Source organism: Chiloscyllium punctatum, unplaced genomic scaffold (assembly GCF_047496795.1).
Source record: "Chiloscyllium punctatum isolate Juve2018m unplaced genomic scaffold, sChiPun1.3 scaffold_134, whole genome shotgun sequence".
Lineage (NCBI taxonomy): Eukaryota > Metazoa > Chordata > Chondrichthyes > Orectolobiformes > Hemiscylliidae > Chiloscyllium > Chiloscyllium punctatum.
The window spans coordinates 249,264-393,442 of record NW_027309868.1 but is presented as its reverse complement, the minus strand read 5'-3'; the positions used below and the strand labels follow the sequence as shown (position 1 = coordinate 393,442).

The window sequence follows — 144,179 nt, the reverse complement described above, 5'->3', positions numbered from 1 at the left end:
TCTTCCACTGTACGGTAACAGTCACGGCTGAACATAGCTCCCACTGTACAGTGACTATCACGGTCTCACATACCTCACACTGTACAGCAACCATCACAGCCAGACATACCTCCCACTGTACAGTAACCATCAAACCCCGACATACCTCCCACTGTACAGTAACCATCACGGCCCGACATACCTCCCACTGTACAGTAACCATCACAACCCGAATTACCGCACAAAATACAGTAACCATCACAGCCCGACATACCTCCCACTGTGCAGTAACCATCACAACCCGACATTCCTCCCACTGTACAGTAACGATCACGGCCCGACATACCTCCTACTGTACAGTAAACATCACGGTCTGACATACCTCACACTGTACAGTAACCATCACACCCCGACATACTCTAAACGTACAGTAACCATCACGGCCAGACATACCTCCCACTGTACAGTAACTATCACGGTCCGATATTCCTCCCACTGTACAGTAACCATCGCACCCCGACATCCCTCACACTGTACAGTAACCATCACAGCCCGACATATCTCCCACTGTACAGTAACCATCACGGCCTGACATACCTCGCACTGTACAGTAACCATCACGGTCTGACATACCTCACACTGTACAGTAACCATCACACCACGACATATCTCCCACGGTACAGTAAACATCACACCCCGACATACCTCCCACTGTACATTAACCATCACGGCCCGACATACCTCCCACTGTACAGTAACCATCACACCCCGACATACCTCTCACTATACAGTAACCTTCACACCCTGACATACCTACCACTGTAGAGTAAGCATCAAACCCCGACATACCACCCACTGTACAGTTACCAACACACACCGACATACCTCCCACTGTACAGTAACCATCACACACTGACATTCCTCCCACTGTACAATAACCATCACACCCCGACTTACCGCACACTGTACAGTAACCATCACGGCCCGACATACCTCCCACTGTACAGTAACCATCACGGTCTGACATACCTCCCACTGTACAGCAAACATCACCGCCAGACATACCGCCCACTGTACAGTAACCATCACGTTCCGACATACCTCCCACTGCATAGTAACCATCACGTCACGATATACATCGCACTGTTCAGTAACCATCACACCCCGACATACCTCCCACTGTACAGTAACCACCACACCCCGACATACCTCCCACTGTACAGTAACCATCACAATCCGACATACCTACCACTGTACAGTAACCATCACGGCCCAACATACCTCACACTGTACAGTAACCATCACACCCCGACATACCTCCCACTATACAGTTACCACCCCACCCCGACATATCTCCCACTGTACAGTAACCATCACACCCTGACATTCCTCCCACTGTACAGTAACCATCAAACCCCGACATACCTCCCACTGTACAGTAACTATCACACCCCGAATTACCGCACACTGTACAGTAACCATCACATTCCGACATACCTCCCACTGCACGGTAACAATCACGTCCCGATATACATCCCACTGTACAGTAACCACCAGACTCCGACATACCTCCCACTGTACAGTAACTATCACAACCCAACATACCTACCACTGTACAGTAACCATCACGGCCTGACATACCTCCCACTTTACGGTAACAGTCACGGCCAGACATACCTCCCACTGTACAGTAACCATCACGGTCTGACATACCTCCCAGTGTACAGCAAGAATCATGCCCAGACATACCTCCCACTGTATAGAAACCATCACACCCCGAATTACCGCACACTGTACAGTAACCATCACAGCCCGACATACCTCCCACATTACAGTAACCATCACGGTCTGACATATCTCCCACTGTACACTTACCACCCCACCCCGACATATCTCCACTGTACAGTAACCATCACTGCCCGACAACCCTCCCACTTTACGGTAACAGTCACGGCCAGACATACCTCCCACTGTACAGTAACCATCACGGTCTGACATACCTCCCAGTGTACAGCAAGAATCATGCCCAGACATACTTCCCACTGTATAGAAACCATCACACCCCAAATTACCGCACACTGTACAGTAACCATCACAGCCCGACATACCTCCCACTGTACAATAACCATAACGGACCGACATACCTCCCACTGTACAGTAACCATCACGTTCCCACATACCACCCACTGTACAGTAACAATCACGTTCCGACATACCTCCCACTGTACAGTAACCATCACACCCCGACATACCTCCCACTGTACAGTAACCATCACACCCCGACATACCACCCACTGTACAGTAACCATCACGGCCCGATTTACCTCCCACTGTACAGTAACCATCACGACCCGACATACCTCCCACTGTACAATAACCATCACGGCCCGACATACCTCCTACTGTACAGTAACCATCACGACCCAACATACCTCACACTGTACAGTAACCATCACGGTCCGACATACCTCCCACTGTACAGTAACCATCACACCCCGACATTCCTCCCACGGTACAGTTAATCCCACACACCGACATATCTCCCACTGTACAGTAACCATCCCACCCAGACATTCCTCCCACTGTACAGTAACCATCACGGCCCGATATACCTCCCACTATACAGTAACCATCACGGTCTGACATACCTCTCACTGTACAGTTACCACGACACCCCGACAGACCTCCCACTTTAGAGAAACCATCACTGCCCGACATACCTTCCACTGTACCGTAACAGTCACGGCCCGACATATCTCCCACTGTACAGTAACCATCACACCCCGACAGACCTCCCACTGTACATTAACCATCACATCCCGAATTACCGCACACTGTACAGTAACCATCACTACCCGACATACCTACCACTGTACAGTAACCATCACGGCCCGACATACCTCACACTGTACAGTAACCATCACACCCCGACATACCTCCCACTGTACAGTAACCATCACGGCCCGACATACCTCACACTGTACAGTAACCATCACACCCCGACATACCTCCCACTGTACAGTTACGACCACACCCCGACATATCTCCCACTGAACAGTAACCATCACACCCCGACATATCTCCCACTGAACAGTAACCATCACACCCTGACATTCCTCCCACTGTACAGTAACCATCACGGTCTGACATACCTCTCACTGTAAAGTTACCACGACACCACGACATAGCTCCCACTTTAGAGAAACCATCACTGCACGACATACCTTCCACTGTACGGTAACAGTCACGGCCAGACATACCTCCCACTGTACAGTAACCATCACACCCCGACATACCTCCCACTGTACAGTAACCATCACACCGCGACATACCCCCCATTGTACAGTAACCATCACACCCCGACATACCTCCCACGGTACAGTAACCATCACGGCCCGTCATACCTCCCACTGTACAGTAACCATCACAGCCCGACGTACTCCCACTATACAGTAACCATCAGGGCTCGATATACTTCCCACTGTACAGAAACCATCACAGCCCGACATACCTCCCACTGTACAGAAACGATCACACCCCGACATACCTCCCACTGCACAGTAACCTCCACACCCCGACATCCCTCCCACTGTTCAGTAGCCATCACACCCCGACATACCTCCCTCTGTACAGTAACCGTCACACCCCGACATACCTCCCACTGTACAGTAACCACCACACCCCGACATACCTCCCACTGTACAGTAACCGTCACGGTCCGACATACCTCCCACTGTACAGAAACGATCACACCCCGACATACCTCCCTCTGTACAGTTACCACCACACCCCGACATACCTCCCACTGTACAGTTACCGCCACACCCCGACATACCTCCCACTGTACAGTAACCATCACACCCCGACATACCTCCCACTGTACAGTTACCACCACACCGCGACATACCTCCCACTGTACAGTAACCATCACACCCCGATATTCCTCCCACTGTACAGTAACCATCACGGCACGATATACCCCCCACTCTACAGTAACCATCACGGCCCGACATACCCACCACTGAACAGTAACCATCACACCCCGACATACCCCCCACTGTACAGTAACCATCACACCCCGACATAACTCCCACTGTACAGTAACCATCACACCCCGACATACCCCCCACTGTACAGTAACCATCACACCCCGACATACCTCCCACTGTACAGTAACCATCACACCCCGACATACCCCCCACTGTACAGTAACCATCACACCCCGACATAACTCCCACTGTACAGTAACCACCACGGACCGACATACCTCCCACTGTACATTAACCATCACGGCCAGACATAACCCCAACTGTACAGTAACCATCACACCCCGACATACCTCCCACTGTACAGTAACCATTACGGCCAGACATACCCCCCAATGTACAGTAACCATCACACCCCGACATACTTTCCACTATACAGTAACCATCACCGCCAGACATACCTCCCACTGTACAGTAACCAATACACCCCGACATACCTCTCACTGTACAGTAAACATCACGGCCCGACATACCTCACACTGTACAGTAACCATCACGGTCCGACATACCTCACACTGTACCGTAACCATCACGGTCCGACATACCTCACACTGTACAGTAACCATCACAGTCCGACATACCTCCCACTGTACAGTAACCATCACACCCTGACATACCTACCACTGTACAGTAACTATCACGGCCCGACATACCTCACACTGTACAGTAACCATCACACCCCGACATACCTCCCACTGTACAGTTACGACCACACACCGACAAACCTCCCACTGTAGAGTAACCATCACACCCTGACATTCCTCCCACTGTACAATAACCATCACACCCCGACTTACCGCACACTGTACAGTAACCATCACTGCCCAACATACCTCCCACTGTACAATAACCATCACGGTCTGACATATCTCCCTCTGTACAGCATCCATCACAGCCAGACTTACCTCCCACTGTACAGTAACCATCATGGTTTGACATATCTCCCACTGTACAGCATCCATCACGGCCAGACATACCTCCCACTGTACAGTAACCATAACACCCCGACATACCTACCACTGTACAATAACCATCACGGTCTGACATATCTCCCTATGTACAGCATCCATCACAGCCAGACTTACCTCCCACTGTACAGTAACCATCACGGTTTGACATATCTCCCACTGTACAGCATCCATCACGACCAGACATACCTCCCACTGTACAGTAACCATAACACCCCGACATACCCCCCACTGTACAGTAACCATCACACCCCGACATACCTCCCACTGTACAGTAACCATCACGGCCCGACATACCTCCCACTGTACAGTAACCATCACAGCCCGACGTACTCCCACTATACAGTAACCATCAGGGCTCGATATACTTCCCACTGTACAGTAACCATCACAGCCCGACATACCTCCCACTGTACAGAAACGATCACACCCCGACATACCTCCCACTGCACCGTAACCTCCACACCCCGACAACCCTCCCACTGTTCAGTAGCCATCACACCCCGACATACCTCCCTCTGTACAGTAACCGTCACACCCCGACATACCTCCCACTGTACAGTAACCACCACACCCCGACATACCTCCCATTGTACAGTAACCGTCACGGTCCGACATACCTCCCACTGTAGAGTAACCGTCACGGTCCGACATACCTCCCACTGTACAGAAACGATCACACCCCGACATACCTCCCACAGCACAGTAACCTCCACAACACGAAATCCCTCCCACTGGTCAGCAGCCATCACACCCCGACATACCTCCCACTGTACAGTAACCATCACACCCCGACATACCTCCCACTGTACAGTTACCACCACACCCCGACTTCCCCCCACTGTACAGTACCATCACAGCCCGACATACCTCCCACTGTACAGTAACCATCACACCCCGACACACCTCCCACTGTACAGTAACCATCACACCCCGATATACCTCCCACTGTACAGTTACCACCACACCCCGACATACCTCCCACTGTACAGTAACCATCACACCCCGATATACCTCCCACTGTACAGTTACCACCACACCCCGACTTCCCCCCACTGTACAGTAACCATCACAGCCCGACATACCTCGCACTGTACAGCAACCATCACACCCCGACATACCTCCCACTGTACAGCAACAATCACGGCCAGACATACCTCCCACTGTACAGCAACCATCACACCCCGACATACCTCCCACTGTACAGCAACAATCACGGCCAGACATACCTCCCACTGTACAGTAACCATCGCGGCCCGACATACCTCCCACTGTACAGTTACCATCACACCCCGACATACCTCCCACTGTACAGTAACCATCACGGCCCGACATATCTCCCACTGGACAGTAACCATCACGCCCGACATACCTCCCACTGTACAGTAACCATCACGGCCCGACATACCTCCCACTGTACAGTAACCATCACGGCCCTTCATACCTCCGACTGTATAGTAACCATCACACCCCGACGAACCTACCACTGTACAGTAACCATTAAGGTCCGACATATTTCCCAATGTACAGTAACCATCACGGCCAGACATACCTCCCCCTGTACAGTAACCATCACACCCCGACATACCTCCCACTGTACAGTAACCGTCATGGTCCGACATACCTCCCATTGTACAGTAAACATCACCTCCCAACATACCTCCCACTGTACAGTAACCATCACACCCCGACTTACCTCACACTGTACAGTAACCATCACACCCCGACTTACCTCACACTGTACAGTAACCATCACACCCTGACATACCTCCCACTGTCCAGTAACCATCACGGTCTGACATACCTCCCACTGTACAGTAACAATCACGGCCGGACATACCGCCATCTGTACAGTAACCATCACGGCACGACACACATCCCACTGTATAGTAACCATCACACCCCGATATACCTCCCACTGTACCGTAAACATCACGGCCCGACATACCTCCCACTGTACAGTCACGATTACGGCCAGATATAACTCCCACTGTACAGTAGCCATCACGGCCCGACATACCTCCCACTGTACAGTAACCATCACGGCCCGACATACCTACCACTGTACAGTAACTATCACGGCCCGACATACCTCACACTGTACAGTAACCATCACACCCCGACATACCTCCCACTGTACAGTTACGACCACACACCGACAAACCTCCCACTGTAGAGTAACCATCACACCCTGACATTCCTCCCACTGTACAATAACCATCACACCCCGACTTACCTAACACTGTACAGTAACCATCACTGCCCAACATACCTCCCACTGTACAATAACCATCACGGTCTGACATATCTCCCTCTGTACAGCATCCTTCACAGCCAGACTTACCTCCCACTGTACAGTAACCATCACGGTTTGACATATCTCCCACTGTACAGCATCCATCACGGCCAGACATACCTCCCACTGTACAGTAACCATAACACCCCGACATACCCCCCACTGTACAGTAACCATCACACCCCGACATACCTCCCACTGCACAGTAACCATCACGGCCCGACATACCTCCCACTGTACAGTAACCATCACAGCCCGACGTACTCCCACTATACAGTAACCATCAGGGCTCGATATACTTCCCACTGTACGGTAACCATCACAGCCCGACATACCTCCCACTGTACAGAAACGATCACACCCCGACATACCTCCCACTGCACCGTAACCTCCACACCCCGACAACCCTCCCACTGTTCAGTAGCCATCACACCCCGACATACCTCCCTCTGTACAGTAACCGTCACACCCCGACATACCTCCCACTGTACAGTAACCACCACACCCCGACATACCTCCCATTGTACAGTAACCGTCACGGTCCGACATACCTCCCACTGTAGAGTAACCGTCACGGTCCGACATACCTCCCACTGTACAGTAACCATCACACCCCGACATACCTCCCACTGTACAGTTACCACCACACCCCGACTTCCCCCCACTGTACAGTACCATCACAGCCCGACATACCTCCCACTGTGCAGTAACCATCACACCCCGACACACCTCCCACTGTACAGTAACCATCACACCCCGATATACCTCCCACTGTACAGTTACCACCACACCCCGACATACCTCCCACTGTACAGTAACCATCACACCCCGATATACCTCCCACTGTACAGTTACCACCACACCCCGACTTCCCCCCACTGTACAGTAACCATCACAGCCCGACATACCTCGCACTGTACAGCAACCATCACACCCCGACATACCTCCCACTGTACAGCAACAATCACGGCCAGACATACCTCCCACTGTACAGCAACCATCACACCCCGACATACCTCCCACTGTACAGCAACAATCACGGCCAGACATACCTCCCACTGTACAGTAACCATCGCGGCCCGACATACCTCCCACTGTACAGTTACCATCACACCCCGACATACCTCCCACTGTACAGTAACCATCACGGCCCGACATATCTCCCACTGGACAGTAACCATCACGCCCGACATACCTCCCACTGTACAGTAACCATCACGGCCCGACATACCTCCCACTGTACAGTAACCATCACGGCCCTTCATACCTCCGACTGTATAGTAACCATCACACCCCGACGAACCTACCACTGTACAGTAACCATTAAGGTCCGACATATTTCCCACTGTACAGTAACCATCACGGCCAGACATACCTCCCCCTGTACAGTAACCATCACACCCCGACATACCTCCCACTGTACAGTAACCGTCATGGTCCGACATACCTCCCATTGTACAGTAAACATCACCTCCCAACATACCTCCCACTGTACAGTAACCATCACACCCCGACTTACCTCACACTGTACAGTAACCATCACACCCCGACTTACCTCACACTGTACAGTAACCATCACACCCTGACATACCTCCCACTGTCCAGTAACCATCACGGTCTGACATACCTCCCACTGTACAGTAACAATCACGGCCGGACATACCGCCATCTGTACAGTAACCATCACGGCACGACACACATCCCACTGTATAGTAACCATCACACCCCGATATACCTCCCACTGTACCGTAAACATCACGGCCCGACATACCTCCCACTGTACAGTCACGATTACGGCCAGATATAACTCCCACTGTACAGTAGCCATCACGGCCCGACATACCTCCCACTGTACAGTAACCATCACGGCCCGACATACCTACCACTGTACAGTAACTATCACGGCCCGACATACCTCACACTGTACAGTAACCATCACACCCCGACATACCTCCCACTGTACAGTTACGACCACACACCGACAAACCTCCCACTGTAGAGTAACCATCACACCCTGACATTCCTCCCACTGTACAATAACCATCACACCCCGACTTACCTAACACTGTACAGTAACCATCACTGCCCAACATACCTCCCACTGTACAATAACCATCACGGTCTGACATATCTCCCTCTGTACAGCATCCTTCACAGCCAGACTTACCTCCCACTGTACAGTAACCATCACGGTTTGACATATCTCCCACTGTACAGCATCCATCACGGCCAGACATACCTCCCACTGTACAGTAACCATAACACCCCGACATACCCCCCACTGTACAGTAACCATCACACCCCGACATACCTCCCACTGTACAGTAACCATCACGGCCCGACATACCTCCCACTGTACAGTAACCATCACAGCCCGACGTACTCCCACTATACAGTAACCATCAGGGCTCGATATACTTCCCACTGTACGGTAACCATCACAGCCCGACATACCTCCCACTGTACAGAAACGATCACACCCCGACATACCTCCCACTGCACCGTAACCTCCACACCCCGACAACCCTCCCACTGTTCAGTAGCCATCACACCCCGACATACCTCCCTCTGTACAGTAACCGTCACACCCCGACATACCTCCCACTGTACAGTAACCACCACACCCCGACATACCTCCCATTGTACAGTAACCGTCACGGTCCGACATACCTCCCACTGTAGAGTAACCGTCACGGTCCGACATACCTCCCACTGTACAGAAACGATCACACCCCGACATACCTCCAACAGCACAGTAACCTCCACAACACGAAATCCCTCCCACTTGTCAGTAGCCATCACACCCCGACATACCTCCCACTGTACAGTACCATCACAGCCCGACATACCTCCCACTGTACAGTAACCATCACACCCCGACACACCTCCCACTGTACAGTAACCATCACACCCCGATATACCTCCCACTGTACAGTTACCACCACACCCCGACATACCTCCCACTGTACAGTAACCATCACACCCCGATATACCTCCCACTGTACAGTTACCACCACACCCCGACTTCCCCCCACTGTACAGTAACCATCACAGCCCGACATACCTCGCACTGTACAGCAACCATCACACCCCGACATACCTCCCACTGTACAGCAACAATCACGGCCAGACATACCTCCCACTGTACAGCAACCATCACACCCCGACATACCTCCCACTGTACAGCAACAATCACGGCCAGACATACCTCCCTCTGTACAGTAACCATCACACCCCAACATACCTCCCACTGTACAGTAACCATCACGGCCCGACATATCTCCCACTGGACAGTAACCATCACGCCCGACATACCTCCCACTGTACAGTAACCATCACGGCCCGACATACCTCCCACTGTACAGTAACCATCACGGCCCTTCATACCTCCGACTGTATAGTAACCATCACACCCCGACGAACCTACCACTGTACAGTAACCATTAAGGTCCGACATATTTCCCACTGTACAGTAACCATCACGGCCAGACATACCTCCCTCTGTACAGTAACCATCACACCCCGACATACCTACCACTGTACAGTAACCGTCATGGTCCGACATACCTCCCATTGTACAGTAAACATCACCTCCCAACATACCTCCCACTGTACAGTAACCATCACACCCCGACTTACCTCACACTGTACAGTAACCATCACACCCCGACTTACCTCACACTGTACAGTAACCATCACACCCTGACATACCTCCCACTGTCCAGTAACCATCACGGTCTGACATACCTCCCACTGTACAGTAACAATCACGGCAGGACATACCGCCATCTGTACAGTAACCATCACGGCACGACACACATCCCACTGTATAGTAACCATCACACCCCGATATACCTCCCACTGTACCGTAAACATCACGGCCCGACATACCTCCCACTGTACAGTCACGATTACGGCCAGATATAACTCCCACTGTACAGTAGCCATCACGGCCCGATATACCTCCCACTGTACAGTAACCATCACGGCCCGACATACCTCCCACTGTACAGTAACCATCACGGCCAGACATACCTTCCACTGTACGGTAACCATCACACCCCGACATACCTCCCACTGTACAGTAACCATCACATCCCGACATACCCCCCACTGTACAGTAACCATCTCACCCCGACATACCTCCCATTGTACAGTAACCAACTCACCCCGACATACCTCCCACTGTACAGTAACCATCACTGCCCGACATACCTCCCACTGTACAGTAACCATCACCCCCCGACATACCTCCCACTGTACAGTAACCATCACTGCCCGACATACCTCCCACTGTACAGTAACCATCACGGCCTGACATACCTCCCACTGTACAGTAACCATCAAGGCCCTTGCGAACCTACCACTGTACAGTAAACATTAAGGTCCAACATATTTCCCACCGTACAGTAACCATCACGGCCAGACATACCTCCCTCTGTACAGTAACAATCACGGCCAGACATACCTCCCACTGTACAGTAACCATCACGGCCAGACATACCTCCCTCTGTACAGTAACAATCACGGCCAGACATACCTCCCACTGTACATTAACCATCACTGCCGGACATACCTCCCACTGTACAGTAACCATCACACCCCGACATACCTCCCACTGTACAGTAACCATCACTGCCCGACATACCTCCCACTGTACAGTAACCATCACATCCCGACATACCCCCCACTGTACAGTAACCATCACACCCCGACATACCTCCCATTGTACAGTAACCATCTCACCCCGACATACCTCCCACTGTACAGTAACCATCACACCCCGACATACCTCCCACTGTACAGTAACCATCACGGCCCGACATACCTCCCACTGTACAGTAACCATCACAGTCCGACATACCTCCCACTGTACAGTAACCATCACACCCCGACATACCTCCCACTGTACAGTTACGACCGCACACCGACAAACCTCCCACTGTAGAGTAACCATCACACCCTGACATTCCTCCCACTGTATAATAACCATTACACCCCGACTTACCGCACACTGTACAGTAACCATCACTGCCCAACATACCTCCCACTGTACAGTAACCATCACGGTCTGACATATCTCCCACTGTACAGTAACCATCACACCCCGACATACCCCCCACTGTACAGTAACCATCACACCGCGACATACGCCCCATTGTACAGTAACCATCACACCCCGACATACCTCCCACGGTACAGTAACCATCACGGCCCGACATACCTCCCACTGTACAGTAACCATCACAGCCCGACGTACTCCCACTATACAGTAACCATCAGGGCCCGATATACTTCCCACTGTACAGAAACCATCACAGCCCGACATACCTCCCACTGTACAGAAACGATCACACCCCGACATACCTCCCACTGTACAGTAACCATCACGGCCCGACATACCTCCCACTGCACAGTAACCTCCACACCCCGACATCCCTCCCACTGTTCAGTAGCCATCACACCCCGACATACCTCCCTCTGTACAGTAACCGTCACACCCCGACATACCTCCCACTGTACAGTAACCACCACACCCCGACATACCTCCCACTGTACAGTAACCATCACGGCACGATATACCCCCCACTCTACAGTAACCATCACACCCCGACATACCCCCCACTGTACAGTAACCATCACACCCCGACATAACTCCCACTGTACAGTAACCACCACGGACCGACATACCTCCCACTGTACATTAACCATCACGGCCAGACATAACCCCAACTGTCCAGTAACCATCACACCCCGACATACATCCCACTGTACAGTAACCATTACGGCCAGACATACCCCCCAATGTACAGTAACCATCACACCCCGACATACTTTCCACTATACAGTAACCATCACCGCCAGACATACCTCCCACTGTACAGTAACCAATACACCCCGACATACCTCTCACTGTACAGTAAACATCACGGCCCGACATACCTCACACTGTACAGTAACCATCACGGTCCGACATACCTCACACTGTACCGTAACCATCACGGTCCGACATACCTCACACTGTACAGTAACCATCACAGTCCGACATACCTCCCACTGTACAGTAACCATCACACCCTGACATACCTACCACTGTACAGTAACTATCACGGCCCGACATACCTCACACTGTACAGTAACCATCACACCCCGACATACCTCCCACTGTACAGTTACGACCACACACCGACAAACCTCCCACTGTAGAGTAACCATCACACCCTGACATTCCTCCCACTGTACAATAACCATCAAACCCCGACTTACCGCACACTGTACAGTAACCATCACTGCCCAACATACCTCCCACTGTACAATAACCATCACGGTCTGACATATCTCCCTCTGTACAGCATCCATCACAGCCAGACTTACCTCCCACTGTACAGTTACCACCACACCCCGACATACCTCCCACTGTACAGTAACCATCACGGTTTGACATATCTCCCACTGTACAGCATCCATCACGGCCAGACATACCTCCCACTGTGCAGTAACCATAACACCCCGACATACCCCCCACTGTACAGTAACCATCACACCCCGACATACCTCCCACTGTACAGTAACCATCACGGCCCGACATACCTCCCACTGTACAGTAACCATCACAGCCCGACGTACTCCCACTATACAGTAACCATCAGGGCTCGATATACTTCCCACTGTACAGTAACCATCACAGCCCGACATACCTCCCACTGCACCGTAACCTCCACACCCCGACATCCCTCCCACTGTTCAGTAGCCATCACACCCCGACATACCTCCCTCTGTACAGTAACCGTCACACCCCGACATACCTCCCACTGTACAGTAACCACCACACCCCGACATACCTCCCACTGTACAGTAACCATCACACCCCGACATACCTCCCACTGTAGAGTAACCATCACACCCCGACATACCTCCCATTGTACAGTAACCATCACACCCCGACATACCTCCCACTGTAGAGTAACCACCACACCCCGACATACCTCCCACTGTACAGTAACGATCACACCCCGACATACCTCCCACTGCACAGTAACCTCCACACCCCGAAATCCCTCCCACTGGTCAGTAGCCATCACACCCCGACATACCTCCCACTGTACAGTAACCATCACACCCCGACATACCTCCCACTGTACAGTAACCATCACACCCCGACTTCCCCCCACTGTACAGTAACCATCACAGCCCGACATACCTCGCACTGTACAGTTACCACCACACCCCGACTTCCCCCCACTGTACAGCAACCATCACACCCCGACATACCTCACACTGTACAGTAACCATCACACCCCGACACACCTCCCACTGTACAGTAACCAACACACCCCGACACACCTCCAACTGTACAGCAACAATCACGGCCAGACATACCTCCCTCTGTACAGTAACCATCACACCCCGACATACCTCCCACTGTCCAGTAACCATCACAGCCCGACATACCTCCCACTGTACAGTAACCATCGCGGCCCGACATACCTCCCACTGTACAGTTACCATCACACCCCGACATACCTCCCACTGTACAGTAACCATTACGGTCCTACATATTTCCCACTGTACAGTAACCATCCCACCCCGACATACCTCCCACTGTACAGCAACAATCACGGCCAGACATACCTCCCACTGTACAGCAACCATCACACCCCGACATACCTCCCACTGTACAGCAATAATCACGGCCAGACATACCTCCCTCTGTACAGTAACCATCACGGCCCGACATACCTCCCACTGTACAGTAACCATCACGGCCCTTCATACCTCCCACTGCACAGTAACCATCACACCCCGACGAACCTACCACTGTACAGTAACCATTAAGGTCCGACATATTTCCCACTGTACAGTAACCATCACGGCCAGACATACCTCCCTCTGTACAGTAACCATCACACCCCGACATACCTCCCACTGTACAGTAACCGTCATGGTCCGACATACCTCCCATTGTACAGTAAACATCACCTCCCAACATACCTCCCACTGTACAGTAACCATCACACCCATACTTACCTCACACTGTACAGTAACCATCACACCCCGACATACCTCCCACTGTCCAGTAACCATCACGGTCTGACATACCTCCCACTGTACAGTAACAATCACGGCCGGACATACCGCCATCTGTACAGTAACCATCACGGCACGACACACATCCCACTGTATAGTAACCATCACACCCCGATATACCTCCCACTGTACCGTAAACATCACGGCCCGACATACCTCCCACTGTACAGTCACGATTACGGCCAGATATAATTCCCACTGTACAGTAGCCATCACGGCCCGACATACCTCCCACTGTACAGTAACCATCACGGCCCGACATACCTCCCACTGTACAGTAACCATCACGGCCAGACATACCTTCCACTGTACGGTAACCATCACACCCCGACATACCTCCCACTGTACTGTAACCATCACATCCCGACATACCCCCCACTGTACAGTAACCATCACACCCCGACATACCTCCCATTGTACAGTAACCATCTCACCCCGACATACCTCCCACTGTACAGTAACCATCACTGCCCGACATACGCCCCACTGTACAGTAACCATCACACCCCGACATACCTCCCACTGTACAGTAACCATCACTGCCCGACATACCTCCCACTGTACAGTAACCATCACGGCCCGACATACCTCCCACTGTACAGTAACCATCACGGCCCTTCATACCTCCGACTGTATAGTAACCATCACACCCCGACGAACCTACCACTGTACAGTAAACATTAAGGTCCAACATATTTCCCACTGTACAGTAACCATCACGGCCAGACATACCTTCCTCTGTACAGTAACAATCACGGCCAGACATACCTCCCACTGTACAGTAACCGTCACGGTCCGACATACCTCCCACTGTACAGTAACCATCTCGGCCAGACATACCCCCCACTGTACAGTAAACATCACAGCCCGATGTACTCCCACTATACAGTAACCATCAGGGCTCGATATACTTCCCACTGTACAGTAACCATCACAGCCCGACATACCTCCCACTGCACCGTAACGTCCACACCCCGACATCCCTCCCACTGTTCAGTAGCCATCACACCCCGACATACCTCCCTCTGTACAGTAACCGTCACACCCCGACATACCTCCCACTGTACAGTAACCACCACACCCCGACATACCTCCCATTGTACAGTAACCATCACACCCCGACATACCTCCCACTGTAGAGAAACCGTCACGGTCTGACATACCTCCCACTGTACAGAAACGATCACACCCCAACATACCTCCCACTGCACAGTAACCTCCACACCGCGAAATCCCTCCCACTGTACAGTAACCATCACACCCCGACATACCTCCCACTGTATAGTAACCATCACACCCCGACTTCCCCCCACTGTACAGTAACCATCACAGCCCGACATACCTCCCACTGTACAGTAACCAACACACCCCGACACACCTCCCACTGTACAGTAACCATCACACCCCGATATACCTCCCACTGTACAGTTACCACCACACCCCGACTTCCCCCCACTGTACAGTAACCATCACAGCCCGACATACCTCGCACTGTACAGTAACCATCACACCCCGACACACCTCCCACTGTACAGTAACCAACACACCCCGACACACCTCCAACTGTACAGCAACAATCACGGCCAGACATACCTCCCTCTGTACAGTAACCATCACAGCCCGACATACCTCCCACTGTCCAGTAACCATCACAGCCCGACATACCTCCCACTGTACAGTAACCATCGCGGCCCGACATACCTCCCACTGTACAGTTACTATCACACCCCGACATACCTCCCACTGTACCGTAAACATCACGGCCCGACATACCTCCCACTGTACAGTCACGATTACGGCCAGGTATAACTCCCACTGTACAGTAGCCATCACGGCCCGACATACCTCCCACTGTACAGTAACCATCACGGCCCGACATACCTCCCACTGTACAGTAACCATCACGGCCAGACATACCTTCCACTGTACGGTAACCATCACACCCCGACATACCTCCCACTGTACAGTAACCATCACGGCCAGACATACCTTCCACTGTACGGTAACCATCACATCCCGACATACCCCCCACTGTACAGTAACCATCACACCCCGACATACCTCCCATTGTACAGTAACCATCTCACCCCGACATACCTCCCACTGTACAGTAACCATCACTGCCCGACATACCTCCCACTGTACAGTAACCATCACTGCCCGACATACCTCCCACTGTACAGTAACCATCACACCCCGACATACCTCCCACTGTACAGTAACCATCACTGCCCGACATACCTCCCACTGTACAGTAACCATCACGGCCCGACATACCTCCCACTGTACAGTAACCATCACGGCCCTTCATACCTCCGACTGTATAGTAACCATCACACGCCGACGAACCTACCACTGTACAGTAAACATTAAGGTCCAACATATTTCCCACTGTACAGTAACCATCACGGCCAGACATACCTCCCTCTGTACAGTAACAATCACGGCCAGACATACCTCCCACTGTACAGTAACCGTCACGGTCCGACATACCTCCCACTGTACAGTAACCATCTCGGCCAGACATACCCCCCACTGTACAGTAAACATCACGCCCCGACATACCTCCCACTGTACAGTAACCACCACACCCCGACATACCTCCCACTGTACGTAAACAACACAGCCCGACATACCTCCCACTGTCCAGTAACCATCACGGCCCGACATACCTCCCACTGTACAGTAACGATCACGGACTGACATACCTCCCATTGTACAGTAACCATCACACGCCGACATACCTCCCATTGTACAGTAACCATCACACCCCGACATACCTCCCACTGTACAGTAACCATCACACCCCGGCATGCCTCCCATGGTACAGTAACCGTCACGGTCCGACATACTCCCCACTGTACAGTAACCATCACGGCCCGACATACCTCCCACTGTACAGTAACCGTCAACAGTGGCACTGTGGCTCAGTGGTTAGCACTGCTGCCTTACAGCGCCGGCCTCATGAGACAGTCAGTATGAAGTTTGCACATTGTCCCCGTGTCTGTGTGCGTTTCCTTCGCGTGCTCCGATTTCCTACCACAGTCCAACAGTGGATTGGCCATACTAAATTGCCCATAGTGTTAGGTGCTTTAGTCAGAGGAAAATGGGTCTGGGTAGGTTACTCTTCGGAGGGTTGGTGTGGACCGGTTGGGCCAAACATCATGTTTCCACACTGGAGGGAATCTCATCTAACCTCCAAGGTTCAAGTCAGGAATATGATGGAATAATCACTTGTCTGAATGAGTGCAGCTCCAACAGTATTCTAGTATGGACTTACGAGCGACAGGCAACACAGTTGTGTGGGGAAGATCATGTTCACAAACTTGATTGATTATTTTGCGGAAGTGACAAAATTGATTGATGAGGGCATGGGGCTGGACGTTGGCCGTCTGGACCTTAGCAAGGCCGTTGATGTGGTCCCTTATGACAGGCTCATACAGAAGGGGAAGTGAAATGGGATCCGCCGTGACTTAACAAGATGGATAGAGAACTGCTTGGTCATAGAAGACAGAGTAAGGGTGGAACAGTGTTTTTGTGACTGGAGATCTGTAATTGATTGGCGGACTTGCAGATTGTGAGGATGATTGCCAGAGAATACAGCAGGACAGAGAAAACAGAGATGTAACTTTATCTGGGCAATTGTGACGTGATGCATTTTAGAAGGTCTATTGCAGGAGAGAAGTATACAGTAGATGGAAAAAAAAGTGATTGCATCAACATCCGAAGGCATCTTGGTTTACAGCTCCACAGTTCCCTGAAAGTGGTAACACGGGTGAAGAGGGTGATCAAGAAGACTGATGGCAAACTTGCAGACAGGCATCGGAGCATGCAGTATGAAAATTAACAGGTCATATTGCAGCTGTAGAGAAACTTAGTTCGGGCACATTTGGAATATTGTGTACAGTACTGATGTGGAAGTGTTGGAGAGGGTATGGGAAAGATTTCCCAGCATGTTGTCTGGTTTGGAGGGTATTAGCCAGAAGGAGAAATTGAACAAAATTTGTTTGTTTGCACCTGGGCATCATTGACAATGGGGCTACCTGATAGATATTTACAAAACTGTCAGAGGCATAGGTAGAAGGACTGTTAGAGGCTTTTTTCCCAGAGTAGAAATATCAATTACTCAGGACCTTAGGTTTTAGGTAAAAGGGAGAAAGTATGATCGGTAATTTTTTTTTTGCTTTTCCAGACAGAATGTGAAAGTGCCTGGAATACACTGATAGAGGGGAACAGCTAATATAGCAAGGGTCAAGAGGGATCTTGGCACAGAGACGAGACAGCAGCGAACAGAATGACATAGAATGTGTAGAAGCATATACTTTCGTTTTAACTTTCAAAGGGCATCATGTGTCAGTGCGCGCTTGCTGGGCTGAAGGGCCTGTTCCTGTGCCAGACTGTTCTTTAAGACAAGATTTGAGCGCAGCAGTGGCCAGATGCTGAATGAGTGATTCCTGATGATCAACATCTACATTCATGGAGGTCGTTCCTCAACAATTTTCAGCTTCATACACTCCCTCCCACAGTAGGGAAACTCAATATGGAGAATTTGACATGAAAGTCAGAGCTGGTAACTGGTGACTCCATCTGGCTCCTCGATCCTGTGGCCTTCTATCTTGGACAGCAACATCTTGGGGACCACTGCACTGACAGAAATTGCATGTACTCCACCCCCACCAATGCTGGCATCTGTCACATGCCAGCCTCAAGATGCCATCCCATCACATCTTTAACCCACTACAATACACTTGGTACTTCAATGCTGCAGCTCAGGGTGCGCTGACATCTCTCGTTGTAATGCTGCCTTAAGGACACTGTGCTCAGGGACACGCATCCTGCTCATGGACTGCCCCTCTGAGCTGCTCACTCCGTGTGTACATCTTCACTTTGATATGCCTTGAGTGTTCACAGAATTATTGCTTTACCTTACCCTGCCCTCAGCAGTGTTTATCCTCAGCCAGAGCTACCAGTCTCAGCCGCCTGCTCCATTGTCTTGGTGTTTAGCACAGACACAAACCCAGGAAGATTAGATTAGATTAGATTAGATTAGATTAGATTAGATTACTTACAGTGTGGAAACAGGCCCTTCGGCCCAACAAGTCCACACCGCCCCGCCGAAGCGTAACCCACCCATACCCCTACATCTACATCTACCCCTTACCTAACACTACGGGGGCAATTTAGCATGACCAATTCACCTGACCTGCACATCTTTGGACTGTGGGAGGAAACCGGAGCACCCGGAGGAAACCCACGCAGACACAGGGAGAATGTGCAAACTCCACACAGTCAGTCGCCTGAGGCGGGAATATCATTGTCCACAGTCAGTCACGGTGCCCAGAAGTGAGACAAGGGGACTCTCAGATCCCAGTCTGGGAGCTTGGACACGGTCAGAAAGTCTCTTGTGGTTGTTAGGGTTAGGGTCCTTCTCCTGTGAGGGGGTGAGGAGCTAAATATTGGGGAGATCCACGCCTCTCTTGGCAGTTTCTCTCCTATTGTGGGATTGGTCCTTATGGGATGTGAAAATTAGCAAGAGGTATTAAGGGAGATGGAAACGTTTGGTGCAGCTGTTAGAGCTGGCAAATCTGGGGGAAAGGTGGCAATGTGTCCTGAGTGAGTGAGTGGGCAGCACAGACAACAGGCAGAGTTGGGTAGAGGGGCAGTGATGAGGTTGGAGAAACTGAGAGAAGGTGCTGGATTCAGTGAGGGTGGGTAAGTTCACATGCAGTTACAGGGGTGAGGATGAGGGTAGGAGAACATGAGCCTTGGTGGGAGGTAGTAGCAGTAACAGAGAGAGTGAGAGTGAGGTCACAAAGTGCAGATGGTGGCACTTACCCTGGTGGAGTGGCGAAGGTCACTGCTGGGCATGCACCCAGAAGGCTGGCACCTCACTGACCCAGGGGTCACCCTCTGACCAAACTGGCAGGATCTGGTTTCATGGCCTCCACTGCCACTCCTGGAGGAAGATAATGTCCCTCTTGTGCACCATGCCATCCAACAGAACCTCAGGGGCTTGGTTTCAAAGTGAAGCCCCAGATTTACCCCCTCTGCCATGTCCAGGCTGTTTCGGAGTGACATTCCTAGAGTGTAATGACTTTGTAAAGATGGCCCCTGTAACAGGGAGGCCGGTGCATTCTCGGATATCCAGGCAGCGGGCAGTTGTTAAGACAAAGGCGAAAATCCTCGCGTTAGTATCAGATGAGAGAAAGTCCACATGGGCAGGGAGGGTAGTTAATGAAGCAGATTGGGGATGGTGTCATGAGAAAAAACACTTAACCTTGTGGAGAGAAACCCTCCATGAAACTTGTCTAAAATGAGACTGGTCCAAATCAAAAGATAGTTGAGTCTGTCTGTCTGAATCAAAATGGGAATGCAGTGTGAAATATTGGGAGCAACAAACTTGGAGCAGAGAATTACACAAGAGATTCAAATCCTTAAACAGGGGTAATACAATGCTGCAAACTGTTAAAAGGAGCTGGGGAAAATCCCCGGCCTTATAGTTACCGACATTATCCAATCCTCACTGGATGCAGGGATGGTGCCGGAGGCCTTAAGAACGGCTAACACCGCAGCTTTGTTTAATGTGGAGAAAGGGACTGACTGAATAGGTCGCGGCTGGAATTCTGAGACAGTGAATAAATGGCCACTGAGGAAGTCCCAGGGTCTCCAGGACAGTCGGTCTGGATTTGTTCAAGGAAGATCGTGTGTAATTAATCGGACTGTGTCGGTTTGAGGCAGTAACTTGTAACTGCATGTGACTTAAGTGGATTTAACGAGAGATCCCATGGTAGGCTGTTTAAAAACAGAATCTATGGGGTCCAGGAGAATGGAGCAAACAACCCAGAAAAGTGTAAGGCAAGAGATTTGGGGACATCAGCAATAGTGGTGAATGGACAATAAATGAGAGTATAGTCAGTGTGGGCAGATAAATGAAGGTAGCTGGAAACATCAAGAACCTTGTTAATGTAGCAAATTGAATCATTTCCTCTTTCAGCCAAAGTGCAGAGTTTAGAGCAGGAAGTTTTTGCTGGAACTGTATACATAATGAGCGCAGTCGCAGCTTGGGGAATGTGTGCAGTTCTGGTCACCCCAAGACATGGAAGGATGGAATTGGACTGGAGAGTGTGGAGAGGAGATTCGTTACCCTGTGACAGCGGAAGTGCAGTTATGAGAAAAGGCTGGAATGGAGGATGCTGGGAGATTTGATCAGACTGTAAATATTGTCAGGGACCTGAGTAGAGAGGGAGTTTGGTAAGAAGTGAAAAAGCAGGACCTCAAGTGCAGTGATCTCCAGTTTATTCCCAGTGCCACGTCCCAGTGAGGATAGAAATAGAAAGAGAGACCAGATGGATGTGTGGCTGAGGAACGGTAGTTTCCTCCACTATTCTGTTTGGTTACCATAGCCCTGCCAAATCAGTTTAAATCCGTCCCAACAGCATTAGCCAAACACTGCATAAGGAAATCAGTCCTAGCTCTGTCATATGTTACCCAATCCAGCTTGTACAGTTGCTGCCTTCCCCAGAACCAGTCCCAATGTACCAGGAATCTGAAGCGCTTCCTACTACACTATCGTTCCAGTCACACTCTCACCTACGTAATATTCCTAGTGCTGCACTGCCTTGCACACAGCACTGCGAGTATTCCAGGGATTGCTACATTTGAGGCCCTGTTTGCTAACCTTCCATCTACCTCGCTAAAGTCTGATTCGCAGACCACGTCACATTTCACACCCAAGTCACTGAGACCAACACAGATCATAACCTCTGGCTGCTAACCATCTCCCAGACCAATATTCTGCAGATACAGTAACATTCACGAGCCCACAATCCTGAAATTACAATGACAGTCAAAGAAATGCTAGTGATTTCCTCAATTTCCTGACTCCCCTGTGACTATTGCTCCTCCTTCCTTCTCCCTCCCCTCCTGTACAGTCAGGCTGCTTGTGGAGCCACAGACATGGCTCTGACTGCCCTCCCCTGAGCAGCCAATACCTTCATCAGCTCCAAACTGGGAAACCGAATTATGAGGGGGACATCAGGCTATTCCTGGATTCCCTGACTGTGTATCTTCGATTGTGCAGTACCCAATGCCCTTCATTCTTCCAGGCCGTCATGTCTGCAGGGTGATCGGCTCTGTGTATGTGCCGTCCACCAACTCTCAGCATCACAGATGTCTCATAGAATCTCTAGTCACTGTCTGAGCTCCACGACAAGTGTTCATCTAGGATACGAGCAGGGGCTATGGATTCCCAATGTAACAGAACACATTTTCCATCTGACAAACATGTCTTAAAATACAACATGTCTGGAGTAACTTAATTAATTACCTCGAATGAAGTTAACATCAGGGAAATAACAAAGTGGTTAAGTCCCTTATTCAACTGTGGTTTAGTGAGGTTAATTTATTATAGTGGCTCAGAATTTCACTTCTCCCTCTTATTTCTCAGTTCAACCCTTATTTCAGAAGTTGACAAATTAAATTTGCTAACTCATAGCAATTTAGAGACAGTCACAAATAACGGAGTATTATCAGCCAACGAATTTACAGATTTTTCTGTGATGGCTCTTGCACTTCTTTCAAACTCGGTGCAGGCAGGTCCCAGCAGCAGAAAGTTATCGCTGTGACACCCAGGTAAATGTAATCCTCCAGCTCCCACTCCACTCTGCTCCCTGACAGGGTCACCATCTCTGTGAATCCCAGGTAAATGTAATCCTCCAGCTCCCACTCCACTCTGCTCCCTGACAGGGTCACCATCTCTGTGAATCCCAGGGATGTGTAATCCTCCAGCTCCCACTCCACTCTGCTCCCTGACAGGGTCACCATCTCTGTGAATCCCAGGGATGTGTAATCCTCCAGCTCCCACTCCACTCTGCTCCCTGACAGGGTCACCATCTCTGTGAATCCCAGGGATGTGTAATCCTCCAGCTCCCACTCCACTCTGCTCCCTCGCAGGGTCACCGTCTCTGTGAATCCCAGGTATGTCCAGGCCTCGGTCCTCAGTGCTGATTTATATCCTCCCACTTTGGTGCTTCTTTAACCTCATGTTCCTGCTTCAAGTATCTCTTGTGACTCCCAGGAACGTGTAATCCTCGAGCTCCCACTCCACTCTGCTCCCTCACATGTTCACTCCCTCTGTGACTCGGTGCTGAGTCAGAGCCTCCTGCTCTGCTATTTCTCCAACGCCAAGTCCTGTTCGGCCTTGATCCTCGCTGCTGATTTATATTCTCCCGCTTTGTGCTGCTCATTGTCAGGTTCTCTCCCTTTGTGACTCCCAGGTAATAGTAGGCCTCAAACCTCAGCTGAGATGTGTAACATCCCATTCCACGCTGCTTCCTGATAGGATCGCCGCTGTGCGTGGAAGACAGTGGAAAAGAGGAGGATGAAAGTGTGCAGAGGGTGTGACAGTGATTGAGCGATCTGTTGGGGATGGAACAGGTTATCTGCGGAGGTAGGCAGACCTGAAATATCTAAAGCAGGTAATTGGAAGATACAGGGAGAGTTGCAGGCACTGAGGATGGCAAAGAAAATAGATACATGGTGGCTTGTTGGTGACGGAGCCTTGTCGAGTCTAAAGGGCTTTTTGTGAGCTGCTTCCTGAGATGTGAAGACTTCAACAAATGCAAGTTGACAGCCAGTAAGTGTTGTAAGGTACTGGAGACTGTTGGATGTTACGGAGTTAGAAGACTCGCAGTAACTGGGGGGTTACAGATGTTTGCATCACTCGCGGTGTTCAAGGAGCCTCAGGACTTAAGGAGGTACAGAGAATGGGAGCCTTGCAATTAATGGGATTGCAGGGGCTGGAAGATCTAAGATGGATAAGGAGGATGAAAAGTACCAATGCAGCACAAACAGCCGCTGTAATTCACAGAGATTTAAGGAAGGCAACCTGTGCTGTCATTGAATACAGTTATATGACGAGTTACAGGGACTGAGGGGTAACAAATTTAGAATGGAAGAGGCTATAGATGATCAGAAGTATAAACAAGAATAAAGAAATTTGAGAGATCACTAGCATAAATGAGAATGGAGATGGTGAGACATTCTGATGAACAATAAGTGTTGTTGGCAGAGAAGGATGCCACATATACAGAAGAGATGCATTGTCTGTATGCATTTACAGACATGAGTGTTGTAGCGCCTGCTGGAGGGGGCACAGATAACAACAGTTCCAACGGCTGGTGCATTGGTTCAGGAAGGCAGCTCACCACCACCTTCTCAGGAACAACTCCAAATCAACAAAACATCCAGCAATGTTCATGACCACGAGTGAATAAATAAATAAAAAATCTACAAGCAGCACTGAGGTCACTCAGGAAGGCCCTTTCAGCACCACTTCACAAACCCGGAACCACTATACCCTGGAAGGACAGGAATTCCAGCTGCACGGGAACACCAGCATTTCCAAGATGCCCTCAAAACCACGCTCCATCCTGCCAGCACTGTGTCTGTCCCTACACGCAAAGGACCGCAATGGGTGAGGAAGGCAGCTCAGCATCACCTTCTCCAGGTAATTACAGATAGGAAGGTAATGATGGCCAAGCAAGTGATGGCCACATCACATCAATGTATTGTACAAGGGAAACTCATGGATTGTTCATGTCTCCTTAGCTTCCTCCACACAACCCACATTCCCATCTCGTTCAGTGCCACCAACAAACATGGAAGCAGTAGTTATTGTCCATCCATCAAATGTATCAAATCCCTTTGTGAATAGTTAGTGGTCAAGCACTAATCCATTTATTCCCACTTAGTTTTCTGTTAAAGAATTCCCAATCCATGCCAATATGTTCCCTCCAATCCCACATTTGCCGATATTGCTTATCCACCTCTTCAGTGGGACCTTGTTGAAATGTTTCTGAAAATCCCGACAAACCATTCCTCCCTTTTATCTACTCTGCTTGTTCACAGCCAGACAGGAAAACAAATCCAGCAGAGTTTGTGAAAGAAAATTTCAGTTTCAGAACGACATGTTTGATATGAATAGATGATTGGTTGATAAGCAGAAGAGAGTAGGTATAAAGGGGTCATTTTCACAAATCGAACAGGTGACGAGGGGAACTCCGCAGGGGTCAGTGTTGGGACCACGCTGTACATGTTATACATGAACAGACTGGAAAAAGGATGTCAGTGGGTACAAGAACTAGTTTTACAAGAATGAAATGCTTGCCATATGAGGAGTAGGTGAAGTCTCTGGGTCTGTACTTGATGAATTTTCAGAGGCGGCGGTGGCAGGATCTCATTCAAACTTACAAAACTTTGAGGGGCCTGGATGGATTTGACATGGGGGGGTGGTGGGAAGATGTTTCCTCTAGTCGGAGAGAGTAGGAGCCAAGGGCACAGCTTCAGAATGAAGGAACGACCATTTAGAATGGAGATCTGGAAGAATGTATTCAGACAGAGGGTATTGAATCTGTTGAACGGTTCCTGCTGTAGGGAGGGTTATAGAAGAGGGTGACAGTTACTCAGATAGGGCTACAAGCGCTGGAGAAGGTTACAGAGATGATTAGATGGATGGAGATACTAGAGGAGCTTACATTGACAGGGTGGGTGATAGTGACGGGAGAATGTTACACAGATAGTGAGTCTTGTAGGAACTGGATTGGGAGAGTCACAAGCATTGGACTGGGTTCAACAGGTCGGGAGTATTGCAGTCCCCTAAGAGGATTACACAGATATAGAGGATTGTGAGGTCTCCATTGTTGAGAGGGTTTCCGGAAGAGGTTACACCTGGGTCTCTAGCGCTGTGAGGCATCAGTGCTCACCACTGAACTGCCATGCCACCTAACCTGCAGAGCTACATAAAGAGAGGGTGTTTGAGGTGCAGGGAGGAGCGCACAGAGATGGGGAGTGTTGTTTCTGCTGGAAAAGGGTCTGGAGGTAATTACACAAATAAGAAGGTCGGTCGGCATGGGAGATGGTTAGATAGGTCGTGTAGTGCTGTAGGCCAGGAGGCCAGAATGTGATCGGGCCTGCAGAAGGTTACAGTGATATCATGTTCTCTTAGGGCTTGAGGAAGGTACATAGGAGTGTATTTTGGTCCGGGCTGGAGCATTTTACAGAGACAGGATGGACTGCAGTTATTGTGGAAAACTACAGAAATAGAGATTATTGTACTGAGTGCAGGATGGGATTATTGAGATGGGCTTGCTATCAAGACTGGAGCAATTTACAAAAGGGGAGAGTCGTCAGCATTGGAGTAGGTTTCAAATAAACAGCAGGAAAAATTGGAAAGGTGGAGGTTACAGAAATAGGAACTTTTCCAGCAATTACAACCGTTCAAGACACTGGTGCAGATGAGATGGACCAAAAGGTGTGTTTCCTTTCTGTATGACTCTATCACATGACAAGTGACCATGTGATAGGGATAATAGGGAACAGAAAGATCCTAGGTTTCAACACCAACTTCTTAAGGGAGGCCTCCTTTCCCAGATGTTGTCCTGATGCTCACTAAGACAGCACAGGCCTGGATGGATAACTGTGAACTTCCTATATTGTCATTGGAAGGCTCAGAACTGCAGTGATGCAAGTTAGCAAGAGAGTGGAGATTGAGCCTGGGACCTTCATGATCTGTTTCACCCTTCAGCACTGTCTCTGTGTCAGGTCTTCCGGACCAAACTTCGATCCCTTAAATTCGCTCTGCTCTGTTCACTGTGAGTGATCTTACCTCACTGCAGGATTTATTGAAGACTCCAGATCTCCCTGCCTTCTGGCTGACCAACTGTGTTCAATGAGATGATGAATGAAATACCCAGCAGTTGGGAAGTTTATTGAGTCAGGAACGTCCTGAATATATGTAGGAGACAGAGAAATAGACAGAATGGGAAATTAGACTGATGCAGTGAGGGTTACACAAGGAGAATGGCACTGAGTCCCACAGAGATCTGGAAAATCCCAGTCTCCATCCCTGGTCTGTGCTGCTGCGTCTCTCTGGAGTGGAGAGTTCTGTGGCTCAGGATCTGGAGTAACTACAAAAGGTGCAGTCAGTGGCAGCAATTAGACACTCACAGTGATGGATATCACATGGATAGATACTGAGTGATATCACCAGAGTGCTGGAAGGTATCAGGATCAAACCACGGTCTACAAGAAGGGGTTTGACTCATGGTACACTGAGATCAGTGCTCAGGTATGATGGGGCTATCAGTGGGCCAGGCGATGGCCTAACATTACTCTCACTAGCCTGTTCATCCAGAATTTAATGACAGTGGCAGGGAAAAGCATCTGAATGCTCAATACTCGTTCAGGAAGGAAATCATTGGTAGGCAGCTGGTCTGACCTACACATGACTCCAGACCCAGAACAATGGAGTTGACTTTAAACTACCCTCTGTAATAGTCTAGCAAGGCACTCAGCTCAAGGGCAGCCCGGGGGTGGGCATGAAATGCTGGCCAGCCAGAGACAGCAACATCCTATGAGTGAATTAAAAACAACATCGTTGGGACCAGTGTCCTGGCCAATCATGTCGGTAGGTTTATGGACAGGGCTTTGAGCTAACATGGAGGATGCAGGGACAGGGTTCAGGTGAAAGGAGCTTTCCAAATCCAAAGAGAAAAGATGACGCATCGGAACAGCATGGGGATGTGACTGAAGACAAGCAACAAGGAACAGGATGGGACAGAGTTTAACTAAAACTGTACGTCAGTGAATTGGTTTGTGACAGGACATTGTAGGAAAGAATAAATTATATATATTTTTTGGAATTGCCAAAGTATCTGCAATAAGGTAATAGACTTGTGGCACAGAGATAAATGGGATTTAGTCAGCAGAGACACGTGGTTACAGGGTGAACAAAAGGTGGAACGTAAATATACAATGATACACAACCTTGTGGGATCTCAGGCAGAATAGGAGTACAGGACGGGTAACCCTGACAGTAATCAATAACAAAGGCATTACAGAGAAAGCATGTGGTCTCACATGATGTGGCTGAATCAGCCTGAATGTGAATCCTGGGTCCTATGTGTCACAAACACAAGCAGAAGAACTTTTGTTTTCGGCTGCCTCGCAGCATCTCATTGTTCCTCCCTGTATTAAGCAGGAATTCATTGGAATTTGTAACAAAGGCATTATGATAGTTTTAGGACACTTCAATCTGGGACAGTCACACTGACAAGAGTGATATTATCAGAGCTCCTCTTTGAATGTTTTTTTGTCAGTGTTTCTTTGAATAACATATTGTGCAGGCGGCTCGGGATATCATGATCTCAGAATGACCGTTGAGTGATGAAGCTGAGTGAAGGTTTGATGTAACACAGAGATCCTCCAGGAGATTGCAATATAGTGGAATTCAAAGAGATTATTAAGTTTCCAAATGACCATAAAGCACACCCGAGCGTCAGAAACAAAGCCAATTACATGAGTTTGAGAGGAGAACTGACCAAGGTAAACAGGGGAAACAGACTGAAATGTCAGGCTGTAAATGGACAGTGGAAAAAAAAAATAGAGTCATAGAGTGATAGAGATGTACAGCAGAGAAACAGACCCCTCAGTCCAATTCGTCCACGCCAACCAAGTATCATAACCATTCTCGTTCCATTTACCGGCACTTATCCCACTAAACTCTTCCTATTCATATACCCATCCAGAAGTCTTTTAAATGCTGTAAGTTTACTTGCCTCCACCACTTCCTCTGGCAGTTGATTCCATACACACAGCACAGTCTGCATGAAAAAGTTGCCCCTTAGGTCCCTTTCAAATCTTTCACCTCTCCGGCCTGAACTTATGCCCTCTAGTTCTGGACTCCCCCCCCCATCCCAGGGAAGCGACCTTGTCTGTTTATCCTATCCATGCCCCTCCTGACTTTATAACTCTCTATAACGTCAACCGTCAGCCTCTGACACTCCAGGGAAAACAGCCCCAGTCGATTCAGCCTCTCCCTGTGGCTCAAATGCTCCAACCCGGGCAACATCCTTGTCAATCTTTTCTGAACCCTTTGAAGTTTCACAACATCCTTCCGATAGGAATGAGACCAGAGTTGCACGCAATATTGCAACAGTGGCCAAACAAGTGTCCTGTACAGCCGCAAGATGACCTCCCAACTCTTATACTCGATACTCTGACCAATAAAGGAAAGCATACCAATCGCCTTCTTCACTATCCTATCTACCTGCGACTCCACTATCAAGGAACTATGAACCTGAACTCCAAGGTCTCTTTGTTCAGCGACACTCCCTAGGACCTTACCATTAAGTGTATAAGTCCTGTGAGGATTTGCTTTTCCAAAATGAAGCACCTCACATTTATCTAAATTAATCTCCATCTGCCATTCCTCACTTCATTCGCCCATCTGATAAACAGGAGACATTGAGGTCTGCAGCTGCTGGTGATCAGAGTTGAGAGTGTAGTCCTGGAAAAGCACAGCAAGTCAGGCAGCATCCGAGGAGCAGGAAGGTCGACGTTTCAGGCAGGAGCCCTGCATCAAGAATGAGGCTGGGAGGCTCGGGGGTGGAGAGATAAATGGGAAGGGGTGGGGTTGGGGTGAAGGTAGCTGAGAGTGCAATAGGTGTTTGGAGATGGGGTAAGAGTTCTAGGTCAAAGAGGAGGGTGGAGCAGATTGGTGGGAAGGACGATTGAAAGTTGGGACAGGTCATGAGGTGGTGCTGAGCTGGAAGGTTGGAACTGCGGTAAGTGGGGAAGGGGAAATGAGGAAACTGGTTAAGTCCACATTGATGCCATCGGGTTGAGGGGTCCCAAGGCAAAAGAAAAGGCGTTCTTCCTCCAGGCGTCGGGTGGTGAGGGAGTGGCGGCTGGAGGAGGCCCAGGACCTGCATGTTCTTGGCAGAGTGGGTGGGGGAGTTGAAATGTTTGGCAACAGGTCGTTGGGTTGATTTTCAGGTATCCTGGAGATTTTTGGTGAAGTGTGCTGTGAGAAGGCGCCCAGTATCCTCATCTCCTGTACATTGAGGGCATCGGACACCTTCTCACAGAGCAGGTTAGAGAACACCTCCGGACACTGGCACCACTCAACCCCACCGCCCTATTGGGCAGGATTCGAACCTGCGTGGGTAAGCCCCAATGGATTTCTAACCCATCGCCTAAACCACACGACTACAACTACATACTTAGAGGTTACAGAGCTAAGGAGGATTGTAGGGACTGGAAGAGGTTTCGCAGTTTAAGAGTGTAGTGTGGACTGGAGGAAAATACCAAAATATGGAGGGTTTACGTTTGAAGGATTCTGAAGAAAAAAATTACAGGGTTAATGCAGGATTCTTGACAGTGAGGAGTAGCAGAAATATCTTGGGTCAATGTCCAGGGATCCTTCACATTTGCGAACCAAGTTGTTAGGGTTGTTAAGAAAGACAATGATGTGTCGGCTTTCGTTTGCAGGGGCTTTGAGTCTAAGAGCTGTGAGGTTATGTTGCAGCTCGATACATCCTGTGGTTAGACCACAATTAGAATATTGTGTTCAGTTCTGGTTGCCTCATTAGAGGATAAATGTGGAAGTTTTGGAGAGGTTGCAGAGGCGATTTATCAGGATGTTGCCTGGTCTGGAGGGGAGGTCTAACGAAGGAAGGTTGAGGGAGCCAGGGCTTTTCATTTTGGAATGAAAAAGGATGAGAAGTGACTTGATAGAGTTACGAGATTATGAGAGGCAGACATAGGGTGGGTGGCCTGAGATTTTTCCCAGTGCGAAAATGGCTATAACTAGGAGGCAAAATTGTAAGGTAATTGGATGAAAGTTAAGGGGAGATGTCAGAGGTAGTTTCTTTACACAGAGTGTGGTGACTGAGTGGAATGTATTGCCAGTGTGAGTGGTAGAGTCAGATACATTAGGGACCTTTAAGTAATTTTTAGATAGACACATGAATGATAGCAAAATGAATTTCTCAAAATGGAGACCTGTGACCAGTGGTGTTCCACAGGGATCCGTGCTGGGACCACTGTTGCTTGTGATACATATCAATGGTTTGGTGGAAGATATTGGTTCCTTGATTTGCAGGTTGCAGATGACACTAAGATTGGTGGAGTAGCAGATAGAGAAGGGGACTGTCAGAGAATACAACAGAATATAGATAGATTGGAGAGGCGGGCTGGGAAACGGCAGATGGAGTTCAATCCGGACAAATGCGAGGTGATGCATTTTGGAGGATCTAATTGTAAAGTAAACAATACAGTAAATGGAAAAGTTCTGGAAAAATTGATGTATAGAGATATCTGGGTATTCAGGACCATTGTTCCTTAAATGTGGCAACGCAGGACAGTAAATTGGTCACGCCGGCATATGGCACGCTTTCCTTTATTCGAAAGGGTATCGCGTACAAAAGTTGGCAGGTCACGTTACAGTTGTATAGGACTTTGATTTGGTCACATTTAGAATATTACATACAGTTCTGGTTGCCACATTACCAAAAGGATGTGCATGCTTTGGAGACAGTGCAGAGGATGTTCACCAGGAAGTTGCCTGGTATAGAGGGCGCTAGCAATGAGGAGAGATTGAATGTATTCGGATTATTTTCGTTAGAAAGATGAAGGTTGACTGGGGACCTGATTGAGGTCTGCAAAATCATGGGATGTATAGGCAGGATGGATAGCAAGAAGCTTTTTTTCCCCAGAGTGCGGAACTCAATTACTCGGGGTCATGAGTTCACAGTGAGAGGGGGAAGGTTTAGGGCAGAAACGCTGGAACGATCTTTATGCAGAGGGTGATGGGGACCTGGGACGCGTGGCCAGCAGAGGTGGTACAGGCGGGAATGATAACGTCACTTAAGATGTATCCAGACAGATGCATGAATGGGGAGGGAGCAAAGGGGTACAGATCCTCACAAAATAGGTGACAGGTTTCGACAGAGGATCTGGATTGGTGAAGGCTTAGAGGACTGAAGAGCCTGTTCCTGTGCAGTGATTTTCTTTGTTCCTTGAATGGTTTGCAGGTAAGATTGATCTTGGAGACGGATAAAAGATGGACGCAATATTGAGGGCTGAAGGGCCTGTACTATTTTGTAGTGTTCTGTGTTCTAAATAGGGAGGGTTACAATGACAGGAAGAGGTTTTGCCAGGCTGGAGAGGATGGTATCCGAATGAATAGATACATTAGGGAGGTTTACTAGGATTGTCCGCGGTAACAGAGACAGCAATGGTCTGATCTGGTGCAGACGACCCCGACTGGGAGGGTGGTGGGGACTGGAGGTGGTTTCACAGGGAGGGAAGACCATAGAGCCACAGGGTGTTACAGAAATGTGGAGAGCTGTAGGGCCTGCAGGAGATTGTGGAGATGGGGAGGTTGGGATTGATGGGCAGTTTACAGGGAAGTTGGTAGGATGGAGTGGTTTACACAGACAGGGAGGGGTTTCGGTGAATGGAGCAGATGACAGAGATAAAGTGGGTTGTACAGACTGGGTTTCCTTCTGCAGATTGTTTAGATATGAAGGGTGTGGAGACTGACAGATATTCCAGAAGGGCAGTAACTTTGGTTGGAGACAGTTTCACAGACAAGGAAGCATTCGTAACCTCCTACATTTTGGTCAAAGTGGGAAGGGTTGGATGGGAGGCTGACATTTACACAGATAGGGATGTAAGAGCTGGGGAAGGTTATGAAGATGAGTAACTGGATGGAGATGCAGGAGGAGCTCACATTGATAGGGTGTGTGCTAGCGATGGGATGATGTTACACAGATAGTGAGTCTTGTCAGAACTGTATCGAGAGAATCATATCCTTTCAGTCGATTCTACAGATCGGGAGTGCTGAAGGGACCTGCGAGAATTGTAAAGTCTCCACCGAGTAATCGTGTCTTTAGGACTGGAAGAGATTCCGTAGATACAAAACATTGAAGTCAATATGTGCCTTCTTCTTTTTATTGAACAGAGCTTTAATATCCCCCATCAGACAGGGATCCCTAAAACTGCCAGCTTTTCCCTTCACTCAATCATAGACATATTGGATTCTTGAGATCACACTTTTCAAAGCCTCCCATTTGCCAGTCATTCCTTTTCATTCACACAAACTCACCCAGTTGATGGGAGCATGATGTGGTGTAGCCGGTGTTGGACTGGGATGAACAACCTTAAAAATCTCACAAAACCAGCTTACAGTCCAAAAAGTTTATTTGGAAGCTCTCGATGTCAGAGCTCTGCTTCATCAGGTGGAGCCCAATCGTAAGACACAGAATTTATACCAACAGGATAGCAGTGTCATGGAATGTAATATCAAACACATTTAGTTTAAGTTTTCATCTTTAAGAATGATCATCTGCACTTCAAAAGCTGGTGCTTCGAAATAAACCTATTGGACTATAACTGGTGTTTTGTGATTTTTAATTCACCAAATAAACCTCTGCTCGATCCTGCCAAATGGCCCCAAATGTGGCCCTACTCCAGTTTAAGACCTTAATATATGGACCTGCCTGATTTTTGTCAATAACTATGTTAAACTAAGACAGCTGTGGTCACTGGACATAAAGTGCTCTCAGACTGCCACTTCAGTCACTTGCCTGACCCCGTTTTCTGAGGGGAGATCTCGTTTGAAGCCGCCTGAGTAGAGTGCAGCCCTCTACATATTGATCTCGGAATCTTTCTTGGACACATTTGACAAATTACTCCCCATTCGGGCCTTTTACACACTGGGTGGTCCAGTAAATACAGGGGAAGTTAAAATCTCAAACCAATACTGCCCTATTATTTCTTTTGGTACCTGCACTCTCTCTTCACATCTGCTCCTCTAGTACCCGTTGGCTATTTGGGGGTCCAGAACAATATCCCAGCAGACTGACCATCCTTTTTTTGTTTGTAATTTCTTAACATATGGCCTCATTTGATCACCCCGAAAAAGTATCCTCTCTAAGCACTGTTGTTATGTCCTCCCTTATCAAAAGGACAACTCCCCTCCTCACTTACTTGTCCTTCTGTCCCGCCTGTAGCTTCTGTATCCTGGAACACTGAGCTGCCAGTCCTGCCCTTCTCCCAGCCATGTTTCTTTTCTGTCGATAATATCCAAGTACCCAGAGCCAATCCATGCTCTGAGCGCATCTGCCTTACCAGTCAGGCCTTGTGCATTGAAATAAATGCGCGTTAAATCAAAAGTCTTTTCCCTCCCTTGACTGTGCCTCTCGATATCCTGGATAGAAAACTTGCTCTCGAAGGTTGATGCATTTTTCACTTGGCTGGTCAATGGGCCTTCACTTACTCAGAGTCCAAAACCCTGCCAAACTAGTTTAAACCCTCTGCAATAAGACAAGTAAATCTCCCCCAGGGATACTGATGTCCCTCTGGTTCAAGTCAAACCCGCCCCCCTTGTTCTGGTAAAGAAGGAGATTGCTGGAACCCTCGTCGATATATTTAATAACTTGCTGGCTACGGGTGAAGTGCAGAATGACTGGAGGATAACTAACGTGGTTCCTTTATTCAGAAAGGGAAGCAGGGATAGGCCAGGTAATTACAGAGCAGATAATCTGACAGCAGGGAGAGGGAACTTATTGGACACAATTCTGACGGACAGAATGAATCAACATTTGGAAAGGTAGAGATCGATTATGTATACTCATCACGGATTTGGTAGAGTAAGATCCTCTCCCAAATTCAGCTGAGATTTTTGTTTGAAATTATGATTGAGGATTTTGATGAGGGCAGTGCACAAGATGTGGGTTAGGACTTCATTAAGGCATTTGACAAGGTCCCACATGGAACGCTGGTCCAACAAACCAATGGGATCCAAGGCAATTTGGCAACCTGGATGCACAACGGTGGAGGGTAAGTTTTGTGTCTGAAATTCTTTCACCAGCGGGTGTACCACAGGGATCTGGGCAGCAACCATTGCTGGTTATTATAGAACATAGAACATAGAAAAGTACAGCACAGAACAGGCCCTTAGGCCCACGAAGTTGTGCCTAGTCTTAATCCTAATGTAAAATATAGTAACCTAACCTATGCACCCCCAACTCTTTCCTATCCATGTGCATGTCCAGCAGTCGCGAAAGTGTCCCCAGTGGCTCTCCTTCCACCACCTCAGCTGGCAACACATTCCATGCATTCACAACTCTCTGCGTAAAGAACCTACCTCTGATGTCTCCATTATACCTTCCTCCTAATATCTTCAAACTATGACTTCTCGTACCAGTCATTCCTGCCCTGGGGAAAAGTCTCCGGCTATTGACTCTATCTATTACTCTCATTATTTTGAACACTATTATGTACATTAATAACTCTATGTGAAAGTACAAGGTATCATTTGTAAGTTTGCAGATGACATAAAAGGTGAGGCTGTTGTCCACCGTGAGGGGGATGGTCTCAGGCTACAATCTGAAGGTTGAGGCCAGAACAGGTGGTGAGAGAGGAGGGGTATTGGAGTTTCTGATCAGTGAAAACATTACAGCATTAATGAGACAGGATATTCCTGGGGATCACCCAGTGAAGATATAATGGTGCAACGGAGAAATGAGAATGGGTCATCAGTTTGATATGACTGTACTACAGGCCCCCAACAGTCAGCGAGAATGTGAGCAGCAAATATGACGGGAGATCTCAGAGATCTGTAAGAATGAGAGGCTGTAATGGTCAGGGATTTTAACTTTCCAAAGCTAGACTCGGACTGCGAGAATGTTCAGAGCTTGGATGTGAGGAATTTGTTCGGCATGTACAAGAAAGCTGTCCCAGTCCAAATGTAAATGGTCGGACTGCAGGAAGAGGTAAAACCTGACCTCGCCTTGGGAAACAAAGTAGTGAAAGGGACTGAGTGGTTAGTGGGACAACAAATTGACAAAATGATCACAATCGTATTAGTTGGAAAATAGCGATAGAAAAGGACAAACCTGGTCCACAAGTTAAAGATCAAAACTGGCCTTTCCTCAATCCAGATGTTATTACTCAAGAGCTTTTAACAATTGATTGTGGAAGCTATGTGCAGGTAAAGGGACGTCAGGAAGGTGGGAAGCTTTTAAAAGGGAGTTAAAATGAGAGTTCAGAGCCATCAGATTCCTATTGGTGTGAATGACAACGCTGACACAAGTAGCAAACTCTGGATGACTGAGGGTATTGAGGCTCTGGTCAACAAAAAGGGGACACATTTCACATATAGCCAGCTGGATTAAGTGGAATCCATCGAAGAACATTGTGGGTGGAGTAATTCACTTAAGAGCGAAATCGGGAGGGCACAAAGGGGACCACAAAAAGCGTTGGCAGATCAGGCTGAGGAAAATCCAAAGAGATTCTACAAGTATATTAACAAGACAAGATTAACTGGGGGCAGAGTATGGCTCCTTGAAGATGAATGGGGCAAACCAAGTGTGGAACCACAGGAGATGGGTGAGATCCTAACCAAAAATATCATGTTTGAACTTACTGTGGAGAAGGACAGGGGATGTCAGGGAAATAAATAGTGAGGTCTTCACAAGACCCCACATAACAGGAGGTACTGGAGGTTTTTAAATGCACATAAGGGAGACAATTCCATGGGAACTAATCAAGCACATCCCAGGATATTGTGCGAAGCTCAGGAAGAAATTGTGTGTCCCATAAAGAGATTTTTCTATCACTGACAGCTACGGGTGATGAGCAGGGAGCCTGGAAGGCCTAATGTTGTGCCAGTGTTTAGGAAAGGCTGCGAGGGAAAGCCAGGGAGATAAACACCAATTAGCTTGATGTCAGTGGCGCTTACATTGTTGGATACAATTCTGCGGGACAGGAGTTACATGCATTTGCAACGGCAAGGATTAATTACGGACAGTCAGCACAGCTTTGGAGTACTGCATAGAATTCTGATCATCCGGATTGAAGAAGCATTTCCTGAAACTGTAAATGGAGCAAATATTGAAGAAGATGTTACTGATACTGGAGGGTTTGACAGAATCGGAGAGGCTGGATATGCTGGAAAGCAACATGGCGGGGATGAGATAGATTTGGCAGACAAGGCTAAGGAGAATGCAAATAATTTTCTACAGCATACAACTACACAAAAACAACTGGACAGACACTAGGGCTCCTCAAAGATCAGTGAGGCCATCCAAGTGTAGACACACAGGAAATGGGCGAGGGCCTAAATGAGCATTTCATGTCAGAACGTACTGTGGACAAAGACTTGGAAACAAAGGGAAGAAACAGTGTTGGCTTATAAAGAGTCCCCATTCCAGAAGAGGTGGCGCTGGAGGTCTTAGAACACAAAAGTAGAGAAATCCCTAGATCCTGAACAAATATATCCCAGAACATTGTGGCAAAGTAGTGGCAGGGACACGAGCAGAAATATTTATATAATTGTCTTTCTCATTTCCATTGGGTGTAGGTGGCTGAGGGGTGACCTTATCAAGGTTTAGAAAACCATAAGGGTTACAGGTAAGTTGATTAGCCAACGCCTTTACCCCAGGGTAGTGGAATCCATAACTAGGTCGGATTGAACTGCAGAAAGAGAAGGTGTTAGCAATTCTGGAAAGTGTAAAAATCGGTAAGTCCACTGGGCCAGATGGGATTTATCCTTGGATTCTCTGGGAAGCCAGTTAGGAGATTACTGAGACTTTGGCTTTGATCTTTGTGTCATCATTGTCTACGGGAATAGTGCCAGAAGCCTGGAGGACAACCAATGTTGTCCCCTTGTCCAAGAAAGGGAATAGAGACAACCCTGGTAATTATAGACCTGTGAGCCTTACTTTGATTCTGGGTAAAGTGTTGGGAAGGTGTGTAAAAGCTAGCATTTATAACCATCTGGAGATGAATAGGTTGATGAGGGATAGTCAGCATGGTTTTGTGAGGGGTCGATCATGCCTCACAAACCTTACTGACTTCTTTGAGGTGACCAAACAGGTGGATATTGGTAAAGCAGATCTTGGCAGTGCAGATGAGCAGAGAGATCACTGTGTCCATGCACATATATCCTTGAAAGTTGCCACCCAGGTTGATAGGGTTGTTAAGAAGGCATTCAGCATGTGAGCTTTTATTGGTACAGGGATGGAGTTCCAGAACCATGAGATAATACTGCAGTTGTAAAAAACTCTGGTGCAGCCACATCTGGAGAGTTGCCTCTGGTTCAGGTCACCACATTAGATGAAAGATGTGAAAGATTTGGAAAGGGTTCCAAGGAGATTTACTAGGATGTTACCAGGTATGGAGGGAAGGAGTTCATAACCTCCAGTTATGAGGAAGGCTGGGGGACTTGAATCTATTTTTGTTCGAGAGAAGACATGTGAGGCCAATTGATTGAGACATACAAGATAATCAGAGGGTGAGATGGGTTGGACAGTGAGAGCCTTTTCCCTCGAAAGGCGATGCCTAGCACGAGGGGAGATAGCTTTAAATTGAGCTAGATATTAAGATTATTAATTAATAGATATGGGACAGATGCCAGTGGTACTCAGAATAGTCACGGAATGGAATGCATTGCCTGCAACAGTAGTAGACTCACCAACCTTAAGGGCATTTAAACTGTCGTTGGATAGGCATGTGGTTGAGAATGGATTAGGGAAGGTTAGATGGACTTCAGATTGGTTCCACAGGTTGGCGCAACATTGAGAGCCGAAGGGCCTGTACCACGCTGCCATGTTCTATGTTCTGTATTCTAGAGGGCATAATTATGAGATGGGAGAGAAAAAACTTAAAAGGGTTTGGAGGAAAAAATTTTCCAAACAGAAGATGGTGCAGTTACAGAATGAGCTTCCAGGGGACGTGGTAGAGAAAAGTACAATAAGAACTTGGGAAAGACATTTGGGCAGGTACATGGAGAGGAAAAGGTTTGAAGGGATATGGATCAATTGCAGGGAAATGCGACTCATTCACAGACTCTGGACAGCATGGACTGAATGGACCAAAGAACCGTTTCTGTGCAGCATGGCTCTACCTCCAGTTATTGGCATGTTATAGACACTGAAGAAAGTTACAGATACAGGGATTTTATTCTGGAATGCAGTACGTTTCAAATATGTGAAGGGACTATTGGGAAAGGAGGAGGTTACAGGGACTGGAAATGTTATTGGAGTTAAAAATTATTGAAGACGCTGGTCCGCAAGTCTTGCCACAGATACAATGTTGCGGAGTAGTGAGTCTCAGAACAACATAAATGACAGTAGGGGCATTGACTGAGCCTGGGGTGTGCCTGTACTATATTCCCCCTCCAGCACTGTATCTATGTCATCTTTTGTGAGCCGATGTTTGAAGCTCTCTCATTCCTCTCTTCTCTGTTCACTGTGAGTGATCTTACCTCACTGCAGGATTGATTGAAGACTCCAGGTCTCCCTGTCCTTTGTCTCTCTGGCTGACCAACGGTATTCAATGTGGTGATGGACGAGACACCCAGCAGTTGGGAAGTCTACTGAGTCAGGAAATTCCTGAGTACCGACAGGAGGCAGAGAAATAGACAGAATGGGAAATTAGACTGATGCAGTGAGGGTTACACAGGGAGAATAGCACCGAGTCCCAGAGAGATCTGGAAAATCCCAGTCTCCATCCCTGGCCTGTGCTGTTGCGTCTCTCTGGATTGGAGGATTCTGTTAGCTCAGGATCTGAAGTAGCTGCAAAAGCGAGAGACACTGACAGAGGCAGCAATTAGACCCTCACAGTGAGGGATACCACATGGAGACAGTCTGAGTGATATCAGCAGAGTGCTGGAAGATTTCATAATGAAACAATTATGTCGGAAGAACAGGTTTAGGTTCCTCATGCACTGGTATCAGTGCACAGCAATGAGCAACCTTTGAGCAGGTGAAGTAATGGCCTAGTGGTATTATTGTTAGAGCATGTATCCAAAACATCACCCAATGTTCACTGGAGACAGGTTTGAATACCCACCATCGGAAGTGGTGGAATTTGCAGTAAATAATTTTTTTAAAATTGCAATTAATAAGTATGAAACTATTACTGACGTCCAAAATAACGTTGGTTCATCAAAAAGACACCTGGGGACATCTGCCCATCCTCACGTGATCTGCACGACATACTCACAGCAAAGTGATTGCCTTTCGATTACCCTCTGAAATGGCCGAGCAAGTTACTCAGCTCAAGGGCAGCTAGGGCTGGGCAAGAAAGGCTGGTCAGCTAGAGACACCCACACCCCAAAACTGATTTAAAATATAATCCATTAGGATGGTCCCACTGGAACTGGGCTGGAACCGGTGTCCTGGCCAATCATGTTAGTAGACTTATGGACATGGCTTTAAACTGACAGAGAGGATGCAGGGACAGGGTTCAGGTGAAAGGAGCTTTCCAAATCCAAAAAGAAAAGGTGAAGCATCGGAACAACATGAGGATGTGGCTGAATACAAGCAGAAAGGAACAGGAAGGGACAGAGTGTAACTAAAACTCTACATCAGGGAATCGGTTTGTGACAGAAAATTGTAGGAAATGTATGTTTTTTTTTGGAATGGACAAAGTCTCTGCAATAAGGTAGATGGATTTGTGACAGAGATAAAAGGGAGTTAGACATCAGGGTGACGTGGTTACAGGGTGAACAAAAGGTGGGCATAAATATTCAATGATTTGCAACCTTGCGGGAATTCAGGCAAAAATGGACATCGCTATCAATAATGGATACCAAAGACATTACAGAGAAAGCATTTGGCCGCAGATCATGAAGAAGAGTCAGTCTGAATGTAAATTCAGGCTATTACTTGCCAAGGTCACAAGCAGCAGAACAGTTTTAGCCACCGAACAGCATTTCATTGCTCATCGCTGCATTAAACAGGAACTCATTGGAATTTTTAATAAAGGCATAATGACAATTTAGTGAAACTTCAAAATTCATATAATCTGGGACAATCCCACTGACAACATTGATATTGGCAGGGGAGTTCGGACAATTGTTTTCAGTGTTTATTTAAATAACATAGTTAGAGCCCTAGCCAGTTGCACAATGTCAGATCGACCATTGTGTGATGAAACATAGTGAATGAGAAATGTCACCTGGAGAGATCCTCCGGGAAATTGTGATAAAGTGCAGTTTAAAGCAATATAAAATGTCAAAGTGAATCACAGAAAGGACAAGCTACAATTATAAACAAAAATAGCCAATTGCATGAGTTTAAGAGGAGAATTGACCAAGGTAAATAGGCTAAAAGGACTGAAACGTGTGTGTAAATGAACAGTGGAAAACATTTGAAGGAACAGTGTAAAGCAGTCAAGAAAAGGACATTCCATTGAAACAGACAAAACCTCAACGTGAAACCCACACCTATCCCTCACTCAGGACAAAATCGAGTATGAGGTTGAGAAGATCACCAAAAAGTATTTAAAATCCGGAACTGAGAGAGGGTTTTAGGAGTAAGAGTTAAAGGGATTGCAAAGGGTTTGCTAGCAGGAGGGGGGGGGGGGGCGGAGGGCAGTGGGAAGGGAAACATTGTCAGGGTTTAATGATACGTCGGGAACAGGGAAGGGGAAGGTGCTGGAGGTGGTGAGAGTGTTACAGAGAGTGGTCAGGGTCTGAACAGTGTGACAAAGCCAGTACGGATTGCTGCAGTTGGAGGGGTTTGCAGAGGTAGGGAGGGACATATGTATTTTTATTTATTTATTCATGAGATATGGTTGTCACTGCCTGGACTAACATTCTTTGACCCCACTGCTAATTACCCAGAGGGTAGCTCAGAGTCAGCCATATCGCTGTGGGTCTGGAGTCAAATGTTGGCCAGACCAGGTTAGAATATTTGATGTCCTTGCCTAAAGCAGGTAAGTTAACCATATGAGTTCTTCCTACTGATCAGCAATACTTTTATGGTGGCCTCACCAATGTCTTGTACAGATACAACATGACATCCCAACTCTTACTCTCAATGCTCTGCCCAATGAAGGTAAGCATCCCAAACACCAGCCTGTTTGCTTGTGACGCAACTTTCAAAGAACTGTGTACCTGCGTCCCCACGTCACTAATTGACAACACTACCCAGGGCCCGAACATTAACTGTACAAGTCCCACCCTGGTTTGTTTCACCAAAATGGAACACCTCACATTTATCTAATTAAACTCCATCTGCTATTCTTCAGCCCACTATCCCAGCAGTACTGTTCATCCTCTTTTGTCATAGATAACCTTCTCCACTGACCACTTTGCCACCAATTTCAGTGTCACCCAAGAATCTTACTTACCAGGAAACCAATATTCCCATCCAAACCATTTATTCAAATGACCAACAACAGTGGACCCATTACACCACTGTTCACGTGCGTCCAGTCAGAAAAACAACATGTCTCCCATCACCCTCTGTCTCCTACCATCAAGCCCAATTTTGTATCCAGGTGACTAGCTCCTTCTGAATGCCATATTCTTTTAAATTGATCGGAGCTTATTACCCACTTTACCATACAGAATGTAGAACACAGAACAGTACAGCACAGGACCCTTCGGCCATGAGGCCATGCCAACCTTTTTTCCAACTGTAAGATTAAACTAATCGACATACCAGTCATTTTACTATCATTCATGTGCCGACCCAAGAGTCTATTAAATGTCCCGAAAGTATCTAATTTTACTACCACGGTTGTCAATGCATTCCAACGACATACCATTCTATCCTTTCTCAATCCTACCATTCTCTATCCTTTTATCCATCCTCCATTGACCTTAAAATTATACCCTCTTGAACAGCCATTTATGCAACAGGAGAACAAGTCTCTCACTATTCACTTTCTGTGCCTCTCATCATCTTGTTCACCTCTACTCAGTCGCCCCCGCACCCTTCTTCACTCCAAAGAGCAATGCGTCACAAACCTTCCCTCAACCTTTCTTCATATGAAATGCCCTCCATTCCAGGCAGCATCTTGGTAAATCTCCTGTGTACACTCTCTAAAACTTGCACATCTTTCCTGTAAAGAGGGGACCAGAACTGAACACAATATTCCAAGTGTGGTCTCACCAGGCTGCTATAAAGATGCAGTAAAACCTCATGGCTCTTAAAATCAATCCACTTGCTCAGGAAAGCCAACACAACATATGCCTTTTTAACAACTCTATCAATGTGCGTGGCAACTTTGAGGGATCTATGCACATGGACCCCATGATCTCTCTGTTCTTCCACACTACCAAGTATTCTGCCTTTCACCTTGTATTCTGCATTCAAATGCAACCTTCCAGAATGAATCACTTCACACTTTTCCAGATTGAACGCCATGTGCCACTTCCAGCCCAGCTCTTCCTTCTGTCAATATTCCATTGCAACCTACAACAGCCCTCTACATTACCCACCACTTCACCAACCTTCATTGACAAACTTACTAACCCACTCTCAAACATCCACATGCACGTCATTTATAAAAATCACAAAGAGCAGGGTCCCAGAGCCGATTGTTACAGAACACCACTGGTCACTGAGCTTCAGGATCAATACTGTCCATCTGCTGCCATACTCTGTCTTATCTGGGCCATCCAAGCCTGTATCCAGACAGATAGATTTCCCTGTTTCCCATGCCTCCTCATTTTCTGAATGAGCCATCAACATATTCTGCCATATCCTCAAAGGATTCATTTTGAGGCATGACCTGCCCCTCACAAATCCATGCTGACTGTCTTTAATTTAACTATGGTTTTCCAAGTAGTCATAAATCCTGTCTTTAGAGTCCTCTCCAATAATCTGCACATCACAAACACTAGACCAAATCTGTAATTTCCAGGATTCTACCTCCTTAACATGGCCAGGACTCCAGAAATCTTCCCTCCTCTGCCATGCTCCCCAGAGATAGGGACGAATATCAGAACAGGAGGATTTTGCAGACATTAGGAGGTTTGCAGGTTCAAAAGGAGGCTTCAGTAATTGTGAGGTTTCATGGTGATGAAGGCATTTGAGGATGGAGGGAAGGAGGATTGGAGCGAATTAAGAGATTTCACAGTTTAGGTGTTTTGTTAGGGCTGCAAGTGGTTACTGAGTTGGGGAAGGTGTAAGCACTGGTGGATATTACATAAACATGTGGTTTTGGTTGCAATGGCAGGAAGAGGATGCAGGAAGCTGGAGAGTATGGGGTCTGAATGAGGTTACACAAATGGGAAGAGTTGTCAGGAGTGGAGGTGTTGACAGAGACAGCAATGGTCTGATCTGGAGCAGAGGACCCAGACTGGGAGGGATGTGGGTAGGGGAGGTGGTTTCACAGGGTGGGAGGACCTTTGAGCCACAGGAGGTTACAGAAATGTGGAGGGCTACAGGGATGACAGGGGTTCATGAAGTTTGGAAATTTGGGAGGGATGGAGACGTTAACAGGGATAAGGATGTTTGTAGGACAGGGCTGGATCACAGACAGGGAGTGTTTTAGGGAGCTGAGCAGATTACAGAGATAAAGATATTTGTATCGACTGGACGAACAAACAGAGATATGCAGGGTAGTTGTGACTGAAGATGGTTATAGATATAGGAAGGCTTAGGTTCTGGAGGTTGTTTAGACATGGAGGATGTGGAATCTGGAATACTTTTCAGAGATTGGTGCAGGAAGTTTGGTTGGAGACAGTTTCACAGATAAGGGAGCACAACACTAACAGGAGGAGGTTGTAGAGGAGGGTGATGTTTACACAGATGGGGGTATAAGAGTTGAACAAGGTTATGGAGATGGGTAAATGGTGGAGACAGTGGAGGAGCTAATATTGACGGGGGGGTGATAGTGACAGGAAGATGTTAAATAGATAGTGAGTTTTGTAGAAACCTGATTGGGAGAGTCACAGGCATGGAGTGAGTTCGACAGATCAGGATTACTGCAGAGACCTGAGAGGATTACACTGATAGGGATGGTGGTCGGGTCTCCACAGACTGTTGGTGTTTAGGGACTGGAAGAGGTTTGGTCGATAGGGAGGGATGGAAGAGCTGCAGGAGCTTATGGAGAGTTGAAGAGTTGGAGCAATTTGCAGAGGGAGGTTTCTCAGATAGGAGTAGGTCACAGATAGTGAGGGTTGTGTGGCCTGAGAAAGTGAAAGAGAGGGAGAGATTACACTGAAAGGAACCCTTGAAGAGAGTGACGCAAAAATGCATGGAGAAGGTTACACAGATAGGGAGGTGAGTAGGGACTGAATGTAAATACACAGACATGGAGGGTTATATTGTTAGACGGAGCTTAGAGGGAGAGTGACTGGTGTAGGGATTTACACAGATAGGGAAGGTTGTGTTTTGGTGAAGGTTACACTGATAAAGACAGTGTTAGGGAGTGTTTCATGGACGACAGAGGAGCTCAGAGAGAATGTATTATGGGGAGTGGAGGAGATTGCAGACACAGAGATGACTGTCCAGTTGAAAAGAGCTTCTACAGACCCTCAGTGTTGTAAAGCTGGAGGGAGGTTACAATAATGAGAGAGACCAAGACTTAATTACTTCACGGATATCGAGCAAGTCTCAGCACATAACTGTCAAAGGGAAGTTGAGACAGTCCAAATGAGTTTCAGAGATCTGAATGTTCATGGGAGTTTCAGGAGGGAACAGTGATTGGGAGTGGTGTAACAAATGGCAATAGTTAAAGGTAGGGTTCGAAGAACAGGAAGAGGTGACAGATATATCGACCTTTGTAAGGTCTGGAGAAGCTTACATCGGAAAGGAGTGTCTTAGAGACTGGTGGAGGTTACAGTGTTAAGAAGAATACTGGGGATGAGGCAAGGTTCAAGAGACAGGGATGGTTGGCAGGACTGGACAAAAATCTGAATAGAATCTCCACAACCTGGAACCAGGCATTCGGCCCAACCAGTCCATTCCAAACCCCTGAAGAGCATCTGACCCAGACCCACCCCGCTACCTATCCATTAAACCCTGCATTTCTCATGGTTAACTCACCTAAACCACACTTTACGATCGTCAATCCACCGATCGTACAACGTTTGGATTGTGGGATGAAACCAGAGCGCCCGGGAAAACCCACACAGTCGGAGGGAGAACATGCAAAGTTCACACAGACAGTCGCCTAAGGCTGGAATCGAAGCCAGGTCCCAGGCGCAGTGAGGCTGCAGTGTTAACCACTGAGCCATCCCTGTGTCTGATTATACAGAGCACTGCAGACATTAGACCAGGTTCCAAAGTTCACAAGTGTTTATTGGAAAAGGAGGAATATATAGTCAGGAAGAGGACGAGGTTTCACAGATGGTGTCCATGAGAGGGACTGGAGGAGGTTAACGCAATAGGGAGGGCTGTGGAATCTCCAGGCAATAAGACGTAGGGACGGTTGGGGAGACTGAATGAAGTTAGTTCTACTCAGAGATGTACACACTGGGTGAGGTTCCAGAGTTAGCAAAGATTCTATGGACTGGCTGAGGTTATAGACAGAGGCAGTTGTGTGAATGAAAGTTGTTACAACAATTGAAAGGAGGTTTCAGACACATGAATGGTTTTAGTGGCTGCAGGATGTTCGAGAGCTAGAAAGGCGAGTACTGACTGGAGGTGGTCAGAGGTAAGGAACATTGTAGAGAAGGGAGTTTGTTACAGAGACAGAGAGGTATGGAAAGAGAGGGCAAGGTTACAGATATTGGGACGGTTCAAGTGGCTTCAGAACGTTACACAAAGGGAGGGTTGGCAGGAAACGCTACAGAACTGAAGGACTCTGTACAGACAGGGAGGTGAAATGGATGGTGGAAGGTTAGAGGTAATGGGGTGCTGTAGGACAGGATGGAGGAGTGCTGTGGGGACTGGAGAAGGTTAGAGTGACATCATGTGCTGGAGAGGCTGGAGGAAGGTACACAGATGGGGAGGTCAGTAAGGGCTGGATGTTACAGACAGAGTGGGCTGTAGATGCTGGACAAGATGGCAAACATAAGGATTTTTGTAATGTTTTGGCGATGGTGGTCATAAAACTAGGTTTCAAAGTCATTTTGGAAAAGGAATAGTGCAGAAGTGAAGAGGCCAAATTTGGGGAAGCCCCTTAATCGTTCACATCTCACTGTCACTGGGCATTCTCACGATCAGGAGACAGGGTCTGGCAAACACAGACACAGAGGAACTATTTGCAGTTACGTTCACATTCGGAAAGAGGAAAAATGTTAAAGTGATACAGTGAGAATTCTGGGCCGGTGTGGTCCATGAAGAGCGAATACTGGTCAAGCAATACTGTCAGCTGGATAAAGGAGGTATGGAACGATGGAAACAGGCGAAGCTCTTCAGAAGTATCAAGTGTGCAAGGGGGTCCTTAAAAATGAGTTGCAAAGAATGGCCATGAAATATCCTCATTAAAATACTGTTAAGGAAAGGTCACAAGGTATTTTAGGAGTATAGTTAGAGGAAGAGGATTCCCAGCTAAAGAGTGGGGCCTGTTAGAAACCAAAGTGACAATCTGTGCATGGAGCCAGAGGAAGTAGTTGAGGTCTTCAATGAATACTTCCCATCTGTATTCACACAGGAGAAAGACATTGTAGCTGCGGACTTCATTTTGGATGGTGAGGTTCTATAACATGGTATAATCAATAACGAGGAGATATTAAATGTGTTATTTGGTGTACTGTTGGAAATAGTCCCCAGAGCCCAATGAAATGTATCCCAGGCTGCTATGGGAGGTAAGGGAGAAGATTGCTGGGGGCCCTAGTGGATATATTTAATAGTTTGCAAGCCACAGGTGAAGTGCCGAATGACTGGAGGATCGCTAATGTGGTTCCTTTATTCAGGAAAGGCAGCAGGGATAGGCCAGGTAATTACAGAGCAGGGTGTCTGATAGCAGGGGGAGGGAGATTATTGGAAACAATTCTGAGAATGAATCAACACTTGAAAAGGCAATGATCAACTCAGCTTCGTCATCACGGATTGCGTACAGGAAGATACGTCTGAGGAATTCAGATTTTGAAGTGGTGTCTAAGAATATTGATGAGGACAGTGCAGATGATGTGGGTTACATGGACCTGAATAAGGCCTTTGACAAGGTCCGTCATGGAAGGCTGATCCAAAGGTAAAGAGCCATTGGGATCCAAGGCAGGTTTACAAATTGGATGTAAAAGTAGCGGATAGACGTCTTTGTGTTTGAAATTCTTTCACCAGCGGGTGTACCACAGGGATCTGTGCAGGAACCTCTGTTGTTTATGATGTACATTAATGACTTGGATGTGAAAGCGGAAGGTGTCATTAGTCGGTTTGCAGATGCCATGAAAGGTGAGGGTGTTGTCCACAGTGAGGGGGATGGTCTCAGGCTGCAGTCCGATGTCAATCAGATGATAATCTGAGCAGAGCTTATTTCTGATCAATGTGAGGTAATAACTTGTGGGAGGTATGATAAGCAACGGACAGACATAAATGGTCAGTCCTTGCGGCGTACTGAGGAACACAGTGACCTTGTTGGATAAGTCCATTGATCCCTGAAGGGGTCAGCACAGGTAGACAGGGTGGGGAAGACACCTGAACTGGGAGCGGGAGGGAGACCCATATCCTGATGGGGTAAATTACGAGAGCTGATTGAGAGGATATAAACTATTTTGGCAGGGTATTGGAACTTAAACAGTTGTAAGGTCAGAATGAAGATTGAGGCTGGTACACAAGTTAAAGAGAGTGATTTCAAAAGACAAGGCAGGCAAGAACATAGCAGGGAATGGGGGGAAACTGATGATTAAACTGCATTTATTTCATTGCAAGGGGCCAGACAGCTAAGGAAGATGAACTCAGGACATGGATTGCAACATGGAACTGGGATATTATACTTATTACAGAAACACAGCTGAGGGAGGGGCAGGACTGGCAGTTCATTGTTTCAAGGTAGAGATGCTACAGGAAGCATCGAAGGGGAGGCAAGAGAGGACGCGTGGTGGTGGTGTGTTTTGATTGCATGCATTATCACAGTGGGATCGCCCAATGAAGCTATGTTGGACTCTGAAATAAGAACGTATCATCACTTTGATACGATTGTCCTACTAACCACGAATAACCAGTGGCAGATTGAGGAACAAATATGTCGCGAGATCTAAAATTTCAATCATAATAATAGGGCTGTAATTTTAGGGATTTTTTTTAAACTTTCCAAACTTAGACTGGGACTGCCAGTGTTCAGTAATTGCAAGGGAAGAATTTGGTAATTGTGTTCCAGAAAACTCCCAATCAATATGTAAACGGCCTGAAAAAAGAAAGGGACAAAACCTGACCACTCCTTGGGAAACAATATCGGGAAAGGGACTGAGGTGTTAGTGGGAACGCAATTTGCTAAAGTGACCACAGTTCTACTAGTTTACAAATATCTCTGGAAAAGGACAGGCCTGATCCACGAGTTCAGTTTATAAAACGGGGCCAGCCCAATCTTGATTGTATTATCCAGGAACTTTCAAAAGGTGACTGGGGAGTGTATTTGCAGGGAAAGGGAAGCCTGGCAAGTGAGAATATATTAGAAGTGAGATAATTTGAGCATTCAGCACCAATATGTTCCTGTTTGTGTGTAGGTCAATGCTGACAGCATTTGGAAATGCTGGCTGTATATTGAGGGTGTGGTCACGGAAAAGGGAGCAAATGTCAGGTATAGCCAGCTGGATCAAGGGAATCATTGAGGATCACAGGGGCTTTAGGAATACACTTTGGGTAGAAATCAGTAATGCAGAAAAGATACATGAAAAAGACTCGGCAGAGAAGGATAAGGAGAATCCAAAAGTGATTGTATAAAATATTAAAAGCAAACGTGTACCTCAGGCCAAAATTGGGGCCCTTAAATATCAATGAGGTCATCAATGTGTGGAACTGCAGGATATTTACTAAGACCCTAAACACATTTTTCAGTCCAGAAGTTACTGTGGACCAAGACTGGGGAACTCTGCGAACAAGAGTAATAGGTTCGACCACAATTGGAGTTTTCTGCAATTCCAGTCTCCCTGCTCCCTGTTGTGATACTGGAAAGTGCTTTTCACAGATTGACAAGATGTTGCCAGGATTGTTGCTGAATAAACTGCGGTTATTTTCCCTGGAGCATCGGACACTGAGGGGTGACCTGACAGAGGTTTATATAACCATGAGGGGTATGGATTGAGTAAACATTCAAGGTCTTTTCCCAGGGGTTGGGGAGTCCAAAACTAGAGGGCATAGGTTTAAGGTTAGAGGGGAAAGGTTTAAACGGCACTGAAGTGACAGCTTTTTCATGCACATGGTGATGCATGTATGGAATGAGCTGAGAGAGAAAGTAACAGAGACTGATATTGTGACAACATTTATAAGGTATCTGGATGGGAATATGAATAACAAGAGTTTTGAGGTATGTGGGCCAAATGCTGATAAATGGGATGGATGTGTTCGATCTCCTGGTCAGCATGGATGAGTTAGACCAAAGGCTCTGTTTCCATGCTGTCCATATCTATGACTTGAAAAGAGTGTATGTTTTAGAAGAGGTGGTGCTGGAGGTTTTAAAACACAAAGGTATGGAAAGCCCTAGGACCTCATTAAGTGTATCACAGGACGTTGTAGGATGCTAGGCAAAACATGGTGGAGCCCTTAGCAAAGGTATTTGTACCATTGACAGCCAAGTGTGAAGTGCTGGAAGGCTGGAGGGTGGCATCATGGACAGTGAAGGAGGCTTACTAAGATTACAAAGGGACACTGATAATATGTGTGAATGGGCTGAAAAACCGTAGATGATATTCAATCTGAATAAATGCAATGAATACATTTAATACAACAAACAAGGGTAGAGCTTATACAATTAATGTTCGGGCCTCAGTTAGTGTTTTAGAGCAGAGAGACCTCCAGGTTCCGTTAAATATTCCTTGAAGTTTGCATCACAGTTTGGATAAGACAGTGCTTTGTAGGCCTGACTATTGCTCAGTCTATTGAGTGGAGGATTTGGGACGTCATGTTGAGATTGTATGGACATTGGTGAGGCCTCTTCGGCAATACTCCATCCAGTTGTGGCCGCCCAGTTAACAGGGAGGATATTATTAAGCTGCAGGGGCTCAGACGAGATTAACCAGGATGTTGCTGGGTATGGAAGGCTTGAGATTGAATAATGGCTGGATAGGCTGAGTCCTTTTAATGAAAAAAAAGGAGATAAATAGATCAATTTAATGGTAGTTGCCTTTTCCTCAGGGTGGGGGATTCTCAAGAGGAGAGACCACATTTTTAAAGTTAGAAGAGAGAGATTTTAAAATATAAGACATGGGGGCAAATTGTTACACAGAGGGTGGTTTGAGTGTGGAATGAACTTCCTGAGGAAGGGGTGCATGTGGGTACAATTACAACGTTTAAAAAACATTTGCATGAGTATATGAACAGGAATAGTTTGGAGGGATTTGGGCCAGCAACAGGCAGCTGGGATGAGTTTAGTTTGAGATTATGATGGGTATCAAGTGAAGGGTCAGTTTCCCTGCTTTATGGCTCTATGACAAGAATATGGTTTCATTCCATTATTTAAGAAAGGCTGCAATAGAAAACCAGGGAACTCAAGACCAATTAGCCTAATGGTGGGTAAGCTGTAGAAGTGATTCTGCCAGACAGGAGTCACATTCATTTGGAAAAGGCAAGGATTTATGAAAGATAGTCAGCACGACTTTGTGCGTACAAAGTCAGGTCTAATTAACTTGATACTTTTGTTGAAGTGGTGACCATACATTGTCTACACTAAAGTCAGCAGGGTCTTTGACAGGATTTAGCAAGATATACTGGCTCGTAAGATTAGTTCACATGGGATCAGGGGGAACTCGCCAACTGGATACAAAATTGGCTTGACAATAGGAGACAGAGGGCTTTGGGAAAAGGTTGTTGTTCAGACTGGAAGCCTGTGACCAGCGGTATGTCATAAGGTTCAGGGCTGGGTCCACTGATATGCATCACCTACACAAACGATTTGGTTGAGAATATAGGAGTCATTGTTAGTAAGTTTGTAGTTGATCAAATTAATGGTGTAGTCGGCAGTGAATACAGTTATCGAATACAGTGAATACATTGACCAACTGGGCCAGTGGGCCAGGGAATGAAAGATGGAGTTTAATTCAGGTTTTGGATTTTGTTAAGACAAACCAGGGATGAATGACACAGTTAATGGGAATGCCCCAGCCAGTGTTGTCGAACAGAGAGAGACCAAGGGGTACAGTTACAGGGTGGCGAAAGTGGCATTTAGGACACTTGCCGTCATTGTCCAGTGCTTTGTTAGATACGTTGGAGATATTTGTAACATTGTCCTAAATAGTTCTCTTGGGCAGAGGAGGCTACACGGTGACCTTATAAAGTTTTACAAAACCATACGGTTCCTAAGAATGGGGAATAGCCAAGGGGAAGCGAGTCCAAAACTAGAGGCTATAAACGGGAGGTAAGCGAGGAAAGATTTAAAGAGGGAGCTGAGGGGGAGCATTATCTATGGAGGATGGTGTATACACGGAATGGACTGCCAGAGGGACATGGGAGAAACAAGAATAATTACAACATGGAAAAGACGTTTGGGCAGGAACATGGAGAGGTACATGGAGAGGAGAAGGTTTGAAGAGAAAAGGGCCAAATGCAGGCAAATGAGACTCGTTCGGTATAGGAAACCTGGGCAGCATTGAGGAGTTGGACCACAGGTTCTCTTTCCGTGCTCTATGACTCTGTATCCAGTTAAAGAGGATTACAGTACTGAAATAAAGCATGTTGTAAACACGAAAGAAATTTACAGCAATTGGGATGGTAATCGAGAATGCAGTACCTTTCAAATATGTGGAGGAAGTACAAGGAAGGTGGGACGTTACAGGGACAGGAACTGTTATAAGAGTTACAAATTATTGAAGACTCTGGTGCATAAGCCATGCCATAGACACAGTGTTACAGGTACTGAGTCTTAGTGCAGTGTAAGAGGGAGAACACAGAAGAGAAAGATCCCAGGCAGCATTCCCGACATCTTGTGGGAGGCCTACTTTAACCTCTGTTGTACTGATGCTCGCTTAGACCGCAGAGGCCTGGATTGATAACTCTGAACTCCCGATGCTGTCTCACAACATAAGTTAAAATAGACGTGATGATTGAGCCTGGGGTGTGTGTGTACAATGCTCCCCCTCCAGCACTGTATCCATGTCATGTCTTGTTAGCCGATGTTTGGAACCCTCTCATCGCTCTCTGCTTTGTGCGCTGAGAGTGATCTTACCTCACTGCAGGATTTATTGAAGGCTCCAGATCTCCCTTCCCTTTGTCACTTTGGCTGACCAAACATCTTCAATGTGGTGACAGACGAGACACCAAGCAGTTGGGAAGTCTATTGAGCCAGGAACTTCCCAAGTTCCTACAGGAGACAGAGAAATAGACGGAATGGGACATTAGACTAATGCAGTGAGGGTTAAACAAGGCGAATGGCACTGATTCTCACAGAGATCTGGAAAATCCCAAACTCCATCCCTGCTCTGTGTTGCTGTGTCTTCCTGGAGGTATAATTCTGTTGACCCAGGATCTAGAGTAACTGCAAGAGCGAGAGGCACTGACAGAAACTGCAATTAGACCCACACAGTGAGGGATACCACATGGAGAGAGAGAGAGAGTGATATCACCAGAGTGCTGGGAGGTGTCGGGATGACAGAATCATGGGTTTAGCTTCATGATGCACTGGTTCCAGGGATGATCAAACAGTGAGCAGGTGAAGTGATGCCCTAGTGTTATTATTGCTAGAGCATGTATCCCAAACCACACCTAATGTTTAGGGGAGACAGAATTGAATCCCACCATCAGAAATAGTGGAATTTCAAATCAATAATTTAAAAAATAGTAAGTAACAATCCATAAATAAGTATGAAACCATTGCTGATGTACAAAAAACCCAAACACGTCCCTTAGATAAGGACATCTGCCCATCCTGACGTGGTCTGCACGACATATCCACTGCAAAGTGTTTGTCTCTCAATTACCCTCTGAAATGGCCGAGCAAGTTACTCAGCTCAAGGGCAGCTAGGGCTGAGCAAGAAAGGCTGGTCAGCCAGAGACACCCACAGCCCATACCTAGCTTAAAAAAATAATCCATTAGGATGGCCCCACTGGAACTGTGCTGGGAGCAGTTTCCTGGCCAATCATATTGGTAGGTTTATGGACAGGGCTTTAAACTGACAGACAGGATGCAGGGACAGGGTTCAGGCGAAAGGAGCTTTCCAAATCCAAAAAGAAAAGGTGAAGCATCGGAACAGCATGGGAATGTGGCTGAAGACAAACAGAAAGGAACAGGATGGGACAAAATTTAACTAAAACTGTACATCAGGGAATCGGTTTGTGACAGGAAATTGTGGGAAAGAGTAAATTATGACGTTTTTTGGAATGGACCAAGTCTCATCAATAAGGTAGATGGATTTGTGATGCAGTGATAAGAAGAGATTTAGACACCAGAGAGATGTGGTTACGGGGCGAACAAAAGGTGGAACACAATTATTCAATGCTTCACCAACTTGCAGAAACTCGGGCAAAATTGGTAATGCTAACGATAATAGATACCAAAGGCATTACAGAGAAAGCATTTGGCCGCAGATCATGAAGTAGAGCGTATCTGAATGTAAATTCTGGCGACTACTTGCCAAGGACACAAGCAGCAGAACAGTTTTTAACCACCGAACAGTATATCATTTCTCATCACTGCATTACACAGGAACTCATTGGAATTTTTAACTAAGGCATTGTGATAATTTTGGGAATCTTCTATTTTTGCATAACCTGGGACAGTCAGACGTACAACTGCGATATTGGAAGAGGAGTTCCAAGATTTTTTTTTTCAGTGTTTCTTTGAATAAGACATGGGGCAACTGGCTAGGAACGTAACTATCTCACATCGACCGTTGTGTGATGAAACTTAGTGAATGAGTCATATCACCTTAAGAGATCCTCTAGGAAATTGTGCTAAGTGCAGTTTCAAGAAATATAATGTTGTAAAGAGACTCACAGAAAGGACAAGTTACAACTATAAATGAAAATAGCCAGTTACTTGAGTTTGAGCGGAGAAGTGACCAAGGTAAACAGGCTAAACAGACTGAAACACGTGTCTGTAAATGAACAGTGGAAAACATTTGAAGGAACAGTGTAAAACACTCAACAAAAGGACACTCCATGAAACAGACAAAACCTCAGCAAGAAATTCCCACTGGTCCCTCACTCAAGACAGAATGGATCATATTAGATTATCAGGCTGAGAAGATCACCAAATGTTACTTAAAATTCTGCAGTAAGGGAGTGTTTAGGAGTATGTTTTAAAGGAATTACAAAGGGTATGCTAGCAGGAGGAGGTCAGATGGAAGGGGTACCATTGTCAGGGTTTATTGTCACAAAAGGAACAGGGAGAGATGAAGGGGATGGAGGTGGTGAGAGTGTTACAGAGAGTGGTCAGGGTCTGAACGTTGTTACAAAGTCAGTACGGATTGCTGCAGCTGGAGGGGTTTGCAGAGGTAGGGAGCGCCATGTGTATTTTTATTTATTTATTCATGGGAAGTGGGTGTCACTGCCTGGACTAGCATTCTTTGCCCCCACTGGTAATTACATAGAGGGCAGCTTAGAGTCAGCCATATTGCTGTGGGTCTGGAGTCACATGTAGGCCAGACAAGGTTAGAATGTCAGGTGTCCTTCCCTAAAGCAGGTAAGTGAACCAGATGAGTTCTTCCTACTGATCAACAAAGTTGTTATGGAGGCCTCACCGATGTTTTGTACAGATTCAACATGACATCCCAACTCTTACTCTCAATGCTCTGCCCAATGAGGGTAACCATCCCAAACGCCTGCTTCATCAGCCTGTCTACCTGTGACACTACTTTCAAAGAACTGTGTACCTACATCCCTGGGTCTCTGATTGACCACACCACCCAGGGCCCGAGCATTAACTGTACAAGTCCCACCCTGACTTGTTTCACCAAAATGGAACACTTCACATTTATCTAATTAAACTTCATCTGCTATTCTTCAGCCCACTATCTCGGCAGTACTGTTCATCCTGGAGAATCACACATAATCCTCTTCACTGTCCACTTTGCTACCAATTTCAGTATAACTCAAAAATAAAATCTTACTTTCCAGGATACCAATATTCCCATCCAAACCATTAGTCCAAATGACAAATAACAGGGGACCCACTTCACCGCTGGTCACATGCATCCAGTCAGAAAAACAATATGTCTCTCATCATCCTCTGTCTCCTACCATCAAGCCCAGTTTTGTATCCAGTTCCCTCACTCCTCCTTTTACATATCCTTTTACATTGATCTGAGCTCATTACCCACTTTACCATATGGAACAAAAACACAGGACAGTGCAGCACCAGACCCTTCGGCCATGATGCCAAGCCAAGATTTTATCCGAACGTAAGATCAAACTAAAATACACACCCTTCATTTTATTATCCATGTGCCTATCCAGAAGTATATTAAATGTCCCTAATGCATCTAACTTTATTGCCAACACTGGCAGTGCATTCCACATCCACCACTCTGTATGTAACGAACCTACCTCTGAAATCTCCCCTTAACCACTCGCTAATCACCATAAAATTACACTCCCTTGTAATAGCTATTTATGTCAGGGTAAAAAATTGTCTATCACTATTCACTCTTTCTGTGCCTCTCATCAGCTTGCTCACCTCTGCCAAGTCACCCTCACACGTCTTCACCCCAATGAGAAAAGCCTTAGCTCCGTCAACCTTTCTTCATAAGACATGCTCTCCAGAACAGACGGCATCCTGGTAAAGCTCCTCTTTACCCTCTCTAAAGCTTCCACATCCATCCTGTAATAAAGAGACCAGAACTGAACACAATATTACCAGTGGGGTCCAGCCAGGGCTCTATAGAGCTACAGCATAACCTCACGGCTTTAAAACTCGATCCCCCAGCTAATGAAATCCAACACAATATATTCCTTCTTAACAAGCCTATCATCTTGGGTGGCAAAATTTGAGGGATCTCTGGACCTGTTACCCACGATCCTTCTGTTCCTCCACAGTGCCAACGATCCTGTCTTTAACCCTGCATTCTGCATTCAAATTCAATCTTACAAAATGAATGACTTCACACTTTTCCAGATTGATTTCCATCTGCCAATTGTCAGCCCAGCTCTGCATCCTGTCATTGCCCCGTTGCAAACTACAACAGTCCTCCACACTATTCACCACTCCACCAACGCTTGTGTCATTGGCAAACTTACTAACCCACTCTTCCACTCACACATGCAAGTCATTCATAAACTCACAAAGAGCAGAGGTCCTGGAACCTCTCCCTGCAGAAAAACACTGGTCACTGAGCTCCAGGATGAATGCTTTTCATCTATCATCACCCTCTGTCTTCTGGGGGCCATTAATTCGATGTCCAGACAGACAGGTTTCCCGGCAACCCATGTCTCTGTACTTTCTGAATTGAGCCTAAAAGGTGTTTTGTCACATTCTCAAAAGATTCAATAAGATTTATAAGGCATGATCAGCCCCTTACAAAGCCATGCTGACTATCTGTAATCAAACTATGGTTTGCCAAGGAATCATAAATCCTGTCTCAGAGTCCTCTCCAATAATCTGCACACCACAGACATAAGACTGACAGGTCTGTAATTCCCAGGATTATTCCTATTCCATTTCCTGAACAAGGGAATACAGTTTGCAACTCTCCAATCATCTGGTCCAACTCCATTGAACAGTGAGGGTGCAAAGGTCACCGTCAAAGTGCAGCAATCTCTTCCCTCGCTTCGTGCAGTAACTTTGTGTACATCCCATCTGGTTCAGCAGACTTATCTATCCTTATCTTTTACATAATTCTCAGCATATCCTCATTCTTAACATCAATCTGTTCACGTATATAAGACTGTTTCAGGGTGTCCTCACAAATGTCCCTCTCAGCAGTGAATACTGAGGCAAAGGATTCATTAAGGTCCTTCCATACCTCCTCCGACTTCAGGCACTAGTTCCCTCAATTATCCCTGACAGGCCCTACTCTCACTCTGGCCATCCTCTTGTTCCTCACTTAAGTGGAGACTGCCTTATGGTTTTCCTTAATCCTTCCCAACAATGATTTTTCATGTCGCCTTCTAGCTGTCCTAAGTCCACTCATAAGTTCCTTCCTGGTACTTTCAGAGAATCCCTACAGTGTGGAAACAGGCCATTTGGCCCAACACCTCCATTTCAACCCTGCAAACAGTATCCCACCCAGACTCATTCCCCCACCCTATTGCTCTCCAATTGCCCTGACTAATGCGCCACACCTACACATCCGTGAATACTATGGGTAATTTATCTTGGCTGAGTCACCTGACATGCACATCCTTGGGATGTGGGGGGAAACCGGAGCACCTGGAGGAAACTCACGCAGACATGGGGAGAATGTGCAAACTCCACACAGACAGTCGCCTGAGACTGGCATCAAAATGTAGTCGATGGTGTTATGAGGTAGCAGTGCTAACCACTGAGCCATCGTGCTGCTCTATGTTACCCTCGAAAAAGCTTTCTGACCCTTGCTTCCTCAACCTTAAATAAGCTTCCTTCTTCCTCTTGACTAGATGTTCGAAATCCCTTCAAACATTGTTAAATGCTTCGCTGTCCATGTGGACAATGTTCACTGGTCTGCCTTCATGTCTCTCTTGGCCAACTCCTCGAAGAGTCAATCCTGTTTGTGAAATACTGTTTTCCACTCACAAAGCCATGCTGACTGTCTCTAATCAGCCCTTGCCTTTGTTAATATATGTGGTACTTTTTTCTCATAATCTCCTCCAACAACTTCCCCACCACTGGGCTCACTGGGCTGTAATCTCCTGGCTTTTCCCTGCAGCCCTTAAGTGATGGAACAGCATTATCCTCCCTCCAGTCTTCCGGCACCACACTGCATCTGTTGATAATAGAAATATTTCTGTTAGGGGCAGTGCAATCTGTTCACTAGATTTCCACAATATTCTAGGATACACCGAATGAGTTACTGAGGATTTATCTAACTTTATTTGTTTTAAGATTCCAGGACTTTCTCTTCTATGTTAAGGATTCTTTGTAAGACATCACTATTTACTTCCCCATTTTCCCAAGCTTCCATGTCTTTCACCACAGTAAATACAGACAACATTATTTTGTCTAATATCTCACCCACCTCCTCTGGTTCCACACATAGGCGAACCTATTCATATTTCAGAGGCCCTATTCTCTACCAAGTTACTCATTAGCCCTTATTGAAATTTGTGTAAAGGCTTCTGATAATTCAAAGACACAATATCCCCCGTACGACTACACCCCTTCTATACCCACTCAATTCAGCCATTTATATTCACACAAACAAATTAAATCCAACAGGCTCAAAAACAAATTTTCTAACAATTTTAGTATGCTCCCGACTTAATGTCAGGCTAACACTATTTGATTTCTGACTGGCAGGAGAAAGGGTTATGGGAGTTCTTGTTCATCAATCTAAAAAGGTTAGCTTCCAAGCTCAGCAGGTAATAGAGAAGTCAAATCAAATGCTGGCAATTATTACAAAGGGAATGGAGTCTAACAATAGGCAGATCTAGCTAAATTTAGGTAAGTTTCAAGTCAGACCACACCTAGAATATTATGAACAGTTTGAGTGCCCGAAGGAAAGATACTGTCGCATTGGAGGCAGGTCAGAGAAGGGTCACTCGGCTGATTCTGGGAATGGAGGGATTTTCGAGTGAGAAGAGGTGGAATAAATTGAGGTTGAACCCATTGAAGTTTAGATAATGAGAGAGAAATGGAATGAACCATCCAAGATTCTGAGGGGCTCTGATCGGGCAAATGCTGCGAAGTTTGAAAATAGAACAGTACAGCACAGCAACAGGCCCTTCGACCTACCATGGCTATGATGTGCAAGATGCTATTCTAACTCATATCATCTGCCTGCACATGGTCCATATATCCCGTATCCCTGTTCATGTTTCTGTCTAAATGCCACTTTGAAACTTTATTCACATTCTATTGCTACGACCTCCCTCGGTAACCTCCACTCTCTATATTAAAAAAAAACTGGTCACACACATCTCGTTTAAATGCCCTCTTTCTCACCTTTAACCTATGTATTTGAAACCTCCACATTGGAAAAGAGATTCCGACTATACACATTATCTATCCCTCTCCGTATGTTATATTCTTGTACCTGGTCTCCTGTCAGCCTCTGGTATTCTCGCAAAACAATCCAACTTTGTTTAATTTCCTCTTACACCTAACACATCATGAAAAACCTAACGCAGGCAACGTGCTGATAAACCTCTTTTGTACCCTCTCCAAAGTCTCCACATCCTTCCTATTGTGTGGAGATGAGAACTGCACACAGTGCTCCAAATGTGGCCAAGCAGAAGTTTCAGACAATTACAACATCAGATGCAAACCACTATACCCAATGCTGTGACCGATGAAGGCCAGTGTTCTATTTGATTTCTTTCCTGTCTGAAACACTTCTGTTGTCATTTTCAGGGAGTTAATGTCTTGCACCAAGATCTTTCTTTTTATCAACTTCCCTCAGTGTCCTTAATTTCCGCTTGAATCTGACATCACCTCACACTTGTCCAGATTAAACTCAATTTGCCATTTCTCTGCACATCTTTCCAACTGATCTGTAAAGCTCTGCAACCTTGGACATTCTTGTTGGTTAACCCCATCTCCACCAATTTTCATTTCACCTCCAATAATTATCTTTGTCATTTCCCTTCGTTTCAGTTGTGTGAGAATCTGGAAACAGAGACCATAAAATCCCATCAAGGGATCACCTATTGAAGATGGAGATGAAGAGGAATGTCTTCACTCAGAGGGTAGTGACTCTTTGGGAATTCCTGACTGGAGGGGGCTGTCGAGGCTGGGTCATTAAGAATATTTACAGCAGAGATGGTCAGATGTTAATGAATCAGGGAAACAAGGGCTTGGGGAAAAGGCAGGAAAGTAGAGTTGGAGAGTATCAGGTCAGCCATGATCAGATTGAAAAGCAGAGCATCCTCAATGGGCCAAATGGTCTAATTTCACTCCTACTTCTCATGTTTTAGCTCAAACTGAGCATCTACATTACAACATTGTGGGTCTCTGCTCAAAAAAACACCTTTAGATTAGGATTTTTAGATATTGATTATTACACAGTATTTGATCTACAATAGACAATTTTGTTGCTGGCTCCTTGATATGATGTTATAGAAAACCATCTTGTATCCAATCCAGGATTCCATCCATTATAGCCCTGATATTCATTAGTTATCCAGTCGGGATGGAGACCACCGTCACACACAGTCACTGTACTGCCCTTACTGCAAGTATATTCAGTGTCCTGATCATAACCATATTGACATTGCCATCACTTGCTGGTGCCCATAAAATAATTCTTGCTCACGGTTGCTGCTGCTTGCTCCACCCAAACAGACTCCAACATTTGATCTTCAGATCCATATGACTGTCTCATTAATGCATTAACCTCATCCTTTCTTCACAACTTGTTGCCTTTTTGTATAGATCCCAACAACCCTTCAGTATTCCCTTCCCAGCGATGGTGATTCTACAGCTACATCTCCGGAATGACGGTTCCATCATATCTGTTCACTGTCATTCCATCTGCCTTATGGCGAATACAGGGAGACATTCCTCAGTAGTGGGGGTTTGAACAGATGGATAAATGTTACAGAGATAGGGAGGCTTACAGGGACACAAGGATGTTAGAGTTAAACAGAGTACATCTGGTCAAGAATGTCAGCGGGACAAAGGGGTTTGGGGATTTGAGGAATTTACAGAGATAGAGGGAGCTGGATTAAATTCTGGAGATAGGGATTGGGATGGGTGTAGGGTGAGGCAGGCAGACTGAGAGGGACAGACAGGGGGTGTTTCCAAGAGAAGAGTCCTAAGAGAGGTATGGAAGGTTGTAGTGACGGAAGACGTTTACAGATATTCGAAGGCTTCTAGGTTCTGAAGGCTCATAGATAGGAAGGCAATGGAGAATGTCAGGTTACTGGGTTAGAGACAATTACACAGATGGGGAGGGTTGCTCAAACTGAAAGAGGTTCCTGTGGTTGGGAGGGTTGGGGGAGAACTAGGGTGAAATGTAAAGAGATTGATTTCTAAGAATTGGAGAAGAATAAGCAGATTATAGGTAGGTTTTGATACTAGATAAACTGGCATTGAAAGTGAGTCTTATCGGAATTGGAGAGTCATAAAGATTGGGGAAACTGCTAAAATTGGGAAATCGCCTGGAACTTCAAGAGATTACCCAACAAGGGAAGATCAAATGGGCTCCATAGATTGGGGGTTTCGAAAGGACTGGAAGAGTAGTACAAATAGAGATGGATTTAGGGGTAGCAGGTGTTTATGGAGATAGTGAGGGGTTGGAACAGTTTACATAGACATGCACGTTTTTAGGCAGTACTAAGATACACAGGCTTTAGTTAATGCAAGAATGGGAAGCTTAATGGGACTGGAAGACCGAAGAAAGTTACGGACAGTAGTGGTGGCTGCAGATGTTAACAGATTACAGAGAGACTTGCAGATTAGAGAGAGTGTGGGCATCAGATTCTGACAGACATTGTAGGAACTGGAGTAGCCTTGGCAAACGGGCAGTTTGCAGTTATAGAAGGTGCTGAAGGGACTGGAAGCAGGAAAAGGTGTGGTGAAGGTTGTGGAGGCAGCTTGTGGTTTGAGAGACAGATGGATACAGAGACTGCAGGGGATCATACAGACAGGAAGTGTTCTTAGAGCAGGAGAAAGTAGCAAAAATAGAGAAAGTGCAGAGCCTGAAGTAGGTTCAGCAATCAGGAGGTTTCAAGCTGCAGGATAATGTTAACAAAACAGGGGCAGTTGTAGGGATTGGAGGACCATACAAATATAGGGAGAGCTTTTGACACTGCAGGATATATTACAGACATGGGGAAAGTTTCACAACTAAAGGGAATTAGAAACACCAGGAGGCTTTGAGGTTATTGGAGCAGCTTTGACTGCTCCAGGGAGAGATGTGGAGGCTGGAACAGGAGACAAAGTTAGGGAGGGTTTTAAGAATAAGGAGGACTTTTCAGAAAAACGGAGGGATATAGGGATGGGACATGGTGAGAGTCGGTGAGAATTACGGAAGCTCATGAAGGTAACGGAAATAAATAGTGTAGTCACATGGGGAGGACGTGAAAGATATAAAGATATGTAGTGACTGAAGCAGATTACATGCACAAGGAGGGGAGCAGGGACCAGCAGAATTTACAGAGATTGAGTGCGCTTTAGAGAGGAAGAGTTTATCGTCATCATTAGGATTATAGAGACAAAAGTTCCATGATAGGGACGGTTGAACTGGAAGGTTTCTACAGACATGGAGGATGTTATCAGGTGGAGGGGTTCCTGAAGTCAGGGGTTCCTTGGGAGATTACACGGATAGTGAGATTCTCAGATAGGAGCCTGACATAGTTTCAAAGACAGGGAGGTATTTAGATCTGGAAGGGATTACACAGATCTGGACAGCTCAATGGAGTGAATAATTTTTCACAGACAAGGAAGACTTGGAGGAGCTGGAGACGTTTACCCAGATAGGAAAGGATGGAGAGGTTAAAGGCAAATACATTTACATGGAGGGTAGTATTGGTAGGAGGGGCTTACAGGGATTAACAGGACTCTCGGGGTTAACCAGGATGAAGGAATTTAGTTTCTATTGGAGACGTATAGGGATTAGGTTGTTAGAGATTGGAGAACCTGACAGATATAGAGAGCATTGTGGGGACTAGAAGAGATTCCAAACAGAGGAAAGATGATCGGGAATGGAGGATATTACAGGGATCACTAATACAGCATGGGCCAGGATTGATACCTGGGACCACCTGGGTTGTCTCAGTGAGGACCATACATCAGAGGGGAAAGAAATGTCCTCACAAGTTAGTGGGATTGAAGCCTCGAATATAGCTGTTCCTTGCCCAGCAGTGTCCCCACTCCCAGACCATACAGAACCTCATCACCTCAGGAGATATCACACCCACAGCTTCCAACTTCATAGTCCGGGAACTCTGCACTGCCCGGTTCTACCTCCTTCCCAAGATCCACAAGCCTGACCACCCTGGCCGATTCATTGTCTCAGCATGCTCCTGCCCCACTGAACTCATCTCTACCTACCTCGACACTATCCTATCCCTCCAGTCCAGGAACTCCTCACATACGTTCGAGACACCACCCACGCCCTACACCACCTCAAAGACTTCCGTTTTTCTGGCCCCCAACGCCTCATCTTAACCATGGATATTCAATCCCTCTGCACCTCCATCCGCCATGACTAGGGCCTCCAAGCCCTCCGTTTGTTCCTCTCCAGACGTCCCCAACAGTAGCCTTCAACCGATACTCTCATTCATTTGGCTGAACTGGTCCTCATCCTTAACAATTTCTCCTTTGAATCCTCCCACTTCCTCCAGACCAAAGGGGTAGCCATGGGCACACGTATGGATTCCAGCTATGCCTGTCTCTTTGTTGGCTACGTAGAGCAGTTGATCTTCCGTAATTACACTGGCACCACTCCCTACCTCTTCCTCCGCTACATTGATGACTGCATTGGCGCCACCTCGTGCTCCCGCGAGGAGGTTGAACAATTCATCAACTTCACCAACACATTCCACCCTGACCTTAAATTTACCTGGACCATCTCTGACACCTCCCTCCCCTTCCTGGACCTCTCCATCTGCATTAATGACGACCGACTTGACACTGACATTTTTTACAAACCCACCGACTCCCACAGCTACGTGGATTACACCTCTTCCCACCCTACTTCTTGCAAAAATGCCATCCCGTATTCCCAATTCCTCCGCCTCCGCCGAATCTGTTCCCAGGAGGACCAGTTCCACCACAGAACACACCAGATTGCCTCCTTCTTTAGAGACCGCAATTTCCCTTCCCACGTGGTTAAAGATGCCCTCCAACGCATCGCATCCACATCCCGCACCTCTGCCCTCAGACCCCACCCCTCCAACCGTAACAAGGACAGAACGCCCCTGGTGCTCACCTTCCACCCTAACAACCTTTGCATAAACCAAATCATCCGCCGACATTTCTGCCACCTCCAAACAGACCCCACTACCAGGGATATATTTCCCTCCCCACCCCTTTCCACAAAAACCGTTCCCTCTGCGACTACCTCATCAGGTCCACGCCCCCAATCAACCCACTCTCCAATCCTGGCACTTTCCCCTGCCACCGCAGGAACTGTAAAACCTGCGCCCACATCTCCTCCCTCACCTCTATCCAAGGCCCTAAAGGACCCTTGCACATCCATGAAAGTTTTACTTGCACATCCACTAATATCTTTTATTGTATCCGTTGCTCCCGATGTGGTCTCCTCTACATTGGGGAGACTGGGCCCACCTAGCAGAGCAGTTTAGGGAACATCTCCAGGACACCCGCACCAATCAACCAAACTGCCCCGTGGCCCAAAATTTCAACACCCCCTCCCACTCTGCTGAGGACATGGAGGTCCTGGGCCTCCTTCACCACCGCTCCCTCACCACCAGACGCCTGGAGGAAGAACGCCTCATCTTCCGCCTCGGAACACTTCAACCCCAGGGCATCAATGTGGACTTCAACAGTTTCCTCGTTTCCCCTTCCCCCACCTCACCTTAGTTCTAAACTTCTAGCTCAGTAACTGTCCCCTTGACTTGCCTGGAGTTGTCCTACCTGCCTATCTTCTTTTCCACCAAACCACTCCACCCTCTCCTCCTTGACCTATCACCTTCATCCCCTCTCCCACTCACCCATTGTACTCTATGCTACTCTCTCCCCACCCCCACCCTCCTCTAGTTTATCTCTCCACGCTTCAGGTTCACTGCCTTTATTCCCGATGAAGAGCTTTTGTCCGAAATGTCGATTTCGCTGCTCGTTGGATGCTGCCTGAACTGCTGTGCTCTTCCAGCACCACTAATCTAGTATTTGGTTTTCAGCATCTGCAGTCATTGTTTTTACCTCGCAGTCATACCACTCGGCCATCAGCTCCATCCTGTGATCTTCATTATTTGTTGTTTTCAGTTCTCAAGAAATATGTTCTGCATTAATTTTGAACGCTGTAAAAGCATCCACAGTGAACACAAAAACCCACCTCCAGTCATGATGTTTGAGTCTGGATGACTCAGTCAGACTGGCTAATGAGGCGGAGTTACGCATTTTAATATCTGACAGTTTCTCCGCAGTTTCGGCTGGCGTTGGGCTGCTCACATTCCTTCTGCGATGAAATGAAGAAATGACAGTCGATACTCCCCACTAAGTGTCTAAATTCAATTGCACCGCAACCAAAGTAATTTATTTTAATTCAAAAATGTTTCGGTGAAAGACATTCCAGGAAGCTCACCACCACCTGTCTCAGTTTAATGGGAAATGGGATCAATTTTGTAGCGCCTACTGTCCCACAGAAAAGGCCACTGGTTTAAGCCCTTGAACAGTTTATCAGCTGATCTGAGTTTTCAATCTTGTTCTTTGATAGATTGCACATGTTTTGCACAAGGGGGCATGCAGACAGGACAAACTTCAATTATATTCAACACAAGAAAAGGCAATTCCTTTTAACTGAGGCAGATTAATTGAGATCAGGCCTCAGGTGAGGATACAAAAGAGTCAAGTTTGGAATTTCCAGAGACCATCAAGATTGTCCATTCAATTACTGAAGTTTGTCTCAGTATTGCTTTCCCAATCAAACTATTTCAATGCATTTTGACACCTCTGGAGGTGGGACAGTTCCAGGCCTTCTGGCTCAAAGTTGGAGACACTACCACAGAATCACAAGAGCACTGTGTTTTAGGCTGAGTAACTGGTGGGTTAATTTGCCCAATTATCTTACTAATCCAGAAGACACTGTTACCACCCTAATGCTGGGAAATAAGCAAGGTATTAATGGGAGCAAAGATGTTACAACAGACTCTCTGACAAGGGACAAAATATCTTCCATCTGTTGTTTTGTTCATCCTTCGATAGTTTGAAGTTTTTAAACCTCCTGGTCTACCATCATCTTTGCAGTTTTGTACATCTTTTCTTTCAATTTGATGTCACTCATAATTCCCTCAGCTATGCACCGCTGTTCATCGTGCATTTCTTTTACAAGTTAATATATATTGTTGAGAATTATAAAATAACTGAATATATTCTTCTGCTTTAACATTCTAACTATAGTCCCATTCCAGTTTAGCAAACAACTACTTTATCCCCTCGTCACTGCCTTGAAGTTTAGATACTAGTTGAAGAAATTCCTCACCCTAAAGCTAAATTCTATCATGCTGCATTGCATCTTACCAAAAGGGTATTTTACTTTGAGCTCATTAATCAATCATATTATCAGGTCTAAAATAGCTGTTCCATGATTGGTTCCAGAGCATCTCTTCTGTAAAATTGCACAGAGCAGTCTACCTCAAACTGCTTCAGAAGGTAACATAAGCTAAGTGCACAATACTATTTTAACTAACAGAGAACCCTCTGAATACCAGGATTCTGTTAGATCCCCAAAATTACTCATAGCAAGGAATCCCTACGTTGTAGAAACACGCCCTTCAGCCCAACAAATCCACACCAACCCTGCAAAGACTATCCCAACAAAACCGATTCCTCAATGTTTACCCCTGATTAATGCACCGAAGCTGTGCATCGCTGGACACTATGGCAATTTAGCATGACCAATTCACCTAACCTGCAGTTCTTCGGATTGTGGATTTGCAGCCCTGGTTCGCGGTTGCTTCGTGAAGTCTGAATGTTGTTGTCTCAATTAGTCCAACAACACTGTCACTGACACAGGAGCTGTTCCCCCAGATCAGTTTGTGGCAGTCAGAGATCCTGCTACAACCTGCACACATGCTAACCCAGTCATCTCAATCAAAAAGAATGAGTACAGCACAGATTAGGAGACAAATTGGATCACATTGTGCTTTTGAAATCAGAGGCTTTTGAAATGTTACAACAGTCTTTGTTACAAGGGACAAAGTATTGACCAACTAATAGGACTAAAAGCAGACAGGACCTAATGGCCTGGATCAAACATTTTTAAGGCAACTGACTGCAGAGATATTCAAGGCATCGATTGGAATATTCCAGAATCAGGGGATACAGGAAACATCCAGTGGATTGATGTACCTGTTCAAGAAGGGAAGGGAGACAGAAATCAGGAAACTATAGACTACTTAGTTTAATATCTGTTTTTGTAATAAAACAGAGTCGAATATTAAAGTAATACATAGCAGGACATTTAGAAAAGATTATCATTAAACATGGTAGACTGGGTTTTGTGAAAGAGACACTATGACAAATTTGCGACAGTTCATTGAGGAGATAACAAGCAGGGCTGAGAAAGGGCAATCCAATGATGTTCTGTATTTGGATTTTAGAAATGCAAATGATAAGGTGCTACAGAAAAGTTAATTGCATAATACAGGAGCTCACGGGGTCAGGGGTGACGGACTTGCATGGAGTGAGGATTGGTTAACCATACTGGCTGTTGCCGAGACCTCACTTGGAGTACTGTATACAATGTTAGCTCCCATATTTAATAAGGGATAAACCAGTATTGGAGACCATTCAAAAAAAGATTCAGCTAGCTGCTTCGATGACAAAAAGGTTGACCTATCAAGAATAGCTAAACAGGTTAGGTCATTATACAATAGAATCTCAACAAACAGATTACATACTGTGTGGAAACAGGCCCTTGGCCCAACAAGTTCACACCGATCCGCCGAAGCACAACCCACCAAGACCCATTCCCCTACATTTACCCCTTCACCTAAAACTACAGGCAATTTAGCATTGCCAATTCACCTAACCTGCACTTTTTTTTGGATTGTGGGAGGATACCAGAGCACCCAGAGGAAAGCCACGCAGACAACGTGCAAACTCCACACAGAGAGTCACTTGAGGCAGGAATTAAACCCAGGTCTCTGGCACTGTGAGACATCAGTGCTAACCACTATGCCACCCACATAATATAAGGGGTGATCTTATGGAAACAAGACTCTGAGGAGCTTGACAGGGTAGATGTTGACGAGATCTTCTAGCACCAATGAAGTCTCAAACCAAGGGACATTACATAAGGGAACATTCATTTTCTAGAAAATGTAAAGATTTATTTTCTCTCAGTGAATGGCTAGAATTTTATACCCCAAACAATTATGAAAGTTAAATGTGGTAGGGGAATGGATCTGGTTGGGTTACTCTTCAGAGGGTTGTGTGGCTTGTTGGGCCGAAGGGCCTGTTTCCACACAGTAGGGAATTTATGATTCTATCTCAAATTATTCTAAAAGAGGGCAGATAGATTTTTGAAGTATTGAGCAGTTGAGGGCTCTGCAGATCAAGCATAAAAGAGGTGTTGAGATCTGGGTTGGCCCAGCCATGATCTGATAGAATGGGGGAACAAGCTGGAGGGGATGAATGCCCTACTCCTGCTCCGATTCCTTGAGGCTCCATTTCATGCTTTTTTTATCTCCAAAGAAGAGTTTGATACAATGTGCTGAACATCTCAGATGTTGTGAAAATGGGATGTTTATGTACGGGATCATTTGGCATTGTTTCATCAATCACAGCTATACAGTCGTGAGTAGGAAGGCAATTCCCTCCATGAATAAAGGAAATCTACTGCAGAGCTCACACAAAGGGATCCTTCCCCTCAGTGAACTGACCGATCACATTACCCAACATATCAGCAAAAGCAGGACGCACTGCGCATGCTCTAGCCAACAAAGGGATCCCGGTGATTGATGTCAGCTCCGGACCAATGAAAGGACTGTGGGCGGATCTGGAGGACCCGCGGAAGGTTGGTCCTCCAACCAATCAAAGTGAACTAGGGGCATAACTAGTTAAACCACGTGATCACTCGCGCGCGGAGGAGAGTCGCTGTAACGGATGCTCAGGAAGTTATGGAGCGAAAGGATACGGTTAGGAAAGAAATAAATAAACAGAGAGAAACGGGAGAAAAACTGTGTTGCTATGAGCGGAGAGGTTTTACAAACATGTTGTGCACATCGGAAAACACAAATTTGAACGTCCCAGTCCGGTGTTTGGAGTAAACGGGGAATTGCCTCAGTGTGGCCGCAGGCCTGAGTGAGCGCCGCCATCTTTATTCGGGGCAACGATTCACTGGACACGTGCGTGTCCGCCATCTTTGTAGGGGGCAGGTGCATGTGCAGCCTTTCTCTGGTCCAGTTATTGGGTAGAATTTACACAAATCACATTCAAACTCAGAGAAATAGATTTTTATTTCTGGATTTGTTTTGTCATTCATTTAAATGACTTGCTGTCGTAACTGAGTTTGCAGGTCATTCAAAATTGGAGGTATTGTGCATAATGAAGAAGGTTACAGTGAGATATCGATCAGATACGGATTAATTTAGATAAATGTGAGGTGCTGCATTTTGGAAAAGCAAGTTAAGGCAGGACCTATACACTAGGGGAAAGTGAAGACTGCAGATGCTGGAGATCAGAGCTGAAAAATGTGTTGCTGGAAAATCACAGCAGGTCAAGCAGCATCAAGGGCTCATGTCCGAAACGTCGATTCTCCTGATCTTTGGATGCTGCCTTTTCCAGCAACACGTTTTTCAGCCCAGGACTTATACACTGAATGGCAAGGCCCCGGAGACGCTTGCAGAACAAAGAGACCTTGGACTGCAGGTTCATAGTCCTTGCAAGTCAATTTGCAGGTAGATAGGATGATGAAGAAGGTGTTCAGTGTATTTTCCTTTATTGGTTAGAGCATTGAGTATAGGATGTGGGAAGTCATGTTGCTGTACAGGACATTGGTTAGGTTACTTTTGGAATAGTGTGTGCAATTCCGGCCTGCCTCCTATCAGAAGGGTGCTGTGAAACTTGAAAGGTTTCATAAAAGACTTGCAAGGATGTTGTGAGGTTTGGAGGATTTGAGCGACAGGATGAGGCATAAAAGGCTGGGGCTGTTTTCTCTGGAGTGCGATAGACAGAGCAGTGATGTTATGGAGGTTTATACAATCATGAGGAGCATGAACAGGGTTAATGAACAACGTGTTTTCCCTCGAGCAGTGGTGTCCAAAAGTAGAGGACATTGCTTTAGGGTGAACGGGGCAAAAATTCAAAGAGGCCTAAAGGGCAACTCTTTCATGCAGTGGGTGGAATGAGCTGCCAGAGAAAGTGGTGGAGGCTAGTACAATTAAAAGATGTTAAAGGCATCTAAATAGACACATGATCTGATTAGGAAGCGTTTACAGGAATATGGGCCAAGTGTTGGCAAATGGGAATAGATTACGTTCGGATACCTGGTTGGCATGGATGAGTTAAACCGAAGGGTGTGTGTCGGTGCTATACATCTCTATGACAGTGGGATCATAACAGTTTATACTGCTCTGCTTCATCTCTGGGCTCCCTTATGACCACTTTGTCAATATCTAGCTTGCTCAGTATTGAACAATGGGTGTATTTTTGGTCTGTTTAGTATTTTATGATTACTTTTACAGACATTTTTGTAAGTTAATTTTTCTCTGCTGCCCAGCCCCTGACCATGTGCTGCTTATTAATTTTTTTTTCTGGAAAATATTTGACAGTCAAGAATTCTTTTTTCCAATAAGCAAGTGTATGTTCCTTCCATTTCTGACTATCAAATTCTGCACCATTTTCATTCCCTGTAATCCATTTTTCACTCCCTGAAACATCAACTGTGTTTCTCCTTCCACAGAAACCAGTGATTAATGTCAAAGACCTGTTGTCTGTGGAGAGGGTGATGTTTGACTTTCTTGTACAGCTGCAGTTTGTGTGGTGAAGGTGCTCCCACAATGTGATTAGGTAAGAGACATTACAGAGTATTCTTTACAGCAACAGTGATGATTTGAAGGTAATGTCCAAATCAAGAACAGTTTGTAGTTTTATTATCCTGCTTATAATTTCACAAAAATATTATTGGGAACTTTAGATATAAGGTCAGAGACTGATGATATTAGGTCAGGTGACCAAAAGCATTGCCAAATAAGCAGGTTTTGAGGAATGTCTTAAAGGGGGAAAGCAGACCTGTGAGGTTTTGGCTGCGAATTTAAAAAAATGTTGCTTTGGCAACTGTAAAAGCAGCCAGACAGGTGAAGTAATGAATTAACAGATCACTGGGAGTCTCGAACAGAATGGGTTGTCGAGGTCTTCAAGGATGTGTGATGCGGTGAGCTAGGGATAATCACAACCAGGAATTAAATCAAGAGTGAGAATTTTAAATTGAGGGATGTGGGCCGGATGCTGGCAAGTGAGACTAGATTGGGTTGGGATATCTGGTCGGCATGGACGGGTTGGATTGAAGGGTCTGTTTCCATGCTGTACATCTCTGTGGCTGTATGTTGTTGATTATGAATAGGAGCCTTTTGACGGATCAACAAGTTTTGGTACGAGGGAGCACTTGGGCAGCAGAGATTTAGTTTTTCTGAAGATTACAAGGAGATTGAATGTGGGAAGCTGGCCAGGAGTATGTTTGGATACTGAAGTCTGGAGATGAGAGGATATGAGCTGAGACAAGGTAGAATCGGCTAGAAATAGTGATCTTGGAGTGGGACTGGGCTGTCACCCTCACTTCGCCTCTGGGATTCAGTTAGTTGTCAGGTTGTTAATCAGGGCGGTAACACAATCGGGAGCTGAGTGGCCCTGGTGGGGCCTAAAATGAGTGTCACTCAGCTGGCTGTTGCTGAGTAGCTGCTGCTTGGTAGCCCTGTTGATGACATCTTCCATCACTTTACTTCTGATCGAGTGTGGACTGATAGATGGAAATTGGCTGGGTTGGATTGCCCTGTGTTTTTGTGTTGAACATTCCTGGGCAATGTTCCACATTGTCGGTCGATGCCAGTGCTGGAGCGGTACGTGACTTGGTGGGTGGCAAGTTCTGGAACTCAAACCATCAGTATTATTGCCAGAATATTGGTAGGGCCCGTAGCCTTTGCACTACTTAACCACTTCTTGATGTTATTCAAACTGAATCAAACTGGCTTAAAACTCACATCTGTGATGTTAGAAACCACTGGTTAAGATGGATCATCCCACTTTGCACTTCTGGCTGAAGATTGCCGCAAATGCTGTTGTCTTGTCTGGTGCATGGGTGTGTGAGACCCCTCCATCAGTAATGGTGGGGATATCTGTGATGCTTCCTCCAGTGAGTTGTTCAATTGTCCATCACCATTCACAACTGGGTGTGACTGAACTGCAGAGCTCCGATCTGATCTATTGGTTGTGGGATCGTTTAGCTCTGTTGCTTGCTGCTGATGCTGTTTGACATGAAATAGCTTCAGGAAATGGTTTAAGTAGACTCCAAAGAGATTAAACAAAAATATATCACAGACAAAAGATGAACTAGACCAGAGAATAGGACCCCTTAAAGATTAACGAGGCTGTCTATGGAACCACCGGGGGTGGGAAAGATATGCAAATATTTCACGTCATTTTTACTGGAGAAAGATATGGAAGCTCGAGAATTTGGAGAAATAAACAGAGAGAACTTGTAAAGTATCCATGTTACAGTGGAGGTGTTACTGGATGTCTTGAATCGCATCAAGGTGGATAAAGCCCTGGGATGTATCAGATGTATCCCGGAACGTTCTGGAAATCTAGGGAAGTGATTGTTGGGCCTCTCCTGAGGTATTTGTATCATTGATAGCGACAGGTGAGGTGCTATTATTTTAAAAAGGTGGTAAGGAGAGGCCATGGAACAAGAGAATAGTGAGCCTGAAGTCAGTGGCAGGCAAGTTGTTGGAAGGGATTCTGAGGGACAGGATATCCATTTATTTGGAAAAGTAAGGAATAATCATTGACTGTTGTCAATGCGGCTTTGTACGTGCACAATCGTGTCTCACTAACTTGACTGAATGTTTTGAAGTGACAAAGAAAATTGATTAAACCAGGCGGTGAACGTTGTTTATATGGACATTCAACAAGGTTCCACAAAGCAGACTGGTTAGCAGGGTTAGATAACATGGAATGAAGGGAGAACAAGCCATTTGGGTACAAAATTGGCTTGATGGTAGGAGACAGAGGGTGATGATGGAGGTTTGCTTTGTGGACTGGAGGACTGTGAACAGCAGTGTGCTACAAGGATCAATTATTGGGTCCTTAAATAAATGACTTGGGTGTGAATATATGAGGTATGGTTAGTAGATTTACACAAGACACCAAAATTGGAGGTGTAGTGGACAGCGAAGAAGGTTAGTTCAGAATACAACAGGATCTTGATCAGATGGGCCAGTGGAGCAAGGAATAGCAGATAGAGTTAAATTTAGATAAATGTTAGCTGTTGGATTTTGGAAAGGCAAATCAGGGCAGGACCTATACACTTACTGGTAAGGTCCTGGGAAGTTTTGCTGAACAAAGAGACCATGGAGTGCAGGTTCATAGTTCCTTGAAAGTAGAGTCACAGGTAGGCAAGGGAGTAAATGCAGCATTTGTTATGCTCTCCGTCATGTTGTGGCTGTACAGGACATTGATTAAGGCTCTTCTGGAATTCTGTTTTCAGTTCCAATCTCCCTGTTCCAGGAATGATGTTGTGAAGCTTGAAACTTTTCAGAAAATGTTTGCAAGGACTTTGCCAGAATTGGACAGTTTGAGGGCAGTGCATGTTTGGAGTGAGCTGCCAGAGGAAGGGGTGGAGGAGAGTACAATTACAACAATTAAAAGACATTGATTAAGCCACTTCTCGTATTCTGTTTTCAGTTTGAATTTCCCTGTTCAGGGCAGGGTGTTGTGAAATGTGAAAAGGTTCGGACGTTGCCAGGTTTGGAGGATTTGGGCTACAGGGAGAGGCTGAATAGGCTGGGGTTAATTTCCCTGGAGAGTCCAAGACTGAGAGGTGACTTCATGGAGATTTATAAAATCACGAGGGGCATGGATAAGGTGAGCAGCTGGGGTTCGTTTTCCTGATGTTAGGTGGGTCCAAAACTGGAGCACATGGTTGAGAGGGCAACGATTTAAAAGGAATCTAAGGGCAACGTTTTCAAGCTGAGTGTGGTGTGTGTATGGAATGAGCTGCCAGATGAAGTAGTGGAGACTGATAAAATCACAACATTTAAAAGGCATCCGATTGGGTACGTGAACAGTAAGGGTTTTGATGGATACAGACCAAGAGCTGGCAAATGGGACTCCAGTAGTTTAGGATTCCTAGTTGGCATGGATGAATTGGACCGAAGGTCTGTTTCTGTGCTGTATATGTCTATGACGTTAATAAACTAAGATGTGTTCCTCTTTTGTGGAGAGCAAGCTGCAGCACAGATAATTGTCCTTGGAGCTGAGAAGGTGAAGCAGTGATTTTGACCAGTGCAGATTTGGTTCCAAGGGCTTGAATTTGCGGAGAGAGAGGAATTGTTAAAACTGTCACAACTTTTAGTAACTACTTTCAAGTAATTGGCAAATAACACAAAGTGAAAAAGTGAACATTATTGTACTCAGTAAGTTATGAGCATCTGGAACATTCTGAACGACACAGATTCAGCAGGTATTCTGAAAGAGACTTGGAATTTTAATTTTTAAGGAAAGATTTGGGGGGCTATGGGCAAATAGGAGGGGATTTAGGACAGAATTGCAGCATCTCCAGAGGGAGAGAGTACAGCCCCAAAGGGCTGAATAGCCCCCAGGTCCTGTGCTCTGTGATACTGCCCCATTCACTGTGAATGTTGAAGCTCATCCCAGGGCAGAGAGAGGGATTAGCCCTCCACTCTCATCACAATGGGGCCTGGCTGATTGATGGCAGCTCCAGACCAATGGGAGGAGAGTCTGTGTGGTCCTGCAGCCAATGGGAGTGAATGAGGGGTGTGGCCAGCAAGATGACACATGTCCATGAGCTGTGCAGGTGCAGTGTCACTGTTTGGGGTTGGGAGAGACAGCAGAGACTGGGACAGAGGCTGTTGGACCTGAATTACAAACTCCCGGAAATGAGAACGAAAAGTACTGCAGATGCTGTAATTCAGAAACAATAACCAGGAGGCTCTGGAAAAGCTCAGCAGGTCTGGCAGCATCTGTGATGAGAAATCAGAGTTAAAGTTTCAGATCCGGTGTCCCTTCCTCAGAACTGATACTGAGAGAAAAAATGTTGGTTTATATGCAGCAGGTAGGGTTTAGGGGAGGATGTAAGGAGTAAAGGGTAGGTGGGGATAGAGTGAGAAGAAGGGTTGGATAAAGGAGTGGACAACGATCTGGCTGGGGAGGGTGACTAGCTGTTAATGGAGACTGTTAGTGGCTAACCATAGGTAGTGTGTAATGACAGGCTGTGAGAACAAGGCCTGGTGTGTGGGGTAGGGGGCTACGACATGAGGTTGCTAAAGTATCGTTAGCCACTAACTGTCTCCGTTGTAAGCTGTTCTCCACAGACATCACTCCATGATTGGAGCTGCAGAGGACACAGCTGCAGATGGGCGGCACGGTGGCACAGTGGTTAGCACTGCCGCCTCTCAGCGCCAGAGACCCAGGTTCTATTCCCACCTCAGGCAACTGTCTGTGTGGAGTTTGCACGTTCTCCCCGTGTCTGCGTGGGTTACCTCCGGGTGCTCCGGTTTCCTCCCACAGTCCAAAAATGTACAGGTTAGGTGAATTGGCCATGTGTATAGCCATGCTAAATTGCCCGTCATGTTAGATGTAGGGGAATGGGTCTGGGTGGGTTGCTCTTTAGATGGTTTGTCTGATCTAAACACCTCTTCAATATTCTTCCCAACCCCCTCTGTACTCCTTAAAGTTGTTCTCTTTAATCAATGTTTCCTGCATTCGTGAAACACTTCAGGAGAATTGTCAGTGTGAAAGGCTCCAGACAATGCAGGTCGTTGTTGTTAATGTCCGACATTAGAAGAAACAGGAATGAACACTCTCTCTTATACCTGATGAACAGCAGCAAAAGCAGGAAGCACTGAGCATGCTCCAGCCCACAATGGGCCTCTGGTGATTGATCTCAGTGCAGGACCAATGATGGGGACGGGGCTGGAAGACAAGATAGTGCCGGTTGGTCTGAGTGAATGAGGGGCGTGGCTACACTTACCCACGTGATAAGCTTCTGGATTAGTAGTGCTGAAAAAGCACAGCAGTTCAGGAAGCATCCAAGGACCAGCGAAATCGACGTTTTGGGCAAAAGCCCTTCATTAGGAATAAAGTGATACCACGTGATAAGCTTCACTAGCAGCACTGTGATGTTGTGACCAAGGCATTGGAAATGTGTGAAGGTGCAGGGCATGGTTCAGGAAAGACATATTGACCAGGAAGGGAAGGAAATTTTAATGGAACGGGCTGAGACGTTTAAAAGATCTTAGTGCACATCGGAAAACACAAATTTGAAAATCCCAGGCCCGTGTTTGTGGCAAACGGGAAAATGCTTCAAATGGTGAAAGGCATGAATGATTGCGCCATCTTTATTGGGAGCAGTGATCCACGGGACACGTGTGTGGCTGCCAACTTTGAGAGGGGCAAGCTGTAGGGGGACGCATGCACAGCCTTCCTTGGCAGGGAGTGATAGGGCAGGATTTACACAGTGTCAGAGTCAGGATGTTTTCAATGTCAAAGAGTGTGATGCTAGAAAAGCACAGCAGGTCAGGCAGCAACCGATTGGGGGGGAAGGAAGATGGAAATGTAGGACAGGTCAAAAGGGCAGTGCTGAGTTGGTAGGCTGGATCAGGGATAAGGTGGGTGGAGTGGAAATGAGGAAACTGGTGAAATCCACATTGATCCCATGTGGTTGGATGATCTGAACACCGATGATGAGGCGTTCTTCGTCCAGGCATCAGATGCCTGGGATTTGGCGGTGGAGGTGGCCCAGGACCTGCATATCTTTGGTGGAGCGGGAAGGGAAGTTAAAGTCTTTGGGCACAGGCTGTTTGGCTTGTTTAGTGTTTTACTGTTACTTTCACAGACCTTTTGTAAGTTAATTTTCCTCTGCTGCCCAACCCCTGACAATGTGCTGCTCTCTCAACAGACTAAATTTTCCACAGTATCTTTGACAGTGAATAATTCTTTTTTTCAACAAAAGAGTGCATTTTCCTTCCATTTCTGACCATCAAATTCTGCAACATTCTCACTTCCTGTAATGCATTTAGCACTCCCTGAAATATCAACTATGTGTTTCTCTCTTCACAGACACCAGTGATTAATGCCAGAGTCCCATTGCCTGTGGAGAGGGTGATGTTTGACTACCTTGTCTAGCTGCAGTTCGTGTGGTGAAGGTGCTCCCACAGTGTTCTTGGGTAAGAGATGTTACAGATTATTTACTCAGCGACAGTGAAGTGTTGACAATGTGTGTGCAAATCAAGAACAGTTTGTATTTTTATCATTTTTATAATTTCACAGAAATTGAGATTTTCTGACATAAGGCCACAGATGGGGATATTAAGTCAGGTGATCAAAAATATTGCCAAATAAGCAGGTTTTCAGGAATACCTTAAAGGAGGAAAGCAGGTCTGAGAGGGTCAGGGTGGGAATTCCAGACAGTGTTGCCTTGGCAACTGTCAAAACAGCCAGACCAGTGAAGCAATGAATAAATGCATCTTTGGGAGTCTGAAAGAAAATGAGTTGTCGGGGTCTCACAGGTTGTGTGGTGCAGGGAGACAGGGATGTTCACAGCCAGGAATTACATCAAGGGTGAGAATTTTAAATTGTTGCTTGTTAATAGGAGCCTTTTGATGGATCAACAAGTTTTGGTACAAGTGAGCACTCGGGCAGTAGGGTTTTAGATACTCTTGAGCTTATATGTAAGTTGAATGTGGGAGGCTGGCCAGGACTGTGTTTAGATAACGAAGTCTGGAGATAACACAAGGCTGGATGAGTATTTCAGTAAATGGGCTGAGACTAGGGTGGAGTTGGGTGATGTCACTGATGTAGAAACAGCAGTTTTGGAGTCGGGCTCCTCCTCATCACTCCCCCTCACCCATTCACAAATATTGTTCCCTGTCCTGTCTGTCTTTTCTGGTTATGTCCTTCTTTCCAATTCTGCTAAGAACTAATATTTGACCTCAAGGTTGTTGGAAAATCCTGCTCCATCTCCACTCTCCCTTTCCTTTCTGAATTCCTCATATGTGGTGTCCATCCAGGATCTATCTTTGTCCCCTCCTGTATCTCACCTACATACTGCCAGGAGGTGACATCGTATTGGTTTCCCATGTACACTGACGATGCCCAGCTCTCTCTCCCTATCATCCCTCTCCATTACTCCACTGTTACTCATTCATCAAACTGCTTACCACTCAATTGGCTGCAATTTCCTCCACTGAAACACTGCAATGGTTAAACCCATTGCCTTCGGTTGCTATTACAAATTCCTTTCCCTTACTGCTGAGCCCCTCCCTCTTATTGGGAAATGCCTGAGGCAGAACATCACAATATTGCTCTCATATTCTGACCCCAAGGTGACCTTCTGATCAGACATCTACACAATTGCAAACACTAGGAACTCCAATCTCTAAAATGTTGTTTTTCTCCACCTCACCCCAGCTCCATTGCTCCTGAAACCATTTACCCATGTCTGTGTTGCATTAAAGTTGACAAATCAAAAACAGAACCCTTGATTCTGCAACTGACCCAGAGTCTGTTTCCAGGTTCCCTCATGATGGGACACATCCTGTCAGTATTTACCCTGTCATACCCCTTAATAAGCCTATCTGTTTCAATAAGATCCCCTCTCATTCTCCCCCAAATCCAATGAGTCAAGTCCCAACTTCTTCAGCCTTTTCTTAAAAGATAGTCCCTGCAAACCAGGGATCATCGCAGTCAATCTTCTCTAAATGCCTCCTATGAAGTGATGTATTTCCTTAAATAAAGGGACCAAAACTTCTCTCATTACTCCCTGTGTGGTCTCACTCGCACTATATAAAGTAGCTCTCAGGTATATACTCCAAACTCTTATATTGCAAATCCCCTGAAATCAGGAATAATATTCCATTCCCCTTCCTGATGACCCTGTTGTAACTGTGTGCTAGCTTTCTGTGTTTCCTGCAAAGTTACCCCCTGGTCCCTTTTGTGTTGCAGGTTTCAACAGTTTCCACCATTTAAATAGTCCTCTGTTCTTTTATTACCTCCTCCAAAATGAACAACTTCACATTATCCCAAGTTATGCTCCATTTACCAACTTGTCCACTTCTCCGAATCCCTCTCTGTAAACTGTTTATAACCCTTTTGGAAGTTTAGTGTTCTACATTTTCTAGGAGATTTCCCCCCTCATTCTTCTAAACCTTTCCAGGGAGCACCGGACAGTGGGAAGCATGCTGAGTTGCTGTCTTTTCAGAGAGACTCTTTGGAATGACTGGGAGGATCTTGCTGCCCTTTGGTCAGAATGGAGACAACTTGCCCATCAAGCTGCATGAGTCTTTCACCCCCCACGTCTTATTGATGAGGCACAGCGGCAGCACGGAAGGAAAGAAAAGGAAGCAAATCCTGCTCTCCACATCTCACTGACCCTTGGAACATTCTGTCCCATGTGTCAAAGATCTGCCCTGTTCAGTCACATGAAGTCCCAAGGTGGAACCTCATAAAACCCACACAGATTTCCCCCTGAACTGACTGCTGGTCTCCACAAGGGGTAATGTGTACAGTCATCCTGGACCAGGAGGAGGGGATGGTGTGAGTTTCTAACCTGAACTGACAGTGATAGATTTTATAAACTTGTATTACAGGATACTACAGGTGGATATTCAGATAGGAATCTCAGTAATTGTAACGCCAAACTCTGACTGAATTACTCCATTCATCAGGACCTGGATATTTGCACTGTGTGGGAGTATTTTGTTCCAGCTCAATTCCATTTTCTGCATAAAAATTCTCCTTTGAATCAAACCGTCCTGTCAATAGATCTCCCCAAAATCTTCAATATATGTCCAGTAATCCTTTTATGATGAGTTGATGAGTGTAAGGTTTAACATCCTGATGTATATGTTTTGTAAGCACTTATCTCTCAGCTCCCCTCAATTTCCTTTGCTACAAGGAGAACAATCTCAGTTTTCCCAAACCCCTGATTCCCCAATATCTGTTTGCTCTCTATAAGGCACACATCAGGATCGTGTTGGAACATTCTCCACTTGCCTGCATCAGTGCAGCCCTCAACAGTATTAAAGAAAGCGAACATCCTCCAGGACAAAGCACTGTGCCTCAGTGGTGTCCCATCCACCACCTTCAGCATTCCCTCTCTCCACCCCCGATGCACAGTGGCATCACTGTGTGAAAGGTAAAGTCAGTATTGTCCTACCAGACCATAGGGCTGCTCTCTCATTAGGGAGAGATGTCTGGTGGTGGTTTAACGTGAAGGTTACCAAAGCCCTGGCAAGGGGAGAGGTTGAGAATGAGAGTCCATCTATTATAGATGGATATTCTTGATATGAATTAACAACACCCATGTCCCTGCAACTAAAATCCCCCATTCCTTGAACCATCCTGGTAACTCTCCTGTGCCCCCTCTCAGGGACCCTGCCATCCTTCCCAATGTGTGGGCGATCTCTGGTTTGCACAGACCCAGCTGCTCTGTGTTCCTGTGGGTGATGTCATCATCGAACAACAGTTGCACTAAACCTCACTGTCTGTGAGGGTGGGAGACACAAATTCCGAAAACATTCGAGATGTATTTAGTGTGCACTTGCTATGCCATTATAGATGACACTTATCTATTTTCCAGTACTTGTGGAAGAGGATACTTCGGTGGTAGTTTTCTTTCTCACAGACCGGATGGACCACCAGAGCATTTTTCTGTTCTGTTTACCGCTGAGATGTTTATTATAGGAATATGACAGGCTCCATTGGACATCAGGTCAGAAAAGGTGATACTAGAATAGATGACACGTGATTGGTCGATATTTCTGGGAGGAAAATGAGACACAGAGGTTTAAGAGGAAATTCAGAAGCTCAGCGCAGGAATTGTAAAGGGCCATTATCAAGTGAGAAATAAACATTGGGCATCCTGAAAGCTGGAAATAACGAAAGGCACATGTAGCCGAGCTTTGAGAGACTGGAGGGGATTAGACATGGGGAGGATAATGAAGCTGGAGGAGATGCAAGTTGGAAAGGATTGTGAGGAAGGAGGATGTTACAGAGATAGAGATATTTGTGATAGAGGTTTTTTTTATTTTGAGGCTGGAAAGGAATTATAGAGATGAGGAGGATTTGTAAGGCTGAATGAGGTGGCACTGATAGGGAGAGTTCCAAACATAGAGGAATTTACAGAGATAACGAGTCATAAAGTTACACAGCATCGACACAGACCCTGTGGTCCAACCAGTCCGTGTCGACCATAAATTCGAACTGAACTAATCGCACCTGCCTCCACTTGGTCCAAGTCCATCCGAGCATTCCCTCTTGATATACAGGTCCAAATGTTGTTTTCCTATTAGAATCCCATTCCCCTACCCTTTTGCTCTATATTTACACCTGACTAATTCACTCAACCCAATCATCCCTGAACACTATGGGCAATTGAGCACGGCCAGTTCACCTACCCTATACATCTGTGGATTGTGGGAGGAAACGGCAGCACCTGGAGGAACCCACACTGACATGGGGAAGAATATGCAAACTCCACATGGACAGTCACCCAAGACAGGAATTGAGCCTGTGTCCCTGGCGCTGAGAGGTAGCAGTGCTAACCGTTGAGCCACTGTGCCACCCTGCAATTGTAATTGCATTCATAGCTACCACGTCCTCTGCATGTTTATTCCACATGTGAACCACTCTTTGTGTAAAAACAAAAAATAAAATCCAGAACTTCTTTTGAAAGCCTTACTTTTTAACGTGAGAAAAGGATGTCCCCAATCTTGAATTGCGCCCCCTCCTGGAAAGGGCACCTGCTGTTCACATTACCGAAACTCTTCAGGATTTTATAAACTTCTAATAAGGTCACCCCTCAGCCTCCTGTGCTCCAGTGAAAAAGGACCCAGCCTATCCAGACTCTGCTTATAACTCAAACCATCCATTCCCATCACCATCCTGGTAGATCTCTTCTGAACCTGCTCCGAATTAATAATATCCTTCCTATAACAACACAACCAGAACTAGAGACAGTATTCCAGAAGAGGCCTCCCCAACATCCTACACAACCTCAACATAACGTCCCAACTCCTATATTCAAAGATCTGAGCAATGAAGGCAAATGTGCTAAAGCCCTTCTGAACCACCCTGTCTGCATGTGACACATAGTTCAAAGATCTGAACCCCTCGGTCTCTTTGTTCCATATCACTATCCGAGGCCCAACTTTTAATCAGGGTAAGTCCAGCCTTCGTTTGTTTTATCAAGATGTAATATTTTGCATTTACTCCAATCCAAAAATCACAAACATCCTTCGAGTATGAAGGCAAGAGGAGTACACTTAAGAGTAAAATCAGTAAGGCAAAAAGGGGACAGGACACCGCTTTGGCGAATAGGGAAAGGGTTTTTACAAATACATTAAGAGCAAATGGGTCACTAGAGAGAGAATAGGCCACCTCAACGATCAGCAAGGCAGCCTATGTGTGAAGACACAGGAGATGGGGTTGTTGGGGGGGATACTAAACGAGTGGCATCAGTTTTTACTGTGGAGAAGGACAGATTTGTGGGGGTTGTCAAGATTAGAGATCGTGAGGGTGGGTGATGAGACGGGAGGCGATTGGAGGATGTTACAGAGATTGAGATGTTTGTGATACCAGAGATAGTGATAGTTCTGAGGCAAGAGAGGATTTCTAGAGATAAGAAAGAGTTTCGTCTGGATGAGGTGACAGTGATATGGGGAGTTGTGACGATGGAGGAATTCACAGTCGTAGCGAGAGTTAGTCATAATTTTATACAGCACAGTAACAGACCCTGTGGTTAAACCACTCCGTGTCGACCATAATTCCCAACTAATCTAATCGCCCCTCCCTCCGCTTGGTCCACATTCATCCAAACATTTCCTATTTATGTACTTGTCTAAATGTCTTTTATACATTGTAATTGTATTCACAGCTGCCTCTTTTTCTGGGGGGTCACTTCACACATGTAAAAGTAAAAACAAATCCCCAATTTATTTTTTAAACCTTTCTCATCTATTTTAAAATTGTATGCACCCAGGTCTTGAATCCCCCCTCTCCCCCTTATGTACACGCTTTATGGTTTTATAAACCTCTAAGGTCATCCCTCAACCTCCTACGCTGTGGTGAAAAAGCATCCCAGCCTATTCAGCTTCTCCTTGTGACACAATCCCTCCATTCATGGCAACATCCCGGTTAGTCTCTTCCGAATCCGCTCCAATTTAATAATATACTTCCTGTAACAGCACAACCAGAACTGGACACAATATTCCAGAAGAGGCCTCCCCAGCATCCTGTACAGCCTCAACCTAAATTCCCAGCTCCGGTACTCAGAGGTCTGAGCAATGAAGGTAAGTGTGCTAACCACCTTCTTAACCACCCTGTCTACATGTGACACAGACTAAGAAGACCTGAACTCCTCGGTCTCTTTGTTCCATATCACTACTCAAAGCCTTACTTTTAATGAGTGTAACTCCTGCCCTTGTTTGTTTTATCAAGATGCAATATTTTGCAACAGTATTTACTGTGGAGAAAGACACGGGAGATGTAGAATGTGGGGAAATAAATGGTGACATCTTGAAAAATGTCCATACTGCAGAGTAGTGGATGTCTGGAAACGCATAAAGGTGGATCAATCTCCAGGCTTTGATCAGGTGTTCCCAAAAATTCTGTAGGAAGCGAGGGAAGTGATTTCTGGGCCTCTTGCTGAGATTTTTGTATTATTGATAGTCACAGCTGAGGTGCCAGAAGACTGCGGGTTGGTTAATACGGCGCTACTATTTGACGAAGGCGGTTTGGACAAGCTCGGGAACTACAGACGCTGTGCTCGACTAGGTGTTGGAGGGAGCCCTGAGCGACAGGATTTGCGTGTATTTGGAAAAGCACAGCCTGATTAGGGATAGTCAGCATAACTTTCTGCATGGGAAATCATGTGTCACATACTCGATCTGGTTTTTAAGAAGTAACAAAGAGGATTGAGGAGGGAAGAGCAGTAGATGTGATCTGTATGGACTTCAGTAAGGCGTTCGACAAGGTTCCCCATGTGAGACTGGTTAGCAAGGTTAGATCGCACGGAAGTAGCCATCTGGATATAGAACTGGCTCAAAGGCAGAAGACAGAGGGTGGTGGTGATGGATGATTATTTTTCAGACTGGAGGCCTGTGACTAGTGGAATGCCACAAGGATTGGTGCTGGGTCCACTACCTCTCATCATTTATATAAATGATTTGGATGTGAACACAGGAGGTATAGTTAGTAAGTTTGTAGATGGCACCAAATTGGAGGTGTAGTGGACAGTGAAGAAGGCTGCCTCAGATTTCAATGGGATTTTGATCAGATGGGCAAATGGGCTGAGGAGTGGCAGATGGAGTTCAATTCAGATAATTGCGAGGTGCTGCATTTTGGAAAAGCAAAGCTTAGCAGGACTGATACACATCATGGTCAGGTCCTGGGGAGTGTTGCTGGACAAAGAGACCTTGTTGTGCAGGTTCATAGCTCCTTGAAAGGAGAGGTGCAGGTAGATAGGATAGTGAAGGTGTTTGGTATGATTTCCTTTATTGGTCAGAGTATTGAGTAAGAGAGTTGGGAGGTCATGTTGCAGCTGTTGAGAACATTGGTTTGGCCACTCTTGCAATAATGTGCGCAATTCTGTTCTCCACCTATCAGAAGGATGTTGTGTAACTTAAAAGGTTCACAAAAGATTTATCAGGATATTGCCAGGGTTGGAGGGTTTGAGATATAGGGAGAGGCTGTACAGGCTGGGGCTGTTTTCCCTGGAGTGTCTGAGTCTAAGGAGTGGTCTCAGAGGTTTATAAAATCATGAGCATGGATCGGATAGCTAGACAAGGTATTTTCACTGGAGTGGGGGAGTCTAGAACTAGAGGGTACAGATTTAGCGTGAGAGGGGAATGATGTTAAAGGGGCCTAAGGGGCAACTTTTTCATGCGACGGTGTTGTGTTTATGGAATGAGCTGCCAGAGGGAGTTGTGAAGGCTGCTACAATTGCAACATTTATTAGGCATCTGGATGGGTATATGAATAGGAAGGGTTTAGAGGGATATCGACCAAGTGCTGGTAAATGGGACGAGATTAGGTTCGGATATCTGGTCAGCATGGACGAGTTTGACTGAAGGGTCTGTTTCCGTGCTGTATGTCTGTGACTCGCAGCTGGGGATCAGCTTAGTGGGTTTCAGTCTCTTAAAAGGTAAATCTTACTCTGCTTTACTTTTTAAAATCCGCAACATTCAGTACGGTGAGTGTTTACTAGTTTAAGTGCCTCTGTTATGATCTTTTGGTTGAATGTTTTAAATATAAAATACAGGTTCTAATGTATTCGAGATTAGTCTTTTGTAAAGCTGTAAGACTCTGCCTTTTCTGGGACTACAGATTAAGGTGCAGAGATGGCCATTCGTACAGTGATGTGCACTTCCTGGAGGAGAGTAGGGGGAGTTTGAATGATCCTGATGATAGCCTGCTGGAAGTGATGCAAATCCTCTTGGATCACATGGAGTAGTGCTTAATAGTAATGAAGAATTTACAAGAGTCAGGATGTGTAATAAGTGGCAGTCTCAGGCCGGAAAACTGCAGATACAGTCAGGTAGATGGGTTACCTCTGGGAAAGGTAGTAGAGAGAGGTAGGTAGAGCATGAGTCTCCTATGGAGAAAGTGAGGACTGCAGGTGCTGGAGAACAGAGCTGAAAAGTGTGTTGCTAGAAAAGCGCAGCAGGTCAGGCAACATCAAAGGAGCAGAAGAATCGACGTTTCGGGCATAATAAGGGCTTATGCCCGAAGCGTCGATTTTCCTGCTCCTTTAATGCTGCGCTTTTCCAGCAACACATTTTTTCAGCCATGAGTCTCCTGTGGCTATCCCCATCTCAAACAAGTTTACTGTTTTGGATAATGTAGGTTGTCATAGACTTTCAGGGAATGTTACACTGACAGCCAAGTTACTGGTACTGAGATTGACTCCACTATAATGAGAGGGATATCAGATTTCAAACGCTCAAGGATGATAAGGGACTTTCTAGTTGGGCACAGACTGCTGTTTCTGCAGCTGACAGTGAGACATCAGAATGGGGTGGTACCACCCTGGTGCCAGGGTCAAGGATGTTTCGGACAGGTAGCAGAATATTCTCAAATAAAAGAATGACCAGTGGGAGGTCATTGTACATTGGTACCAATGACAAAGGGAGGGGAAAAGATAAAGTCCTGATGAGAGAATATAGCAGATTAGCCTAGAATATAATAAACCAGGTCCTCGGTCATAATATGTGGATTACTCCAGGTGCTACATGCTCGAGAGAGTAGGAAGAGCAGGATGGAGGAGATGAATGATTGGCTAAGGAGCTGGTGTAGGGCAGAAGGATTCACATCTTTTGATCATTGTAATCTTCTCTTGAGTAGAGTTGATGTGCATAAGAAGGATGGATTGTACCTGAATTGGAAGGTGTCTGATATCCAGGCAGGGAGATTTGCTCGTACTACTCAGGAGTCAGTAAACCAGTGAGGGAGTGTGGGTAAACTCAAAGAGATGGTGAGAAAAGAGGTAAGTCTGAGGCTGGTACAGTTCAGAAGTCAGACAGTCAAGGGAGGCAAGGGCAAGGCACAGAACCAGGTAGAACTGACAAGTTACACTGCATTTACTTCAATGCAAGAGGCCTGACAGGGAAGGCAGATGGGCTCAGGGTATGGTTTTGAATGTGGCACTGGGATATCATGGGTATTACAGAAACGTTGCTCAGAGATGGGTAGGACTGGCAGCGTAATGTTCCAGGGTATCGATGCAAGAGGAAGGATAGAAAGGGGGACATGAGAAGATTAGGGGTAGCATTACAGTTGTGCTGAGGGAGGATATTCTGAGATTACGTCCAGCGAAGTTACTTAGGTTGACCTGGGAAATAAGAAAGGGATGATCACCTTGTTGTTATTACCTGCGTGGGTTTTGTCTATTTGCTGTGGTTTCCTCCCACAATCTAAAGATATGCAGGTTGGGTGGATATTCCAGGCTGAATTGCCCAGATTGTTCAGGGATGTGCAGGCTAGGTGGATTAGCCATGGGAAATGCAGCGTTACAGGTTTAAGGTCGGAGGGTTTGAGGGTCAGGGTGGGTGTGATGGGCTGAATGGCCTGCTTCCACACTCTCAGGATTCTCTGATAATTCTGCTAGTTTTAAAATAGTTACAGAAAATAATAAACCAGATCTAAACGGTGTTCTAAATTGGACAAAGGCGAATTTTGACGGTACAAGGCGAGAACGTTCAATATTTCTTTGCTATTCCCAGGTAAAGGGACAGCTGGAAAGTGGGAACATAAGAACAGAAGGAAGAGGAGCAGGAGTAGGCTACCTGGCCCCTCGAGCCTGCTCTGCCATTCAATAAGGTCAGGGCTGATCTTTTCATGGCCTCAGCTCCACTTTCCTGTTCTCTCACTATAACCCTTAATTCCTTTCCTGTTCATAAATCTACCTTTTGACCTAACGATAGTCAAGTTGATAACGTCAACTGCTACACTCAGCAGCAAATTCCACAGATTCACAGATTTATCTGAAGAAGTCCATCCTGAACTCAGTCCTATATCTGATATCCCCTTATTTTGACTCTCTGCTCCCTAGTTTGCTCCGTCCCCAGTGGAAATCACCTCCCTGCTTCTAGTTTATCTACTCCATTAATAATTTCAATTTTTTTCCTCTCCAACCCCCCATTCTTCGAAATTCCAATGAGTATAGAACTAGTTTTCTCAATCTCTCCGCATATGTCAACCCTATGAAATCCTGACTCAAACTAGTGATCCTCCACTGCACCCTCTCCAGTGCCAGTACATCCTTCCTGAAGTAAGGAGACCAAACCTGTACACAGTATTCCAGGTGTGGCCTCCCCAGCACCCTGTACAGCTGCAGCATAACCATCCCTCGAGCAATGAAGGACAATATTCCCTTCACTGTCTTATTTACCTGCTGCACCTGCAAACCACCTTCCTGTGATTCATGCACAAGGACACCCAGCTCCCTCTGTACAGCAGACTGCTGCAAGTTTTCACCATTTCGTCAGTTAACTGTTAGTCCGACCAAAATGGATGACTTCACATTTCCCAACATTGTCCTCCATCTGTTCGACCCTTACACACTCACTTAACCTATCCGTATCCCTCTGCAGACTTTCATTGGCCTCTGCACACATTGCTCTACCACTCAGCTTAGTGTTGTCTATCTTTCATGAATCGATGCTGTGTCTGCTCTGAGACAATTTCTATCCAGATAGCTCACTATTTCTTCCTTGAGAGATCGAGCATTTCCCCCACTACAGAAGTTAGGCTAACAGGTCCATTTTAAAATATTGGCATCACATTTGCAGCTATCTAATCTGTCAGAACCGTCCCAGAGTCCAGCACATTTTAGTGAATTATCACGAGTGTGTTTGCTATTTAGCCTCTTCCATCTGTTATAGTTCCCTGGGCTGCACTCCATCACAGCCAGACGACCCATCTACCTTTCAGCTGTTATCTTTCCCAATACCACCTCTTTACTGAGAATGATTGCTTCTCTGTCCTCATCTGCCATTGCATCCATAGGCCTGCAACAACGAGAGTACACAGACAGTATGTTCCTGTTAAGGCCAAGGCTGGTAGGTGTAGGGAATGCTGTCTGTCGAGAGAAATTGAGGGCCTGGTCAAGAAAATGAAGGAGGGATATGGCAGGTACAGACAGCTGGGTTTGCGTGAATCCCTCCAGGAGTAAAAGGGCAATTGGAGTAAAGTCGGGGGAAACCATGAGGACTAAAAGGGGACATGAGATAGCTTTGGGAAATAGGTTTAAGGGAGAACCCAAAGAGATTCGACAAATACACCTAGGACAAAAGAGTAACCAGGCAGAGATTAGGGGTCCTCAAAGATCAGCAAGGCTGTCTGTGGAACCATCGGGGGTGGGAGGATTTCATGTCAGCTTTTACTTAGAGGATGTGGAAGTGAGACAGTTTGGAAAAATAAATAGGAAAAGCTTGACAAGTGTTCATATTACAGAGAATGAGGTACTGGATATCTTAGAATACATAAAGCTGAATAAATCCCTGGGACCTGATCAGGTGTGTCCCAGAACTTTGTGGGAAGTTAGGGAAGTGATTGCCGGGCCCCTCGCTGAGATATTTGTATCACCAATAGCCACAGGTGAGGTGCTGTAAGACGGGCGCCATTATTTGAGAAAGGTGGTGAGGAAAGTCCAGGGAACAATGCACCGGTGAGCCTGAAGACAGGCAAGTTGTTGGAAGGGCTTCTCAGAGACAGGATTTGGATGTAATTGGAAAGGCAAGAAATTATTAGGGATAGTCAGCATGGCTTTGTTCATGGAAATCACTAACTTGGTCTTCAGAAAGACGTTCAACAAGGTTCAACATAACAGACAGGTTAACAAATTATACAAAATTGGCTGGAAAATTGGAGGCAGAGGATAGTGGTGGACGGTTGCTTTTCGGACTGGAGGCCTGTGCTGAGCAATATGGTGTAAGGATTGGGGTTGGGTCCACTGCTTTTCATCATTTATATAAATGATTTCTATGTGAATATACGAGCTATGATTAGTGACTTTACATAGACACCAAAATTGGAGATGCAGTGGACAGGGAAGAAAGTTACCTCCGAGTACAATGAGACTTCAATCAACTGGGCTGAGGAGTGGCAGATGGAGTGGAATTCAGATAAATGTGAGGTGCTGCATTTTGGAAAAACAAATCAGGGAAGCGCCTGGGGAGTGTTGCTGAACAAAGAGACGTTGAGGCGCAGGTTCATAGTTCTTTGAAAGTGGAATAGGCAGGGTGGTGAAGAAGGCGTTTGGTTAACTTGCCTTTATTGGTCTGTGCATTGAGGATAGGAGTTGCGACATTATTTTGCAGCTGTACAGGACATTGATTCAGCCATTTCTGGAATTCTGCTTTCAGTCCTGGTCTCCCTGCTATCGGAATGATATTATAAAACTTGAAAGGATTCAGAAAAGATGTGCAAAGATGTTTCCAGGGTTGAGGGTTTGACCCATACAGAGAGAGGCTGAATAGGCTCGGGCTGTTTTCACTGGAGCATCGGATACTGAGAGGTGACCTTCGAGTTTGATAAATGGTGAAGGACATGGTTAGGGTGAACGGCCAGGGTCTTATTGCCAGGTTAGGGGGAGTCCAAAACCAGAGAGCACCGACGGGAGGGGTGAGGGAAAAGATAGAAAGGCGATCTAAAGAGCAATGTTTTCAAGCTGAATATGGTATGGAATGAGCTGCCTGAGGAAGTGTGGAGGCTGGTACGATTACATTTAAAAGGCATCTGATTGGGTACGTGTTTAGGAAACTTTTAGAAGGATATGGGCCAAGTGTTGGCAAATGGGAGAAGATTAATTTAGGATATCTGGGCGGCATTGACGATTTGGACAGAAGTGTCTGTTTCTGTGCTGTGCATCTCTATGACACTAATAAATTAAAATTAAGATACATTTCTCTTTTATGGAGAGTAAGCAAAAGACCTGACAAGTCTCCTTGGAGCTGAGGAGCTTAAGCAGTGATTTCAACCAGAAACAGATTTGTTTCCAGGATGTTTAATTTACAGAGACACTGAGAAATTATTGTCACAATGTTTGGTAACTACCTTCAGGCAATTGGCAAATAATGCAGGTTAAAAACTCAGTAGGTTCTGAGCATCTGGAACAGTTTGAATCACAGCCGGATGCAGCTTTTGTTATTTGTCAAAACACATTTGGAATTTAACTATTTGAGGATAACTGTGGAGGGCGACTGGTAAATGGGAGTGGAGTAAGGGCAGATTGGCAGCATCTCCAGAGGAAGAAAGTACAGCCCCAATGGGCTGAATAGCCCCCAGCCCCTGTGCTCTGTGATACTGCCCCATTCACTGAATGATGAAGCTCATCCCAGGGCAGAGCCACAGTCATGTACTGCAAGGAAACAGACTCTTTAGTCAAACTCGTCCACACTGACCAGATATCCCAACCTAATCTAGTCCTATATGACAGCAGTTGGCCCATATCACTCTACGCCCTTCCTATTCATATACCCATCCAGCTGCCTTTCAAATGGTGATAGCTTGTATAGTTACACCACTTCCCTGACAGTAGATTCCATACACGCACATGAAAAAAGTTGCCCCTTGGGTCTCTTTTATATCATTCTCCTCTCACCTTAAACCTATGCCCCCTCGTTCTGAACTTCCTAACCCCAGGGAAAAGACCTTGTCTCTGTATCCCATCCACGCCCCTCATGATTTTATAAACCTCTGAGGTCACCCCTCAGCCTCCTACCACTCAAGTCACAATGGGACCTGGCTGATTGATGGCAGCTTCAGACCAATAGGGGAGTTGGTGTAATCCTCCTGCCAATGGGAGTGAATGAGGGGTGTGGCCAGCAGGCCAACACGTGACCATGAGCTGTGCAGGTGCAATGTCACTGTGAGGGGGGACCCAGTGAGTGTGAAGGGAGTGGGAGAGACAGCAGAGACTGGGAGAGAAATTGAGTTTGCGTACTGGGTAGGTTGATAAACACACGATGTAGGCTGCTGGACCTGAATTACCAACTCCCAGTAAATGAAAACCAAAGGAATTGCGGATGCTGTAAATCAGAAACAACAACCAGAAGATCCTGAAAATGCTCAGCAGGTCTGGCAGCATCTGTGAAGAGAAGTCAAAGTGAACATTTCTGATCCAAAGACCCTTCGTCAGAACTGATGTTCCTGAGAAACAATGTTGGTTTATATGCAGAAGGTAGGGGTGAAGGTGTAAATGATAGGTGGTGATAGATTCCAAAGAACGCGATGGGAGCAGTTGGACAAAGGAGTGGATAACGATCTGGCTGGGGGAGGGTGAATAGCTGTTTATGGAGACTGTTCGTGACTAACCATAGGTAGTGTGTAATTGCAGGCGATGTAATAACAGGGCCTGGTCTATGGGATGGGGGCTAGGACACTAGTACGTAGGAGAATTAGGACCTAAAATTATGGAATCCAATATTGAGGCCAGAGGACTGAAGGGTCCTCAGGTACAAGATGAGGTGATGTTCTTCCAGCTTGTGTTAAAGTGTGGCGCTGGATGTGCACAGCAGGTCAGGGAGTATGCAAGGAGCAGGCGAATTGACATATTGGGCCTAAGCACTTCTTCAGTAATGTGAGGGTGGGGAAGAGGACAGATAATAGGATGGGTATGTAGGGCTGGTGGGAAGGTAGTTGGGAAGGCGATAGGAAAATGCAGGTGGGGGTAATGGTGAGAGGGTGGAGTGGATAATTGGGAAGGAAGATGGACAGATGGGACAGTTTGAGGGCGATGCTGAGTTGGAGGGTTGGATCTGAGATAAGGTCGGGGAGAGGAAATGAGTAAATGTTGCCATGTTGTTGAAGGGTCGCTCCATCCCACCTATTATTTACTCTTTTACCCCTAACTCCTGCAGTCCAAAGACGTGTAGGTTCGTGAATTGGCCAAGCTAAATTTCCTGTCGTGTTCAGGGATGTGAAGGTGAGGTGCGTTGTTCAGGAGAAATTTAGAGTAATAGAGTAGTGGAATGAGATACTCTTCAGAGTGTCAATGTGGATTTGTTGGACCGAATGAGCTTCTTCCACACACTAGGGAGTCTAATTTTCCCAGCTGCCATCGGTTCTGAGGAAGGGTCACTGGACCCGGAATGGCCCTTGGTGTGTGCAGGAGCCAGAAACTGGGAAGGGGGAGGGGCAGCGGAAACCGGGAGAAAATGATTCAGTTTAGACTGGGAGGTTTTATTTACACATCTGTACAGGATGTTAGTCCTGAATTAGAAACTCTTGGTTCCATGTTTACAGCAAATGGGAAAACGGCTGTGGGCCTCAGTCAGTGATAGGTCCTGGGTTATGGCCGCCATTTTTATTGGGGGCACGGTACAGCAAGGTGCATGGACATGTCCTCTTCCTGGGTGGGGGAGGGGTGATTTGAAGACGAGCGTTTACACATCAGACACATACCAGAGAAATATTTGTCTTTCCAATTCATCCTGCACTGGCTGAAGTTTGTTTTGTGAATTCTTTTTATGGGATATTAAATGAGAATAAATGAGGACAGGATCTCAAAAAAGCAGATTTCTGCAATCAGTGGAGTCATCAGGATCTGGATATCATGAGCATTTTACTGTGGAAGGAGAAAGGGCTGTCTGTTCTGTCTCTGGGAAAATATCTCCAATACTTTTGTGAAGCAACATGCAGAAAGATGTTCAAATTTGTGGTTGAATCGCCCATGGGCGATTTGGCCTGAGTGGGAGCACAGATTTATCCAGATTATACATAGTCTCTTTGCAGGAACTGTCAGATTTAGTCCCAATCACTCACTTCATAATGTTAACCTGTAAACTCCTAATTTTCAACTTCCTGCGAAATTTTCATTAAAATTCTTTGTGAACTCAAATTCCAGCACATTTTCAGGTGGAATGTTCCAGGTTCTGACAACTGTCTGTTCATCCAGAAACTGCTGACGTCCATGTTGACTCTGGGGTTACAAAGGGCTGAGCTGAAAGATGAGATGCAGTTTTTGAGCTCCCATTGTGATGCATTGGAACAGGACATGAGGCTGAGGGCAGTGTAGGTGTGACCAGACAATGAAAATGACAGGGCTGCACTGAGTGTTGCTTGACTCAATGAGTGTGTTTTGCAGTTGGATGAAAACGGAGGGAGGTGAGACAGGGAGATGTTGAAGCTGAAACTCTAGTTTAGTTCAGGCCATTGAAAAATTCACATGGTCCCAATGGGAACAGCCAATTTGTAAGTGATATCTGCAGAGTATTTGTTAAGTTTTTAAAATATAACGTATCAGCTTAAGTAAAGATTGGGGTTTTTGATATATAATGGTAATGTTTGAAGTGAAGGAAGGTTGAAAGCTCTTTTAAATTCTCTTAATGGGAGTAATTAGCTGAATCTAGAGAGACGTTGTGACAGGAGCCCTCAGACCCGTGGTGTGCTCCTCTTGTACAATGTGGGAAATAAGGGATACTTTCAGTGTCCCTGACGGCTATGTGTGCAGGAAGTGGGCCCACCTACAGCTACTGGGAAACTGCTTTTCAGACCTGGAGTTATGAGTGGAATCACTGTGGAGCATCGGAGAGTGTTATGGACAGCACGTTTACTGAGTTCGTCACACTGCAGGTGAGGGTTACACAGGCAGAAAGGGAATGGTTGACCATCAAACCAAATAAAAGGATCAGGAAGGGAGTGCGGGAATCCCCAGTGATCATCCACTTCTCAATCCTGCTTGGGATTCTGTTGGGGGTGAATGCGTGGAGTGGCTTCTCGGGAAATCAGCAACAACCAGCTTCATGATACTACAGATAGCTCTGCTGTACAGAACCGGAGGAAAGACAGTGGCAGGGCTATAGTGACAGGGGATTCAATGGTCAGGGCTACAGGTAGGCACTTCTGTGGCCACAGACATGAATCCAGGATGGTATGTTACCTCCCTGGTGCCAGGATCCGCGATTATCATGGAGCAGCTGCAGGATATTCTGGAGCTGGAGTGTAAAGTCAGTGGTTGTGGAACACACCAATACCAATGACATCACTAAACAAAGGGATGAGGTCCTGAAAGCTGGATATAGGGAGATTAGGGATACAGTAAAATGTAGCTCCTGAAATGAAATAATGTCAGACTTACTCAGTGCCATGTGCTAGTGAGAGCAGGACTAAGAGGATAGATCAGCTGGACGTGTGACTGGCGAAATGGTGTACCAGAGAAGGGTTTAGATTCTTCAGGCATTGGGACCGTTTCTGGGTGGGTCCTGTACCAGCCTGACTGGTTACCCCTGGGCAGAGCTGGGAGAAATCTCCTGGTGGAGGCTTTTGCCAGTCCCATTGGTGCGGTTTTAACTAGTCTAACAGGGGGATGGGAACTAAAGTGTAGGCTTAGATGGGTCAGATTCAGGACAGGGAATGGGAGGTAGAATATTAATGATGTAGTCAGCGGCTCAGAAAGTCAAAGGAAAGGAGGATGAAATGAAGATTGAGTCCCTCTTCATCCATCAGTCCTGCCATCCCAGGAATTATAGTCAGCAAAATATGGAGCTGTACAGCTCTCTGACTCTAAGTGCTTGAAATCCACAATAAAAACAAAACGTGCTGGAGATCCTCAGGTCGGGCAGCATCTGAAATGCTGACAGAAACATTGCAGCCTTGAAGAAGTGTTTAGATGATCACACCAGGTACTACAATATCGGTTACACGCTGAGTGCCATAACGTGGGACTAGAATTAATAGGTGCTTGATGACCAGCATGAATATGATGGGGCTGGAAAGGTGATGTTTCGGGTCAGGACTATTCATCAGGGCTGACAAAGGGTTCCGACCCAACATATCAACCATCCTGCTCCTGTGATGCATCCTGACCTGCTGCACTTCCCCAGATCCACATTGTATGGACTCTGACCTCTAGCATCTGCAGCCCATAACTATCACCACATCCCAGGACTCCGGCTGGTGACCCTCCTTTACTCTCTCAATAACCAGGAGAGCCTTCCTTGGGAAAGGGGAACAAAGGTATACACTGTACTTCAGGTGTGATCTCACCAAGGCCCTTCCAGAAAGGGATCCCTGCTCCTGTACACGAATCCTCTCACTAGGAAGGTCACCCATCATTTACATTCTCCACTGCTTCCCACTCCTGCCTGCTTCCGAAAAAGAGGGAATCGCAGAGAAACATGGAATCAAATGAGGTCAGAGTCTCTGGTATAAAACTGTTGAACACAATGCCCCCATCTTCTACATACTGGCCATCAAGCACACGTGCCTGGTGTGATAATCTAACCACTTCTTCAAGGCTGCAATGTTTCCTGCATCTGTCAGCGTTTCAGATGCTGCCAGACCTGCTGAGGATTTCCAGCACTTTCTGTTTTCTCTGTTGTGTAGTACTGAATGGGGGGATTTGCAGTTGAGAAATTCAAATTGAACTTCAGGTTCAGTTTTGATAGTTACTTGATCCGTGCCGATATGAATATGATTGACCTTTTCATCTGGATGGAAAGGTGTGCATTCTGTCCGTGGGCGAATATTTCAAATATCAGTGTGACTGGGAAAAAAGTACTGAGACAGTGAAGTCCATGTTAGCGTGGGGACTGTGGAGAGAGATTTCATTGGTTTTTGAAAGTCTAAAAAAATCATGGCACATTTCCCAGGAACAGTTAAGCCACTGGTTTTGTATGAGGACAATTAACCATGAAACCAGAAAGACAAAAGGATTCCTGCATCATGGAAAAAGCTTTGAAAATGGGATTGTTGTTAGGGGGTAAATTATTGATCGTGGATTGTAATCCATTGTCATTGTCATATCTGTTCCAACGCCGTGGGGAAACACTGGAAATGTGATCAATGCAGTGTAGGGTTCAGTTATTAAACTGGAAAGGGTGCAGAAGAAATTTACAAGGATGATGCCAGGGCTCAGGGGTCTGAGTTACAGGGAGAGGTTGGACAAGCGAGGGCTTTTTTGTTTAGAACAGAGGAAACCGAGGGGGAATTTTTTAGAGAAGTTTAAAAGATCATAAGAGGCGTGGGTAAGGTGAATGCACTCTGTCTTTTTCCCAGGGAACCAAGGACTGGAGGGCATCAGTTTAAGGTTAGAGGAGAAAGAATAAAAGGGAAGCTGAGGGGCAACTGTTTTACACAGAGGGTTGTACGCATATGGAATGAGCTGCCAGTGGAAGTGGTTGAGGCGGGTACACTAACAACATGTAAAAGGCATTTGGACAAATACATGGATAGCAAAGTGTCAGAAGCAGATGGGCCAAGTGCAGGGAAATGGGGTTAGCATGGATGGACATTCTGATCGGCATGGGCCATTTTGGGCCAAAGGGCCTGTCTCTGCTGTAGGATGCTGTAACTAAGTGCATTTGCTATTTCTCCCACGAACTCTGTTGGTATCCTGGGATGTATTCCATTAGGGGAAGGAGACTTGTCTACCATTAACGCCATTAGCTTTCCCAGCTCTAACTCTTTCATGATAATGGTCGTTTCTAGATACTCACCTTCCTCAGTCTCCTTATCAATTACTGGCATGTTCTTCGTGTTCTCCACTGTGAAAACTGACTGCTGTGTACTCATCTTCCTGAACCCTGCTGGATAGGAATTACAAGGCACAGAACTCCGAGAGGTCTTCTTTGAGTATTTATTGATGAGACATGGTAGTTACCTGGGTATTTTACGTGCAAAACGCCTTTAGGCAGGATCAGGTCCGATACGGCTCCCATTCTTCTACCTTTGTGATTTGTGACTTTGCATAGAGACTGTCTCTCAGGATTAACTCCATGTCAACAACAGTTAAAAAGTCTAGTTCAGTTCAACTCTGGTTAAACCACACACCCCTCCCCCCACACCCCCTTGGCTCCCTCAAGTATCTGACAGGCACTTCAGTTTCAGTGGGGCTGTCTATCGGGATGCTGATGTGGAGGAGCCGGGGTTGGGGTGGGGTGGACAAAGTTAAAAACCATACAACACCAGGTTATAGTCCAATAGGTTTATTTGGAAATACAAGCTTTTAGAGTGTGCTGTGATTTTTAACTTGATCAGGATTATCTCTCTGGTAACTGTTAAATGCTTCAACAATTACAGAGGCCATATGTTCCCCAAACAATAGGTTTCCCTCTAACAGTGTAAACTGCTATTCTGTCCCTGGGGAGAGCTACTCATCACTATTTATACCCAATCCCATCAAGCTTTCAGTTGACCTTTGAAGTTTTTCTAATCTCCTAATTTCTCCTTGGTCTTTGCCAATTTGTATGCCTTCTGTTTCAATTTGATAGACTCCCTTATTTCCTTAGACACCCACGGCAGCTTACTCCTTTTCCTAAGTCCTTCCTTTTCACTGATATATATTTTTGCTGAGCACTTCGAAAAATTGCTTTGATATTCCTCCACTGTCTGTCAACTGTCCCACCTTAAAGTCTTTGCTCCGAGTCTATATTGCCAACTCCTGCCTCGTCCTATTGTAGTCTTCTTTGATTAAGCACAGGATCTTCGGACTGGATTTAATCTATCTGCTTTCCATCTGTGTTCTAAATTCAACCAGATTTATCACGCGGTTTTTGTCAGATTACGAGGTGAGGCGATGTTTCCTGGGTGTTTTGGTTTTCATTATCAGTGACCTTGGCTTTGTAACAAAGTACAGGATAGATATTCACAACAGAGTAGTCTGGACGCTGTGAATGTACCACACAGTCTATAACTATAAATCACTGTTACCCCTCAGTTTAAAATTGCAAAATCATTATCTTCTACACAGTTCCTCACTATCTCAGTTTTGAATACTATTCCACTTGACTATCCTACATTTTTTGAAAATCTCCTTTGGTGAAGGTGGTGAGTTTTGGATTCCGCTTTCCAGTTACTACCGTAAGAAGATAAGCCCTGGGCACAGGAGAGGCAATGCAGCCCTTCGAATCAACTCCACCATTTAATACCATGATGATTGAGCTCACCTCGGTCTCAGCTGGATTTTCCTGCCTGCGCTCTCTCTCTCTCTCTCTCTCTCACCCTTCAGCTCATTTCAAATTAAAAATCTGTATCTGTCCATTAAATTTGCTCATTATCTTGGCATCCACTGCGTTTTGAATAGGGAATTCCACAGATTCATAACACATCGAGATAGGTACATTCTTCTTCATGAGAATAAAATAGAATCCCTACAGTGCAGATTCATCCATCGAGTCCACACCAATCCTATAATTCAGACTCACCCATTCCCAGTATTTCCCATGGTTAATGGCTTAATCTGCACATGCATGGACACTGTGGTTTGGCATGGCGAATCCACCTAACCTGTACATCTTTGGACTTTGGGAAGAAACTGGAACACCGAACAAAACCATGCAGCCACTGGGAGAACGTGTAAACTCCACCCAGTCACATAAGGCTTGAATCAAACCAGGGTCTCTGAAGCTGTGAGGCAGAGGTGCTAGCCACTGAGCCACCTCTGCCTAAAACTGCTTCCCCTTCTTGCCCCCTACACCCCGCAATTGACTGAATCTATATTCCTTACGTCAGAAACTGGGTTGTCTAACCAGATGTCTCAGTAAAACCCAATGATAAACCATATGTCCTGTCTGTCTGAATGGGGATCCTATACATAACACCCTTCCACCCCACACGTTTCATTCACTATACAGAGACAGGGCTCCAGTGACTTCATGGGGACTGCAACTCCCATAATTCCTGAGGCAGGGACCACAGGTGTGTGGGTAAACCCGCACTGTATATGTACAGAATGTGGGCCGGTTTTGGAGCACATGTTTTGGGGTAATTAGGGGAAAGTATTTCACACTGTGATTGGCTAGAGGAGGAACGTATCTGCTTGTAGTATTGATCAGTTGGGGGGTCAAAGTGTCACTACACCCACGTGGGACCACTCTCCATCCCCAGTTCTTTGTAATGCTCGGAATAAACTAATGGGAAACAAGGAAGAATGTGACCCATTCTCCCAGAATGAAAGTTCCTCTTCTGTCCAGGATCTGCCACCTCCTTTTCTGTTTCCATCTGTTTCATTCTGCTGTTACATTATTGACTTGCAGCAACTGAAGGGAAAGCAAGTGAACCCAGAAAGGGTGCAGAGTCGAACCAGGGACGGGAAGTGGAGGCATGGATCTGTTTATCAGTAACTCCATGAGAATGAGGAGGGTGTACATTAGGGGCACCAGAGCCAGAATGGTAGGAGAGGGTAATTGGGCTGGAAAGGTAACCGCTTTGGGGGAAGAAAGGGGAAAAAGATATTCCAGAGAAACTAGAATAGTCTGTTCTGAATTTCTAATCTGTGCATATTCCTTTACACAGGGTGCTAGATGGTGAAGATTTGCAGACTGAAATCTCAAAATCATGTGCAGATAGTGATTAAGTTACCCAGTATTTGAAGAACCAAAGATGGAGAATCACTCAGACAAAACCCCACAACATTCCCCCTCACAGCATTGTCGGTCTATCTGCACCAGATGGACTGTGAATGGTTCAAGACAGCAGCTCACTACCATCTTCACAATGGTAACTAGTGATGGGGTATAAATGCTGGCTGAGCCAGTGATGACCATATCCTAGAAATGGGTTCTGTCTCTGGTTGCTGAAACCCAGTTGATGTTACTGCAGGATGATGAGGGACGCTGAGTGTGTCCTCCAGGAAGAGCACCATCACATTACCCCTGCCTCCACCCAGCAATAACACAGCAACATCGCTGGTATAAAAGGCAGTGAAGCCCAAGGAGGACTGAAATATAGTTCTTCGTGGTAAAGTCATGAAAGCAGATTGGAACAGAGCAGGAACAGGGGATTGAGCTGGATGGTCAGCTGTTTTCCATTGAATGGTGGAGCCAGATTCAAAGGCCGAATGACCTTCTCCTGCTGCTATCTCCCAGGTACATATACATATATTAATTATTTATATAGCCATGGAGCCCGGGTAGGAAGAAGTAGTCAGGGCAGGGATTCTGCAGGAGATTGCAGTTCCTCCTCAGTTTTCATTGAGGGATGGTTTGATGGATTTTATTTAACTTTTGTCTTTAACGCAAGGTTTGTGAATTTGTTTTCTTTTGAAAAGTACAAGCTTATTCCACAATAAATAAAACTTAAAGAATCGAAACTATCTGCATATAACAGTTTTTAAAATTTCAAATGCCCTTTAAACAAAATCCTGTCTACTCCCGGACACCATCACGTTTCAGTTACTCAAACTCCAGGGAAATATTCCTTCCCTCTCTGAACCTTTGGTTTGATTTAACTACTTTCAGTTCTCGTTCTGTGAGCTGTGAAGCATTTTTCTCCCATTTCTCCTCCCCAGAAGTGTTATCTCACCCAGCTGAGCAACCTTCCCACCATCAACATCATTATTCCATTATTTTGCTTTTTGTTAACATATAATCGCCAGCAGTAGCACACCAGTGTCATCAGTTGAATATTTACAAACAAAGCCCATTATGGGCAAAGCAAACCATTACAAGTGACAGAGTGGGAAGGGACTAAATCAATGTAGAGTTGGGGGTGAGGGGGTGGCGGTGGCGGTGGAGATAAAGCACTGTATCCCCTGTGGTGCCCACCTTTATCTAATGGCATAGAGAACATTGATACACACCACATGCTCCTCCTCCAAGGACACCCTGAGAATATTCTTTGTCCTCAATCATAGAATATAATCCCTACAGTGTGGAAGGAGAGCATTGGTCCATCAAATCCCACCAACCATCTGAAGAACATCCCGCCCAGGGCACTCCATCCCTGTAACACTGCATATCCCATGGCTGATACACTTAGTCTGCAAATTCTGAACACTGTGGACAATTTATGACGATCGATCCACCTAACCTACATATCTTTGAATTGTGGGAGAAAAGCAGCGCACATGGAGGGTACCCACACTATTATGGGGAGAATGTGGATACCCCACATAGGCCGTTGACCAAGGCTGGACTGCAACCTTTTACCTGGTGCTGTGAGACAGCAGTGCTATGATCACAATTTAAATCAATACAGATGAACCCTGCCCCTTGTCACATTGCTGTTTGTGGTGACCTACTGCCCAGAGAGGCATCCTGAGGTTCAGAAAGTGGCAATATAAATTCAGTCAACTCCAGCCCAGTTAATGTGGTTAACAACAACATCAATACTCCAGCAGTGTCATCATGTACAAGGTCCACCCCTGACTCTGATGGACAGTAACTGCAGAATCAGAGTCCTGCAGTGATGTGTGAACTCTACCCCACACGGAGCAGGGGGATGACCACTTCCCTGTGTGCACTCACTGGGCGCTCAGTCGTGTTGAGTCTCAGCAAATCCCTTGTCACACAGAGAGGGAAACATCTCCTACCCAGTGTGAACCCGCTGGTGTCTCAGGGGGTCAGGATGAATCACTGAATCCCCTCTCACACCCTGACCATCTGAATGGCCTCTCCCCTGTGTGGGCTCACTGGGGTCTCAGTGGGGCAGGATGAATCACTGAATTCCCTCTCACACACTGACCATCTGAATGGCCTCTCCCCCTGTGTGGGATCACTGGGGTCTCAGGGGGTCAGGATGAATCACTGAATCCCCTCTCACACACTGACCATCTGAATGGTCTCTCCCCTGTGTGGGCTCACTGGGGTCTCAGGGGGTCAGGATGAATCACTGAATCCCCTCTCACACCCTGACCATCTGAATGGTCTCTCCCCTGTGTGGGCTCACTGGGGACTCAGGGGGTCAGGATGACTCACTGAATCCTCTCTCACACCCTGACCATCTGAATGGCCTCTCCCCTGTGTGGGCTCACTGGGGACTCAGGGGGTCAGGATGAATCACTGAATCCCCTCTCACACCCTAACCATCTGAATGGCCTCTCCCCAGTGTGGGCTCACTGGGGACTCAGGGGGTCAGGATGAATCACTGAATCCCCTCTCACACCCTGACCATCTGAATGGCCTCTCCCCAGTGTGGGCTCACTGGGGTCTCAGCAGGTGGTGCATTTGAGTGAATCTCTCCCCACATTGGGAGCAAGTGAATGGTCATTCTCCAGAGTGAGCTCGCTGGTGTTTCAGCAGATCAGAGGACTGAGTGAATCCTTTCCCACACATGGAGCAGGTGAAGGATCTAAATCCATTGTGCCCCCTCTGGTGCCTCAGCAGATTGTAAGATCGAGTAAATCCCTTCCCATACGTGAGGCAGGTGAACAGCCTCTCCGCAGTGCGACTGTGTCAGTGAGTGTCCCACTGGGAGGGGTAAGTCAATTTCTTCCCACAGTCCCCAAATTTACACAGCCTCACCCTGGTTCCGTTACATTGGTGTCTTCCCAGATCACATGACCGGTTAAATATTCGACCAGCTGCCTAACATGGGAATGATTTCTCTGAGCTCGGAATGCTGCTTTCCCCTTTTATGTTACTGATAAGGATCAGGACCTGCAGAATTGGACAACTCTGCAGTTGATGTGATGTTAAAGCTGAGTTTTCCATCTATGAACTCTCTCTCTCTGTGAAACAAGTTTTTTCCTATCATTACTCCAACTGCCAACACCAGCTCTCCCTTCAGCTCTCCTGAATGTCTAAATTTGGACTAATGCAAAGACCTCAGGAATGTGCTTTTCTCTCATTTGTTTCTGAAAGTAAATTGGAGCCATTTTGAATAAATTTATACACTTTACCAGCAGAACTCATGCCTACTCTGTCATTTACGATTTGTAACCTCTGGGAAATTTGTTACCATCTTCGACGACCGTTATAATGCTCTGCCCACTTCTCTGGAGCCAGGATAAGTCAATTCTAACAATTACCAATAGATTGTATCTGAACAGAATGTCCCCACAACAGGAGGCACTCTGACACTCAGTGCCCATCATTTAAGTTATTTTTCTTAAAACCCCTCATGTGTCTGGCAAAACAATTGAAGATATTTTATACAGTTGCCTTTCAGTCTCAATTGCCACTTCCAGTCCATGAAGCAGCCAGTAACACGCCATAGCGACTTGAATTCTAACAGCAGCATTGCCTTGGCAGAAGAGATTGAGGAGAATGAAACTGTCTTCTCTGGACTATCTAAACATGAAACACTTCAAATGAACGAAAATCTTAAAGAGATCAATATGGTAGACACAGCAAGGATGTGTGCCCTGGCTGGTGTGTCTGGAATGAAATCAGCACTAACTGTGGTATCTTTACCCAGCATCCCCTTTAGCTGCATAAATGTTTAAGACTTATTTGCTGCTCTAATTCCATTGTTTTGATCACTTCCATTTGTAACTGCTGTAATGTTGACAGCCATGCAAATTTATAACATTTGATTCAATCCATTCCAAAACCATCTCTGTATCTGTGTCTCATTTTTGTTCACTGAGACCCTCATTCAATCTGACATCTTTACAAACCCTGCCCTGATATTTCCTTAGAGGGCTCAGAATAAAATGTTCACAGAATGTTAATGCTGAAAGGAGGCTGCTTAACTCATCAGCTCTCCAAAGGTAAGAGGGCTGAGAGGTAAATAAGAGGGTGTGTGGGGTTGGTGGGATGGGAACTCGGAAGGCAATAGGTAGATGTAGATGGGAGGTATGATGAGAGGTTGGAGTGGATAATTGGGAAGGAAGATGGACAGGTGGGACAGTTCAAGAGGCCAGTGTCGAGTTGGAGGGTTGGATCTGAGATAAGGTGGGAGGGAGGGGAGATGGGCAAACCTTGATGCCGTGTGGTTGAAGGGTCCCAAGATGGAAGATAAGGTGTTATTCCTCCAGGCGTCGAGCGGCTGGGATTTGGCAATGGAGGCAGCCCAGAACCTACATGTCCTTGGTGGAGTGGGAGAGGGCGTTGAAGTGGTCGGCCACAGGGTGGTGGAGTTGTTTGGTGCATGTGTTCCAGAAATGTTCTGAATCAAGTTGGCGTTCTGATTCCCCAATGAAGAAGAGACCACATCGAGAGCAAAGGATAAAATAGGTGAGGTATCTGGACGTGCAGGGAAATCTCTGCTGGATATGGGAGGATCCTTTGGAGCCTTGGATTGACGTGAAGTGAAGGTGTGGGCACAGGTTTTACACCTCTTGAACTGGCAATCAAAGGTGCTGGGAGTGGAGGGTTTGTTGGTGGGGAGCATGGATCTAATGAGGGAGTCACAGAGGAAATGGTCTTTGTGGAATGCTGAAAGGGGTGGGAAGGGAAATATATCTCTGATGGTGCGGTCTGCTCGAAGGTGGTGGAACTGGCAGAGGATGATGTGTTGTATCTGGGTGGAAGGTGAGGACTGGGGGGTTCTATCCCTGTTGCGTTGGAGGTGTGGGGTTCAACAGTAGAGGTACAGGAAGTGGAGGAGATACACTGGAGAGCATTGTTGACCACATTGGAGGGGAAATTGTGAATCGTTGAAAGAGGAGGCAATTTGGTATGTTCTGGAGTGTTCTGCCAGCTTGCATCAAGTATCACTGGAACACTGCAGTAAGCTTGAGACAGAGATGTTGGCCAGTGAAGTCTTGTGTGTTAAAGAGCAGGCAACTGGAAGCTCAGGGTCTTTTTTTCAGCAGAACGTAGATCATCAGCCACCATTTCCACCACCGCCACTGAGATGCTGCCAGACACAGGTTCCTGTCCCCTCCATTAACAGCTATGCACCCTCCCAGCAAGATCATTCTCCACTCCTTTGTATTTCCAAATACTCCTGTCTCTCTTTGCACTCCATCTCAACCTATTATTTACTCTTTATCCCCTATCTCCTGCAGTCCAAAGATATGCAGGTTCGGTAAATTGGCCAAGCTACATTTCCCGTAGTATTCTGGGATGCATAGTTTAGGTGCATTAGTCAGGGGAAATGTAGAGCAATAGGGTCGGGGAATGGGTTGGGCTGAGATAATCATCGGAGGGTGGGTGTGAGCTTGTTGGGCCGATGGCCCTGTTTCCACACGGTGGCTGGGAAAATTTAGAATTCCTACAATCGGATCTAAGGAAGGGTCACAGGTACCGGAATGACCCTTGGTGTGTGAAGGAGATGGAAACGGGAAAGGGGAAGTGGCAGTGGAAACCGAATGAAATGCATCAGTTTAGACTGGGAGGGGTTTAATTACACTCTGTTCAGGTCGCTAGTCCTGAATTAGAAACTCCTGCTCCCACGTTTGCAGCAAATGGGAAAATGTCTGTGGCCCTCAGGCAATGATAGGTCCTGGGTTATGGCCACCATCTTTATTGGGGGCAAGGTACAGCGAGGCGCATGGACATGTCCTCTTCCTGGTGGGAGGGGGGGGGGCGGCGGCGGGGTGATTTGAAGAGGAGCATTTACACATCAGACACATACCAAGGAAATATTTGTCTTTGATATTCATCTTGCACTGACTGTGAGCTTTGTCTTGTGAACTTTTTTTTATCAGATATTAATTGAGAATAATTGACACCAGGATCGCAAAAGCATGTTTCTACAGTCAGCGGAGTCATCAGGATCTGAATATCATTGGCATTTAACTGTGGAACGAGAAAGGTTTGTCTGTTCTGTCTGTTGAAAAGTAGCTCATATTTTTAGGTAAAAACAAAGTCCTGTGGCCTAACATTTCAACTCCCCTCCCACTCAGCAATGACATGGAGGTCCTGGGCCTCCTTCACCGCTGCTCCCTCACCACCAGACGCCTGGAGGAAGAACGCCTCATCTTCCACCTTTGAACACTTCAACCCCAGGGCATCAATGTGGACTTCACCAGTTTCCTCATTTCCCCTTCCCCCACCTCACCCCAGTTCCAAACTTCCAGCTCAGCACTGTCCCCATGACTTGTCCTACCTGCCTATCTTCCTTTCCACCTATCCACTCCACCCTCCTCTCTGACCCATCACCTTCATCATCACTCCCACTCATCTATTGTACTCTTTGCTACGTTCTCCCCACCCCCACCCTCCTCTCATTTATCTCTGCACCCTGCAGGCACCTTGTCTCTATCCCTGATGAAGGGCTTTTACTGCTCCTCGGATGCTGCCTGAACTGCTGTGCTTTTCCAGAACCACCCTATTCCAGACTCTCATATCTTTGTCAAGCAAATACCAGAAAGATGTACAAATTCATGGTTGGATCACCCTTGGGGTATGTGCTCTGTTTTGGGCCTTGCAGCTCGGGAAGGAGATATTGGTCTGAGAGGGAACATAGATTTATCCAAACTACACCTCGACTCTTTGCAGGAACTGTCATGTTTTGACCCAGTCAACCACTTCATGACTTTAACCTGTGAACTCCTTACTTTCAATTCCCTGTAAATTTCCCATTAAAATTTCTTATGGACTCAAATTCCAGTACCTTTTCAGGTGAAATGTTCCAGGTTCTGACAACTGTCTGTTCATTCAGAAACTGCTGAGGTCCATGTTGACTCTGGGGTTACAAAGGGCTGAATTGAAAGATGAGATGCTGTCCCTGAGCTCCCATTGAGATGCATTGGAACAGTTCAGGAGGCTGAGGGCAGTGTAGGTATGAGCAGACAATGAAAATGACAGGGCTGCACTGTGAGGGCTGCTTGGCTCAATGAGTGGGTTTTAGAGTTGGGTGAAAACAGAGGGAGATGAGACAGGGACAAGCTGAAGCTGAAACTCAGTTTTAGTTCAGGCCATACAGAATTTCGCATGGTCCCAATGGGAACAGCCAATTTGTAAGCGATACTGCGGAGTATTTGTTAACAGTTTTTAAAGTAAAATATATCAGCTTAAGTAAAGATTGGGGCTATTGATTATAATGGACATGTTTGAAGTGAAGGAAGGTTGAAAGCTCTTTTAAATTCTCTTAATGGGAGTAACTAGCTAAATCTAGAGAGACATTGTGACAGGACCCCTCAGACCCGTGGTGGGCTCCTCTTGTACAATGTGGGAAATAAGGGATGCTTCTAGTGTCCCTGACGGCTATGTGTGTAGGAAGTGTGTCCATCTGCGCTCCTGGGAAACTGCTTTTCAGATCTGGAGGTGTGAGTGGACTCACTGTGGACCATCTATGATACTGAGAATATTATGGACAGCACGTTTAGTGAGTTTGTCACACTGCAGGTGAGGGTTACACAGGCACAAAGGGAATGGGTGACCATCACATCAAGTTAAAGGCTCAGCAAGGGAGTGCAGGAGTCCCCATTGATCATCCCCTTCTCAAACAGATATTGTATACTGGTTGGAATTCTGTTGGGGGTGAATGGGTGGGGTGGCCTCTCGGGGAAATCAGCAACAGCCAGGGTCATGACACCACAGATAGCTCTGCTGCACCGAACAGGAGGAAAGACAGTTGCAGGGCTATAGTGACGTGGGATCAATGGTCAGAGTAAGGACAGGTACTTCTGTGGCCATAGACATGAATCAAGGATGGCATGTCACCTCCCTGGTGCTAGGATCTGTAATAGCATGGAGTGGCTACGGTGAGTTCTGCAGCTGGAGGGTAAATAACCAATGGTTGTGGAACACACAGATACCAACGACATCGCGAAACAAAGGGATGAGGGCCTGAAATATGTATAAAGGAAAATCAGAGATATATTAAAATGAAAAGTAATAATGTCAGACTTACACCCAGTGCCATGTGCTCGTGAGAGCAGGAACAAGAGGATAGATCAGCTGGATGTGTGGCTGGAGAAATGGTGTACCAGAGAAGGGTTTAGATTTTCCAGGCACTGCGACCGTTTCTGGGCTAGGTGAGACTTGTACCAGCCTGACTGGTTACCCCTGGGCAGGGCTGGGAGAAATCTCCTGGTGGGGTGATTGCCAGTTCCATTGGTGAGATTGTAACTAGTCTGGCAGGGGGTTGGGAGTTAAAGAGTGGCTTAGATGGGCCAGATTCAGGTCAGGGAATGGGGGATAGAGTATTGGTGATGCAGGCAACAGCTCAGAAAGACAAAGGAAAGGAGAATTAAACAAGGATTGTGTTCTCTTCATCCATCAGTCCTGCCATCCCAGGGGTGAGAGTCAACAAAATATAAAACCATTTAAATGTCGATGACTCTGAGTGCCTCAGCAAAATCGTGCAAATCTGCAATAAAAACAAAAAAAAATTGCTGGAGATCCTCAGCAGGTCTGGCAGCATCTGAAATGGTGATAGTTGCAGGAAACATTGCAGTTTTGAAGACGTTGTATAATGCCATCCCACAACGTCCACTACTCCAGGCAAAATGTCCTCTGCCCCTCCTTATGGGTCACATGTTTCAATACTGGCATCACCCTTATAAATCTTTTCTGGACTTTTTCAGGTTTCCCAACATCTTTCCTATAGCAGGGAGACTAGAATGTAAAGCAGTCTGGGCATTCCAAAAGTGGCTGAGCTGATAAACTGTACAACCGAAACATGATCTCCCAACTCCTATACTCAATGCACTGCCCAATAACAGCTAGCATACCAAACAGCACCTTCACCGACCTGTCTACCTTCAGCCCCACTTTCAAGGCACTATCAAACCACTCTGCACAGTGTATTTGTTCGTCAACACTTCCCAGGAACTTGTTATTATGGCGCTGAGTCCTATCTTCCTGAAATCAGGGAGACTAGAATTGAATGCAGTATTCTAAAACTGGCCTCACCAATGCCCTGTAAAGCCACAACGTGACCTCCTAACTCTTATACTCAATGACAGAATCCATACAGTGTGGAAGCAGCCCATTCAGCCCATGAGACCTTACCAACCATCGGAATAGCATCCCACCTGAACCATGTGACCCAGCATTACCCACAGTTAATCCACCTAACCTGCACCTCTTTGGATTTTTTGAGGAAACCAGAGCGCCCAGAGGATGCCCGTGCAAACACACAGAGGGAGAATGTGCAAACACGACACAGAGTGGAATCGAACCCAGGTCCCTTTATTGATGAGTGCACAGACCAATAAAGGTCAGCTTCGCAAATGCAGTCTTCAGCCAGTCTCCCTGAAACTCTACTTTCCAGGAACTATGCAGTTCTGAGCACTTCAGAGCGATTGAAAGTGAGGAGGAGAAAACAGGAACAGGGTTGAGTTGTAGATCCATAAAATAACTCTCTGTTCCCCCCTCTCTGTTTCCCTCCCCCTCTGTTCCACTCCCCGTTCTCTGATTCTCCCCTGCCTCTGCCTGTCCTCCCCTGCCTCCATCTCTGTCCTCACCTGTGCCACCCCTCTGAATCCCCACATCCTCTCTTTCCCCCCACCCTCAGCCCACCCTCTCTGCCTACTCTCCCCTCCCTCTCACCTAGTTCTGTATACCCCAGCCACAGGGAAAGGACCTTGTCTATTTGCCCTACCCATGACCGGCTGATTTTATAAATCTCTATCAGGTCACCCCTCAGCCTCCGATGCTGCAGGGAAAACAGCCTATCCAACGCTGGCAACATCCTTGTAATTCTTTTCTGACCCCTTTCAAGTTTGAGAACATCCTTCCGATAAGAAGGAGACCAGAATTGCTGGAATATTTCAAAAGTTGCCTAATCAATGTCCTGTACAGCCACAATATGACATCCCAACACCGATACTACATTCTCTGACCAATAAAAGAAAGCATACCAACTGCCTTCTTCACTATCCTATCCACCTGTGACTCTACTTTCGAGGAACTATGAACCTGTATTCCAAGGTCTCTTTGTTTCGCAACACTCCCCAGGAACTTACTATTAACTGTAAATGTCCTGTTAAGGTTTGCTTTCCTAAAATGCAGCATCTCACATTTTTCCAAACTGAACGCCTCAGCCCATTCGCCCATCTGATCCAGATCCCATTGTACTCTGAGGTAATCTTTTTCACTGCCCACTACTCTGCCAATTTTGGTGTCACCTGCAAACATGCTAACAATACCTCTTATGTTCACATTGATATAAATGGCAAACAGTAGTGGATTCAGCACCGATCTTTGTGACATTCCATTGGTCACAGGCCTCCAGCCTGAAAAGCATCACTCCACCACCACTCTCTGTCTTCGACCTTTGAACCAGTTCTATATTCAAATGGTTACTTCTCTCAGTATTCCATGAGATCTAACCTTGCGAACCAATCTCCCATGAGGAACCTTGTCGAACGCCTTACTGAAGTCCGTGAAGATCATGTTCACCTCTCTGCCCTCATCAATCCGCATTGTTCCTTCTTCAGTAAACTCAGTCCAGTTCATGAGACATGATTTCCCACGCAGAAGGCTGTTATTGATATCCAGGACTTAACTCTGTACATTGGGGTCTGTGTCGCCCAGTTAAAGGAGGTAATATTCTGGATAACGTTCACGTACACCAGCTTTGTGTTGTTGACTGTGTACTGGGTCTTGTTAATAACACCAACACAGGTGAGTTCCTTTTGAAAGGCAGTCCCTATATCCCTACCCCCTCCGACCTGCTCTGTCTCCTCCATCCCCACCGTAGACAGTAAGTACGAGGAGCTCATGGAGTTTCCATGTGAGTGAGGTTGAGCAAATCTTCCTTTCTTTCCACCACCCCACTATGAAATGGTGGTAGTGTCCTTTCCTCTGGACCAAGAGGATCGGGTTCAGAGTTTGGTAACAGCAGCTTTGAAGAGGATGATTAGAAAACATGCCCAAGCCACCAGGCCATACTGTCTCCCAGCTGTCCCTGCCTGAGCCTCCAAACAGAACCATCCTGTCGTTTCTCATCTGTCAGACTCTCCCATTACTCAGTTTGTCCAGGATCCCCTCCTGCTGCTGCACTGATCCTGTCCCTCACTGACCTGTCCATCCCCCAGTGTCCTCCACATTCATTCATTGTTTACAATCCCATTATTTCGCGTCCTCCAGCCCCTCCCCCTCCACTCTATTGGGCAGCAGCTGCTGTCAATCACCCAGGCTCCTGTGTGATCGAGAGCATGTTCCGTTGGAAGGGAGATCAGAGCACGGGTGCAGTGCTGGCTAGTTGTTGGCGCGTATGTGCAGGGCAGGTCAGTGCCAGGGAGGGAAGCTGTGGGATTAATCTGTCATTAGCAGCTCCCTTCCTTCTTTCTTCTGAGGACACGACCCAGGGGAATAGCCCTTTGCCTGGTGTCCTGACGAGTGGCCAAAGTATCAATGGGGGAGCATTTTGCAGCAAGTTGTCAGAACTCTTATGAATAGTCAGGATTGTTATGGAAAATGACAAGAATGGGCCTCTAATTGGAGTTCTAATTTGGTTAATTTTAGTTCAACCAGATATGATTTGGCCAGTGTGTGCAGAATGGTTCTCATCACAGAATGGGGGTTCTGGGAGATGGGGGGAGGATTCACCAACACCCTGGAGGCTCCAAGTCAAACTCATTGATTTGGTTCTTAGTCTGCAGACAGCAGCTCGGAAACTGAATTCAAGGCGAGGAGAGAGATTGTGAGAACTGGGTGTGGAGGAAAGGAGGAATGAGATTGGTTTGGATTTCAGTTAAGAAGAGAGAGAAATTGTTAGACTGAGATTTAAAGCTTTGGGGGAACAAGGAAACTACAATTTAATACTATCATTGTCTTATAGAGTTCCATCCTGTATTAACTTGTTTTTTTTTCTGTTGTAGGGTACGGAAAGGGTGGATTTGCAGATGAGAAATTCGAATTGAATTTCATGTTCAGATCTGATAGTTACTTGATCTATGCCGATCTGAATATCATTGGCCTTTTCATCTTGAAGGAAAGGTTTGCATTCTGTCCGTGGGCGAATATTTCAAATGTCAGTGTGACTGGAAAAAGTACTGAGACACAGCCAAGTCCATGTTCACGTGCTTTGTGGCTTTGAATGGAGGCTGGTTGTCAGGATTATCTCCATGGCAACGGCAGTTGAAAAAGTCTAGTTCAATTCAGCACTTTGTGTTTAAACAACACACCCCTCCCCAACACCTCCGTGGCTCAGTCAAGTACTTGACAGGTGTTTCAGTTTCGGTGGGGTTGTCTGTCAGGATTCTCATGTGGAGGAGTCGGTGTTGGAATGGGGTGGACAAAGTTAAAAATCACACGACACTAGGCTATAGTCCAACAGGTTTATTAGGAAGCACTTGCTTTCCAAGCACGATGTAATTTTTAACTTTATCAGGTTCATCTTTATGCTGACAGACTTCTTCAGATAAGTACTTCAACAATTAAATAGGCCATATGTTCACCATGCAATAGGTTTCCTCGAGCAGTGTAAACTGCTATTCTTGCCCTGGGGATAGCTACTCATTTGTAGACCCAGTCAAAATCCCATCAAGCTTTTTGTTGATCTTTAAAGTTTTTCTAATCTCCTAGTTTCTCCTTGGTCTTTGCCAATTTGTATGCCTTCTATTTCAATTTGATAGACTCCCTTAATTCCTTAGATACAAATGGCAGATTACTCCTTTTCCTACAGTCCTTCCTTTTCACTAATATATATAATTTTGCTGTACACTTTGAAAAATTACTGCCTCATCCTGTTGTAGTCTACTTTGTTTAATCACAGGATCTTGGGATTGGACTTAATCTTCCAGTTTGCCATCTGTGTTATAAATTCAACCAGACTTCTCACATATCCTCAAAGTGCCTCTTTGGATTAATCCTAATCTTCTCAGCCAAGGTTTTTTCATGTCCACTTTTTCGCCCTCCTGATTTCCATCAAAGGTAAACTCCTATCTCCCCTATTGTGCGCCAGGGACTCCCTTGATCCCCGTTGCCTGTGCCTGAGCCACGCATCCCTCTTTTTTCCACTCAATGCCTGAATATCTCTTGTCATCCTGGGTTCCCCATTCCTGCCAAACTTTCCCTTCACCGTCACAGGAAATATAGTCCTTGAACTCTAGCTATCTCACGTTTAAAGGCTTCCCACGAGCCAGCGGGCCATTTACCTGCAAACAAATTACTCCAGTCGACCCCTGCAAGCTTCTGTCTAATCCCATCAACAATCCCCTTGTCCCAATTTAGAACTTGAACCTGTGGACCAGTTTTGTCCCTCTCCATAGCTATTTGAAAATTAATAGGACGATGGTCACTGGTCCCAAAGTGCTCCCCCACAGTCACCTCAGTCAACTGTCCTGCTCTGTTTCCCAAGAGTTGTTCGAGTTTTGCCCCTTCCCAAGTAGGACCCTCTACATACTGCTGGAGGAAACTTTCCTGAATTCACTTATCGGATTCCACTCCATCAAATCCCTTCACACTCTGGCAGTCTCAGTCTGTTACAAAAATTAAAATCCACTCTTATGACAACCATATTGCTCCTGCATGTCTCCCTTCTCCCTGCATATTTGTTACTCAATTCACGTTGACTATTTGGAGGCCTATAGTACAACCCCGGTGACATCATCATCCACTTCCTACTTCTTTGCTCCACCCACGAAGCCTCACTGGGTGATTGGTCAGTTATTTTATCTCTGATTACTGCTGTGATAATCCCTTAATCAGAAATTCAACTCCTCCTCCCCTCCTTCCAGCATCCCTGTCCCGCCTAAAGCACCTGTACCTGATGCATGAAGCTGCCAGTCCTGACCCTCGCTTAGCCATGTTTCTATAAAGGCTATATTATCCCAATCCCATGTTCCTATCCACGCCATTAGTTTATTGGTCTTACCTGCCAACCCTCTTGCACAGAAATAAAAGTAGTTTAATCCAACATGCATTCCTTACTCCTTATCATGTTCCAGCCTGACCTGTCTCTTCAATTTATTGTTTCTGATTACTGTATCTCCGACCAGCCTCGTTCTTGCCTCCCTGATCATGAGGGTATCGCTCCTCGCCAATATAGTTTAAATCCTCCCTTGTCGCATGAACAAAATTCGCCAACAAGATACTGGTCCCCTTCCCAGTGCATGCACCACCTGTCCCTCCTGATCAGGTCAACTCTGTCACAGAAAAGACTCCAATGATGTAAAAATCTGAATCTCTCTGCCCCCCACCCCCGCACCAATTCTTTAGTTATCTATTTATCTGCCATATCCTCCTGTTCTTACTTTCATTAGCTCATTACAATGGAAGTAATCAGGAGATTACCACCGTCAAGGTCCTGGTTTTTAACTTTTCTCCCAGTGTTCACTAATCACTCTGTACGACCTCATTCCTACATCTACCCGTGTCATTTGTGCCAACGTGCATAATGATTTCTGGCTGCTCCCCCTCCCCCTTGAGAATATTCTACAGCCGCTCGGAGACATCCTGGACCCTGGAACCTGGGCAGTAACTCAACATTCTGGATTCCCATTTGAGGCCACAGGATCTCCGATCTGTCCCTCTAACAATCGACTCTTCTGTCTCTAAGGTCCTGTTAACTGTTACCCTTTCCAACTGTGCCCCAGAGTCAATGGTAGTGCCACCAACCTGGCGACTGCTGCTTTCCCCTGGAATGTATTTCCCCTGAACAGTATCCAAAACGGTGTAATTGTTTTCATGGGGAATTGCCACAGGGGATTCCTGCATTCTCTGCCTACTCCGTTTGCCATTCCAGCTGGTTGCCAACTTCCTCTCTGTCTTGAACACAACAGGGAGCAAGGACTCCTGTTGGATTAAATTGCCCTTATTTAAATGCATCAGGACAGATAGGTAAGCCTGATGTACTCATAGCATGGATCTTAACGCGGGACTGGGATATTATACTCATTACAGAAACATGATTGGGGCGAGTCTTGGGTGTGACCACAACAGGAAAGCTCTTATCTATGAAGTTCTCAATATCTCAGATGATCCTGAGTGCATCCAGCTCCAGCTCTCGAACACGGTCTCCCAGGAGTTGCAGCTGGGTGCATTTTCCACACGTGTAGTTACCAGGGACTGTGGGAATTTCCCTGAGCTCCCCACATCCCGTAGGAGGAACGTTCAACAGTCCTAACTGCCATCTCCATTGCTGCAAGACTAAAGTTGAAAGGTCTTTATTTGATCTTGCCTGTAGTTTTCGCTGAGCTGCTGCTGTCCAAAACCTCTTGAGCCAAACATTACTCCTGACTCTGCTACGAACCGCATGTCTCTCTACCCCTTCACATTTAGTTTTGGTTTGGGAAGGAGGGAGACACTGCAGTGATGTAGTATTTGGGCATTAAGCACTCCTTGACACCTGGCCACTAACTACCTGCTCTCCATCCAAGATCACTGATTGGCCTTGGAAGATGTCTTACTAAGATTTTCCTTCTGGTAGTGCTAACTGCGCTGATGCTAATCTTCACCCCGACAGAAAATCTGCGTTGTCACAGTCCCTTGGTCCTTTCTGTCTAAGAGTACTGCATTTATTAATTCCTTGAATCCATTGACTGCATTCCAAACTGTGTCTCACTCCACAGCGAGCGAGGTTGATGTTCCAGTGAATACAAGGCTATTGTAAAAATGATACAATTCGACATAGGGACAACAATATGTCTATCCCCTTACTGAGTCTGCTTTTCCACTCAATTCGGTGAGATCGATTTTGATAATTCCCCCCATTCCACTTGTCTATATTTTCCCCATAAACCTTGTATGAAAATCAGTCTGCCTCAATCCTAAAGATATTTAATGAGCCAGCCTCAACAGCCCGAAGAATTTTCGAAAATGATTTCCCTCTCACTGATGTGAGACTTGGTGGTCTTTAACCCCATGCGGTATTTCTAGCACTCTGTTTGAAAGTTGTATGAATATTAGATGTTATCCTGTCCTATCACACCTTCTCTGTGGCCAAAGGCAAAACAAAAATGAAAAGTTAAGAGACTGTAATCTCCTCACGTCAGCCTAAGATACAGCTCATTCTGGTCTGTGCATTTGCCTACTCTTTATCCCGCAAAAACTTCCAATTCATTGCCAGCTTCTGTATCAATTCACTCAAGGATCACACGGTCACTCTCCTTGAATCCAGGAACTCCTTCTTCAAACTGAAGATCGGAAGAAAGTCAGTGTTTAACATATTCTCCGTGCACAGACTGCCCCCTTGTTCCCGAATACTCCCCATTCTCTCCCACATTATCCTCTTCCCCTTAATAACCCGAAAGAATGTCTTTGAATTCTTGCTCATCTCAACCCTCGAATGTTTTAACTCCCCGCCACCACTTCTGCTCTTCTACTGACTTTTTAAGTTTAGCCCTACACTTTCTATATTATTTTCGGACCTCCGTTGACCTGCTCACTTTGTAACTGCTTTAAGCTTCTTTTTCCTTTTTAATTCTGTTCGGAAATGTGTCGACACCTGAGTTTCTCTGGGCTTGTATTCCTGAAATTCATCTTTGGTGCAACATGCTGGGCCGACACTGTCATCAATTACATTTTGCTCAAGTGACCCCCTAACTCGAGCCCCACGCTGTTCTGTTACAGTTGCACCCAGAAGCATCAGCACTTTGGCCAAATCCTGTCAAATCTTTTCATAAAATCGGTCTCCCAAATCCAAAAAGCTTTTATTTTTCAAACAATTTCGGGTCTTTTCCTTAGCAAACTCAAGACATTGGAGACACGGTCACTGGTCCTTTCATGCTCAACCCAACCCTGCCTGCAACATCTGACTGGCTTCGTTCCCCACGGTGAGGCCCAGCACAGCCCCGCCCATTGTTGTATCTGCTGCACGTTGACATAAGAAGCTCCCTGCAATAAATTTCAAGGCATCTGTCCGCTCTTAAAAATGTTATCACTGCCCGAATGAATGTTTGGAATTGAAATGCCTGAATATAATGATCCTATTGTTGTATCAGCACACCTCAGTAAATTGGTTCTATATCAGCTCCTGTACTTTCTTTTGTTTGGGAGTCTATAATATATCCCCAGCGGTGTGTCTTCATGGTTTTGATCCTGAGCTCTAACCACCAAGCCGCATTAGATCATTTTTACTGCAGTAACTAACTCCACAATAGTAATGCAACCCCACTTCCTCTTTTACCACCTCTCCTGTCGTGCCTATTGATCTTGTACCACAGGATATTGAGTTGTCAGCTCTGACCTCCCTCAAACACATCTCTGTGAAGGCAAAAATGTCACACTTCCCGATTTCACCTCATTCCGTTATCACATCTGTTTATCCGATATTCCCAGCATTAAAGTAAACGACATCCAGCCTGGAATATAACACCTAGAATACTCTATAATGCGGAGTTCTTTAGTCATTCATTGTTTGTTCTCACGCTGCCCAATTCATGAACAAAAACTGTAACTCTGGGAATGAATTGTAATTTGTCTTTTAATAAATGTATTCATCAAATGCAACTTCCCAGAATTAAACAGTCAGCTTCACATGCAATGGGTTTCTGCTGATTAATTCCCTGTGCAGTGTGCAGAGGGGAGAGCTCTAAGTAATGGAGAAAGTGAGAACTGCAGGTACTGGGGATCAGAGTCGAAACGTGTGGCGCTGGCAAAGCACAGCCAGTGCGGCAGCATCTGAGGAACAGGAGAGTCAAAGCTTTGGGCATCAGCAGTTCATCAGGATCTGCAGTTCTCACTTTCTCCATGACTTAGTTCACGAAAGTTGCATTTGATGAATTCAAAGGAGGATGAGAGATGACTTGATAGAGGTGTATAAGATGACGAGAGGCAAAGATAGAGTGGATAGCCAGATACTTTTTCCCATGGTGCAAATATCTATCATGAGGGAGAAAAACCTAAAGGTAAGTGGAGGAAGGTTGAATGGAGATGTCAGAGGTAGGTTCCTTTCACAGAGAATGGTGGATGGTTGGAATGTACTGCTGGCAACTGTAGTAGAGTCAGCTGCATTGGGGATATATTAAGAGATCATTGGATAGGCAATTGAATGATAGCATAATGAAGGGTATGTAGGTTAGTCTGATGTTAGAGTAGGATAAAGAGTCAGCAGGACGTCAAGGCCAAAGGGTCTACACTGTACTGTTCTATGTTTCACTCAGCATGTGGATTCTTTTCAATTGTTGAATGTGTGAGGGAGTGATGTGTGTGAGATCAGGACGCTCTGTAGGGGCGTTAGGCCAAGACGTCCACTTCTGGGGTTCATTCTTACAGTCACCTGAGTACTAGTGCAATATGTGTGTGATGACCTACACCAGACAGAATCCGTCAAGTTCTGTTATTAAGGTGATTCTGGACCTGTCATTTGCTGCTGTGTTCTTCAGATAGATTTTGTTGGTTGACCCATGTATTAATTTTTCTCCATCAACAGAGATGTACAATTTTGTACAATTGTATACTGGTGAATGTGAAGGTGACATTTATTGAACACGGTTTTGGAGCTTTCTTTGAGAGACACAATGTGCTGCAGAATACTGTCACCTTGTTAACATCTTTACCCAGTGTCTGGTCCAGATAGCTTGGAGTCTGGGAGGCAGGCCAGATATCATCACCATAATTAACTTGTGCGATGTGATTCTGACACTCCATGTCCATTCATCTGCCCGCAGTCAAGGCTCAGACCGAAGATGGAGTCGAAATAATTTGTTGTGAAATAATGTTTGAATGACTGCCGTGACCCAGGTGGAAGCTCTCTGGATTCATTTAAGAGCAGACAAATGTCTTACCCAGTATGACAGGCAGCTGTGACTGAATTCAAATCTTTTAAAGTCTTTTTTCAATGTAGGTTATGATTGCAATCTGATCTGAAAAAATCAGATATTTGCTATGTTCGTGAATTGTGATTCACAAAAGTGTGAAATATTATTATTCAACCAAACAATAATTGCATCACCTCTGAAAACAATTAGTACCATAAATATAACACCAACCTAAAATATACTTACATGCCAACATTTTATGATACAAAAATAAAGATTGTATGTTTTATTTAATACCAAACAAAGAACATGTTATCTGACTATAGTGCTGATCACAATTACATGCTTTTGCATACATGAACATCAAGTAACCACAAAAATACATCATCCTCTCTCTAGTATTCTCACAAACGGATGAGTAAGAACATCACTTCAACTGGGATAACACATCCATCCTAGGACAAACCAAATAGAGGCACGCACGAGAATTCCTAGAAGCATGACATTTCAACCTGAAGTCTATCAACAAAAACACCGAGTTAGACCTCAACTATCACCCCTGAGAAAAGGAGCAGGATGTGACTTCACCACAGGAAATGACATGACCAACTCAAAGAAACTCAAACATATAAATAGAAAGCAGGAATATTCAGCGTTGGTTCCCCTGAGGCCCACTGAAGATGAAGATGGTAAAACATCTCGAAATGAACCTCCCAGCTCAGCAAAGAAGCCTACATCCAAAACTTCAACCTGAGCTACAAATCTTCTCAAAACTCGCTACAATTACATACTCATTGTCAGTATTCAAATGAATACATCGTTGCTCCAACATTTGGAAAGTCGTTGGCGTCTGAATGATTGTATTTTTCGAGTGAGAAAACGATTGAACAGTCATATAGAAATTGCGTTCTTACATATTTATACATAATCGATCAGTTTAATTTCTCACTGAATGTGCGAGCTTCAGTTCTTTTCCAACAATTGAAAAATGACAATAATTCAGTATGAACAGAGAATATTAGATTAAATAAATGATTTGTGTTATTAAATTGAAGTGAACAACAATTTGAAACCTTGTAATTTTCAGAATGAATGGTATTAATGTGAAATGTGAAAAAGAATGAAGAACATATCCATGTGAGTGAACAGTCAGACATATTCGAAAGAGTTTTGTGGCAAAGCAAAGGAAATATTTGTTTTATCTTTTGGGATACAAAATTTAAAATATTCGTGTGCTGAGTACTAATTAGACTTCATCATCAAGCTGAACTTGCAATACTTGCATTATAAATGGTTATGCTGCAGCAAAATGATCAGATATTTGCCAACATTTACAGCTGGAAATAATCTGATACTGGCTTTGACTTGCATCTGTACATGGTAGAGTACAGAACTTTAATGTACACAAGGAGGCTATTTGGCCACTGTGTATGCATCAGCTTGTGAAATGTCTCCCAAATCCTCCCATTTGCCACCTCTATCACTGTTGCCCTTTAATTTCAGAACGTTCAAATATATATCCAGTTCCCTCTTGAGTCTTCTTTAAAAATCTCCCAGGTAGGGCATTCCAAATCCTAACAACTCTCTCAGTAAACAGCTTTTGCCTTATCTCACTCCAAGGTCTTGTGCCGATGATCTTGAAAATGGGATGCTGTAAAGCCAGCTAAGAGAAACGAAGTATTCTTATTTTACCCTTTTTTTCATAATTTTGATCACTGCAATAAGTTCACATCTTCGTCTGTTCTGATCAATCAGGAGTAATTTCATTACTCTAATTTCTCGCATCCTACCTTTAACTAATTTCTTCATTCCACTTATCATTCTGATTATTTATAAGGTTCCAGGTATTCTTCTTCAAAGTTATGAAGGGTGTGTGTGTTTGTGTATGTGAGAGAGAGAGAGAGAGAGAGAGAGACAAAAAAAAACAATTCTCTGTAATATATGAATTACACCCAGTGCCTCGTGTAAAAGAGGTAAGGATTAAGTAACGATTAACATATGGTAAAAGAGCTAGTTCAGGGGCGACGGTTTCAGATTTCTGGATCATTGGGCCCTCTTCCAGGACAGGTGGGGGCTTTAAGAAATGGAGAGATTGCATCTTAACTGGATGAGCACCAACAACCTAGTGGGGAGGTTTTCTCGTGCAAATTGGGTGGATTTAAACTAATAAACCAGAAGGCTGGGAAACAAAGCAGCAGGTCAGGAACAGAGCAGAATGTAGAGGTGAGTAGGACATCAGGCACGGCCAGTCTCATAACCATGCTGCGAGAAGGAATCAAATCAGTCCAAAATGTGAGTTGGAGATTGGAATAAATGATAGAGATGTATGTCAGTGATTAGCAAATGAAGATGGAATGTATGGGGTTCATGAAGGAGTGAGGTGTTTGAGATCAGGAAGCTCGTACTCAAACAACGGGGAAAAATAAATCGAAAAAGACTTATTTAAAATCCTTAGGCCTAAAAGCACACAGTATTTGGAATAAAATTGATGAGCTGGCAGTAGGTACTGAGATAAATGGGTATGGCCTGGTAAGGATGATTGAAACATGGTTACAGGAAGATCAGGACTGGACAGTGAACTGCCCATGGGTACTCGGGATTCCGAAAGGATCGACATGAAGGTAAAGGAGGTGGAATTGGGGTATTGGTTAAGGATGATATCAAGGCTATATTAAGAAATGATATTGGCACAAGGGAACAAATTAAAATCAGTCCAGGTGCAAATAAAAAGCAACTGAAGAAACCTCTTTGGAAGAGTAATTTTCAGCCACCGTCTCCCCAAAGTACTTCTGAGTTCGGAAATGATGAGGGTTCGTGACAAGGGAACAACGGTGGGATAAATGTGCATATTGAATCAATTAATCAACTTGGCAAAGGGTAGGCTCCAAGTACAAATCATAGAGTATATGAAGGATTGTTTCTAAGAACACATGTCATGGAGCCAACCAGAGAGCAGGGTACTTTAGATTTGATATAAGCAAGGAATGAAAAAGGATCTTGCAGGAAAGAATCCTCTTGGAAAGAATGACCACAACATACTGGTGAGAACAGAGTCACATACGAGAGCCTTAGTGTTGGGTAATATTACTTACAGTGGCCTAAGGAAGGTGTTGGTTGGGGGGGGGGGGGGTGGGGAGGTGTGGAGGTGTGGAACAGTCAAAGGCAGGACAGATGAAGAAATTTGGCAAATACCTAAGGGGATACTAAATACGTCTCAAGTAAAGTATATTTGTGAGAGAAGAGGAATTGCATGACAGAGAAAATTTATCCATGTCTAGATAAGGAATTCAATGACAGCATGAGGGCAAAAACTAGGGCAAATCATACTGCACAAGTTAGTCATGCTCCGGGGGATTGGGTAAGGCGGTGGCCTAGTGCATTACAGCTAAACTGCTCATCGAGAGACCCAGATAATGTTCTGGGGAGCTGGGTTCGCATCTTGCTATGGCAGATGGTGGAATTTGAATTCAAATTTGGGATTAACAAACTGATGGTGAACATGACTAGATTGTCAGGAGAAGCTAATGTCTGTTTCACTAATGTCCTATGGGGAAGGAAACTGCCATCCTTCTCTGGTCTGGCCGATATGTGACTCCAGACCCACATCAATGTAGATAACTCCTAACTGTCCTCTGGGAAATCAAGGATGGGCAATAAATACCGGCCCACGCAGCAATGCCCTCTTCCTGTGAATTAATGAAAACAAACAAAAAAAATCAGCAAAGGGTTAACACACAACATTAAAAGAAGCTATGACAAGAAATGAACAGATACATAAATACTGATACCATTAGCTTTCACTAGTAGATAAAAAAGAATCGCAGAGTGAAACTAAGTGATGGCTCTTTGCAGGATGAAACTGACAAGATAACGATGGAAAACTCAAAAATGGCAGAGGCACAAAAGCAATGTTTTCTGTTTTCACAGACTACACTAAAAACTGTAGTTCCTACAGAGGAACTTGTTGGGATTACTGCTGTTTGTCATTTTAATAAATTACCTATATGAGGGCATAAAATGATGTGGTAGTAAATTTAATGATGATACTAAGGTTGGTGAAGTGTGGATAGTGGTGAAGGATGTTGCAGGTTACAGAGGGACATAGGTAAGCTACAGAGCTGGGCTGAGAGTTGGCAACTTCAGTTTAATGTGCAAGAGTGTGAGGTAATTCATTTTGGAAGTAACAAAATGAATAAAGAGTACTGGGCCAATGGTAAGATTCTTGGCAGTGTCCATGAGAAGAGAGATCTCAGTGTCAATGTACGAAGATCACTCAATGTTGCCAATCTGTTTAATAGGCTTGTTAAGAAGGCGTACAGTATGTTAGCTTTTATTGGAAGAGGGATAGAATTTTGGAACCACATGATCATACTGCAGGTGCACAAAACTCCGATGTGGCTGCACTTGGAGTACTGTATATTTCTGCTTGCTGCATTACAGGAAGGACGTAGAACGTTTGGAAAGGGATCAAAAGAGATTTACAAGAATGTTGCCTGATTTTGAGAGAAGGTCTTATAAGGAAAGTCTGAGGTCGTTGTCGCTGAGAGAAGAAGGATGAGAGCTGTCTGAATTGATCTACATTAGATAATCAGAGGGTTAGATAGGGTGGACAGTTTTATGAATTTTTAAGTGTACTATACCTTCAAGAGAGTTGAAAGGCTGGCCAGAGTACTGGAACAATTAAAAATGTAATATTTGGTCAAACAGCTAGCAGGATCTTGGTTGCTATGAGACAAATTCAAATTCAGATTCAGCCAATCAGTTTAAATAATGTGCCAAGATGCCAAATGCTAATCAAGTTTGTATTTAGTGTTTTTAAAGTATTAAAACCTATGAAACAATCCAATCTTTTAGGGCATAAATATCAAACATTTTGAACAGTTGGCCAGAGCGGCAAAGAGCAGCAAGCCGCTAACAAGTCCAGCCTGGCAGCAGAAAGATCTGCTCTCTGACAGGGACCTTTATCAACCAAAGACCTGGGAAGCAGAATCCCCAAGAATAAGAAAAGAAGACAGGAATATGGAGAAGAATCGACAGCTGTCTGGTTTTGAAATAAGAGTTTTTAAAAAATCTTCATCAGGATTTTTTGATCGGACTATTATTATCGAGGTGGAGGTATCCGTATGCATATCAGTCTATTGGTGCGTAAAAGCGGCAAACTTGCAAAATTTTGGGCAATACCATGATGACCTTTGAAAAGGTAAGGTGCTTTTCGGTGATTAAACAGAAGAACAAATGTCTGTGGGTAAGCAGTTTCCAGGTGCCCAAATTGACAGAATGGATCAAACCCGTTCAGTTATCAGGCCCAAGCAGCATTTTTATCCAGGCAACAGTTCAAATGCTGCCAATTAACTTAAAAAGGCACTTGGAGATTAAGGATCCATTTTAGCATTAACAATATGAAACCAATCATATACTAAGAATTTCTTGTGTCAAGGAGATATATATAACAGAGAGGCAATTGGACGAGGGGAAGAGTCCACTGCAAGCTGAAAAAACGATGACAGGGAAGTGTCATCTGTGAAAGAAATATTGGGGTCTCACAAAAAATCTCCATGCTCTGCCTAAAAAGCTCTATCCATCAATAAAGGTACACAACACGCTGAGCAAATATTCTTGAAACCAGAAAACAACTGAGAAGGCATTTCAGACAGAGAAAGACGAGGGAATAAGATACAGAAATTTGAAGACAGTCCATACTGGATGAACTTTGAGAGACTAAGTTTTAATTTTACTCTTAGTAATAATGGATTTATGAGTGGAATCTGCATTAGTGAAACAGCATATCAGGAAAATCTTGATTTTTTTCCGGAAAACGTAATTAGTTACAGAGAGATTGTTCAGTTTGTAAGTGATTTGTTCAGTGTTAAAGTTAGAATCATAGAATATGTTTGTAGGGAAACAGGTCCTTCGGACGTACAAGGATCACACTGACCCTCCAAAGAGTAAACCACTCAGATGCATTCCTCTACACTATTGACTATATTTACCCCTGACTAACGCACCTAACTTACACATCCATGAACACTATGGGCAATTTGGCATGCCCAATTTAAGTAACCTGCACATCATTGGATTGTGAGAGGAAACAGGAGCACGTGTTTGAGCCCACGCAGACATGAGTAGACTGTGATAACTCCACATAGACAGTTGCCCGAGGTTGGAATCAAGCCTGGGTCTTTGGCACTATGAGGCAGCAGTGCTAGCCCCTGAGCCACGGTGTCACCCCTAGACAAGCAAATAGTACTTGTTAATTACAGAATGCGTGAAAGGATTCCATTTCATTGAACCATTCCTTTATAACAAACTGGGTTGTCAAAAAGGAGGTGGGTTACATCACTTGTCACACTCTCTTCGCTGGGTGCATTGCTTTTAATTATCAGATGGATGTTGACCTCCACTTCGTTATATTATAGAGAGTGAATGATATATTGGTATATGGGGCATAGCAGGAAACATGAGTCTGTGTTTGAATAGATTGGTGATTTGAATAAAAAAAAGTGCATTAATCCAATGGAGAGATCGCAAAGCTGAGGCACAGAGGAATCAGACATTTGGATAACAAAAAAAATCACAGTGCGTGCACATCATAGGGAGGCGATATAAATTTTCAAACCTTTCGAAAGAGAATACATTCAGGAGTAGGGAAGATATCCTATAGTTTTGTAGGGTATGGTGAGACCACATTAGGAGAGCTGAGGGCCCAATGACATAAAAAGCAGTCCAGAGAAGATTCACTCAACTGATTCCTGTGAGGAGCATTTATCTCTGGACGAACATTGTCAGATTGGCCTTGGATCAGTTGGGGTTTAGGCAAATGACGCATGATCCCTTTTAAACCCATAATATTCTGAGTAGTCTATTCAAGTTGAATGCTGAAACAATATTTCAATTTGTGCGAGAGATTTCCAGAAATGGATGGACTCCTGGAAACTGGAGAATATCCCAGTGAAGGAGTTGGTGATTGTTTTAACCATCTCAAAGGGTACTTTGTCTGTGGGAACTTCCCTCCCAGAGAGTGATGAAAGGTAAGACAATGAATATTCTAAGACACAGTCAGACAGTTTATTGGCTATGAATTATGAATTAAAGTTATAGGGCATAGCCACAATCAGATCATCCATGATCTTATCACATTGCAGACTTGGTTCAAGTTGTCCAATCACTTACTCCTGATCTTAGTTTCTTTGTTGCTATTGCCGTTAGATACTGAAAAAATAATGAAAGCATTGTCAAATGCAAAAAGGCTCTCCCTTTCAGAATGATGAGCACAACTCGCAAATGTGATTTTTAATCAGCACTGCGAAAGCACTCGTGGAAGTTTCATGGAGTTACAGAAAGATCAGATGCTTAGGTCAAAGTAAAAGCCTCATTAAAACTGCGTTAGAAATCAGATAGTTTAGAATGGATGCCGTTAATTGAGCAGATTCCTGTCAGTTGTTCTTGTAAGGTGAATTCCGTTAGCAAGACGAGCATTTATTGCCCATGTCTAATTTCCATTCAGAATATGGTGGTGAACCCCAGTGATCCTCGTGGTGCAGGGGCACTAACTGATATGTTTCAAAGAGAGCCACAGAATTCTAAACAAGTGACAGTGAAGGGACAATGATATTGATTCAAGCCAGGATGCTGTGTAACCTTGGAGATTGTATTCCTCACCACATGATGCTCACAGCGATGGAAATAGTGGGACAATCTCTTGCTGTTCTTATTTTGGGGGGAATGTACAGAGTGATGTAGTTAAGGTCATTTCTGAGGGGGCCTGAAGTAGCATTTTGAACACAGAGCTGAACTTTCCTTTTACGTACGCTCTGCCGGCTCTGCATGTTTTATTTATAAACCTTGTGAATAATTTAGGATGAAAATGTGTTGCTGAAAAAGCGCAGCAGGTCAGGCAGCATCCAAGGAGCAGGAGAATCGACGTTTCGGGCATAAACCCTTCTTCAGGAATGAGGAAAGTGTGCCAAGCAGGCTCAGATAAAAAGTAGGGAGGAGGGACTTGCGGGAGGGGCGTTGGAAATGCGATAGGTGGAAGGAGGTTAAGGTGAGGGTGATAGGCCGGAGTGGGGGTGGGGGCGGAGAGGACAGGAAGAAGATTGCAGGTTAGGAAGGTGGTGCTGAGTTCGAGGGTTGGGACTGAAACAAGGTGGGGTGAGGAGAAATGAGGAAACTGGAGAAATCTGAGTTCATCCCTTGTGGTTGGAGGGTTCCTATGTGGAAGGTGAGGCGCTCTTCCTCCAGCCGTCATGTTGCTATGGTCTGGCGATGGAGGAGTCCAAGGACCTGCATGTCCTTGGTGGAGTTGGGGGGGGGGCGTATTTGAAGTGTTTTGCCACGGGGTGGTTGGGTTGGTTGGTCCGGGTGTCCCAGAGGTGTTCTCTGAAACGTTCGTCAAGTAGGCGGCCTGTCTCCCCAATATAGAGGAGGCCACATCGGGTGCAGCGGATGCAGTAAATGATATGTGTGGAGTGCAGGTGAATTTGTGGCGATATGGAAAGATCCCTTGGGGCCTGGCAATTAGAATTTCTCATTGCTAGGACTAAATCTAAAGTTGCCCAATCTCTAATGGATTGTGCTATGTTAAATTTAAACTGAGGAGTTGTGGGTGGTATTAATTGCACATTTGTCATTGTACGTTCCCACTTTTGGACTTATGATGGAGGGAAGGACATTGATGAAGCAGCTGGATATGGCTTGGCATGGGATATTTCGCTGCAGAACTGGGCCCTTGGAAGGCAGTACTTGGAGCTGCGTAGTAAAATAGGGCTGAGTCAGCATGACTTCATCAAGGAGAGGTCTCGCTGACCAGTCTGGCAGAATTCTTTCAGATGAGAATGTGCAAGTTTGACAAGGAAGGATGTGATTTGATTGGCTAATTGGGACTCTGCGAAATATGAATCTGCCTTAAATTGAATTTTGTTCATCTATTGGTTACAAGTTGCATAAGTAGAGATATAAAAACATTTAAAAATAAAAACACCACAAATTCAATACAATAACGATGGTGGGTCGGGGGATGTGTTATTTCTGCATCATGTGGTAGCTGGAGACATTCGCTGTCTCGCTCAGCAATCCTAACCTGCCGAGTGACCAGTTCACGAAATGTGCTATCCACTCCCTCCTCAGCATCGCGGATACTCCACAGTGAGTCCATCCGCAGCTCCAGAGCCGACATGTGGTCAAACAACAGCTGCAGCTGGACACATTTCTTGCAAGTGTAAGAGTCAGGAACGACAGACACGTTCCTAAGCTCCTACATCAAGCAATAGTCACATGGCACGTGTCTGAGGTCCCCTGCCATTGTAAGCTTAACTTTATATGAACTAACTAAAACCAAACAATGCACTTAAATAAATGAAAAGGATGGATAAGATATAAAATCCTTACCTTACAGGATCATTTTCTTCTGGTTAGTTGAGCGAGGCGTTAGGGAGATATCCGTGTCCTATCTCGGTATAGCCACAGCCCAGATATAAATTAAGCCCTAACCTTCCCATCAGCCCTCGCTTCACTCCTCCTCCTCTCCCCGCCGCTCTGGAAAAATGGAGGTTGTTGTCAAGCAGGTTTGGTGGAGGTGATAGATATCAGATCCTGTCATCACTGGACTGATTCAGAGGACTCCTCTTTCCCAGTTAATGAACTCACTCTTAAGTATTTATTGTCAAGTCTGTCCATTTTAAAGACAATGTAATTGCCGGAGTTGTGCTGAAGTGATATTTACATTTTCATGCGACAAGATTATTCAATGCGCCAATGAGGTTAGGAATAGGATGGAGGTAGAGTTAAATACATGGGCAAAGAACTGGTAGAGGAGGCAGCACTTCCAATATGTGTATCATTGTGATTCCCAAGTCCCTCTCTCAAACAAATCTCTATAATGTTAACATAGCAGTGATATATACTCACCCAAGCTCCACGTTCATGCGTCTTGCCTGTCATACTCCTCACATTATAATCAGTGCACTTCAGACTGCCAGGATCATTGTGTTCAGTAACCTCTGTCTGTTTGTTGTTGGTCTTAGTTGTACTGGGATTAGTCACCAACCCCGCCTCAGTCGTGTACTTGTGGACCTACTGCTCTGGTTCCCACTGTTCCCCCCTCCCCCCAACGACCACACTAGCTTAAACCCTCCTGTTTGACAACAGCAAACCTGCCTGCCAGGAGATTGCTGTCAGTTCAGGTGCATCCCGTTCTTCTTGCGAACATCCTACCGACCTGAAAATCCCAATGATCCCCATATCGGAGATTGCTGCCAATTAAGGTCCATCCTGTCCTTCTTGTGTATATCCTATCGACTCAGGATCTGATGGCATTGGGCTGAAGTGTGTTTATGTCAATGCAATGATTATTATGGGTAAGGCAGATGAGCTTACAGCCTGATTCAAAACATGGAACCATGATGTTGCAGTTATTACAGGCATTTAGTTTGGAGAGGGACAGGACTGGGCGTTCAACATTCCAGGGTATTGTTGTGTTAGATGAGATATAAAGGAAGGTAAAAGAGGTGGAGGAGCTGTATTACTAATCAGGGATCATGTTGCATTTGCACTCAGAGAGGTCGTACTGGAGGGCTCATCCACTGATGCAATATGAGTAGAGTACAAAAATAAGATTGATGCAATTACTGTGTTCGGATGATACTATAGTCCGTTCAACAGCCACCGAGGCTTTGAGAACAAATGTGTGGACCAGTAATGGAAAGGTGTAATAAAAACAGAGTTGTCATTTTGAGTGACTTCAAAATCCCCAATATGAACTGGGACTCCCTTAGAGCAATTGGCTGAGACGGGGCAGAATTTGGTGCATCCAAGCGGGTTACTTGAATCGGTATGTGGGTAGTCCACTCCAGGAAGGGCCGTACTGGACCTCGTATTGGCTAATGAGCCTGGACAGTTGACTGACATTTCAAGGACAGCATTGTGGAATCATTTTGGAAACTCCTTCAGTTTTAAGATAGCTAAGAACATGGATAAGTCAGGACCTTTTGAGAAGCTATGGAATTGGAGTAAGGTAAGTTATGTCAGTATCAGGCAGGAGCTAGGGAGTGTTAATTAGGAGGAGTAGCTATCAGACAAATCCACATTTTGTATGTGGCAACTGTTTATTAAATCCTGATTGCAATATCACCTGGCGAACGTCCTCTCGACTGTTCGAATTTCAATCTATTTTATTTGAACAGATATTTCGAAGTCGCTGTATACCAGAGAACAGAAAGAGATAATGGATGATTGTGACCTGTGTCCTTCACTGAATCAGATTGTCTCTACAGGCAACTAATATTTTTATTGTGGGTCAGAGCACCACAGAATTAATAGAGCACAGACGGAAGCCATTCAGTCCTTCGTACATTCACGAGCTCTCCAACTATGCAATCAGAAAGCAGAGAGAGTTATTGGAGATAGAGAGAGAGAGAGAGAGAGAGAGAGAGAGAGAGAGAGAGAGAGAGAGAGAGAGAATGAAATAGAAAGAAAGAATGTGAAGGGAGATGAACAGAGAGGAGAGAAAACGGAGTGACAGAGTGAGTGAGAAATGAAGGGGTGTGAAATGGGGATGAAATTAGGTAGATCAGGAGACAGCATGAGGAGACATAGACAGAACATGGAAGTTTTATTTCAACATTTCCCCTGAACCAAAAGGTCTTTGTTTGGGAGCCATACCCTGTGAGCACCATGGTGATACTGGTTATGATCCCAGATCATTTATCTCCTATAATATCACAGAGTTGAGTGGCTGACAGCTAAACAGAATCCAATAGACCAATTGACTGACTCCAGAGAGAAGGTGAATGAATTTAAATAGACTGTGCCAATGGTAGCAGGAACTGATAACCCCCTGAGACACTGTGCGAGTGACTGAGCCAGAGAATCTCAGTGAGGGGGGATCACTGTCGGAGGGGAAATCAGCATCTCAGCTGTGGGTCAAGTAATGACTGAAAAGGTTTGCACCCCACTTCCATGGTTCAGTAATCCACATTTCACTTCATAGAGCTCGATATCATGAGGGTATTTGAACAATCTTATCTCTTTGTACATTTCATACTTTGGTTTGTCGAGAAAATCATTTTGTCCCTGTATTTTGTGTTGAATAAACGCATATCATTTCTGGGGAAGAAAGTACCTGTTCTGATGGGACAGCTTTTATCGGATCCATGTTGGGACCAGAGTCCGAATGAATCGCTTAACTAGGGCGATAGACAGAGATGTAAATGGAATAGGAGTGGGGGAGCGGGAGTCAGTTATAGGGGTAATTAGAAACCTGAATTAAAAGAGGAGGTAAGAGTGCAGAATTCAGGGTAGATTATTAACATCTCCATCACAGACATAAATAGCATTGAGTATCTAGAAATGATTAACAAACAAACTTCAAGCACACTGGAATATGAATGACAATGAGAGGAGAGATGGTTAACACAGGACTGACAGCGTTATATCTGAATGCATGCAGTATGAGGAATAGGGTAAATGAATTCGTGACCCAGATCGAAATTGGCAGGTATGGCGTGATGGGCATCACGGAGATATAGCTGCAAGGGGATCAGGATTGGGAGCTAAATATTCCAGGATATGCACCCTATCCAAAAGATACACTGGTGGGCTGATGAGGTGGGGTTGCCTTATCGGTAAGAAATGAAATTAAATCAATAGCAAGAAATAACATAGGGTCAGATGGTGTAGCATCTGCATATGTAAAATGGAGGAAGCACAATGTTAAAGCAACGACAGTTGGTGTCTTATACAGGCCTCCAAACAGTAGTGAGGAGCTGGGCCATCAGATATATCAGGAGATAGAAAAGATGTGTAGGAAAGGCAAGGTTACAGTGATCATGGGCGATGTCAATATTCAGGGGGGAATGGGAAAATCAGATTGGTAGTGGATTGTAAGAAAAGAAATTCATGAAATGTCTACAAGATTTTTTTTGAGTAGCTTGTGGTGCAATCCACGAGGGAACAGGCAATACTGGATTTAGTGTTGTGCAAAGAGGCAGACTAGATAAGGGATCTTAAATTGACGCAAGCCGTCGGAAGCAGCGATTAGATTAGATTACTTACAGTGTGGAAACAGGCCCTTCGGCCCAACAAGTCCACACCGCCCCGCCGAAGCGTAACCCACCCATACCCCTACATCTACATCTACCCCTTACCTAACACTATGGGCAATTTAGCATGGCCAATTCACCTGACCTGCACATCTTTGAACTGTGGGAGGAAACCGGAGCACCCGGAGGAAACCCACGCAGACACGGGGAGAACGTGCAAACTCCACACAGTCAGTCGCCTGAGGCGGGAAATGAACCCGGGTCTCAGGCGCTGTGAGGCAGCAGTGCTAACCACTGTGCCACCGTGCCGCCCACAAAGCGGTGATAGCATGGTTGAATTTATACTACAATTTCAGAGGCAGAAGATAGAATCAGAGCCAACAGTACTTCAGCTGAATAAAGGCAACTGCAGAGGCATAAGGGAGAAGTTGGGTAGAATTGACTGGGAGAGTAGCCTTGCAGAAAAGACAGTAGAACAGCAATGGTAGGAGGCTCTAAGAGTAATTTAGGAGACACAGCAGAGATACATTGCAAGGACAAAGAGGCATGGTACAGGGAGGATGAGGCAACCATGGCTGACGCGGGAAGTTAGGGATAGCATCAAAGCAAAGGAGAGAAGTATATAATGTGGTGAAGGGCAGTGTGAAACCAAAGTATTGGGAAGCTTATAAAGACCAACAGAGGGCAACAAAAATGTTTCAGGAGGGAGAAAATTAAATAATGAGGTAAGCTAGCCACTTAGATATATAAAGTGCAAAAGAGAAGCAAAAGTAGATATTGGAAATGATGCCAGAGAGGTCGTGGTGGGGAACAAAGGAATGGCTGAGGAACTTTGCGTCAGTCTTCACAGTGGAAGACAGGATTACTTTCCCCAAAAAATCAACAGAGTGAGGGGAAGAACAGAGTATGGTGGTCATCACCAAAGAGAACGGGTTAGAAAACTGAACAGCCAGAATGCAGATAAATAATCTGGACCAGATGGACTACACCCACGCCTTGTAAGGGAGATAGCTGAAGGTGTAGTGCAAGCGTTAGTTGTGATCTTTCAGGAATGACTAGAATCAGGAAAGGGCAAAGTGGACTGGAAAATCTCTAACGTGACACCCCGTTTAACAAGGGATTAAGGCAGAAGACAGAAAATTACAGACTGATTAACCTACCCTCAGTTGTGAGTAAGATTCTGAAATCCATCATGAAGGATGGGATTTCTGAATACTTGGATGTAGATGGTAAAATAGGGCAGAGTTAGCCTGGTTTCATCAAGGGGCGGTCATGCCTGACAAACATACTAGAATGTTTTGAGGAAGTACTGAGCAGATTAGGAGAGCCAATGGATATTATCTACCTACACCTCAAGACGTCCTTTGACAAATTGCTACACTGGAGGTTATAGAGAAAGGGGACCCATTGTGTCAGAGGCAACGTGCTGGCATCGATTGAAGACAACAGAGAGTAAGCATAAAATCTGCCATCTCACGATGGCAGTCAGTGACAAGCATTGCCACAAGGCTCAGTGTTGGGAGCACCAAATTTCACCTTATACAGCTAACGATCTAGATGAAGGAACAGAGGGCACTTTGGCTAATTTTTAGTATTAGAATCACCATAGTGTGGAAACAGACCTTTTGGCAAAATAAGTCCTACACCAACCCTCCGAAGAATAATCCAAGCAGACCCATTTTCTGCTGACTAAGAACGTAATATCTGGGCAATTTAACACACCCATTTCACCTAATCTGCACATGTTTGGACTGCAGCAGGAAACCAGAACACCCTCAGGGAACCCACGCAGATATGGGGAGAATACACAAACTCCAAACTCGCATTGACCCGAAGTGGGAATCGAGCCCGTGTCCCTGAGACTGTACTAACCACTAAGCCACCATGCCACCGATAGCTTGATGTTCAGACAGTACAAAGATATGAAGAGGGTCAGATAGCATTGAAGAGGTAGTGAGCTTGTGGAAAGTTGCTCCACCGATTCTCCTCAGCTTCCCAAACCTCTCTACTTGAACCCCACCCTTCCTACCACAACAAGGATAGACTGCCATGATCCTTAAGTTCCACCCCACCAACCTCCAGATAGAATCATCATCCTCAACTATTTCTGTCACCTCCAGTCAGACCCCACCACCAGAGATATATTTCCCTCCCCACCCCTATCAGCATTCTGTGGAGACCATTCCCTCCACAACTCCCTCATTAGGTCCACGCCCCAACCCCCCCAACCAAGCCATCATCCACTCCCAGCACCTTCCCTTGCCATCCCAAGTTGTGTAAAATGCGCGCCGACACCTTCCCCATCAACTCCATCAAAGGCCCTAAAGGATCCTTCCACACCCCGTAGACATTGTACTTTGTCCATTGTTCCCTGTCTCCTTTACATTGAGGAGACACGATGTCAAATTTTGGAACGTTTCAGGGAGCATCACTGGGACACACACACACACACACACACACACACTCACACACACACACACACACACACACACACACACACACACACACACACACACACACACACACACACAAACACACACACACACAATGACCCTACCACCCTATGGCCGAAAACTTCAACTCTCCCTCCCAATCCGCCAAAGACATGCCAGTCTTGGGTCTGCTCCACTGCCAAACCCAAGTCACCGAACACCTGGAGGAACAACATCTCATCTTCCACCCTGGGACCGTGCAACCACACGGTATCAATGTCAATTTCACCAATTTCCTCATCTCACCTTCCCCACCTTATCTCACATCGAACACTCCAACTTCGCACTGTCCCTTTGAACTGTCCAATCTCTCCATCTTCCCTGTCCTTCACGATCACAATCCACCTTCGTCGAACTATCGCATTCCATGCTACCATCCCCCCAGCCTCAGCCTCTCCTATTTATCTTTCAGCACCGTTTCGCCCACCCTCCTCAATCCTGACAAAGAGCTTATGCCTGAAACGTCGCACCTCCTGCTCCTCGGATATTGCCTGACCGGCTGTACATTTCTAGCACCACACTTTTGGGCTATGATCTCTTGCATCTGCAGTCCTCACCTTCGCCTGCAGAAGGATGTGGGCAGTTTGGGAGATTGGGTAAAGAGCTGGTCAATAGAGTACAGTGCGCGAAAGTGTGTGGTCGTGCTCTTTGCCAGAAAGATAAGAGGCATGGACTATTTTCAATATTAAGAGTAAAATCAGAAGTCTGAAGTGCAGAGACTTGGGAGTTCTAGTCCAGGAGTCTCTCAAGGTCGACTTGCAGGTTGTCACTAGTAAGGGATGCAAATACAATGAAGCTATTCATTTCAAAAGGGTTTAAATATAAAAGCAGGGATATACTTCTTAGGCTGTATAAGGGTCTGGTCAGACTACATTTGGAGCATTGTGTGCAGTTTTGGGCCTCGTATCTCAGGAAGTATGTACTGACACTGGAGGATGTTCAGAGAAGATTCATAGGAATGGTTTTCGAATGAAAAGCTTAACATATGTGTAACATTTAAGGACTCTGGGTCAGTATATGATGGAGTTTAGAATTATCTGGGGAATCTAATTGAAACTTACCAAATACTGAATGACGTGGACAGACAGGATGTGGGAAAGATGTTTCTACTGATAGGAGAGACTAGGACTCTAGATCCCAGCATAAAGGGAAGACTTTTTAGAACTCAGATAAGGAGAAACTTCTTCAGCCAGAGAGTCGGGAATCTATGGAATTCACGGCCACAGACGCTGGAGAGACCAGGTCATTATGTATATTTAAGACTGAGCTCGATAGGTTCTTGATTGTCAGGGAGACCAAGGGTTATGGGGATAAAGCGGGAGAGTGATGTTGAGAAGCTAAACAGAAATAATCAAATGGCGGAGCAGTCTCAATGGGCGGAAAGGCCACATTTCTGCTCCTATGTCTTCTGATCTTATGGTTAATGTTGGCTCTCCTCATCCCTTATTATAGCTGCATCATGAATCTGACCTTATGATTTATAAAGAGGCACGTTCCAATACTGATGACTGGCAATATCATTATCTCTCCCTCCAGTCGCAGCAGCCATTTCCTCCAATTCTCTCTGATTTCTGTCTCCTCCCCAATGTCATAATCACACAGTAATTGAAGTCTAATAAATTATACTTTATCAGAGTTCATTGACATCAATAACGTCAACAGCATGACCCTTACTTGCCCCTTCTCATCCTCAAATAACAATCTGAATTGTATTTGTCATGTACAATTCTCTGTTAACATATCCATGCAGTTTGCCTGTTATAATCCATGTTATATTAAACACATTTTCCCATCAGATTTTGGGCTATAAAAGTTAATTCATCAATATAATCACTGATCAATAATTTCAGGCTATCATTTCCATTGATAAATGGAGAAACTCGTTTATGTTCCAACAATTCTCTGTCATTGCTCTCATATCCAAGGCAGATTGAATGATTGCACACAAACAATCTGCCATCTCCAACATCCCTTCCCACAGTCACTCCAACATATCCCATGCGGACTGTGAAAATTTTAAACGTTATTTTGAATTTTAATAAAATTAATATTGAATTGAAAGGGTTTAACTGGAGCTAATTGTTCACCGACTGTGATTCTTGCCAATCTCTGTGGATTCTAATTATCCCAGTGGAGGGTTTCCATCGTTAAACGATAAATGGGCTCTGTCAATGTATTATCCGATAGTGTGAGAGGGAGTATTACCGACAGCACTAACAGGGATCAGCAGCTCCAAAGGGAAGGGAGGAGAGATCAGAATCTGAGAACATTACACTCGAATGTTCCAACAATGGATCAGAATCTGAGAGCATTAGACTTGAATGTTCCCACAATGAACAGGAGTTTATCCTTGGGTCTTTACTTTCTTTCTCAGCCTTGGATATCATTAGCATGGCGGATCCAGGAAATCCTTTGGATTATTCAAGGTGGTTACTAACCCATCCTCACTATAGTTGGTGTTCTTAGTAAGTCATTCTCTTTGACTGTTAAACTGGGTCGAACTGAATTTCTGCTCATGATATGTAAATAATAGGAAATGGCAATCAAAGTCTTCAGTTCCAATCAAAAGTTCCTTTCCTTATAAAATATATAAAGCAAATTACTATTTACAAATTACTCACAGATATGCGAGAAGGAACTCAAACTCCATAATCCTTTCTGTCCTGCACAAATTTTCATTTCCATATCCTCCCTACCCACCAATCCTGTCCAATACCACCATTATGATATCCCAGTCGCCTCCTCAGCCTCAGTGCAACTCCTGAATGAACCATCGTTTGTGTTTTTGTTAAATCCGATACAGCTGTTTCTTCAAATCTCTTCAAACCACATGTCCACTACAAAATAATTGCATTTGAGATGTTTAACTTGTTCTCTGAACAAAATCTGTCAGATGTAAGACAGTGTATAGTGCTCAAGTCAATGACACTTAACCTACTGCCATTGAATAATAATCCATTGACATCTCATGAAAGAAATTGATATAATTAAAATGAAACCATTATCATTTGTGAGAAAAAGCCCATCTGCTTGCCTCATGTCCTTTTGAGAAGACAATGGGTCATCCTTGCCTGGACAGGTCTCCGTGTGACTGCAATCCCACAGCAATGTAGTTTATTCTTTACTGTCCTGTGGAACAGCTGAACCAGCCACTCAGTTTCAGATCGGTATAACATGCTGGTCTGACCAGGGCTGCACACATCCCGTGAGGGAAGAACAAAGGAAAGAGAGCTCCTCCCTCTCCGTGTTTACCATATTCCCACAGCCCATTTCCATTGGGGGAGGTGACCATTCCTTGTTTTAGGTGGATTCTATATCTTTGAAGTTCTCCACAAGAGTGATGTTCATCTCCATCTCTGGTGTTGGCTTTATTGATGTTGATGTACAGACGGAAGGAACTTGTAAATTTCACGTCAGTCTCAGGGCATAGAGAAGGAATGGCTTTTTCACACCACAGGAAAGAAACAGAGACGGCAAAGTGAGGGAAGGGAATTATTATGATCATCCCTGAGAGTGTTGTTGAGGCAGTATTTAGGATATTGTGGGCAGATTTTCTCTCCTTTATAAGGAATGATCTCCTCGTCACAGAGTGAGTGTGAAAGAGTGTCAACAGACTAATCACAGGAATCATTGTACCATGAGGAGTGTGTGAAGATTAATCTGTAGCTCTGTGACACAATAAGAGGTAATTGCATTGAAACTTGAGGGGAATGGGCAATCACTCATTATGTTCTAAACAGACACTAAGAACGTGATAAATTCCATTGTTTGTATTTTTTACGCGGGTTATAATTCTCGATATTTTAAGTGCCTCTGAGAACGTTTCTCCTACTTCAGCCCTACTCTCCATGTCGATTGACAGAGACAGGTTCAGGGTTTGCATACAGTCTCCGACATTAATATAGTACATTCGGTATGTGTGATTCTGCACAGAACGTCATGTTATCCACAATCCCGACAGCAGCCAAAATATCTTTACTCTAAAACAGTTAACTATTCCCAACAGCTTCTGTCCTGGATGGAGAACATGGTTCTGTCTTCTCGGAGGGGGAAGATGTCTCCTTGAGACCTCGCATAAGATATGTGGCTTCTCTCCTCACCGCCAGGAAACTATGTTAAAATGGCACACGTTCCACATGCAATGGGGCTACGAGGAACATCATGGAGCCATCGCTGAGTGCAGTCTCTGCTCCTTTTGTTTGTCACGTTGGAGCATCAATGACATCCTCCTTTTTCTCCATAAACCCTTGAGGAGATGAATGTTCTCGTCCAGGTCGCATGGAACACGCTCAAGGGTCTGATTGGACTTTTCACGTTCCTGTTTAGCAGTTAGATGCACTGACGAGACTGCTTCTTTTCTTGTGGAACAGGCAGAAGGGTTGAATGGTTTGTCCCTCTTCTTGTTCATTCGTTTCGATGGCCTGAATTACTTCCTCATATCCGGGTGCAACCACATTGAGATGCTGAATGAGCTCCTCTTTTAACTGTGGAAATGTGCAGTATCTGGCCGTGCTGTATCATGAATGTTACCGACACTTTAACAGCACAAGCCTGAATGTTGTCCGGGTCTTGCTGCATATGGACGCAGACTGGTTCAGGAGCTGACAGTGTACAAAATGTCCTGAATATTGTCTGATCTTCAGTGACCATCACAACTTCTAATCTTATGGTGGTGGAAAGGATTGATGCAGCAGCTGGAGCTGTTTGTGTTAAGGAAGCTCCCCTGAGGATGTCTTGAAGTGTTGTCCTGGAACTGAAAGGATTGATGTCCACAAACCACGCATATCTTCTGTTGTGCTATGGATGACCCCAACCAGAAGAGATATTGTGGCTGATGCCCACGAAATTTAATTTAGTCAGCGTTCCTTGATACCATACTTAGTCAACTCCGGCCTTCATATCAGGGTCTGCCACTCTTAGCTGGGCTCCTGTGTTCACCTCTTTTGAACTCATCAATAGGTTATTGTGTCTGTGTGGGGAAGGTTATTGTGTCTGTGTGGGGAGTGTTTTCTTCTCACAGAGGGTAATGCATGTCAGGAACCATCTGGATGAGAGAGTTCGGGGATCTAGATCACTGAACGTAGTTACAGTGGAGCTAGATTGGTTTTTGCCCACTATCATTTTGTTGAAGGGTGTGAAGAATTGGGAATTGAATGGAATTGCTACCAACAGTGAATCAGCCATCATAGTCTACAATGGCACAGCAGGATTGACTGGCCGACCTACGTCATCCTGTTCCTTATGCTCTGATATCTTGTATCTGGAAAGTTAATGGTTGTAATTTTCCTGAATGTTGCAGTCGGAGAGCGCAAATAATTTTGTGTATCATCTCTGAGTGATGTCTGTGGGCTGTTTTCAATCTGGGCTGTAATCTGGGTCCACTACATGACCAACAAATGAACCACAGATTGCAGAGCGGAAACACTCTGTAAAGAGACCAGAGGCGTCTTTCAAACCCAGCTTGTATTACCCAATAGCATTTTCCAATCCACACCATACTGTGTGTGTCAGTCTGGAGGAACTGAATGATATACTGTGTTACTGTGAACCAGGTATTTCGTGCAAGTGGCCTCCATCTGCTCCTGTGCGGGGCTGAATAGAACATTGGAACATTTGAGTGAGGAGCAGGAGTGGGTCATTAACCACTTTGCCACTGCTGTACCAGGTACTAAGTTCGTAGCTGATCTGGTTGTGGTCTTAAAAGCACTTTTCTGGATGCACCATTTCCATTCATTCATTTCTCTGTTCAATACAAACACCTAGACATCACATATTTCTGGGAAAGGGAATTCCCGCTTTTACAGCTCTTTCAGAATTTCTCATTCGTGTTCCAACCAATGTTACAGGGTCACTGATTCCTTTTGCAGTCACACTCCTCCACTGGTTACAAGAAATTTCAAAGTTTAGTGATAAGGCCAATGATATAAGTGTCAGCCTGGCTCACCTTCTAGAGAACTGTGACAAACACACAAAAGTGCCGCTGCATGCACACATGAACACACACATTTTAAGACAAAACAAAAAAAGAAAGCTTTCTCAAGTTCTTTAATAGCTGAACTCTTAACAAATGGAAAGATGACAGAATGTCCCAAATGTTATTCGGTCCTCTGAAGTTCTTCCGCTCACACAAGCTGCTTCCAGGCTATCTCCCCGGAACAGCTGGATTTGGTTCAATTCACTTTACGTCAGACAGTGGAAAGATGCCAAAGAATCTTTCATCAGGAAACCTACACGATTGGTAAAGATGACGCAGGATTTTTTTTTTCTCTTGTCAGGTGGAAAAAAATGAGAGAGGGGGGCACGAGGCTGCTGCTTCTGTGGCAGGTAACATTTTTATCCCTCCCTGTGTTAAACTATGAAATAATGCTAACTGAACACCAAAAAGGACCACGTGTGATTTCCTTGAAAATTCTCTGCAATGGATGATAAGATCCTATATACAAATGCATCATTACTGCTGTTGTACACAGTGCCTTTTCTGAGCAAAAGAAAAACAAAATCCCAGCTGCATAATTTCATGGCATGTTTACATGTGTCTGCATAATTTTAAGGAATCGGTTGATGTCTTCATTATATCTGCGTTAAAAATCAATGTTACGACAGTGTGTGAAGCCCTTCTGCTAATTTAAACCAGACACACAGAAAAAAAAAATCACCTCGCCTATAGTCTGTAAAAGTGTGAGTGACAAAGAACGACCAAATCCCACTATCTATCGAAAGAAATAATAGTTTATTTTTTAACTCCAAGAAAAAAAAGAGAACATTAATCAACAACTTTCCACACTGTACTCATCCTGGTCTGATCAGTTTATCTACTTCCCACTCTATAGCAATGTACTGATCAAATAAAACCACCCGATTAAGATTTACAAAAAGAAATTGAACTTCAAAACCCCGAGTGAGTTATGTCGATTTTCCTGTGAATCTTCATCTGTCGGTTTTCCCGGGTCTTTTCTTCGGTCTTCAACTGCACAGATTTCATGGAAACAGGTCCCTTTCAAAGAGCGATTCTGCAGGCAGTCTGCATTTATTAGTGCTTTTTGCCGCCCTGGCTAACTGTTCAAAATGCCCGATTTTATACCACAAAACACCAGAATGTCTCATTGGTTTTATAGCATTAAAATTCAAATTCGTTTGGATTTTGGTTTCTTGGGCGTAAGTTAAACTGATCAGCCTAAATCGAATTTGTTGCATATCATAGCACTCAGCTCAACTGTTTCTTTCAGTCAAATGTTACTTTTTTAAAAAAAATCAGCACACTCTGTGTTTGTTAAGTCCTTGCCAACTTTTACTCTCTTTAAAAGGTGCAGTACCCGCCTAAGCATTTTTATCAATCAACACATTTTATTCTTAACACTTATTCTGTAGTTTCAAACACCCTAACAAGATAAAATATGTATCCAGCTAATTTTTTCACAAAATCGTGTATGGTTCAAAAAGATTTCGCATCCAATACCTAAACTGGTAATGCTTCTTATCAAAAGGCCTCCCAGGACCGTGTGGACAGGGAGAAGGAGAGGCATGTTTCGGGCACAGTCCTGATGGAGGGCTTATGCCCGAAACATTGACTTTCCTGCTCCTCGGATGCTGCCTGACCTGCTGTGCTTTTCCAGGGCAACATTTATTGACTCTGGCCTCCAGCATCTGCAGTCTCGCTGTCCAGATGCAGTAAAACATTGCTATGATTAAACCCGATCCCCTTTCCCAGAAACAACATCATTTCATACCACTTGCTAAATCTGTGGACTACCTTAATGGATCGGAGCAGAAGTTGGCCATTCGGCTGCACCATTCAGAATGCTCATGGCTGATCCGAATGTTCTGACCATCTTCTGGTCTGTTCCCAATAAACATTGACCCTCCTGTCCAGGAAAGATTATTCGAGGTCAGCCTTGATTAGCTTAAAAAGCCGCGTCTTTAGTGCTCCCTGAGGAAAAGGGCACCACAGATAGCAAAACACGAAAGGGAAAGGAACGTCCTTATTTCATTGCAGGACCCATTATTT

At 45.6% G+C, this 144,179-nt stretch overlaps 2 long non-coding RNA genes across 2 annotated transcripts; both read left to right on the top strand.

The window, feature by feature from the left end:
• Positions 1-79,057: 79,057 nt before the first annotated feature.
• Positions 79,058-115,564, top strand: LOC140471633 (uncharacterized). The gene is made up of 3 exons (XR_011957120.1): positions 79,058-79,165; positions 107,755-107,861; positions 113,824-115,564. It is a non-coding gene; the product is annotated as an uncharacterized lncRNA (long non-coding RNA).
• Positions 85,259-101,943, top strand: LOC140471634 (uncharacterized). Its single transcript, XR_011957121.1, has 3 exons — positions 85,259-85,288; positions 89,219-89,315; positions 101,733-101,943. It is a non-coding gene; the product is annotated as an uncharacterized lncRNA (long non-coding RNA).
• Positions 115,565-144,179: the final 28,615 nt, after the last annotated feature.